The sequence below is a fragment of the Magnolia sinica genome, chromosome 6 (genome assembly GCF_029962835.1).
Source record: "Magnolia sinica isolate HGM2019 chromosome 6, MsV1, whole genome shotgun sequence".
NCBI classification, from domain to species: domain Eukaryota; kingdom Viridiplantae; phylum Streptophyta; class Magnoliopsida; order Magnoliales; family Magnoliaceae; genus Magnolia; species Magnolia sinica.
Window position 1 is genome coordinate 100074275 of NC_080578.1, and position 112382 is coordinate 100186656.

Sequence of the window (112382 nt, forward strand, 5' to 3'; positions counted from 1 at the left end):
ACGGTCCAACTAGTTGTGTGTGAGCATCTCTCTCTCTCTCTCTATATATATATATAAAAGGTACTATGCGCGCTCGACCTCACGTTTAGCTCCCGTGAGGTCGAGCTGTGTGGGCCCCACCGTGATGTGTGTCGACCATCAACACTGTGCATTTGATGGGTACCCTCTAAATTATGGGATATCCCAAAAATCAGCCGTATACAGAACTCAGGTGGGCCATACCATCTAAAATCATGCGAAACACCGTTAAAATATAAAAGCACTTGGTGGGACCCACTTGAGTTTTGAATGCTGCTGAAACTTGGTCTGAACCCTCATGCAAGTGGGACACACATAATGGATGGGCCGGATTTGTAACTTACATCTCGGTGGGCCCAAAAAACAGATTATGAATGTTTTAATGGTGCACAGCCCCTCCCCACTTCTGTATGTGGTGTGGCCCACACAAGTTATGGATTGACTTGATTTTTGAGATCTAAGCCCACGATGTAATGGTGCATCTGACTGATGGATTAGATGTTCGAAACGCATCACGGTGGGGTCCACACAGCTTGACCTCATGGGACGGACTCTGTGAGGTTGAGCGCATAGTACCATTTCCTATATATATATATATATATATATATATATATATATATATATATATGGGCTTAAAATCAAGTCAATTTATGACTTGGGTGGGCCACACCATGTACAACAGTTGAGACAAGTTACCTTCCCAATAAAACATTCGTAATCATTTACTTAGTTTTGTGAGATGTGGTTCACAAATTCAGCCTATCCATTGTGTCCCAGTTGGATGAGGGGTCAAACCAAGTTCCAGCCGCATCCAAAACTCAAGTGGGCTGAACCAAGTTTCAGCCGCATCCAAAACTCAAGTGGACCCACCAAGTGCTTATATATATATACACATTGAGAGCGCCTAATCAATATTTTCTTTTTTGCTTTATTAATGAAATTGTTTTTTTTATCTTTATTAATGAAATCGTTTTAAAAAAGAAAATAATAATAATAATATTTGCTGGTATCTGACCGATCTCGGTCAACTTTTAGCAATAATCTGAGTCGGTATTATTTTTAGCTATATCAGTCATTATCTCCTACAGACTAAGATCATCTTTTAAATGTCGATCATTGTTTTGATTTTTCATAACTTTTTCTGGCTGTCCATAGTAAAGGCCATTGATCAGCTGGTTAAGACCAATACATCGGTGTGCTATTTGCATGTTATATCCCATATTGAAAAGTTCATCAGACCAAACGGACAGTTCAGATCAATCGATTGGAATGTTAAAGTGTCCCGATGCAATAAGGACCAATGTAACTTATGGTGGTCCCAGAGCACCGGAAAATCTCCCAAAATTAATAAATGAAAAGCTGTCGTTTCAGGGAAGGCAGAGAAGGTAACTTATTGGCACCGGAGTGTCGTGGGGCCCACAATGTGTACGTACCCTAACATGATATTCATCTATACATACATGAAAAAAAAACGAAGAAGAAAAAAGCCAATCCAATTATTAGGTCGACCCCACCGTAAGAAAACTTGTAAAACCGGAAATCGGATTGCGTACTGAGTAACTCAGTACGCTCTTATCGTACTGAGTAAACTCAGTTGGGCCCACCTCGAAAGCATGTGGTTTATCCACGCCGTCCATTCGTTTTTCCAGATCATTTGATGGGTTAAACCCAATATCGATGCATATACAAAGCTCAAGTGGACCATACCACTGGAAAAAGTGGAAGTATTGATTTCAACCGTTGAAAACTTTCTAAGGCCTCAGTGATGTTTATTTGTCATCCAACCTGTTCATAAGATCAGAAAGACATGGATGAAGGGAAAACACAAATATCAGCTTGATCTAAAACTTCTGTTGTCCCTATGAATTTTTCAACGGTAGATGTTCAATTCACACTGTTTCTGATGGTGTGGTCCATTTGAGGTTTGGATATACTCCATTTTTGGGATGGAACCTAAAATTATGTGTTAAAATAGATGGACGGAGTGGATACAATAAATGAATGACACTAGGGCCCACCGAGTTTGCACAGTACGCTTACCGTACTGAGTTACTCAGTAAGCAATATGCTTCCGTAAAACCGGCTAAAATCCCCAGGATCAAGCCGTTGGTCCACATGGTATGTGTATTGCATCTAAAACATCCAAAAACTGAGCCCCACCATGATGACGGGACAACCTAAACATCGTGTTAATCCGAGCATCAGGTGAGGCGAGGCCAGTTAGGATTTGGATGGATTTTAGGTGATCTTTCATATTTCTCAGTGGTGTGTCCCACCCGATGGTTGGATCTTTAAAAAAAAGAAAAGAAAAAGTGATAGTTGGATCTGTCTGATTTTTGGGATGTTTAACTATTATCCCAAAAACCTCATGTATGGATTTGGAAGATCTGACCATTATCCCAAATCAAATCATTAAAAAATTTGGAAGAAGAAGAATGGAAGATGTACCTAGCTGAAGTCTGTCTTTAAGGGCTTTCAGAAGCAACTCGGTTTCTGTACAACAGAAATGTACTGAGAAATTAGATAAAACTCAAAACTCTGTGTGCGTTTGCTGTACCAAATATCATGATATTCCATGATTATGCAAAATGTGATGAAATTTGACAACATTTGGTGCAGCCAAAAGGCATTAAAAAAGAAAAAAAACAGCCAGAAAAAGAAGAAGAAGAAGAAAATGGGATACGGCTTACAAAGATTAAATCTGATGATGCAAACTGGTAGTAACCCCTTTTAGTGCTGCTGATGGTTTTATGCGTGGGACGATGGTGCCGTGAAATTTCTTTGTTGGGCATACACAAGCCATGTGAGTGTCCTTTGTATCATAGCAGTGACTCTGTGGTTGGGATTCTTGGGGTGACTTTTCATTGACTTCCTATTTGGTCATTCACAGTTGGTACTGTTGTGCTGTAGAGCGAGACATTTTTACTAGAAGTTTATTTTTAGCAAAAAAAAAAAAAAAAAAAACGGTGGAGTCTAGTAGGAATGAAGATAGCCTATATATAATAAATTTACTATTTACAAATAAAATCACATGGATATACTTGAAGTGTACCTCTGCATCCCACAGGCAACTCTACTCGAGCCCGGTGAGGAGTCTTGCATACGAGATCTTCCACTTTGATACCAATTTAATGCAGGACAATTAACCACTTACTCTAAGGGCTTATTTGATTTTCTAATTATATATGTAATTCAATGGGTAATAATTATTTACCTATGTATTTCTGGTTGGATTTCCAAGGTGACGTTGACCGCAAGTTTTTATTTATAGCACTCCTCACGTCGACCGAGGAGAAAATATTAAATTATGATCCCTCCATAATGTGTGTGTCTTATCCACACTGTCCACCCCTTTAGCCAACTCATTTTATGGCATGCACCAAAAAATGAGGCAGATCCAAAGATCAAGTGGACCACGATACAAGAAACAATGGAAATTGAACTCCTACCATTGAAAGCTTCTCGAGGACTCCAAAAGTTTTGGATCTAACTGATATATTTATTTTCCCTTTATCCATGATTGTGTAACCTCATGAACAGGTTGGATTACAAATAAACATCAATGTGGGCCCTAGGGAGAAAACAACTTTCAACCATTGACGTCTTAATAATCATTGTTCGCTAAGGTGTGGTCCACTTGAGCTTTTGATTTTCCTCATTTTTGGGTTCTTGCCTTGAAATATATTTTTTAAAAGAATGGATGGTGTGGATAACTCACATATATCATGGTGGGGCCCACATATTTAAATCAATAATAAAAGGTATTGTATGGACTGCTTTTCGAAACGTAATTCCCTGCTAATTTCAAACAAGGTGGAGTAACTAAAATAGATGTATTTCCCTGTATTTACCAAGGAAGTTAAAAATCAAACAGCTCCTAAAAGTTTAAACCGTTAGAGCATGACGAATCAATCTCTTTATCTCACAGCCCAGACCCTACATCTCATGGGTTATGATCTCGGCCGAACCCCCCTCGTGAGCCCCAAATCACATAGGTACCTCCTCACACGGGCTGTCCACCTTGAGTGTGCACCTGCATCCCATAGGGAAGCCCACTCAAACTCGGTGTGAAAATGCCCTTGCATTACCTTGTCTAAGTAGGAACCCACTTACCCCCACAAGTTTGTTAAATAGCCCTTGACCTAATCCAAATTGACCCGAGAGCTTTTTAAGACCACCCAAACAATAAAAAGGTGGCCGACATAACCTCGATATGCTAGCAAAAATACAAAATCTACTTAAACCTTAAGCCGATTAGAAGCTACCATGTGACAATTAGGATTTGGGGTAGAACAAACATGTATATTAAAAAGTTTGAGCTTTTAAGAAGGCTACACATGGATATTGATTGGATATCTTTATTTTGTTATAAAGAGGGGGTCCTTGATTGATCGATCAGACTGATCAATTCATCGAAATTCTCTGATTTTCCTAGTTTGCTTGTTAAATACTAAAAAAAAAAAAAAAAAACAACTTTTGAGTATGTTCAAGCGATCGAACATGGGTGATCGATCAATCGAGGATTACTCGATCAATGTCAATTGATTAATGCTTAGATTGAAGATTCGCGTGGTTCTGTGTAATTGTGTGATTTACTACTTATTCTGGTTGTAACACTATATATATTGGGTATAATCGGGATTAGGGTAGGTGAAGACTTTCCGAAGGTGTTCTAGAGAGAAAGTTAGGGTTTTGGAGTTTTTTTTTTTTTCAAGAGTTCTCATCTGTGTAAGTGCATCCAGCTCTTGTAATTCATTTATCATATTAGATTTTCTTGTCACTTTGTGCCATAGTTTTTTCCCGCAAGGATTTTTCATATAAAATTCACATTTTCTATGTGTATTGTTTGCATTTATCTTTCTTTTATTTGATTAAAATTCTGGATTTGCTTTCGCAGATCCCCAACAAGTGTTATCAGAGATAACATTGGGGTTTGAGTTTGAATCTGAAACATGTCGAAGAAAGGATCGAACGTGAAGTATGAAACTGAGAAGTTCACCAGTAAAAATAACTTCGAAATATGGAAGGTAAAGATAAGAAGCCCTCTAATTCAACAAGGATTACAACATGCTCTCCTTTATGTAGCGAAACGTCCTAAAATTATGACAGAAGCAGAGTGGAATGAACTAGATGAGAGAGCAAAAACATCGATTCAGTTATGCCTATCTGACGAGCTTTTGTATAATGTCATTGATTGAAAGACCACCGCAAGGCTAAATTAGATAGCTTATACATGACGAAATCGTTATTGAATCGTCTGTATTTGAAGAAGTAATTCTATAATCTAAAGATGACAGATGGGTCTAATCTTTATGATCACATTAGTGCATTCAATTAGACGCTTTGCAAATTGATGAGTGTGAAAGTGAAGATTGGCAAGGAAGACCAGGTCCTAATTTTGTTGAATTTTCTTTTAGAGTCTTATGATAGTTTCGTAGACACTATGTGCCACGATATGGAGACTATACATTGAAAGTGACATCTCAGTCCTTCATTCGAAGCAGTTGAGAAGGAAGGATAGTGGCAATGGTTCCTCTACGGATGTGTTGGTAGCTAGGGGGAGAAATTCTGGGCTAAAGAAGGAAAACTCGCCATCTTGGTACAAGTCTAAGGGCAAGGAGAAGATGAAGTACTGAAAATGTGGGGGATAGGCATATGAAGAAGGATTGTCGGAATATTAAAGACAAAAAGGAGAAAAAATTAGATAAAGCATTGAAGGAGGCTAACACAGTAGAATCTATTGAGGAAGTAGATGGTGGTGATGTTTTGACCGCATCTAAACCTGGCTATCTCAGCAATAAGTAAATTTTGGATACGGGGACCTCATATCATGACTTTTCAGCGAGATTGGTTCACTAGCTACAATAAGCGCGATGATGGATAGGTGTTTATGGGCAACAACATTGCATATAATTAAGGTTGTTGGAATAGGAACGGTGCACATTATGATGTTTGATAAAACAGAGCACATCCTGACAGAATTAAATACTTTTAGGAAGACCAAGTCCTAATTCTATTGAACTCTTTTTCCTAAGGTGTTCCTAAGCTGAGAAAAAATCTGATATCTTTAGGAGCTCTTGATGCACTTGAGTCCAAGTTCATTAGATTTGATCATGTCCAAAAAGTTTCAAAAGGGGCATTCATAATGATGAAGGCACAGTGGAGCGATAATCTTTAAAAGTTTATCGGGAATACTGTATCGGGTGCAGCTACAATGTTTATAGCAAAGTTCACATCGATACGTTTGTGGCATGCCCGTCTAGGCCACATGAATGAGTGCGATATGAAAGTACTTTCTGATCACTGCTTGATTACTACATTTAAAAGCAATGATTTAAATATATGTTAGTATTATATATTTGGTAAACAATCAATGTTATTTTTTAAGTCAGAAAAATATATTAATAAAGGTGTTCTAGATTATGTGCATTCTAATGTATAAGGGCCATCGGCCGTAGTTTCTGGAGGAGATCATCATTCTTTGTATCATTCATGGATGACTATTCTAGAAAGGTGTGGGTATACATTATAAAGTATATAACTTGACGTTTTCGCCACTTTCAAAGTGTGGAAGGTGATGGTACAAAAATGGTAGGGGTGAAAGTTGAAAATACTAAAGACATATAACGGTAGAAAATTCATTTCAAATGAATTTAACTAGTTTTATAAAGACGAGAGGATTGTATGGCATAACATAATCAGGCACACACTAGAGCAGAATGAAGTGACGAAACGAATGAATCAAACTCTCTCACAAAGAGACCAAAGCATGCAGAGCAAAATGTCCATAGACTATGGCCGTTAACACGACTAATTACTTAATGAATCGATCTCCGTTTACACCGATCAGTTGTAAAATTTTAAAAGAAGTGTGGAGTGCTCATGATGTTGATTACTCAGGGTTGCGGGTATTTGGTTATGATACTTACTCTCATGTATCATTCGTTAAGAGAGATAAGTTAGACCAAATGACTAATAAGTGCATCTATTTTGGATATGCGGATGGCGTGAAGGGATACATGCTATATAACTAGGTCACACAGAAGACCACGATTAGACATGACGTCAATTTTGATGAGGATTCCTTGTTTCATAAGGATGAACACAAGGAAATGAGAAGTCGGTGGTAATTAACATTGAAATATTGAAGTTGAAAAAGATGAGACACGGGTCAAAACCGAATAGCAAGCAAAGTTATGGAGCAGGTGGAGTATCCATCTCTCATGATAAATTCACCTAGAGATCGCAGATTATTAACGAGATACAGAAATGACTCGAACATAGCATTTTCTCTCATTATGACCGAGGGAATCCGTCTACCCTCCAAGAAGCATTGAATAATCCAGATGCTTAGAAGTGGATGACAGTGATGCAAGACGAGATTAACTCTCTATACAAGAACGGGATGTAAGTGCTGGTAAAGCTTCCCATTAGAGATAAAATGTTAGATGCATGTAAATTTATTAGAAGAAATATGATAAGTACAAGGCGAAATTGATAGCAAAGGGGTATGATCGAAAAGAAGGCGTCGACTTCAGTGAAATCTTTGTGCCTATTGTCAAGCAAGTATTTATCAAGTTTGTATTAGCGGTGGTTGCTAAATATAACCTTGAAATGGAACAGATGGATGTTAAGACTGCTTTCTTACATGGAGAATTAGAGTAGAAGATTTATTGAAGCAATTAGAGAGGTTCAAGATACAGGGAGCATAAAATAAAATTTGTAAGTTGAAGAGGTCGTTGTACAGAATGAAACAGTCGCCTAGGTAGTGGTACAATAAGTTTGATACTTTCATAGTGAGTCAGTAATTTACTAGAAATGAATATGATTACTATGCCTACTTCAAGACAATAAGTGATGAAAAATTTATCTTACTGATATTATATGTTAATAACATATTTATCATCAGTCAAAGCATGTTTAAAATCAATATATTGAAGACTTAATTAATTATCAGGGACATTTAAAATGAAATATTTAGGGGCTAAAAAAAGTTCTCAGCATTGACATACACAGAGATAGGGATAGGAAAAAGTTCTCAGATTTGTCATTATTTTATCTTACAGATGCCTGAGGAATGTGGTATTGTTCTAAAGAAGATCCACATGAGCGTAAATCCAATGAACATGCTCACGAAAGTGGTTTCCGCAAAGAAGTTCCGAATCTATTTAACTTCTCTGAGTCTGGTGAAAGGTTGATGAAGATGGAGTGTGCACGAAAAACAATGGTGATTATGAAATTATGATAGAGGTGATTAAAGATGGCGCTTAGAGAAACAGTTCATGTTGATTAAAGCCATGGTGGAGATTGTTAATCAAATGTCTTCAATCTATATGAAAACAGGAGTCCTCGATTGATCGACCAGACTAATCGATTGAATGAAATTCCCCAATTTCCCTAGTTCGATTGCTGGATACTTTTGAGCATCTTTAAGCGATCGAACATGGGTGCTTGATTGATTGAGGACTGCTTGATCAATGCTTAGATTGATAGTTTGCATTGTTCTATGTAAGTGCACAATTTATTTCTTATTCTGGTTTTAACAATCAATCAATCAATACACACACACACACACACACACACACACGCTGTAATCTAGGGTAGATGAAGACATTCCTAAGGTGTTCTAGAGAGAAAGCTAAGGTTTTTGAGATGCTTTTTCAAGGGTTCTCATCTGTGTAAGTGCATCAATCTCTTGTAATTCACTTATCATAGTGGATTTGCTTGTTGCTTTGTGTCGTGGGTTTTTCACATAAAATTCTTATATTCTCTGTGCGCTTTCTTTGCCTCTATCTTTCTTTTATTTGATTTGAATTAGGAGTTTTCTTATGTAGATCCCCAACAACGGATCCATAATCTATGGTGTATTAAGATTAGGACAACACTGAGCACTAGCTGAAATACAATTTTTATTAGATGTCTAAATGATCATTTGCTTTTAATTTTTAGTAAAATTATAAAATTTACCACCCTTTCTGCCAATCCATATGTCGAGCAGCCAATCAAATCATATGACATGGTGTTTTTGCCCCTTAACTTTCTATTAATTGTTTACAAAAATATCATTGGCACCACTATAAATGCCTCTTCACCCCAACATTTCCAACAAGCTAACAAAAGTGAGAGGATAAGAACTTTTCTGTACCAAGAGAGGGAGGAGGGAAGAGGAAGTAAGAGAAAAAGTGTGAGGGGGCATTCATCCTAATCATCAAACACACCCAAAACATTAATCCAAGCCATTGCAATGGTTTAGTTTATCCAAAACAAAGATAGGATCTAAGATCTACGATCATCCTCTCCAACAAGAAGTATTGGAGCTCTTTCTTTCCCTCTCAAATCTTAGACGTACGCTTTATGTTTTCTTATACATTCAATATTTTTAATTTTCACTAGAATGAAAGACATTATTCACTTGCATGTGAAAGTTATTCACCTTACCTAGTCACCTATTTAATTACTTTTACCAGTATGGACCCATCATGTAATACACTTGACAATTTTAAGAGGTACAATTTTTTTTTTTCAAAATTATCGATCAAAATTGACCATCAGGTGGGCCATCTGACCATTTAAACTTAGATCTAAGTCTATCTATCCAACTCGACCTAACTGGACATTGAGTCAAGTCTTCAAGGTTTTGAACTTCAGCTTCCCTTCTTAACCACACCTACCAAAGAGATAGAATCTTCTACCTTCAGAAATTGTAGGACATGCCCACTCCCAGATGGGGCTCCAAAAAAATAAAAATTGAACTGATTTGGTTAATAAAATCCCATGACAGCTTGGGCTATTTTCTAACTATGTGAGCCCACCACACCCAGCTTACCCTAAGCACCGTTTTAAGACTCATCCAAGTTGGGTGTGACTCAGATGAGTTGACTCAGAAGTTCTCTTTTCATTGGCCTAGTGAGAAACCCCATGCCTTTTTCAGAGTCAAAAATATCGTGCAAACGACTAGCTATTGTCGAAGCATCTAACGTCTCAAAATCCAGTTCATGTTCATCCCTCAGAGGAATTATTTCATACTCTGGCAGACTTGGATAATCTAAACACGTGCACCTAGAAATGGTATACTTCAGCATCCATGGGACCCTACTATAGGTAGGTCGTTACCCCAAAATCAAATTGGTTTGATAATCTGATTAGATGCTATCACCATATTAAATTTTGGCCGTTCAGTTGGATGTCAATCAGCCGCTTTGTCTATTGGTTTGAAGTAAACTTTGGTCTATGGCCCATCTACAGTACGTCCCAAAGTTTGGACGGTCCGTGCCTAGCAACTATAGATTCATATGTATGAACCATCATACTCTCTCAGAGTATCTAAACTTTCTGAAAGAGAATAGAATCCAACGCTTTTTATCCGCCCACCCATTTGGACCATTTTGACACGAGGTCTCAAATCCAACCGGTTGGGCTGTAAGTTATGGTCCAGTCATAAGATAATTTTCAATCTTTTGTGTATAAAACATCCAACACATCTAATAGGTTGGCCTCATCATGAGGATCACATTCGGGAAAAAAGCAAATTATATCTGTTCATCAGGTGGACCACGCTTGTATTTTAATATTTCTTTTTTGCTAAAATTACCATCTATCTTATGGCCCACTTGAAGGATATATGAGGCTAATTTTTTTCACAGATTATCATCATGGTGGGGCCAACCTATTGAAAGGGTTGGATTTTGCATTCACTTAGTCAGTTGAAAGTTATCCACTGGTTGGACCATACCTTGTGGTCCAGCTGGTTGGACTTGAGAACCATTTTTACAACATTCTGCTTTCGCCCACCTAAGGAAAAGACTGTCCACGAATTTCTTATCACATTATTCAGCCACGAAAGATTCTTCCCCACAATAATTATTACCTCACACTGGTGCGGGCAGACATCTAATGTACACGTGTCATCCATGCATGCCGATCCGTACCATACAAACAATGCACCTCAATGTAGATGCAGCATAGGTGAAATACAGACTGATAGGAAACGGATTGGCTACTCCCCCTTACATCATCCCAGTGGCCGATGGTTGGTACTCTGTGGGCCCCACCATGATGTATGTGTTTCATCCATTCCGTTAATTTATTTTTAAATATCATTTTAGGATTTGATCCCAAAAATAAGAGGGATATAAATCTCAGGGGGACCACACCACAGGAAAACAATAGTGATTGGATATCCAACATTAAAATTCTCCTAAGGCCCACTGTACTGTTTATTTGACATCCAATCTGTTTATTAGGTCATACAGACCCAGATGAAGGGAAAAAAATAAAGATTATCTTGATCCAAAACTTTTATAGCCCCCAAAAAGTTTTCAATGGTCTTCGTTCATTCAACACTGTTTCCTGTAATGTAGTCCACTTGAGTTTGGGATATACCTCAGTTTTGGTTCCATACCATAAAATGATCTATAAAAATATATGGACAGCATGGATGAAACACATACATCATGGTGGGGCCCATAGAGCACCAACCATCAACCACTTGGGGGGTGGGTAGGGGAAGTAACCAATATGTTCCCGAACTGATAGGACTATCAAGACCATTGGGGCGAGTGACTATTGAATGTAAGGTTGGAAAATGATCCACTGTCTAAATTTTAAGTGATGAAATTGGATGGTTTATGTGTATCCAGCCAATTTGATTTCTATGATCGATTTCCATGAGGCCTAAATTTTAGACGGTCCAACACTAGTTTGCAAGTATGCAACCCTAGTAGGGTCGAATAGCTGCATCTTGGTGACATGAAATGGACCGTTGTGCATATTTTATCGTAATTGTATTTTTGCAGGCCACAGATTTAAACACGAAGATCGTCCTACCTAACAGATTTTCTTGCAGGGGTGCATTACTTTTGGAGCCCAACAGGTCAGCGTGACTGAACCATTGTGTAGCAGTAGTTAACGATGTTTTAAATCTGTCCATAACAGAGTCTGCCGATGCCATCGACGGAATTCCCGATGCCATCGAGCTCGATGCTCTCAACTGATGTTCGATTCCATCAAGAAAATTTAAAATTTTAACGTTGGTTGCTAAAATGTTTTAAAATAATAATAAAAAAAAACTGATCTGGCTAATAAAATCCCATGCTAGCTTGGGCTATTTTCTAACTAGGTGAGCCCACCACACCCAGCTTACCCTGAGCACTGTTTTAAGACTCATTCAAGTTGGGTGTGACTCGGATGAGTTGACTCACACTTAGGACCGAACGAGTCGATCCGAGTCCCCAGGTCTCTTTCCATTGGCCTAGTGAGAAACCTCGTGCCTTTTTCAAAGTCAAAAATCTCGTGCAAACGACTAGCTATTGTCGAAGCATCTAACGTCTCAAAATCCAGTTCATGTTCATCACTTTGGAGGAATTATTTCATACTCTGGCAGACTTGGATCATCTATACAGGTGCACCTAGAAATGGTATAGTTCAGCATCTATGGGACCCCAATATAGGTAGGTCGTTACCCCAAAATCAAATTGGTTTGATGATCTGATTAGATGCTATCACCATATTAAATTTTGGCCATTCAATTAGATGGATACCAATCAGTCGCTTTGTCTATTGGTCTAAGGTAAACTTTGGTCAATGACCCATCTACAGTACGTCCCAAAGTTTGGACGGTCCGTGCCTAGCAACTATAGATTCATGTGTATGAACCATCACACTCTCCCGCAGTATCTAAACTTTCTGAAAGAGAATAGAATCCAACGCTTTTTCTCCGCCCACTCCTTTGGACCATTTGGACAGAGGTCGCAGAGTCCAACCAGTTGGGCTATAAGTTATGGTCCAGCCAGAAGATAATTTCCAATCTTTTGTGTATAAAACATCCAACACATTTAATAGGTTGGCCTCATCATGAGGATCACATTCGGGAAAAAGCAAATTATATCTGTTCATCAGGTGGACCATGCTTGTATTTAAATATTTATTAATTGTTAGAATTACCATCTATCTTATGGCCCACTTGATGGATATATGAGGCTGATTTTTTTTCACAGATGATCATCACGGTGGGGCCAACCTATTGAAAGGGTTGGATTTTGCATTCACTTAGTCAGTTGAAAGTTATCTTCTGATTAGACCATACCTTGTGGTCCAGCTGGTTGGACTTGAGAACCCTTTTTACAACATGCTGCTTTGTCCCACCTAAGGAAAAGACTGTCCACAAATTTCTTATCACATCATTCAGCCATGAAAGATTCTTTCCCACAATAATTATTACCTCACACTGGTGCGGCACACATGCAATGTACACGTGTCATCCATGCATGCCGATCCGTACCATACAAACAATGCACCTCAATGTAGATGCAGCATAGGTGAAATACAGACTGATAGCAAACGGATTGGCTACTCCCCCTTATATCATCCCAGTGGCCGATGGTTGGTACTCTGTGGGCCCCACCATGATGGATGTGTTTCATCCATTCCGTTAATTCATTTTTAAATATCATTTTAGGATTTGATCCCAAAAATGAGAGGGATATAAATCTCAGGGGGACCACACCACAGGAAAACAATAGTGATTGGATATCCAGCATTAAAATTCTCCTAAGGCCCACTGTACTGTTTATTTAACATCCAATCTGTTTATTAGGTCATACAGACCTAGATGAAGGGAAAAAACAAAGATTATCTTGATCCAAAACTTTTATGGCCCCCAAAAAGTTTTCAATGTTCTGCATTCATTCAACATTGTTTCCTGTAATGTAGTCCACTTGAGATTGAAATATACCTCAAATTTGGTTCCATACCATAAAATGATCTATAAAAATATATGGATGGCATGGATGAAACACATATATCATGGTGGGGTCCACAGAGCACCAACCATCAGCCATTGGCTGGTGGCGGGGGAGTAGTCATTACGTTCCCGACTGATAGGACTATCAAGACCATTGGGGCGAGTGACTATTGAATCTGTGGTTGGAAAATGATCCGCTGTCCAAATTTTAAGGGATGAAATTGGATGGTTTATGCGTATCCACCCAGTTTGATTTCTGTGATCGATTTCCATGAGGCCTAAATTTTGGACGGTCCAACACTAGTTTGCAAGTATGCAACCCTAATAGGGCCGAGTAGCTGCATCTTGGTGACATGAAATGGACCGTTGTGCATATTTTATAGTGATTGTATTTTTGCAGGCCACGGATTTAAACACGAAGATCGTCCTACCGAACAGATTTTCTTGCAGCGGTGCATTACTTTTGGAGCCCAATAGGGCAGCGTGACTGATACTTGGCAATGTTTTAAATCTGTCTATAGCAGAGACTGCCAATGCCATCGACAGACTACCCGGTGCCATCAAGCTCAATGCTGTAGAATGGTGTTCGATTCCATCAAGAAAATTCAAAATTTTAATGTTGGTTGCTGAAATGTTTTAATGTTATTACTCAATGACACCGAATGAGTTTAATGCCATTTACATATTCTCGATGAGTTGCCGATACCAAGGAAGGTCCCATCGAATGAACATGCAGAATTGCGTAAGTGTATGAGTTGTTTCTTGTTCCGATTGTAATAGTATATATATCAGGTATAGCCGATATTAGGATAAGAGGGAGGTGTATTAGGACTTTTTAATTCATTTCTAAGGTTTCAAGGGCTTATCTAGAGTTTAAGGAAGTAGATTCGATGTTGTTTGAATTGGTAAGCTCTCTCATGTAATTTATGCTTTCATAATGCATTATTATGTGCAGTGATTTTTTCACGTAAAATTTAGATTGTCTTATTTGAGATTGGTTGTATGATTGTGTGTGCCTTGCTTGATTCATCTTCATGGTTCCACAGGTTCCAACAGCAATAGTACATGCTACTGGCTGGAGTACTTCTGCATATCCTCATAGAAATGAGGCAACGATGGAAACAGTATATCATCCAAATGTTGGGCACATCATTGATGGACAATGCACCAATATCTCCCTAATTAGAGAAGGTCATGGTCACAAATCTTATGCCTTTTCTGAGTTGAACGTGGATGATTCCTTTATATCTTCTTAAAGGTTCTTTTATAGGCTACTAAATGAAACGTCGGGATCTTTATACATCTACATCTAAAACTTATCTGCGTGTAAAAGTCATTCACCTACCTGTATTATTGCCTGTACGGCCCACCATGCTTTTGTATGCCATCCAACCTGTTGATTAAGTGAGATCAACCATGATGATGGAAGATCCAACAATCACATCTATCCAATCAATCATCAGGTGGGTCTCACCGTAGAAAACAATGGATAACCATCAGAACCCTCTAAATTCAGATAGTAATGTTCGTGCAATTCGATCAAACATGAGACTCTTGTGCATGATTAGGATGGTAGAGGTGTGCCAACGCCTTACTCAACTCAATTTTGATTGAAGGCTGGTGCCTGAGCTAAACTGCTTAACCAAATTCAAGGAATTGGCCTTGGCCGCCTTGTCAGCCACCCACGTGATGCTAGCTAGGTGGGTTTACAAATTTTATGGTGGGACCCTTAGAGGACACAGCTGAATAGTTTGATTTTATACAAACACCACGGTGGGCCCCACGAGCAAGCCTTTCTGAATTTCTACAAGAACATGTAAACAAGAGTAAAAAGGGAAAAGCAATGTAGCTTAAACAGGAGTAATCCAAATTGTAGCCGGCAGAATCGCCAACTAACGACATGGAATGGCCCTATTGAAACGAACCATTCATTTGGTAAACGCCACCTCAAAGTAGCCCATGTTGTAATTTTTTTTTTTTGAAAAAAATTATAAAGGCACTGAAACGACCAAACTTCATGTCCATATCTACTCGGTGCATCCGTTTTGCCAGCCCATTTTTAGGACATGAGGCAAATCCAAAGCTCAAGTGGACCGCACCACTGAAAACAGTAGGAACCGTTGATACCTTCCTAGCGCCCACCGGCTGTTTATATATATGCCATCTAAACTGCTCCATTTTATGGCACAGATTTTGGATGGGTCAGATGTCATGCATTTACCATGTGGCCCCACAACAGCCCCGGCGGTACCGTTACCCGGCGGATGTTCCACTGCAGTGGGATCAGTTAAAAATTTCAATCGATTGATCTGGACTGTCCATTAGGCTGCAGCCAAGATCATTGGATCCCACCTATGTGATCATGTTGCCCATGATTTTAATAACCACATCTGTTAGGCAATCCAAACCATCTTATATCCACATGTTGGAAATGGATTTTAAAAAAAAAAAAGGCTGAATACTTCATCATTGATCAGTCATATTTAGTTGACCAATTGGACTGTCCCAATTCGGAGCACTATAACTTATATTACTTATAGTGCTCTAAGATCATTTGGTGCATTTCTCAATAAATTCTACTCCTAAAACTAATAAAACTATCTGATTCAATTCCAAAGTTGGCCAAGTTGAGCAGCTTCATAAAATTTCTATTTAGGTCTCAGTGCTTCATGACCTAGTAATGATTTCTACTGGTTTATTCGGGTTTATATTTTATTATTTGCCTGTCTAATCATTCAATCAAGATTTGTATCCTTAAGGGCCTTTTTAGATTAACAATTACTCCAATAAATGCATGTAAAAGCGTCATTATTATGAAATAGAGCCGTTTGCAATTTTTTATTTTTTTATTTTTAAATGTAAACCACTGTCAAATTTTGCTAATACCATATCAATGGAATTTGGCGAAATCCTCAAATGCTCCTCAGCGCTTCAGGAGACATTCGAACAGCTCGAGGAAGTATTCTTGCATCAATATAAAGACAGATAATCTCCTACTACGCGCACTTATACCCCTCCAGTACTCCCTCCTCCATCTTCTCCGTACACTTTCTTCTCCCTCGTTGATGTCCATGTAACTCAAGACAGTCGTCTATACTCCACACCTCTTCATCCATATACTCAAACATCTCCATCTACTACAACTCTCTTCATCTACACCAAACCTCTCCATCGATCTCTCTCTCTCACACGCACACACGTAAGATAATAGTACGGAGATTCGCGCGAGGAGGAACAGAGGAAACTATCTACGGTACATGTGCATACGTGGCATTTTTATAAGATATCGGATCCATTAATCAGGCGAGTACCACTATTAAATGCTCAAAAAAAAAAAAAAATCATTCCTTCATACGCATTATGTCTAAGAAAAAATTCGGATGATCAGAAAAAAGAGATCAACCGTCTACAATCAACTACCACGATGGTCCACCTTTCTGGTAGAAATTATTTATCGTGACATTGTCCAAAAATCATGCTTTTCCAGCTGTTATTTACGGTGGCCTCTATCTGATGAGTAGCCATGATCCGTCACACGCGCCTAAATTTTGCACGTATGTTGCATGTCGCCGCACTTGTAAAATTTGCCCAGACGGACCGCATGTTACATTTAGGAGGCCGTTGTACCCTTGTAACGGAACCTGCCGCAACGCCGTTTTCTAACGACGAGTCGAGCTTTTACTGTACCTGCCCATGGTTCACTGCGTCAGTGATCCAAACCGTTCATATGATGAACCTCGCCATCTATGTCCCATGCACAAAAAATCCCATGAATTAGAATATCATAACCCTTCAATAGGTGGCCAACAAATAGACGGTTAAAAACAAAAAAAAAATAAAATAAAAAAAAATGGCAACCGTTGTTCATCATCAACGTCACCATCATAGCCGTGTCCCGGCTACTTGGGGGTCATACATGTAAATCAAATGCAACGGTTTGTGAAGAAGGGATTGATATCCAAGCCAACAATGATGTTTCTAATTAAAGCTTGCATTCCCTGCCAAATAGCATGAATCACCACCGTTGAACCATGCTTTTATGAAGGCTTGGGTCGTCTCGGCCCTCTATTGCCGTTCTAAGAATGCATACCTCAGTAAACTCTATGTTGCCCACCGTGATATATGTAATTTTATCCACCTCCTTCATTTGTTTTTTCATATCTTTCTAGACCATAATTGAAATATTACTGAAGCTTTGGATATGAGCTTAAAAAAACATAATAATAAATTAAATTAATACACACAACTACACTATTCAGTGTTGAAAGGTAAGTCTTTCTATCACCATGGAATGGGACGATATGTTTCAATTTTAGGCCTGTGCCTTACATCAGTGGGGCCCTGGCATAGTTTACTCAATATGCTATTAGAGAGCGGGTTAGGTGCAGCCCCAGCCTTACTCAACATGGCGTTTAGTGGATTAGGTGCGGCCCCAACCTCACCCAACACCGCATGATGCCTTGGCCATAGGCCCACCTTGATGTATGTATTATATATATATGCCATATATCTATTTTTCCAACTAATTCAATGTATGAGGTAAAAAAATGAATTATATCCAAATCTTAAGTGTATTTTACCATAAAAAACAATCGCATTTTAAATTATTTTTTTTTTCTTTTATATTACAGCATGGCACACCCATGCAAGCTACTCAGACTAAAGTGTGATTTCGCCGTAATGGTTTTTTTTTTTTTTTTTTTTGGGTTCGCTTGTTAGTACACCCCACTGTCAATTCACACTTCATCGTTAGCCACCCCCATTAGTGATCCATACTAAGACCTCAGTGTCGAAGTGATGTATCTTTCACTCAGTCTACCACCTAAGCTATGGATCAGAGTGTACCACAATGGTTTTGGAAACCAATGTGCAATCTATTGTAGCGGCCAGATGTGGGGCCCAGTGATGTGTTCATGGAATTTAATGCGTCCATCAGATTCTTCACTTAAAAGAACCTCAGCCCCAAAAGATCAGCTGTGCACTAAAACCAGGCTGTTTTGCGATTTATACATGCCCCTAAATTCAACTGAGGGCGTTCACTTCTGGATATTTTTCTGTGATGTGATCCATCTAAGAGTTTTATATACTTCATTTTCTGGGAGTTAGCCTAAAATGATATGAAAAACGGATGGATGGAATGGATATACAACATATGTATAAATTTTGGCCCAATTTTCACATACTAACGGAACCTGGTAATAACCCAACCTGACCAAATCCGCTCCCCGTTAGAGACCTGGACACTGCCACTAGCCAATGGGAAGCGGATTGGTTGGTGTACCACACACCAGCCATATAGCTGCTGTAGGTACGTGTCGTGCGAAGACGAGCACCGACGCTCCTCGAGCTCTGTGTTGTACGAACGGTTCAAAGGAGATCAAAGTTACCTAGGCCCCACAGTGATGTATTTATTATATCAACACCAGTTATCTATTTTTAGAGATAAGTTTAGAGCATTATCCAAAAAATAATTCATTTCCAAAGATCATGTAGACCACACCACAAATGGCAAAGGAGATAATGATTTTTACTGTTAAACAATTTGTAGGCCCACCATAACGTTTATTTTCCATCCAATCTGTTCATAAGATCATAAAGACCTAAATAAAGAAGAAAAACAAATTTCATAATGATCCAAAACTTCTCTAACCCCAAAAAGGGTTTCAATGGTAGACGTTCAATCCCCCACTGCTTTTTGCAGTGTGGTCCACTCAATAATTAGATCTGTATTATTTTTAGTATCAATCCTAAAGATGAGTTCACCAAATGGATGAACAATTTCGATATAACACATACCTCATGATCAAGCCCACAGAACTTGTTGATGTCAATACAGCAGCTATATAACTAGTGTGAGGTACACCAGCCAATCCGCTTCCAAGCCAATGGCTATGGTCGAAGTTCCGTGGATCCCACCATGATGTATTTATTTCATCCATGCCGTCCATTCATTTTTTTCATATCACTTTATTATCTAAGCCCAAAAATTAGGTAGATCCAAGTCTCAAGTTGACAACATCACAGGAAAGTGTTGATTGAATGCCCACCATTAAAAACTTCTTTGAGGCTACGAAAAGTTTTGGTCAAACTGATATTTGTCTTTTCACATCATCCAGGTCTGCATGACCCAATCAACAGGTTGGATGTCAAATAAAAATTACACTAGGCCTTAAAGGTATCTAATGGTGGACATTCAATCACTATTGTTTTTGGTTCACCTGAAATTTAGATCTCCCATATTTTTGGTATCAAGCTCTAAAATGATCAAGAAAAAATTAATGCACAGCTTCAATAAAACACATGCATCATGATAGGGCCCACAGAGCACTGACAACTGGCAACTCGGGCAGCGGCACCGTCACTAGTAAACCGCGTCCATGATCCGACACCCTTTTTCAAGTCAAAAGTATCCTCCAAAAACGTCTCACAATCCAGTTGAGCTGTGAACTTCACGTGCATTTCCCTCTGGGGAATTCCTTGATACTCTGGCTTACTTCGATAGTCTATACACGTGCACCTAGAAACGGTAACTTTGGCATGCATGAGACCCATCATAGGTAGGTCGTTACCCCAAAATCAAATCGATTAGACGATCTAGACGATGATTAGATGCTTTGACCATGTTAAATTTTAGCCGTTCATTAGATGCCTACCAATCAGCTTCTTCTGTTTCTTAGTATGAGGTAAATTTGTTGGATGGCCCATATACAGTGGGTCCCAAAGCTGGGCCGGTCCGGGCGTAATAATTATAAATTCATGTGTATGAACCATCACACTCTGCTAGGGTATCAGAACTTTTTCAGAGGAAATGGAATCCAATGTTTGACTGTGGCATTTACATGACGTCTCTCTCTCTCTCTCTCTCTCTTTTTAACGCATGAAATTGGCTGGCCTCATCATGAGTATCACCGTGGGAAAAAAATCAGCCCCATCTGCTCATCAAGTGGGCCACCTTATAGCTAGCAATCATGTATCATATGACCCACCTGATGGGTAGATGTGGCTGATTTTTGCAAAGATGATCTCATGGTGGGGCCAACATATTGGGAAGGGTTGGATTTAGCATTCACTTAATAAGTTGGAAGCTATCTACTAGGTAGACCGCTGAGTGGTCATTAGAATGAAAAAAAAAATAAAAAATGAATCATGATCAAATAAGCCTGTGGATGAAATCATCTCTCAAATGAAAGCTTTGAAAGTAAAGGAGTGAAATGACTTGTGGGCTTCTTGAAAGTCACATGAGTAAACAAAAGTGGCACTGGACATACATCCGCTATACATATGGCACACTAATGATACTCACAATTGAATGATCCAAATGGTCCAAAGGTTGACCATCGAAATGGGTGGTTAATAAACATTGATAAATTGATTGTTTGTGATCCTTACATTTGTGGCCCACCTAAAGCTCAAAATTTTCTCATTTTTGTTAAATGAGCTTATTAGAATGCACACATTCCTGTGATTTTGTATATTAAATGGGCCCATCACAATGCATTGGGCTTCTTCCCCACACTAATTTAGGACATTAAAGATGATATGTTCCTTTGAAAAATTTCAATGCATTCCAATTCCTCTATGTTACTCCGGCACATGTCTGGGCTTAGCAAAGCTCTCCCAACCATGCTCCACCATATCAACCTCTCATTGCTTTTGGATTCTGTTTAGTTTCTAGCTTGTGATTCTATCAGATTTCTTGGCGCTTTGTATGTAACTCATATTCAATAAAGAAATGAGAAATGGCTAGTATCGTCCTATTGCATTTTGATCATGAATGCATGTTTACCTATCCGTTTTTTATGGTTTATGATTTGTTTGTTTACTTCCTAAAGCATTGATATTAATTTTGCATGCCATCCCTTTTGTCAACAGATACTGTTCTTCTCGTGACAACTTGACCATCGATCACATTTTGCCAGTCTCAAGAGCCGGTGGATGGAATTGGGAAAATCTGGTATGCATTATAGTTTCTTATAGCAGTCTTCTTTTTGCATTCTGTTTTCTCATTGATATACTGTGTAACAACCCTAAATTTTGGTACATTATTAAAAAACTAAATTAAATATTTAAATATTTTATTTTTAAATAAAAAATAAAAATAAGTCAATAGTTGAGTTGGTAGCGAAATTCTTAGTCGAGAGAGAGGTTTAGGGATCGATTCTTGAAATGGTAATAATAATTTTTTTTATTAAATATCATTAAAAAATTCAAATTCAAGATAAGGGAGGATGTGCTCATCCTATCTTATGAGAATTTTCTTTAAAAAGAGATACGGAAGGTTTCTTCATTAAAAAAAAATGAGATAGGAAGCCCTAAAGTAAAAGGAAGAGAAAATTCTAAGAAGGCTCGATCAGGTAAGTTTTAATCGCTAGATCTTTTTAACTTTTTATTATGTTGTTAATTTCTTCTTGATCTATACAATGGATGGCGTGGATCATCTACACCATCATTCTATAGGTATGGAGAGTCTATTTTAATAAAGTGAGGTTTTTATGATTTCGGTCTAATTAGTAATATTTTAGGAATAAATTAAATGGATGGAATCTGATTGTGCTAAGATAGATCAGTACGAATTATATGATCCTTAAGCCCAAAATATACAAGGGCCATAATTTTTAGATCAATCTAACATTCAGATAGGCCACATTAGTCAGATCTAAAAGTGTTTAATAAAGGAATCTTAGATTTTTGCGCAAGTGTTGATATCACTTGGCGTAGAAGGTCGAGATGGGCCATCGGTGTATGTGTGGTTAGATCCACACCATCCATCTAATGTGTAGAGGCAAAACATGATTGTACCTCAAGAATCTGGATGATCCAATCATCCGGTGGGCCGCCTCGATTAATTATTTGACATTAAATTTCATAATCTTAAAAAGAAAATCTAAATTTTGATAATTAAATTTACATAAACATATAATTTTAATTATTTGATTATTTTAGATTTGGCCACTTAGAATGTTAGTCAAAGGTGGACCCCACCATGTAATACAAATAAATGAATAATAATTTGTTGATAAAATTGATAGGACTCCGGAATTCAAATCAACCTAATTACATTGCAGAGTCAATATTACCAAACTCAGGTGAGTAACCCAACTTGTCTCATAATTCATTAAAATTAAAATAAATCATTGTGATTGTTTGATTGATTTACTGGTTTGAATATTTTGATATGATAATTGTGCGATAAATTTATATGTGAATATTTTAATCAGGATAACTATGTCAAATATGAAAAATATGCATTTACATATCATCATTCATTCATTACATTACATAATGCATGGTCGATCCTAGGGGCCCTCCCTGGAAGAAATGTTGATCCTGGTAGAGCGTTACCAGATGCGGGCTATGCCCAAGCCTACCGAAAGGTGGAAGCCTACCCAACGGGTGGATGCGAGTTGACGACCTCCAACCCAAGCAGATGGACGATCATCCCATCTGATGCATTCATATATCATTTTACATTCATATCATTGTACATGTATTTATGTATTATTTTAATTGCTATGATTATGAACCATGCTGGGTTATATCACTAAGCCTGGCCAGCTTACATTTTTATTGATGGAAAAATCGTACAGATGAGCCATTAGCAGATGATGTGACGCAAGAACCGGAAGGATCTACTGTACCTAAACACGACCTGCCTGAAACATGGCCATACCTATCCAAGGATGAAGTGGCGACATTAGAAAATTTTTAATTATATGTTTTATTTGTTAGCATAGTTTAATTAATGAATAATGCATACTGACATTTATTTTGAGACTTTAAGCAATTATTTAGATTTATTTCTTTGTAATAATGTTAGCATGGAATAAATATCATTATATTATAATGGTATAATAAATGAATGATTTTAAGATTTATTTTATTTTAAGAGTTGTCAAGATTTATATATGTTTAGTTGATTGGTGCTAAGTATTATGCATGTGTGATTGAGATTATGATGGATCTTATATTGAATATAATTATCATCTTTGGTTAAACTGATTAATGAATTAAATTAGTACACTTTGTGTACGAGTTACGAATTGAAACTCGGGTCTGAGGGTGCACACTCTGTACCCGAATTTTGGGGCGTGACATACTAAGTACCGGTTGTTTATCATCATTGACATCTGAATCTAATAACCCAATATCACAAGGAATCTTAGTTTCAGTATCAAGTATGTGGAATCTAATGCATGTAATATGTAAAGCAGATCAAGACTACTTTAGATTGAAGTTCTCCTTAAATGACAACAATTCACTGATAACTGATAAGTGGTTTGATCAGCCCCATGTGGCCAATTGGTAAGAATTAGACCTTGAAAAGAGAGAGAATGAAAGGTTTACTCTTGTGTTTATTCCAAAAGGTCCATGCAACCAATATTGTCATCATCATCTAAGCCGTACCCCGAATAATTGGAGTTGACTACATGAATCCTTTTTTGCCATTCCATTCTATAAAAGGCCATAACTTCACCATATTATAGGACCAGAAAAATAAACATGAAACACTGCTATCCCCGCTCTCCCATATTAAAATAGTTACATAACTATCTATGTTTGTGTGTGCGTGCTGTGTGCCACTTTCCCGTATTAAAATAGTTACATAACTATCCATGTTCATGTACCTGTGGAATAAGTAGCTTATCTTACGCAACTTACGATCCAAACGCACCCTAAAATATTTTCTCCCGATTGCTTGTTTTAGGTATATATCTCTTTATTCTTAACATTTACATTTTGTTTCAGGCTACGGCTTGTGCAAAATGCAATTCAAGAAAAGGGTAGAAGATTCTGGAGGAAGCAAACATAAGCTGATTAAGGTCCCAAAGGTCAGCCACCTATCCATCTACACCATTGGTTTTCATATATGAGAATTATTGAATGCCCCCATGGTGCTCTCCACATCTGATGCACGCAGTGTTGTCCAAATCGTACAATTCATATCATATTCACGATTTGAAATTTATATCATATCGTATGGGCATACCATTCAAATCGTACACCCAAATTGCAAATATTAAATACTTGTAATTGGCTACTCCCCCTGCCACAGCCAATGGCTGGTGGTCGGTGCTCTGTGGGCCTCAGAATGATGTATTTATTTCATCTATGCCGTCAATCTATTTTAATAGATAATTTTAGGTTATGAGACCAAAAATGAGTTATATCACAATCTCAGCTGGACCACATTAGAGGAAACGGTGTTCAATGAAGGTCAACCATTAAAAGATTTTGGGGGCCATAAAAGTTTTGGATCAAGCTGATCTTTGGTTTTCCCCTTAATCTGGGTTTGTATGACCTAATCAACAGGTTGGATGTCTAATAAACAGTACACCAGGCCTTACAAGGATTTAAATGGTGGATATCCAATCACTATTGTTTTCCTGTCGTGTGGTCCACCTGAGAATTATATTCATCTCAGTTTTGGGAAAAAAAGCCCTAAAATGATCTTTAAAAATGGATGAACGTAATGGATGAAATACATACATCATGGTGTGGCCCACAGATCACCGACCACCAGCCACGGGGCTGGTGGCAGGGGGAGTAGCCAATCCGTCTCCAATTGTACAATTATCGTACAAATTGTGTAGAATCGTAGGACAACGTAGAATTTTGTAAATGGGCCCAAAAACAATTTTCGTACAATATTTTTCTTCTTTCTTTTTATCCCTCTGCTTTTAAAGCATGAAAAAGGCTCCTTCCTATGCTGATTCATTTTTAGCTTCTTTCCATTTACCCATTTTTTTCTTTTTCTTTTTTCACCCTTTTTACCATTCTACACATGATAAGTATACTGTATGCATGTTCTCAAATGATAACATCATGAATCATGATATGCGATTATTTTTTATGGCATATTGATGGGAAATGGATTGCTGATGAGGGTTTTTTTTTTTTCTGATTTATTTGTATTTTTTCAGATGTTTTCATTTCTTTTTAAGAAATCAGAAAAAAATCTTACGATTGATGGTACGATTTGTGATTCAATACATGATTCGACCCGTATTACAATATGTGATACGATATCCATGTGGGATATCCGGGCAGTTCATCAGGTGGGTCCACTGTGTAGACGACCTGGACCTTAAATCCGGTCAGTCGAATCACCAGGTGGGCTGCATGCATACATTGAATGTGGACACATGCAACTTATCTTAAACAGTCCATTGTTTTCTACATGCATAGTGCACTGCCTGATGAGTTGATTGCCCTAGTTTTTTTTTGGTGCCAGGTCATCAACATGGAGGGGCATGCCTGATGAATCCGACATACATACCAGGTTGGGATGTGTGGTCACATGTAAAGGTGTGTGCATGTGTGCTTATGGGAGAGATCCTTGCGTAAGATAATCTTCATGTACTGGAAATGAGCTGCTTCCTCCAATAGTTCTAAAGCTGGGTGATTCGACTTCAAGCTTGGCTGAGTGGATTTCTAGTCGAGTTGCTAAGAAACTCGCTGATGATGGAGATTAGCTTCTGACTTGCCAAGACTCACTGAATCATCTTGTCAACTTGGTTGACTCGACAGGAGGCGGCAAGATCCAAACCAAGTCACTCGTTGAGTTAAATATCATTTAAACAAACACCCAAAAAAAAAAAAAAAAAAAAAAAAATCAAAGCAGGAGAACGGATTCAAACACCTGACCTCACAGCTTAGCTGGACACGCAATTACCACCTTGCCATGCATTGCCTTTGATCAGATTAATCCTCTATTTTATAATCATACTATCATAAACATCTGTTGTTATTCTAAACACTTCTTAGTCTAATCATTAAACATCAAGATGATTGATGTAGAGTTTTCGGGTCAATCGGACCCTGCTGGACATCAAATCGAGTCGAGTTTTCAGGTTTTTGAACTATACATGATTACCCTTGATAGCACAGGCCCCAAAAGACTTCGACATACTGGCGATACCCCTGACAACAGCAGCACTACAGATGCTCAAGATGAGAAGAGGGACGCCTGATGAGTGGCGCCAGTACCTATCAACTCCACCTTCGGACCACTGATGCAAACCGTCCGGACCACCCAACAAACATGTATACAGAAGGCCTGTGTATATCTAGTGTTAGGCTCGTTGCGGGTCATGTCACATGGAAAGTCCGTCATGCACCCGTTCATCAATATATGCAAGTCTTGGTGCTCTCCCTCATGCACATGAGTCCATTTCATCATTTATATCCAAAAGAAGGTAAAAAAGAAGGAAAAAAAAAAAAGTAGGGAAAATCCTCGTCTAATTGAACTTCTTCAAATTCATGTATATCAAGTGTACCTTGTATGATGCTACTTTGATCTCTCACCTTTACTAAATTAAATGCTAATTTCTAAACATTTTTTACAACTTAATACTAGTATTTATCTATTCACTCGGTCAATCCCTATAAAACGGTCAATTGTGGTAATTTCAGCTTTCTTTGTGATTTAAACAAACTGATAGTGTTTAATCTCATCTGGGTCCATGGGTCCATTAACTCAGGTTTTTTGCATCTTGTTTATATGGTCACCTTAACAGTTGAATACATGAGTTGTAGAACTTGGTAACTCTTACTCGAAAGTCAGCTGACTCAACTTGACTCTTTGGGATTTCGAGCTAACATATATACTTCCTGCCAGAGTGACTCGGTACTGACTTGTCAGGTTGGCTCATTGACTTGATGAACCCACGGTAAGGACGGCACCGTCTCGGGTGAGTCCGGGGTCTCAACTGTGGTCACAGCCGAGTTGCGCTCACTAAGTCTTACCTTTTCTGGACAGATTCGTAGATTGATGATCACATGGAAAAGCATATACCTGATGGGTTCAATCCGTCCTGGTGTAACCACTTGAAGATTTTGATATTCTGATGAAAATATTTTATAATAATCATGAAGGTGGACCCCACACCATGTGATCCATCGATGTTTATCCATTAATTTTTATTCCATTTTGCACAAATGTGTTCATGTTAATCCGATGGATTATTTATAAGGCACCGTATCTCCTTTTATATATATATATATATATATATATATATATATATATATATATATATATATATATATATATATATAATTGGAAGGAATGAATTTGATATAGAGTAGTTTTTGCTCCCACACCAAAATGCTCTCTACCTCTTAGATGGGTAAACTCCAATAATACATCCAAATGCATACAATAGGAAAAAGGACATTACCAATGACACAGAGAGGAGAAGAACACAAGCCATTATTACTAACAATACAATTCTCAACGATACTTATTTGAAAATTAAAATACCAAAATTACAAAAAAAAATAATAATAATAATAAATAAATAAAAATAAATCATGAGTTTGATATGCCTTTCTACAACAGATGTTGTAGAAGGGTTTTGGTGTTGGGATCATCCCACTCCAATGCATCCCACCACTCTTTACTTCCTTTGATATGCCCTTCTACAACAGATGTTGAGTTGCCCAAGGAAAGAGGGATCTTCTTAAGCCAATGGCAATATTCAATACCAATCCTATTCAGGGAAGGGCAAATGATTACCCGCTTACAAACGCTTTTCAATTTCCCTAAATCTAGCAAGCGAAGAACCCTCAATTTAGAAAGTATGATGGTATTGTTATTATTGTTGTTATCACCTTCTTCTTCAACCATAGCTCCTTCTCCTCCTTTTATCACGTCCTCCATCTCACTGCATCCTGTAATACTGATTTCTTCGAGGCATTGAAGGTGCTGAAACAATTCAAGTGACATGAGATTCTCCAATACTTGGCATCTGTAGACATTCAGCTGTGTGAGGCATGAGAATGAACAAGGTGGCAAGACTCCTTCACACAGGCCCCGGAAATTCGGAAGCTCACTTAGAAACATAGACTGTATTGAGGGTAAAGACGTTATGGTGCTGTCGTCTTTCATTGGCAACTGTTCCCGATCCTACATTTCTGTAAGCGTTGCAAGCAAGCGAGGCGAGGTAAGCTTGACAGATTGCATCCATGCATCTCTAACTTGACAATACTATTAGAAAGCACTAAGGAATTACAACCAACAACATTGTTCTCCTCAGCAGATAAAACATAAAGCTCTTTGAGGTTGACCAAACATTCCATCCCATCTGGTACTTCTTTGATGCGAGTATTAGAGAGGTTCAAAATTCTTAGACGCTCGAGCTTTGCTAAGGATGGCACCTCCCTTAATCTCATACAACCATTTAATAAGAGCGCACGTAGGTTCTTCAAGTTTGAAACTGATTCTGGCACATACTCGATTTGAGTGTAAGAGAGGTCGAGAACTCTTAGGCTATTCATGTTATTGAAGAAGCAATGAGAAATGTTGCCTGAGAGAGGGTTCATTTGCAAAAACAATGTGGAGAGTTTTGGGCAGTTTGGTTCGCCTGAAAGCATTTTGATTTCACTTCTCATGAATGATATTTTGTCAGCCTCTTCGGTAAATTCTTCAACACCAACTGATTCGTTTATTTCGGTACCAGCCTTGACCACAAACCGAGCTAGGGCTCTTCCTTGTAATGCCGATGGCCAAATCTCTTATTAAATCATGCATGACTGGAAGACCATTAATATACTTACCAACATGTATACATCTATCAGTCCATTCAATATTGTGTGGCCTTTGTTAACTTCCTTTTCCCAGTCTCCCATATCATCTATCAAACCTTCCGCCATCCAATAACTTACCAGCTCCTCAGTAGAGAATTCATAGTCCTCAGGAGATAAAGCACAATACAAGAACCAAGATTGAATACTCTTAGATTTCAATCTATTAACTAAATTTCAAAATTGGAAAAACTTCATCATTCATGCCTTCTATCTCTGTCGTCGAGCATTTTAACTCCTCTAATGCATTTCTCCATTCTCTAACGTCATCCTTTTCTCTCATTGCACTTGCTACTGTGATGATTCTGAGCGGCAAACCACCACATTCTTTAGTCACGAGCTTCGCAATCTGTTCTACTTCTGGAGAAAGCACCACATAAGCCCCAAGCTTGTACTTGAACAATTCCCATGCTTCTTCTCTCGAAAAAACCTATACTCCAAACTTTTGTTGGCAATTCATGCATCGACAAACATTTTTTGATCAAGTAGTCAACACTACTTTATATGCATTGCCTTCAGGAATCCCTACCTTTTCTCAGGGAAATAGTTTCCACATATCATCTAAGATGATAATGAACTTTTCCCTATGCTTCAGAGCTTGAAACAATTTCATTCACCTTCTCATTCCATCTTCTTCATAGGAAAGTTTCAATCCTATTGCTTGTGCAATACCTTTTTGCAGTCTCTCAATATTAGCATCGTGAGACACGGTTACTCAAATGACAATGCCAAATATTCCAGAGCTCTGTATTCTATTGTGGATGTGGGTCATGATGGTCGTCTTGCCCACACCCCCCATGCCATAGACACTAATAGTTCTGACTTCATCATCCATCAAGGACTCCCAAATCTTTTCCAAATTTCTTTCAGCTGTCGTTCTTCCCACTGGTTTTGTTGTGAGCATACTTCCCATTTCAGGTAATAGATCACCAAATAATCCTTCTGAAAATTGACCTTTCTCCCTAATCTTCACCACCTTTTCAATTTTCTCTATGACTAGCTTTCCCAATGCTACACATGAGCGTAAGAAATCTCTCTCTACTTCTTTATAATCCTCTTCTATTGTGGTCATTTGTCTTGTAATCCTTTTCACATTTTTCAGCCATAAACTCACCTCTCCCTTTGGCTTCTTTCCATGCATTACCTCCACCATGTTCAGTTCAATCTTTACATAGGATGCGCAAGTTCTTAACTCTTGCATTCGGGTTTTCATAACATCAAAATTCTCTTTGAGGTTACTAGCGTAGTTGTATTGATTCCATGCATTCTTGGCAGTCTCCCAGATGAATTCCATAGCCACTCCAGCAATAGCAATTTAGAAATTTAAAATTAACAATTATTGAGCTTAAAAAATAAATAAGTTAGGGTGTGTTTGGTTGTACCACATTTCATGAAATTTGTACTGATCATAGTTTAAAAACCCAGAAGCTCGACTAGACTCAATGTTAATAGGGCTGGGTGAATCAACTCGGAGGCTCAATGCAACTTGACTCGGACTTTAATAATTATAAAATTTTTATATTTATAATTATGGAGAATATTTAGAATGGTTAAGTCGATATCCAAACACCGCCGACTGGGAATTTAATAATTAATTTTTAAAATTATGATTATAGAGAATATTTAGAGTGGTTAAGTTAATATCAATACTTCTTAAAGTGCTTCTCTATTTTCATTCTCTTTTCAGAATTAGGGAAGCTTTGTTTTTTTTTTTTTTTTTATTAAATTTGTTTCATGAAAGACTGAAATACCCGTAAAAATACTTTCAATGTATCAGTAATTAAGGGGCAGTTTGCAAGCAGAACTACTGTTTACAAGGGTTCAGATTTTGCCAGTACCCAAGAGAAAACAGTGGAAGGTTGGGATTTTGCTAGCTGCCAGGAAAAAAAACAAAGGTTATGATCTTTTCGTGGAGCAAGCTTCAGATTAGCGTTGATACAACACATCCATCAGAGATCCTGCCCATTCATCAATGAGGATGCACCTATATTAGGTACAAAAATCAAAGTAGCATACCCATCAATTGAGCCACACAACCACGACTAATTAACCTAGCTAAAAAACATCAAAGTAGCACACCTGTTAAGTGAGCCAGACATGCACGGTTAATCTAAAAATAATAATAAAAAAAAAATCAAAGTAGTAGTACTTTTTTAAACACGTGCTCACACCATAATGGTTGCTTGAACCCATGACCTTGGGTTGAGGGGCGCGCGCGCGCGCACACACACACATACACACACACATATATATATATATATATATATATATATATATATATATATATATATATATATATATATATATATATATATATATATGGTAATATGAGGTTGACCTCATGTGAACTTCCCATGAGGTCGAGCTGTGTGGGCCCCACCGTGATGTATGTTGAACATCCATCCCATCAGTTAGATGCACCATTTCCATGGTGGGCAACAGGCTTAAAAATCAAGTCAATCCATGACTTGGGTTGGTCACCCCACATACAACAGTCGAGAAGGGTTATCTCATTATAACATTCATAATCATTTATTAGGCCCACCTAGATGTGGTTCACAAATCCAGATAATCCATTATGTGTGTCCCACTTGGATGAGGGGCCTTAGCTATAAAGTTGTTGAATGAGGGTCGCGTTCCCAGTCTGAGCCGAGCCCCGGTCTGAGCTTATGATGGATTCGGATTACCTGTTTAGTATTCTGAGAATATGAGTGGTCGGACGACTCATCTCTAGTCAGGTAGCAGTGGAGCGGTTTTGGGATCTCACAAGTAGGTTCTAGCATGATCCTTATGCCGATTGCCTTGGTCTTGGACTACTCCGAGTTAGTAACCCTAGAGTTGAAGTTCCGCGGAGGACGATCCGAGCATCTCTCCTCAGGTCAACCTTGTTTTACTCTTATGTATCTGATCCGATTCATGCGGTGTCAGTCCTCGGAATAAAAGAGGCTCGGATCTTCCCTTAACAGAAGCCTCCTACTCTTTGAGTTCGGACACAGACTCAGAAAGTAAATGTATAAGGAAGATCAATCGTTTCCTCTACCATACCCGCAACGCGTGCCGTTGTCATCATGATTTCTGTATTTGAAGCATCATGTCTTCAGAGTTTCTCGCTTACGGGCTAATCTTCAGCAGAGGTGTGGCAACGGTTAGGATTTCAAATAATCGCTGAGCCTATGACCAACCGCCATATATTTCCTGGGAGGTGTTCGAACGACGCTTCTCCTACTCGGGCACCGCTTCGTCTATCCGGGGTACGCCGCTTAATGTCAGAAGCATACAGCTTGGCAGAGCCTGAGCCAGTAACACGCGGCCACGTGTGCTCTGAAGTCGGCTCGTGACGATTCGGCTGCGGCCATCATGCCTCGCCATTAATGCGTAGATTCTATACAGGCTATATATGCCTCTTCTCCAGAAATGACTCTCATATTTATATTCTGAATTTGTGTGGATATCAGCGGAGGCAATTCCAACCAATTAGGGTTCTCCGGTGAGGCGATTCCGACCGACTAGAGATTTCACGATGAAGGCGATTCCCAGTGATCGTCCGGTGAGTCTCTCCTTCTCCTAGCGCTCTTCCATTTTCCTTCTTCACAAGATATCGTCTGATCTAGAGATGGTCTGAGGGGACTATGACAATTCCAACCCAGGTAACTCAGATGAGAAAAGAGGGGCATTTGAAGGCCATTTAGAAGTTGTGCCTCTATACCCACCACCCCAAAGAAACAAAGAGGTGAGGGCCCAGACTCGCCGAGCGGGCAAGAAAAAGGCTGCCCGAGCCTCCTAATGCCTATCTACAAGGGCAGTTGAGATGCCCGAGAGCGGGCGGGCCTCGGAGGCCGTCCCTCGAGGCTCTATACTGACGGAGTCCTAGATAGGGTGGATCTGTTTGGAGTTTAAGATCCCAAACTCCGTTTAGATAAGGGCCCCTGAGCCCCTTGACACTGTTGGCGCACCTGCTAAAGGGGAAGTCATCATTTTTCTCTGCGCACTGCAATGTGGGCTCCGACTCCCCATGCACCCTTTCGTTTGTGCCCTGGTTACTCATCTGGGACAGCTCCCGGTCAATTTACCCCTAATGCTTGGAGGGTTCTTATCTCTTCCTTCATCATCCAGCATCAAGTTGGTAACCCTGAGCTGACACTAGAGGAGTTAATAAGCCTGTACTTGGTCAAGCACGATAGCCACGAGCCATGGTACTACTTCACGACCCGAGGCAGTAAAGGGTCGGGACTGGTCATGAATCTTCCGTCCTCTAATAAGGACTGGAAGAATAAATGGTTGAATAAATGGTTTTGGGCTTCAGGTGACCGGGAGGCATCGGTAGCGGAGCTTGGAAGCTTGACGACTCGGGTCCCCACCCAATTCACTACCCCAAGTTGGACCTCATACACATTTTTTCTGTATCCTTCTCTCTTCTGTCGTAATCAAACTAAGGTTTTCCTTTTATCCTTATAGATTTTTCGAGAGGTTCGCCTCTCCTCACCTCGAACCAAAAAAATTAAGTTGCCAAGGCTAGGATGCGATCGGGAGAACTTCGCTCCTGGTCATACCCGATCACTGCCGCTAATCTTCATTGGTCTGGGTTGTGTAAATCCAAGCCGCTCCCCACCTCCTTCAGTAAGTCTTTCTACGGCTCCTTTGGAAGGATTGGGTCTCTTAGTTTTGTTGCTAATCCACTACTTTTTATGCAGGCATGGCCGAGGCAGCCGGGTCCCGGAGAAGGAAAACCACCCCGACCGTTGATGAAATGCTAAGGGCTGAGGCCCGAATGAAGACGACCGTTCAGAGGAGGCAGGCGGCTCCTCGCGGTGAAGGCTCCTCGGCCCCAGTTTCTGTTGTTGCAGCTCCAGTTGCAGCTCCAATTTCTGTTGATGCAGCTCCGACTACGGTGCTCACCCTGGCCGAGGTTGCTGTCACCAGTGTTTAAATTCCAACTCTCCCTCCTGTTGCTGCTCCTCCCACCGTCGAGGCTCCTCCTGTAGCCCCTGAGCCTTGCATTGCCGTCCCGTCCTCATCCAAGTGTGAGGAGGCTATTCCGATGGCTAACGTCATGCTTTCCTCTCCTGATGTCGGGAATGAGCTCAGGGCTGAGGCTCAGGCCTTAGCAGGCAGCAGGATCGGGGATGGGGAAGCAGTAGGATCGGCTCAGGTGGGGACGAGGGGAGAAATGTTCCAGCCGGGCTACCATATGTCTTTCCTAGTTCGTTGAGCCGCCAAGCATGCCCCGGAGGAGGAAATAGCCGACCTCTTCGCCAAATCGGACGTGACCTTCGTCAATGACTTAGCTTTCATCCTCTATTGGGTACTTCTATCGACTTTCTTAGCCTTCAGTTTCTGTAGCGTTTATGTACTTAACTCCTTGGTTTTTTCTTCGTTCAATCTATCCCGAGGCTCCTTCTGACTTGTGAGAGATTGAAGGAGTCTAACAAGAGGGATGATGAGGTGGAGGCCCTCAGAGGCGAAGTGGGGGTCTTACGAGATGAAGCCGCTTTCCTCCGAATGGAGCAGGGTGAGCTGCGCCGACAGCTTGAGGATGGGAGGGCTTGAGAACTCCAGCTGCAGGGTGTTGTGGGTGATCTCAAGGCCCGATGTGGCGCTGCTGCAGCCGAGCTGACCAGGGATAAGGTTTATGCAGATTCACTAGCCAAAGAGAAAGCCTGGCTGGTGAATTCGCTGGAACAGGTCAGAGCCGAAGCAACGGAAGAACTGCACAGGGCGGTTTCCCAGGCGAAGAATGCCCAACGGACTGAAGATGAGGCTTCTCTTGCCTCGGCCGTAGCTGCTGCGGTAGAGGCTTTCAAAACTTCAAAGGAGGGGACCGCCGAAGCTACTAAGTTTTATAATTGTGGCTTCAACGCTTGCATTGATGCTGTCCAGGACCTCTACCCGGACTTTAATCTCGAGCTTCTACTGCTTGAAGACACTAGGGAGAAACCTGCCGAAGACACTTGCTCAGATCAAGCTCCTTCCCCCAAGCTCCTGCCTCCCAAGCTCTTCCTCCGGCTGAATAGATTTCCATACTTCTTTTTACATGGCCCCCCTTTTTTTTAAACTTGTCTATTTGCTGAATGTTTTGGTGGATATATTTTTTGACCCTCTAGAGAGGGCGTATGGATGGTGATTTCTTTCTTTATATGTTAATCTGTAGTCGGTTCTTGGATGTTGATTGTTGGTTGCTGGATTGATTTGTTAACAGGTCGTTCTGCTCTGGGGCACTGCCGAGCCGATACCTTAACGGGTTAGCTCGTCTCAATGCCGTTTTTGTCAAACTTTGAACTTTTTTGGTATTACCATTGCTAAGTCCGGATCCCTAGGGGATCGGCTCATCTTACGATTGGCGAGTAACTCATAATCGGTTCGTTAGTCGGGTGACGATCCGGCTCCTCTGTAGAGGAGTTGGGTCATCTATTAGCTTTTCCCTTGACTAAGAGGGGATGCCTTGTCGAATTCCCGTGGGATAACGTTCTAACCCCTTCTCTAAGGGATCAGTTCGTTTAGTCCGCCTCTGCTTATGAGGGGCAACTTTTCTTTAATAGATAATTCATTCGTGTAGAAAGAAAGAGGTGTGAATTTTATTGAGGGCCTTAAAGGCTGGCCGCCGAAGTCATTTATTGAGAGCCTTAAAGGCTGTCCGCTCGGAGGCGTACACTTATTAGGGGCCTTAAAGGCTATTACATCAAGGGTAGTAGACTTTTAGGTGCTTGGCGTTCCAGTGGTGGGGGAGTTGGTGGCCCTCGAGATCTTCTAAGTGGTAGGAGCCCGGTTTAGTTGATCGGACCACACGGTAAGGCCCTTCCCAGTTAGGCCCGAGTGCCCCAGCCCCTGGTTCCGTCGTGTTTTGGAAGGCTCGGCGTAGGACTAGGTCCCCTGGATGGAACTGCCAGGTCTTAACTTTAGAATTGTAGAATCGCGTCACCTGTTGATGTCGAGCAGCGGCTCGGAGTCTGGAGACTTCTCTGACCTCTTCAAGTAGGTCCAGATTGGTTGTCATCTGCTCGGCGTCCTAGTTCTCTTGATAATATCTAACTCGAGCTATAGAGAGGCTGATTTCGACTAGCACCATTGCCTCCGAGCCGTAAGATAACGAAAATGGGGTCTCCCCGGTGGATGACTGAGCTGTAGTCCTATAAGTCTAAATGACGAATGGGAGCTCCTCGGCCCAGTTGCCTTTTTCTTTCTCTAACTTTGTTTTGAGGTGGTGCTTGATGACCTTGTTAACTACTTCCACCTGTCTATTGGATTGCGGGTGTCGAGGCGAAGAATATGCGTTCATGATGCCGAGCCCCTGGCACATGCCTCGAAACTTGTTGTTGTCAAACTGTCTGCCGTTATCGGACACAATGGTGCGCGGAATCCCAAACCGACAGATGATATTTTTTCAGATGAAATCAATCACCTTCTGTTCTATGATTTTCACGACGAGTTCGGCCTCGGCCCACTTGGTAAATTAGTCGACTGCGACGATGGCGAACTTGCCTTGCCCCTTTCCTATAGGCAATGGGCCAATGATGTCAATCCCCCACTGAGCGAACGACCATGAACCACTCATGAGAGTCATTTCCTCTGCAGGTTGTCTCGTCACAGCCGCATAGCACTGGCATTTGTCACACCTTTGAACGTAGTTCTTCGAGTCTTCCTTGAGGGTTGGCCAAAAATATCCTCGTCGGAGTATCTTCAGGGCCAGGGCTCAGCTGCCAGAGTGGTTTCTACAAATACCTTCGTGAATCTTCCGAATCACATAATCTACCTCATCGGGTCGGAGGCACCTGAGGTAGGGTTGAGAATGCCCTTTCTTATATAGGGTACCGTCCAGGACAACGTACCGCGTCGCTCTGACCCTCAGACGATTGGCTTCCAGCCTATCCAAGGGGACCTCGCCAGATGTGAGGTAGCCATAGATCGGGTCCATCCAGCTCGGAGAGTCATCTACCGGGTTGACTATTTTCTTCTCTGTTAGGTTGATACTTGAATGTTCTATGAACTCCACAGGAATGATTCTCGGGTCTTCCCTTCTATGGCTGAGGCTAGCCTTGCTAGGGCATCGACCCATAAATTTTATGCTCTAGGGATTTAGTGGATAGTGCAGTTCTAAAATCTTTCGATCAATTTTCTTGCTTCGTTTAGATAAGCAATCATTCCTGTTTCCTTGGCTTCGTACTCGGTGGAGATGTGGTTCACTACCAGTTGAGAATCGCATTGGACCTGAAGGGACTGGACCCCCAGACTTCCTGCCAAACTGAGCCCTACCAGTAGAGCCTCGTATTCCACCTCATTGTTTGAGGCCTTGAAGCTGAGTTTGATAGCATACTAGATGGGGGTAGAATCAGGTGCGATCAGGACAATTCCTGCTCCGGCATGCTTCGCATTGGACGACCCATCTATGTAGAGGACCCATCCTGGTTCTGATATTGTCTCGGAACTTTATGGGGAATCAGGCGAAGGAGTCACCTTGACTTCTGTACTGATCCTTTCTTCCTCTGGGACAGTGAATTCTGCAATGAAATCAGCCACTGCTTGAGCCTTAATTGTTGTCCTAGGTCGGAATTGGATGTCGAACTCCCCGAGTTCGATGGCCCACTTGGTCAACCGACCTGAAACTTCGGGCATCTGGAGGACTGTCTTAAAGGGAGAATCAGTCAACACAATAATGGAATGAGCTTGAAAGTATGGGCGCAACCTCCTAGTTGAGATGACGAGGCTGAGCGCTAGCTTCTCTAGAGCCGGATATCTTGCCTTGGCGGGCACCATGGCCTTACTCACCTAATACACAGGATGCTGCTTACCTCTTACCTCTCTAATCAGGGCCGAGCTGACAGCTGAGGCCAAGACTACAAGGTATAGGAACAGGGGTTCACCTTCTTCTGGTTTAGACAGTAGGGGTGGTGAACCTAAATACTATTTGAGCTACTGAAAGGCCTGTTCGCATTCCGACGTGCATTTTGCCTTCTTATGACCCTTCAATTGCTAAAAGAATGAGAGGCATTTGTCTGTAGCCCTGGATATAAACCGTCCGAGTACTGCTACTCGTCTGATGAGGCATTATATCTCTTTGACAGTCCAAGGCGAATTCATGTTGAGGAGTGCTTTAATCTTGTCAGGGTTTGCTTTAATACCCTTGTGGCTGACCTGAAACTCGAGGAATTTTCGACTCCGAAGGCGCACTTCGTGGGGTTCGGCTTCATCTGGTATTCTCAGAGGATGGTGAAAGTTTCTCAGAGATCTGTCAAGTGATCGGATGCCTTGACACTCTTTACTAGCATGTCGTCGACGTACACTTCCATGGTATGTCCGATCTGCTTGGCGAACATCTGATTCACCAGCCTTTGATATGTGGCCCCAGCATTTTTCAGGCCAAATGGCATAACCCGGTAACAGTAGAGTCCCTTGCCTATGACGAAGGGAGTCTTCTGCCTGTCTGGGGGATGCATCGCAATCTGGTTATACCCAGAGTAAGCGTCCAGGTAGGAAAGTAGTTCGTGCCCTACTGTGTTGTCCACCAGCTGATCAATCCAAGGCAACAAAAAGCTATCTTTCGGACACGCCTTACTCAGATCCGAGTAATCCATGCAGACCCGCCATTTTCCATTAGCTTTCTTGATAAGGACCACATTCGCGATCTAATCAGGATAATGCACTTCTTCTATAAATTCGGTGTCGAGCAGAATGGAGACTTCGTCAGCTATGGCTTCATACCGTTCAGCATCGAATGACCTTCTCTTCTGCTTGACGGGTTTGTGATCTGAATCCACATTCAGTCTGTGGACTCTGACATCCGGAGAGATTCTGAGCATATCTTCATGGGACCACGCGAAGACATCTCTGTGTTGTCGTAGGAAGGCTAGCATTCCAAACCGCTGCTTAGGATTCAGCGACGTTCCGAGCTGAACAGTTCTGCTCGGGTCTACCTCATCGAGCGGTACTTTCTCCAGGTCTTCCACGGATGAGCCTTCTGCAGGTCCTCTGGAACCTAGTACGTTGATGGTGAGTGCTTGCTTAACCGACCCTTTCTTTATTGCTATCGTGTAACATCTTCGGGTTTCATGTTGGTCGCCTCGGAGATAGCCTATCCCGCCCTCGGTAGGGAATTTCATCATCAGGTGATAGGTGGAGACGACTGCTCTCATTGCATTGAGGGAAGGTCTGCCTAGGATGACGTTGTGTATGGATGGCACATTAACAATTAGGAAGTCCACCATGAGGATGACCTGGTGTTGTCCTTCTCCTGCAGTCACAGGGAGGGAATTGGCTCCCTCGGAAATCACCCTTTCTCTGACAAAGCTGTACAGGGGGTCTTCATAGGTCTGAGGTGTGACCTCGGAACCCCCATGCTTTCGAAAGCCTCGGAGTAGATTACGTCGGTTGAACTTTCGGTGTCGATCAAGATGCGGTACACCTTATAGTTGGCTATAATCATAGTAACCACTAGGGCGTTGTCGTGCGGATGCTGGATCCCGCGCGCATCATCTTTTGAAAAGGTCATGCTACACGGACTGACCCGGAGTTCTTTGCTTGGCTTCTCGGTCAGGTGGACGTATTGTTCCGGATCAGACTTCTGAGAGTGGGATTTCCGAGCCCTATTCGAATCTCTTCCACTGGACGAGCCTCCGAAGATGGTACGAATTTCGGCTGGCTCTTCCATAGTGTTATTCGGCTGTTCTAGCTCTCACTCTTTTTTCTGAGAGGTTCTTTCTTTTTTCTGAGAGGTTCTTTCTTCCTTGGCGTATCGGCGCAGATGTCCCTTACGTAAAAGGGTCTCGATCTCATCTTTGAGATCTACACAGTCGGTTGTGTTGTGGCTGTGATCTCAGTGGAAACGACAACACTTGCGTTTGTTTGGATGATCTGGGTCGGCCCTCATACAAACGGGCCAATTCAGAAGCTTGTACCCTCTAATGTCCAATAGAATCTGCTCAGCTGACGTATTGAGGGTGGTGTAGGAACAAAATTTACCCTCCAGCTTTCTGCTCAGACAACGATCACGAGGAGCGTGGTCATCTAGTCCTTTGTTGTACGGCTGAGGTTCTTCGTTCCTTGGCCTCTTCCCCTTGCTAATCAGCTCTGTCACTTGAACATTTTTGCGAGCATTGGAGAATTCGTCGGCGTTAGTATACTTCTAAGCTCTAGCGACAAGGTTTGCTAACGTCTTCGGTGGATTCTTTCCGATGGAGAAAGTGAACTTTCCTTCTTTTAGGCCGCTGAACACGGCAGCGAGTGTCATCTTATCGTCATAATCTTCTACTTACAATACTTCCTCATTAAAGCAAGCAATGTAGTCCTTCAATGACTCCTTCAGCTCTTGCTTGATGGCGAACAGGTAAGTATTGGGTTTTCGACTCCTCTTACCGCTTATAAATTGGGTAAGGAATATTAGACTCAAATCTGCGAAGGAACCGATGGAATTGGGTTTGAGCTAACGGTACCAACTCTGAGCGGATCTTGTAAGGGTGATCGAAAATCCCCTACACATCATCACATCCATTACCGTCTGGATTTGCATCCATAAACAATAAACCTTCACGTGCTCGGATGGGTCACCAAACCCAGAGTACTGCATGACGGGAGGTATCCGAAACCTCTGTGGCATCACATCGTCCATGATTGTAGAGGTGAAAGGAGGCTCGGTCTCTTCCATCATTGCTTAAACAGCCGTAGGAACTAATGATGGCGGTTGCTTCTTTTCTAGTGTCAGAATCTTGTTGTTGAGCCGTGTTTCCCAAAGATCTTTATTCTCAACTACTGTCTCCTGGGTGTTTTCTATTTCGAGAGTCCTCTTTCCACTCATCCGTTCCAGCTCGTGGCGGAGGTTCATCGATGTCAGGGCCGAGGTGACCGAGGCATTTGTCGAAGCTCGAGTTGCTGTGTTCCGATCCGAAACTTGAATTTAGGTCGAGGGAGGATTCTGGATAGAAGCCTGTGCCCGAGGGGGTTGACGCGGGGGCCCCTCAGGTCTCGTACTCCTCGGCACGAAATGGGCTTCCACAACTGGACCAATCGGCTTAGGAGCGAGGTTTTCCTAGCAGATGTGGTTGCGGCTCCTGTCGTTGCTGCTTCATCTGGTTGATCTTGTCGCGGAAGGCTTGTATTTCGCTTTGCATCGTGTGATACTTGTTTGCCCGATTGCGCGAACGCTGGAAAGGCCATGGGGCTAATTCGACATGAAGTAATGAAGAAGAATAAGTTTGCTCTAGTTTCACAGCTACTACTTTCTTCTTTCCCCTCGCTATTATGCTTAAGGATAGGAACCTGACTTTTCGTATCAAGTTCCCACAGAAGGCGCCAAAAATGTTGATGACAAAATCTGGATCACCCTCCACTCGGCACGGCGAACCCCTAAGGAACCCTGGCCGTGCACAAACAGTGAGTAAAGGAGACCCTGGCTAAGCCGGGGAACCCTCCGATGCCTAAGTCAGGTCAAGGGAATCTGGGTATAAGTTGGAGAGTAATGGGAGAGTGCAAGATGTTGCGTACCTGTAGCAATGGAATTTTACTGTATGTATACGTGACCATTGGACGGTCTGGGTCCGTTAATCTCGGCACGATTTGCTCAATCAATGGGATTTTCGGATCGTGGAGATATTGCACACAATTCAGGAATCGTATAGTGTATTCGTGAGCGAGGTTATCGGTCACGTCTGCTTAAGGCAGTTTCTTAGTTTAACACATGGAGCGCTCGCGTCCACTTCGGTCGACTCTGAGCCCTTGCCTTAGATCAACATACACACGGGCCTTAGCTATAAAGTTGTTGAATGAGGGTCGTGTTCCTAGTCCTAGCCAAACCCCGGTCTGAGCTTATGATGGATTTGGATTATCTGTTTAGTATTCTGAGAATATGAGTGGTCGGACGACTCATCTCTGGTCAAGTAGCAGTGGAGCGGTTTTGGGATCTCACAAGTAGGTTCTAGCATGATCCTTATGCCGATTGCCCTGGTCTTGGACTACTCCGAGTTGGTAACCCCAGAGTTGAAGTTCCGCGGAGGACGATCCGCGCATCTCTCCTCAGGTCAGCCTTGTTTTACTCTCATGTATTTGATCTGATTCATGCAGCGTTGGTCCTCGGAATAAAAGAGGCTTGGATCTTCCCCTAACAACACCTACCAAGCTGAAGTCTCTCTTTCAAAGCTTTCTATGTCCATGCATTAGGACTTTTTCTTTACATAAGAAGTCTCAATTGCAACGGTTGGATTATAATGTATGGTGCACACAGCTGATAAGTTTGAACCTTTCGTGCGGTGCAACATCCAACGCATCTAATTGGTTGGTCTCATTACAAGGATCACCTTAGGTAAAAATCCTCATCAATGGGCCACACGTATTTTACTATTTTATTAATGGCTACAAATTATCATGTAACTCATGGCCACCTGATGGGGTTGATTTTTTCACTGATGATTCTCATGGTACTGTTAATCTATTAGAAGGGTTGCAATATTTCATATTCATTTAATAGATTGGAAGCTATCAGCTGACTCGGCTATACCTTCTCTTTTCACAGGTTGGACCAAAAGTTAGAAATTCGATGGGCTTGATAGGTTGGCTTTTTCTTGTGAGATTCAGGACCGGAGGGAAGGAAGTGGGTGGATCCCTACCTATCTCACTAACCTGATTATTTTTCTTACATCCACACCATCCATCCGTTTCTTTCTTCATCTGATTTCAGGACATGTGCCCAAAAATACAACAGATCCACGTCTCATTTGAACCATGCTATGGGTAACAGTGGTGATTGAATTCCCACCATTAAAAACTACCTGGGGACTACCTGAATGTTTATTTTCCATCCAACCTGTTGGTAGGTTCACAAAGATCTGGATGAAGGGACCACATAAATATCAGCTTCATTGAAAACTTTTGTTACCTCCCAGAAAGTTTTTAATAGCAATCACCACTATTTCATGTGGTGTGGTTCACCTTAAATGTGGAACTGCTGAATTTTTGGTCTTGTACAATCAAATGATCTAGAGAAACGGACGGATGGTATGGATGTAAGGCACACGTATCAAGTTGAGCTCCACAGTCAGGGATCCACCGAAGCCACCCCATTTTCATTACGTCTTTGTGATTGCGTGATCTGTTCCTGATGATTCTAAGCCAACCTTTTCTCGGACTGATTCAGATTTGCTATATTTTCAATAGATTTTTGCATTAGCATCACCCGTTCACAAAGATTCTAACCTTGTGGGGCCAGCTGATTTGATCACAGGGTAATTTTTTACTGTAGACACCACCTTTTAACTACCTTACCAGCTGCGACCGACCACAAACATAGATAACCAAAGCAGAACCCTGTTTGTATGGACAACATATTTCGGACGAAATTAACCGTCATTTTTCACCTGCTTGTTACCTAACTCGAGGGGCCTGAGGGGTATTTAAAATTCCTTATCAGCAAAGTCTTTCGCCAGCTAGAAAAATAATTACCCTAAATGATAGCGTCTACAGTGGTAATTTTTTCTTTAATGAGATATTTCTGAGGAAGAGGTCCATGTGAGCAATGGATGGTCTAGAGTTGATGTGAGCAATGGATGTGTTACCTTGACCATAGGGCCCACCTTGATCATATGTTTTATATCCACTCCGTCCACCACCTTTTAAAGCCCATTTTAGGATGCAGTCTCAAAAATTAAGCATTTCCAGATCACAGGTGGACCACACCACTAGAAACATTCATGATTGAGTGCTCACCATTAAAAACTTCCAAGGACTACTGTAAGCAGATCCATAATGTTTATTTGCCATCCAACCCGTTGATAATGTACTGGATGAAGGAAAAATACATAGATTAACTTATCCAAAATTTTTGTAGCCTACAAAAAGATTTTAATGGTCATCCACTACCTTTTCCAGTGGTGTGTTCCACCATAGATTTGGATCTACGTAAGTTTTGGGATAACACCCTTAAATAAGCTGAAAACACGGATGAGCTGTGTGGATATGAAATAAATTCATCAGCTTGGCCCCACATGGTTAGGGTAACTCCTACTAAGCTGTTACCCGCTTAACAGCTGATCCGCTCCCGCCCATACAAATCTGACAGGCTATATATATATATATATATATATATATATATATATATATATATATATATATATTGACGGTCGGATTGCCTGCAAAGGGATGGGTGGATCGGTGGGTCCCACCTCTGTTTCTGAAATCCACTCTTATCACTAGTTTCGAGAGCCCGTGTTTTTAGTGGTGGGCATTTGATGGTTGGGGTGAGCATTCCATGTACACAATTTCCACTATTGTGTGATCCACATGAATTACTGATATGGCTGATTTTAGGGGCTTGGGACTAACAGGGGCTGATGCATCTGATGGTGGGAGTAGATTTCACCTCCTCCGTATTTGAGCTATGATGATCCGTTCAAGAGGTATGACACAAAAATGGTATGGATTTGATATATATAAAGTTTGTCTCACACAACAAATGCTTTACCTCTTATTAGATGGGTAAACTCCAATAATACATCCATATGCTAATCATTAATAATACATAAACACACAGAGACAGAGAGAAGAAGTACACAACCCATTCTTACTAACAATACATTTCTCAACCATACTTGTTTTAAATTTAAAATACAAAATTTACTAAAAATGAAATAAAAATGCAAAGTCCATACTAATGAGGAGATTACCGCTGCCGTGACGTCGAAGCAACCTCTTCTGCTCCTCTTTTCATTCCACGTCCTTCCACTTCACGAACTTCATGAAAAAAAGGTCGGAGGAGTGTTTTGGTGTTGGGATCATCCCACTCCAATGCATCCCACAATTCTTTGCTTCCTTTGATCTCTACATGCGCAAAAGATGTTGAGTTGCCCAAGGAAAGAGGGATCTTCTTCAGCCGAGGACAACCTACTATAATAATCCTATTCAGGGAAGGGCAAATGATTACCTGCTTACAAATGCTTTTTAATTTCCCTAAATTCATCAAATACAACTCCTCCAACTTTGGGAGTGGTATGGGATTGTTATTGTTATTGTTATAACCTTCTTCTTCAACCATAGCTTCTTCTCCTCCTTTTATCACCTCCTCCATCTCACTGCATTCTCCAATATTAATGTGTTCGAGGCATTGGAGGTGCTGAAACAATTCAAGTGACATGAGATTCTCCAATACTTGGCATTCGGTGACAGTCAGGTGTGTGAGGCATGAGAATGAGGGAGGTAGCAAGACTCCCTCACACAGACCCCTCAAATTCGGAAGCTTATATAGACACAGTTTCTGTATTGAGGGTAAAGACGTTATGGTGTTGTCGTCTCTTATTGGCAACAACCACTCCATGCTACTGTATTCGATATCACATGTCTGTAAGCGTTGCAAGTGAGGGAGGCAGGGTAAGCTTGACAGAACGCATCCATGCATCACTAACTGGTCAGGAAGCACTAATGAATTACAACTAAAAACATTTCCCCTGTTAGAAGACGAAACATAAAGCTCCTTAAGGTTAACCAAACATTCCATACCATCTGGCACTTCTTTGATGACAGTTTCAGCGAGGTTCAAAATTCTTAGACGCTTGAGCTTTGCTAAGGACGGTACCTCCCTTAACATCTTACAACCCTGTAGTAAGAGTGCATGCAGGTTCTCCAAGTTTGAAACTGACGCTGGCAAATACTTAATCAGACTGTCAGAGAGGTCGAGAACTCTGAGGCTGTTCATGCGATTGAAGAACTCATGAGAAATGTTGCCTGAGAGAGGATTCTGTTGCAAAAACAATGTGGAGAGATTTGGGCAGTTTGGTTCGCCTGAAAGCATTTTGATTTCATTTCTCATCAATGATATTCTGTCAGCATCTTCAGGGAATTCTTCTATACCAATTGATCCCCTTATTTGGATCCCAGCCTTGACCACAAACCGAGGGCTCTTCCTTGTAATGCCAATGGCCAAATCTCTGATTAAATCATGCATTACCACTCGATTAAAATCCCACCTTACCAACAAACATACATCAATAAGTCCATTCAATATCGTATGGCCTTTGTCGACTTTCTTTTCCCAGTCTCCCATATCATCTATCAATCCTTCTGCCATCCAACACCTTACCAAGTATTCATCACCAATTTGGTAGTCCTCTGGAAACAAAGCACAATGCAAGAAACAAGATCGAATCTTCTCATTTTTTAATCGATCATAACTAAATTTCAAAATTGGAAAAACTTTTTCATCCATGCCTTCGATCTCCATCGTTGAGTATTTTAACTCCTCTAATGCATTTCTCCATTCTCTAATGTCATTCTTTTCTCTCATTGCACTTGCTACTGTAATGATTCCGAGTGGCAAACCGGCACATTCTTTAGTGACAAGCTTTGCAATCTGTTCTACCTCAGAAGAAAGCACCGCATTAATCCCAAGTATTTCCTTGAACAATTCCCATGCTTCTTCTGTCGAGAGAACCTCCACTTCAAATATTTTTTGGCAGTTCATGCTTCGGCACACATTTTTTGATCGAGTAGTCAATACTATTTTGCATGCATCGTCCTCGGTAATCCCTACCTTTTCCAACGGAAATGACTTCCACACATCATCAAAGATGACAACGAGCTTCTCCCTAAGCTTCAAAGCCTTAGACAATTTCATGGACCTTCTCATTTCATCGTGTTCATTGGAAAGATCCAATCCTATTGCTTGTGCAATACTACTTTGCAATCTCTCAATAGTAAAATCATTAGAAACCGTCACCCAAATAGAAATGCCAAATATTCCGGTGCTCTTTATTTTGTTGTAGATGTGGGTCATGATGGTCGTCTTGCCCACGCCCCCCATGCCATTGACACCAATAATTCTGGCCTCATGATTCCTCAATGAATACCAAATCTGTTCAAAATTTCTTTTGGCTGTCGCTCTACCCACCAGCTTCGTCGTCGGCATAAATTCCATTTCAGGTAATAGATCAGCAAGTAACCCTTCTGAAAATCGACCTTTCTCCTTAAGCTTCACCACCTCTTCAATCTTCTTTATAACAAGATTTCCCAATGCTACACGTGAGGGTAAGAAATCTCTCCCTACTTCTTTACAATCCTCTTCTATCTTAGTCATTTGGCTGGTAATCTTTTCGACATTTTCCAGCCATAAACTCACCTCTGCCTTTGGCTTCTTTCCATCCACTACCTTAGCTCTGTTGAGTGAAAAAATTACATCGGTCTGCTGGCTACCCAACTCCTGCATTTCGGTTCTCAGAAGATCAAGATTATCTTCGAGGCTTCTAGAGTTGATGTAGTGAGTCCATGCAGTCCTGGCAATCTCCGGGATGAGTTCCATAGCTACTCCTACAATAGCAATTAGGAATTTTAAAATTAACAATTATTGAGCCAAAAAATAAATTAGGGCTTATTTGGTTGCACCACATTTCATGAAAATTTGTAGACATCGTAGTTAAAAAACCCAGAAACTCAAATTAGACTTGATGTTCATTTGTACCAGTCAACTTGGAGACTCAACCCAACTAGACTTGGAATTTAATAATTTATATATATATATATATATATATATATATATATATATATATATATATATATATATATATATATATATATATATATATATATATATATAATTTCAAAGGCGTTTATATAAAGAAATTTTATAAAATACTACCCCATTAATATTGTATTTACATCCGATATATTTTTAAATTATCCTTTCATTGAAGCTACCTCATTAATTAATATAAATCTGGAAGCAATTAATACTTTCGTCTGTTTTAACAAGGATTTTTACCCCAAAATTCCTCGCAACTGTTAAATTTACCAAAAGATCTCGTATTTACGAAAGCATGCTTACGAACCCATTAATGAGAATAAAAAACTAATTTCCCCTTATTTCTACAATGGTGTGGGAAATCGAATCTAATCCGCATATGCAATGAAGCTCGTGTACATACCATAATCAAGTTAGTCCCACCTTGTACATAGTTTCCAATAATAAAAAAAAAGAGTTGTCTTATTGAATGTTAACATGCGGCTCCAATATTGAATGAAGGCAAACACGAATATTAGCTCGATTCAAAGCTTCTATGGTGCCCAGGAAGTTTTTAATGATCGGGGTTCGATTCCTTCAGTGTGGTCAACTTGAGGCTTGGATCTGAGTAATTTTCGAGATCATGCTCTAAAATTATCTGATAAAATGGATGGATGGTGTGGATAAAACACATACATTAAGGTGCCTGGAGAGAGTCTGTGATGACACAGCAGGATGCAATCCACGTCGCTATTCAGGGGCACCGCTTGGTGGAAACCGTGGATCCGTAGAGGTAGGTGGATCCCTGACTGTGGGCCCACGTGGAAGTATGTGTCTTAAATCCACAACGTCCATTCATTTTGCCAGCTTATTTTACAGTATGTCTAAAAATTCAGTAGATTCAATGTTATGGAAAATGTTTGGTTAAAAAATATTTTAAATAAAAAGTATACATATAAATATATAAAGTATTTGTAACTTTTTTTATTTTTTATTTTTATTTTTACATTTAGGGAATAGTACCTTGTCGGAAAGTATTGAAGAAATTTTATCTTAATAAGTAGGATGACGAGTATCCTAATGTATATTTGCTTGGTGAGATAGAGTTGTAGCAAGAATTGCATGCATGTCACTTATCCACCATCCATTTTAAGGTACGAGCTAAAAAACCATTTTTGCCATATCATTTTATGGTAACAGCTAAAAAATGAGGCAGATCCAAGGCTCAAGTAGACTGCGCGGTGGGATTAAATCCTTACTTAAAAAAACTTATTAGAGCCACAAAAGCTCTAGATAAAGCTGATATTTGTGTTTTCCTCTCATTCGGTTCTATATGATCTTTTGAACAAGCTGAATTGCAAATAAACATCAAGGTGGGCTGTGGGAAAGTCTTAATGTTGGGCATCAATGAAACCACTGTTTAAATGTGTTGTGGTCCACTTGAGCCTTGGATTTTCTTCACTTTTTATACTAAGTAACATAAAAGATGGCAAAATGGACGAACGGTGTGATAAAAGCCATACACCACGATGGCCAGTCAGCTTAGACTGTCCGGAGCTTAGAATAGGAGTAGTATGCGATCTGCGTGCGCATGTTATTACACTAAATAAAGCTTGACTTTCATTCCAAGCTGGGAAAATCTTTGATATTGATATTCCGACAGAGTGGGACTGATGACATGTAGTCACTTGAAAATTACTTAAGAAATTACAAACGTGGCATACGAGTAATCAAATCCCATGCTGCCACATGTGTGGTGTGTATAGATCTTTATTGCACATGCATGTGCACTAAGAATATCTTCCTTATATATATATATATATATATATGAAAATTTATAAAATACTACCCCCGTATTTACATCCCAATGTCTTTTTAAATTATCCTTTCGTTAAAGCTACCTCGTTAATTAATATAATTTTCAAAGCAGTATTTTAGTCTGTTTTCTCTCATATCAGTTTAGGTATTTCATGGAATAACAGGGATTTCTACCCCAAAATTCCTCATAACCGTTAATTTTAACAAAAGATTTGGTATTTACGAAAGCATGCTGGCAAACCTGTTAATGATAATAAAAAACTAAATTCCCCTTATTTCCATAATGGCGTGGGAAATCGAATCTGATCCGCATGTGTAATGAAGCTCACGTACTACACATCACATATATGCCTGATCTAAACCATCAATCAAGTTAGTCCCACCTTGTACATAGTTTCCAATAAAAAAGAGTCGTCTGATTGAATGCTAACATGTGGGCCCTAATATTGAATGAAGGAAAAACACGAATATTAGCTTGATTCAAAGCTTCTATGGTGCCCAGGAAGTTTTTAATGATCGGGGTTCGATCCCTTCAGTGTGGTCAACTTGAGGCTTGGATCTGCATAATTTTTGAGATTATGTTCTAAAATTATCTGATAAAATGGATGGACGGTGTGGATGAAACATATACATCAAGGTGGCCGAACAAAGCCCATGCCTAGAGAGAGTCTGTGGTTGCACGGCAGGATCCAATCCTCGTCGCTATTCAGAGGCGCCGCTTGGTGGATACCCTGGATCTGCAGAGGAGGGTGGATCCCTGACTGTGGGCCCACTTGGATGTATGTGTCTTAAATCCACGCCGTCCATTCATTTTGCCATATCATTTTAGGGCACTGAGTCTAAAAATTCAGTAGATTCAATGTTATGGGAAATGTTTGGTTAAAAAATATTTTAAATAAAAAAAAGTATATGTATAAATATATAAAGTATTTGTGATTATTATTATTATTATTATTATTATTATTATTTACATTCGGGGAATAGTACTGTGTCCGAAAGGGTTGAAATTTTATCTTACTAAGTAGAATGATGAGTATCATGATATTCGTTTGCTTGGTGAGATAGAGTTGTAACAAGAATTGCATGTATGTCATTTATCCACCCATCCAATTTACCGTAAGAGCTAAAAAACCATTTTGCCATATTATTTTACGGCACGAGCTAAAAAATGAGGTGCTTCCAAGAGTTTAAAAACCATTTTGGCATATCATGTTAATGTGCGAGCTAAAAAATGAGGCCGATCCAAGGCTCAAGTGAACCTCATGGTGGTATTAACTTCCTACTTTTAAAAACTTATTAGAGCCACAGAAGCTATGGATAAAGCTGATATTTGTGTTGGATGACAAATAAATAGAAGGGTGAGCCCTGGAAAAGTCTTAATGGTGGGCATCAATGAAATTCCACTGCTTAAATGTGTTGTGGTCCACTTGAGCCTTGGATTTGCTTCACTTTTTAAGCTCATGACATAAAAAGATGGCAAAATAGACAAAGGGTGTGGATAAAAGCCATACATCACAATGCCCCTAGGCTTAGCCTGTCCTGAGCTCAGAATAGGGGGTTAGTATGCGATCTGCGTCCGCATGTTGTTAGGCTAAATAAAGCTTGACTTTCCTTCCAAACTTAGAAAATCTTTGATATTGATATTCTTACACAGTGGGACAGATGACATGGGGAACGGATTGTGACGCAGGGGAGGACGTGAGGTCGAGCACCGTCTTCCTCAAGAGGATAACTATTCCGAATCCACGGAACTTCTCTGGACTCCTCACAGAGACTTCTCGAATCCACGAGGAAAGAAAGCAGAAAATAGAAATAAATTCTAATAAAATCGAAATTGATTGATGAATAATTGATAATTTCCTAATGTGTCTCCTTACACTATTAATATAGGAAAAAAAATAAACTAAAATTCGTAATTACCAAAAATAGCAAAATTCTAACTCTAATAAAAATCCTAATTCTAATAAAACTCCTCTAAGGCCTAATTTCTAAAAATAAAAATTACAAATAAACTTTCTCTAGAAGAGTCCTAGTATAACTAAAAGTTATTTCTAAAAGGAAAGAAAATCTAAAACTCTAAAAATATTTTTAAAATCGGAATTACTAAAAATAGTAAAATTTTCCTAAAAATTCGTTTTTGAGCTGAAAGCGCGCCTTTTTTGACGAAACGGACAGATGCGACCCACAACGTGGGTCGGTTCACCTCAGATAGCCCATTTCAGTAAAGATTGATAGGTTGTGCGCCCCGTAATGATACCCGGATCAAAAGTTATAGTCAATTCACGGTCCATCTTCTTTTGGCTCAACCATGCTAGGAACGTGTCTGTGACAGGTTCTACATCAGACCCCTCCACTTGAAAAAAACTCGTCCTCGAGTTACGCAAGAGACTTGACACATGAGTCTGAGATAACTTCTGACGCCGATGTTCATTAGACTTTTTTTTGTACTTGGCATTAAGCTTTTGAGCCGATACGATACATATACTCATGCTTTCCTTGACTTGACTAATATCGATTAATTCCTTCACATCTGTCTTCAAGATTTCATATTTTTTCTGATAATGTGGGCAATTAGGCGGACTTGCCCCTGCGATGGGATCAACGTAATTTTGCATATCTCGTATGGGAGGTAATTTATTAGGGAGTTCATCGAGCACAATCCCCTTGAACTCCTGCGATACTAGTTCCAAATCCTTTAGGATATTCACAGGCTCCACATATTTTTTCTCTTCAACTACTGCATATATGTCTCCCGTTTCCTCAGATTGTTTAACAAAGGCCTGTTCAGTCATGAGAGATTGTCCCTCCACTTTAGAAGTCTTGAGTTGGCTCACCGTTCTCATAGGGGTCACATGTTTTCCACTGATGAATCCTGTGGTTTGTTGCAACTCCGTTTTGACTTGGTCACCTTTCGCCACAAATAATAGGATTTCTCTGCATAACCCTTTAATGATTGGTTATCTTGCCAATAATTTTGATTTTGTTGGAATAATACCTGATCGTAATTGGTAGGGAAGAATCGCATGCACAATAACTTCTTCATCCGCGACCACATGCGGATTGGCGCCTTCATCCGTCTCATTCGCTCGAGTTGAAGTTGCTCCCACCAATCTGAAGCTCTGCCCGTCAACTTGTAGGCCACGAGTTTAACTTTCTTTTCTTCCATTACGTTCATGTAGTCGAAGAAACGTTCGACTTTAAGCAACCAATCGAGGAAGTCCTTGAAGTAGAGTTGACCATTAAAACTAGGAAGATCGACTTTCATCTTGAATTCTTGGTCCATCCGATCCATCTGATCAATGGCTCGTCTAGGATGCTGTAGAATCATGTCGCTAGATCCCACTTTATCAGGAGTGATCCTGTGGTTCACTGATAGCGTCGCCCTACGATCAATATGATTATGAATTCTAGCAATTGTTGATGGTGGATCACCACCATGAACACGGAGTTGCCCTAGGGCCTCCGCCAAACGATCCGCCATGCGATCGATGGAAGCCTGCAGCCCTTGCATAACTTGCCGATTCTCTCGCCGTGCTGCTTCGAAAGCTGCCGCCGTTAAAGGTAAATTCCCTAGAGCACCGCCCATGAAATTGTTGCCCGACCCGTCGTTAGAAGCCATCAATCCGAGGAGAAACCTCGCTTTGATACCAAACTGACGCAGGGGAGGACGTGAGGTCGAGCACCGTCTTCCTCAAGAGGATAACTATTCCGAATCCACGGAACTTCTCTGGACTCCTCACAGAGACTTCTCGAATCCACGAGGAAAGAAAGCAGAAAATAGAAATAAATTCTAATAAAATCGAAATTGATTGATGAATAATTGATAATTTCCTAATGTGTCTCCTTACACTATTAATATAGGAAAAAAAATAAACTAAAATTCGTAATTACCAAAAATAGCAAAATTCTAACTCTAATAAAAATCCTAATTCTAATAAAACTCTTCTAAGGCCTAATTTCTAAAAATAAAAATTACAAATAAACTTTCTCTAGAAGAGTCCTAGTATAACTAAAAGTTATTTCTAAAAGGAAAGAAAATCTAAAACTCTAAAAATATTTTTAAAATCGGAATTACTAAAAATAGTAAAATTTTCCTAAAAATTCGTTTTTGAGCTGAAAGCGCGCCTTTTCTGACGAAACGGATAGATGCGACCCACAAAGTGGGTCGGTTCACCTCGGATGGCCCATTTCAGTAAAGATTGATAGGTTGTGCGCCCCGTAACGATACCCGGATCAAAAGTTATAGTCAATTCACGGTCCATCTTCTTTTGGCTCAACCATGCTAGGAACGTGTCTGTGACAGGTTCTACATCAGACCCCTCCACTTGAAAAAAACTCGTCCTCGAGTTACGCAAGAGACTTGGCACATGAGTCTGAGATAACTTCTGACGCCGATGTTCATTAGACTTTTTTTTGTACTTGGCATTAAGCTTTTGAGCCGATACGATACATATACTCATGCTTTCCTTGACTTGACTAATATCGATTAATTCCTTCACATCTGTCTTCAAGATTTCATATTTTTTTTGATAATGTGGGCAATTAGGCGGACTTGCCCCTGCGATGGGATCAACGTAATTTTGCATATCTCGTATGGGAGGTAATTTATTAGGGAGTTCATCGAGCACAATCCCCTTGAACTCCTGCGATACTAGTTCCAAATCCTTTAGGATATTCACAGGCTCCACATATTTTTTCTCTTCAACTACTGCATATATGTCTCCCGTTTCCTCAGATTGTTTAACAAAGGCCTGTTCAGTCATGAGAGATTGTCCCTCCACTTTAGAAGTCTTGAGTTGGCTCACCGTTCTCATAGGGGTCACATGTTTTCCACTGATGAATCCTGTGGTTTGTTGCAACTCCGTTTTGACTTGGTCACCTTTCGCCACAAATAATAGGATTTCTCTGCATAACCCTTTAATGATTGGTTATCTTGCCAATAATTTTGATTTTGTTGGAATAATACCTGATCGTAATTGGTAGGGAAGAATCGCATGCACAATAACTTCTTCATCCGCGACCACATGCGGATTGGCGCCTTCATCCGTCTCATTCGCTCGAGTTGAAGTTGCTCCCACCAATCTGAAGCTCTGCCCGTCAACTTGTAGGCCACGAGTTTAACTTTCTTTTCTTCCATTACGTTCATGTAGTCGAAGAAACGTTCGACTTTAAGCAACCAATCGAGGAAGTCCTTGAAGTAGAGTTGACCATTAAAACTAGGAAGATCGACTTTCATCTTGAATTCTTGGTCCATCCGATCCATCTGATCAATGGCTCGTCTAGGATGCTGTAGAATCATGTCGCTAGATCCCACTTTATCAGGAGTGATCCTGTGGTTCACTGATAGCGTCGCCCTACGATCGATATGATTATGAATTCTAGCAATTGTTGATGGTGGATCACCACCATGAACACGGAGTTGCCCTAGGGCCTCCGCCAAACGATCCGCCATGCGATCGATGGAAGCCTGCAGCCCTTGCATAGCTTGCCGATTCTCTCGCCGTGCTGCTTCGAAAGCTGCCGCCGTTAAAGGTAAATTCCCTAGAATACGGTCAATCTGGAAGGAATGCATCAATAGAATGTTCAGAATCAAATTTAAATCACATGCCAAATGACGCAGGGGAGGACGTGAGGTCGAGCACCGTCTTCCTCAAGAGGATAACTATTCCGAATCCACGGAACTTCTCTGGACTCCTCACAGAGACTTCTCGAATCCACGAGGAAAGAAAGCAGAAAATAGAAATAAATTCTAATAAAATCGAAATTGATTGATGAATAATTGATAATTTCCTAATGTGTCTCCTTACACTATTAATATAGGAAAAAAAATAAACTAAAATTCGTAATTACCAAAAATAGCAAAATTCTAACTCTAATAAAAATCCTAATTCTAATAAAACTCCTCTAAGGCCTAATTTCTAAAAATAAAAATTACAAATAAACTTTCTCTAGAAGAGTCCTAGTATAACTAAAAGTTATTTCTAAAAGGAAAGAAAATCTAAAACTCTAAAAATATTTTTAAAATCGGAATTACTAAAAATAGTAAAATTTTCCTAAAAATTCGTTTTTGAGCTGAAAGCGCGCCTTTTTTGACGAAACGGATAGATGCGACCCACATTGTGGGTCGGTTCACCTCGGATGGCCCATTTCAGTAAAGATTGATAGGTTGTGCGCCCCGTAACGATACCCGGATCAAAAGTTATAGTCAATTCACGGTCCATCTTCTTTTGGCTCAACCATGCTAGGAACGTGTCTGTGACAGGTTCTACATCAGACCCCTCCACTTGAAAAAAACTCGTCCTCGAGTTACGCAAGAGACTTGACACATGAGTCTGAGATAACTTCTGACGCCGATGTTCATTAGACTTTTTTTTGTACTTGGCATTAAGCTTTTGAGCCGATACGATACATATACTCATGCTTTCCTTGACTTGACTAATATCGATTAATTCCTTCACATCTGTCTTCAAGATTTCATATTTTTTCTGATAATGTGGGCAATTAGGCGGACTTGCCCCTGCGATGGGATCAACGTAATTTTGCATATCTCGTATGGGAGGTAATTTATTAGGGAGTTCATCGAGCACAACCCCCTTGAACTCCTGCGATACTGGTTCCAAATCCTTTAGGATATTCACAGGCTCCACATATTTTTTCTCTTCAACTACTGCATATATGTCTCCCGTTTCCTCAGATTGTTTAACAAAGGCCTGTTCAGTCATGAGAGATTGTCCCTCCACTTTAGAAGTCTTGAGTTGGCTCACCGTTCTCATAGGGGTCACATGTTTTCCACTGATGAATCCTGTGGTTTGTTGCAACTCCGTTTTGACTTGGTCACCTTTCGCCACAAATAATAGGATTTCTCTGCATAACCCTTTAATGATTGGTTATCTTGCCAATAATTTTGATTTTGTTGGAATAATACCTGATCGTAATTGGTAGGGAAGAATCGCATGCACAATAATTTCTTCATCCGCGACCACATGCGGATAGGCGCCTTCATCCGTCTCATTCGCTCGAGTTGAAGTTGCTCCCACCAATCTGAAGCTCTGCCCGTCAACTTGTAGGCCACGAGTTTAACTTTCTTTTCTTCCATTACGTTCATGTAGTCGAAGAAACGTTCGACTTTAAGCAACCAATCGAGAAAGTCCTTCAAGTAGAGTTGACCATTAAAACTAGGAAGATCGACTTTCATCTTGAATTCTTGGTCCATCCGATCCATCTGATCAATGGCTCGTCTAGGATGCTGTAGAATCATGTCGCTAGATCCCACTTTATCAGGAGTGATCCTGTGGTTCACTGATAGCGTCGCCCTACGATCGATATGATTATGAATTCTAGCAATTGTTGATGGTGGATCACCACCATGAACACGGAGTTGCCCTAGGGCCTCCGCCAAACGATCCGCCATGCGATCGATGGAAGCCTGCAGCCCTTGCATAACTTGCCGATTCTCTCGCCGTGCTGCTTCGAAAGCTGCCGCCGTTAAAGGTAAATTCGGCCCACCAAGATGTTTGTGATAAATCCCTGTGTCCATCTGTTTTGCGACGCAGGGGAGGACGTGAGGTCGAGCACCGTCTTCCTCAAGAGGATAACTATTCCGAATCCACGGAACTTCTCTGGACTCCTCACAGAGACTTCTCGAATCCACGAGGAAAGAAAGCAGAAAATAGAAATAAATTCTAATAAAATCGAAATTGATTGATGAATAATTGATAATTTCCTAATGTGTCTCCTTACACTATTAATATAGGAAAAAAAATAAACTAAAATTCGTAATTACCAAAAATAGCAAAATTCTAACTCTAATAAAAATCCTAATTCTAATAAAACTCCTCTAAGGCCTAATTTCTAAAAATAAAAATTACAAATAAACTTTCTCTAGAAGAGTCCTAGTATAACTAAAAGTTATTTCTAAAAGGAAAGAAAATCTAAAACTCTAAAAATATTTTTAAAATCGGAATTACTAAAAATAGTAAAATTTTCCTAAAAATTCGTTTTTGAGCTGAAAGCGCGCCTTTTTTGACGAAACGGACAGATGCTACCCACATCCGTAACGATACCCGGATCAAAAGTTATAGTCAATTCACGGTCCATCTTCTTTTGGCTCAACCATGCTAGGAACGTGTCTGTGACAGGTTCTACATCAGATTGGCTACTCCCCCGGCCACCAGCCAATGGCTGGTGGTTGGTGCCCCGTGGGCCCTGCCATGGTGTATGTGTTTCATCCATGTTGTCCATCTATTTTCATAGATCATTTTATGATATGAGACCAAAAATGAGGTTTATCCCAAACTCAAGTGGACCACATTACAGAAAACAGTGTTGAATGAACGTCAACCATTAAAAACTTTTTGGAGGCCATAAAAGTTTTGGATCAAGCTGGTCCATGTTTTTCCCCTTCATCTGGGTCTTTATGACCTAATCAAAAGATTGAATGTCAAATAAACAATACATTGGGACTTAGGAGAATTTTAATGGTAGATATCCAAGCACTATTGTTTTCATGTGGTGTGGTCCACTTGAGATTTATATTCCTCTCATTTTTGGTATCAAGCCCTGAAATGATCTTTAAAAATGGATGAATGGAATGGATGAAACACATACATCATGGTGGGCTTAAAGAAGTGCCCCATGTTAAAAGTTGGGATGTGTATAACCCGAGGGAGAAAATCTCCCCAGCAGAGAATAATTTTGGATTAAAAAAATAATAATCACTGAGGGCATTTTTCATTCCCCATTAACCTAGACTCCCATCATGGAAAATTTTCAATATAAAACCGTAGAGCGCTTTCCTTCTTATGCGCTAACAAACAACACTAAACATGGAATATTTTCCAAATTCCACGTTAAGTACAAAAATTAGCGTTAACAAACAGGCCCCTAGTAAAGCCAATTACTTCTCCATTTTTATGCTCTTTTCAAGATTAGGAAAGCTTATTATTATTATTAAAAGACATAAATACCCATAAAAAAAAATACTTTCAATGTATTACTTAAGGGTAGTTGGCAAGGAGATCTATAGATTACAAGGGTTCAGATTTTGCCCTTACTCAAGGGAAAACAGTGGAAGGTTGATTTTGCCACCTGCCCAGGATAAAACAAAGAAATGTACCATGTGATCTTTTTGTGCAAAAAAAAATCATAGCACACTTATCAAGTGGGCCACACATGCAAGACTAATCTAAAAAAATAAATTTTTTTAAAAAAAAATCAAACTATCACACCCATTAAGTGAGCTAGACAAGCACGACTAATCTGAACTATTCTTGGAGCCTAACTTTTATTACGCAAGTTTTCATTTACTTTATTAGTGGACCAACATTACCATGGTAAATAGTATACCCTATCTGATGAATGGTTCAGATATGTCATGGGCCACCAATAAACACCACTAGATTTCTACACAATTCGGCATCCTTTCTTTAAATGTCTGTTTGGTTACACCCACGTTAGTAGCTGTTTTTAGCTGATAGAAGCAAATAAGCTACTTATTAGATACAAGTTGGTTTGGTAAGCACCCTTATAAAAGTAAGGTTTTGTTTTTTTTTTTTTTTTTTTTTTCCCATCTTGTTTTTACTTTCTCGCTCTCCCTCTCTTTCTCACCTCCACATGATGGGAGATCCATATCTAAGGTTGCTTTGCATGATGAACGGCCTATTTCGAAGGTGGGGCTCACACAATGGACAGATAACATCAAAGTAAGGATCCACATGATGTGTAGTGGACATTAAAGGTGGACCCCACATGATGTATAATTGACAATGATATTGGCCCCTCATTATGGATGACCCACATCAAGGTGGACCATTACACACAATGGATGGTCCGAAGCTAATAAATTCATCGATTACGTAAATCTCGAGTCTAACTTCATAATTTGTTTATCTAGGGCCCAAACCTAGTTGACCTATTACAAACAAATCAAGGCAACCGCAACTAAATAAAGACCTACTTAAAGTTGAGACAACTAGGGGTTGAATCTTAATTAACAAACTAAAATGACCAAGTATCATTTAAAACTAAGAACCGATGGTTTAGAGTTATTATAATCAAATCGTTATTTCTGTTAGTTGCGAATAGGCCACACTATGAACTTAGCTAATTCAAACCATAATAATTGTGCACAAGAAACCTTACTACCCAATTCATTACAAAAATACTTTGATTATCCGAACAAGCTCTACACCGCTCGTTAGTGGGCCACTAAACCTAAGACTATAAAAAAAACGTTCTTCTTAGTGGGCTTAACGTCCATCGCGAGACATCGAGCTGAGGTCGCATCTCGAATCACTCAACTTAGAGTCACAAGGTGAGTGCTTGGGTTGTGCGAATACCTTAGATGGAAATATGGAATTTAAGTGAAAGTAGCCACTTTGTTCTTTTATAAAATTGTAGCTTTCGGACCGTCGATTCATGGCCAAAGTCGAGGTATCGACTAAAGATATTTTCCCACACATATCCATATAACCGCGGTCCCGATCGACCATTGGTGACCGTCAACAGACTTCTTATTATACTCATTGATCGGCTCATCTAAATGGCGGGCCGATTATATCCATATGTAGATTATCATTAGGGCTAACTATCCTATCGTGATATCGATATGTACACCCCATAGTGGGCCTCAGAGGCTAGAAACACTCTCTCATATGGCTAGTATAATTAAAACCTAGCGCTTATGGCTATTTTCATAACTTATGGAACTATATAAGGCCTTTATTTGGGCACCCCATCTCTTCATATGAATTTTTTCCAAGAATGAGAGAAAGAAAGAGAGAAAGAGAGGATGAAAATCTTGGAGTGTTTTTTATGAATTCCCTTCGATCAAACCCTAGCTTCGACATTCTCCTCCATCGAATCCATCCCACTCACGATTGAGAGGTAAGAAACAAACCCTACTTCCAAACGTAGGTTTTTCTAAGTTGAATTGCATGAATCTCACTTAGTTGCTTTGAAATTAGTGTAGGAATTATTTTCTCCCAAGTCCCTAACCTTAGGAGCTCAAAATCGGCGCTTCATCCTTAAAGGTGCGGATCATTATCCCTAGGTTTCCTTTTATCGACCCCTAAGGGACTAGTTAATGATCACTTGTGATGAACACTTACATTGATTCATTGCATATTTTCATTTTGAGTTTAATTGCAACTTGTATCGTTAACTGCTTATTGAGATTCACATGTTTGATAAAATGGCTAATTGATTGGATGTAACTCTTCATTGATGATGGAATGCTTAGGTAGAAGTGCGATTCTAATGCTGCTCACATGCTCGATACGATTTCTAAATTGATGTGTAGTTCTACCAGTACTCATGAGTTTGACAAAATGCCTGAGTGGTTATGTTGTTGATTTTGTGCTAGGACAATAGATAAATTGCTAAACTGTAATGACACTTTGGTTAACTATAATGTCGGGAAAGTTGGCTAACCGCCTAGACTAAGGGGTGGCTCGATTTAAACCGCCCACTCTTGACTTGTTTAGTCGACCCGGGTTGAACATGGACAACTGACAGTAGCTGGACTGCACGGGATGGTCGCACCCAATGCCGGTCGAGTCGGAGTGCCCTAAGTCGATCGAACCAGCCTAAAAGTCGACTGACCGCTTATATTTGCAATGTGTGACAACACCAAACAGAATTTAAGATACCCTGTTCTCATTAAATGAGTCTACTTACAACCATTAGTGGTATGATCGACAAAACTCATGGGCCGGTCATGGTAGTATGGGACACCGTGTCCGAGCTATCGACCTATACTGGGGTGACGAGCCTCCCCGTAGTAACTAATGAGCAACTAAGAAGGCAATGAGCCTAGTACATCAAACTATAATGATGCCACAATCGCTCCACATTTTTGTTTGAGTGACGACTCTTATATCATTTGTGAGCGCCCTCCACCTATCAATGGGTCGCCTAACCCTATACGTCTGGACTGTGTCATCCGGGTCCTTAGTGATCGGTCGGGCTAGTGTTATCCTCACATTGATTGGAGAGTTGTTGTCTGGGTGGTAAACCTGAATACGGATCAAGGGACACATGTAAGGAGCTGCTTTGGCCATCCCATGATAAAATGAGGGTACCGTAACTTTCCTAATATGGTGGATGAATTGAACCTAATAGCTACTCAACTAACATGCATATTTACCGTATTGTATTAGATAGGACTTACAATTTGGCATTGGGCCGCCTGTGAGGAAGTGTTAGCATATACGAAATAGACGTTGAAGTCGCTTGGGAGGGAGTGTTATTTGAAAAGAGCATGCATCATGTCATATCTTTATATGCATATTTAACAAGAGTATTTAAGAATTGTTTGATTTCTTATTTTATCATTACCTGCGTTGATTGGGTTGATAACATGTGTAACTTAGAATTAATGGAACCACTGATTTAATTACTCACTCCCACATGGGACGGTGTTTTAAAACACCAATCAGGTGATATTATCGATACAGGTATTATCAAGATCTCAAACATGTAGGCTTAGAGTGGCTTGCATGACTGACGTTATGTTTTAGAGGATTGGATCAAACCGAAAACTTTTCACTTTAATAATTTTGGGTATGTATATTGTGGCTTATATAATTCCCATTTGGGCGGACACCATAATTAAATTGTACTTTGATAATTAGTCTTATATTTATTTATTTTTGTTATCTCTATCTCGCTTTGGATCTGCTAATTTAAATTGTGCTACTCTGATTGCTTGTGTGTGAAATGAATGTGAATCAGAACAAGGTCACACGTGCATTTTTATTTGGTTCACACCCAGTAACTCGGGATTGGGGTCTTTGTACTCTAGCACCGATTTTTGAGGCGTGACAACTGCTTACAGCTCAAGCTCATATATTGACCATTTCTTTTAGGTTTCGCTTAGCTTCTCACTGTAAAAGCCGTCGGCCTTCTTTCATTTGATAAGACTCATCCAAATCTGACATATGAGGGGTCACACTCAACCTTAAATAACTTGTCTATATTAGGAAGAACCAAGATCACTGTTGTGGACAATTGATGCTTGAGTTAGCAAAGCTCTTGTCAACCTCATTGGTCCACCGAAATGACCATTTTTCATATAATCTGTAATAGGTGCAACTATAATGCCAAAATTTTATACGAATCTATGATAGAATGTCGCTAACCCGTGGAAACTCCTAACTTCATGAATATTCGTCAGAATTGGCCATCCCTTGATGGCTCGAACCTTTTCATCATTTACACGGATGCCCGTGGACGTTACAACAAATCCCAAGAACAACAAGTTGTTCATTAAAAAACTACACTTCTTCAAGTTGAGGTACAACTTGTTAACTACTAAGACTTGCGGTACCTGCATGAGATATTCCATGTGCTCCGTCTTACCTTAGCTATATATCAGGATATCATTAAAATATACTATTACAAAACGGCCAATGAATGACTTTAACACTCGATTCATCAAGTGTATAAAAGTGCTCAGTGTGTTCGATAGATCGAAGGGCATGACCAACCCTTCCTTGGTCTTGAACGCCGTTTTTTACTCATCAGCAGGTTGGATACGATTCTAATTATACCTGCTTCTTATATCTAGTTTAGAGAACACATTACCACTTTCAAGCATATCAAGCATGTCATCTAACCGCAGTATCAGGAACCGATATTTAATGGTAATCTTATTAATTGCCTGATTGTGGACACGCATGTGTCAGTCCCATCTTTCTTCGGCGTTAATAAAGCTGGTACAACGCATGGGCTCATGCTCTCTTTTAAAAGACCCTTATGGATCAATTCCTTCACCTGACTTTGAAGTATCTCACACTCTTTGGACTCATCCAATAGTAAGGGTGGTTGGGCAAGCTAGACACATGGATAAGGTTTATGTAATGTTAGATATTGTCCCACATTGGAGATATCCATCAGATAACTCTTCGAGCCATATTTATTTAAATTCATTCAGCGATGTCCTTAAACTTGGAAGAATGTTTAAGGGCTCCAATTCCTTAATCTTTACCACCATAACATACATCTCGTCGGTTTCTTTGAATTTCTCCACGAAATTTCGAATGATTAAGAGGGAACTCCCCTCCAATTTAGAAGTATTAGGGTGGTTCTCTGGTACCATGGGGGCGAGGATTGTCTTGCGACCTTCCTTGACGAAGACATATACATTGTCTCGTCCTCAATGGATCGTGTCACAATACAATTGCCATTGTAAAACGAGTAACGTATGACATACATTCATGTCGACCACATCACAAAGTACTTAATCTTTATAATTCATACTAATTGAAAAACGAGACAATACATTGTTCAGTTACCTTGGTCTTGTTCACATTTTTTATCCAGCCAATTGAGTATGGGGAATGATGTTTTGTCGTATGTTGCCATAACTTGTTCACCATCACTTTTAAGACGATATTCTTGCTACTGCCACTGTTTATGATTATATCACAAACCTTGCCGTTGATGGTACACAGTGTACGGAATATATTGTGTCGTTGTGGGTGCACCTCCTTCCTTAGTGTGTACAATAACCGCCTCATGACCTAGGATTCACCATGATCCTCGATAACCATTCTTTGTCATCGGCTCCTTCTTCAGCGGATTGTTCATTCTTATCAAATCCAAGGCCTTCTTTCACTGCCTCACCTTCAATGCCCCCTTTGTTAATGGTTAAATGGGCTACGGGGCGTTGAGGGCAGGTGTTCAATAAGTGGCCCGGTTGGCCAAAATGGAAACAATGGTTGGGCCTTGGCTAACCATAAGGATTTAGAATCCTTTTCGGACTCGCTACTGTGGGCGTTGCACATTTAGGCCTAGATGGACTACTCCTCGTGTCATAGTTTGCGGTCGTAGGAGGTTGATGATGCCTTCCTACTAGTTCCTTTCATTTGGTTAGTGCCAATCCTTCATGGGACTCGTCATAGAGGCTCGAGTTGAATGATAAGGCCGAGTAAGATTCTTGTAAGGTGCGTTTTTGCCCTACATGCCAATTGAACCACTTTATTTACGGTCCTGACTGGATGCATTTGAACTCAGTCCTAAATTATCGACCATAAACCGCCTATGAACGGAGTTAATTAACGTTGCCAACTGCTGAAATTCTTCGGTGTAATCTATGAAGGTCTGATTTCCCTGTCGGTAAATTTGGTATTGCTAGAACAACACCTACTTATAATCACTAGGGAGGAATCGTATCGAAGAAGGTGTCTTATCCACAGCCATGATCAGATGTGCGCCTTGTTCTATCGGGCACTTGAGAGTTGTAATTGTTCCTACCATATAGAAGCACTGGATTTCAATTTTAACGCGACCAACTTCACTTTCTTTTCTTTTGGCATGTCCATGTAATTAAAACTACTCTACTTTGACTAACAAATCGAGGAAGTCTTCTATACACATAAGCCATTAAATTTGAGAAGTTTAGCCTTTCCTCGATTGTTTATTTCAACACGATATAATCAATCGTCTCCATGGACCGGCCATTGGGTAAGGACACCACTGATGTCCTCGTCGCTGGAGCTCGACTCATCTGAGATAGCCCTGCGATTTGCCTCTAAAGTGCTTTACAGAAATCGGGGTTGTGCCATACAATGATCAGACGCGGATGAATGTCACCTTGGGCTCGTGGTGGAATTAGTGCATCCACAATATGGTTCAGGGTTGCCTGCATCCATTGCATAGTCAACTGACTCTCTTGGTGCAATGCTTCAATTTTTTCTGATAAATAACAAATCTCTGAATTACCGTTCACAGGATTTTGGTCCATTTGGTCATTAGTTGCTATCGGCCTAAGGGGAGTCATTGCTCTGATAGCACTTGGTGCAAGGAGGGACATGATGAAGTAGATCACTGTCTTCCTCAAGGGATAACTACTCTAAATTCACAGAGCTCTTTGAACTCCTCACGGAGCTTCCTCGAATCCACAAGGGATAAAAGCAAGAATAAGTTCTAATAAATTCGAAATAACTTGATTGATGATTAAAAAAAAAGGTACCCTAACCTAGGACAGAGCTTTAGAACTCTAACTCAAATACCCTAAAAACTTGAGTCACTATAAATAGTGAACTTACTATTTATAGATGACCTCTGTTCCTATTCATGGTTTTCAGACAAAATTAGTAAGTGTCCAATTTGGCCCAACCATGTTAGAAAATTCCATTTTATGTTGGGCACGAGTTCTTTAAATCAAAGGATCAAAAGTTACATTCAAATTAAAACTTACTATTTATAGTAAAGGTGAAATTAAATGGGACTTTTGACTGTCATTTTGATAGAATCTTGCAAATTGATCCAGCATGGGCAACCTAGCATAGCGGGGTTGGTTGGCTTAAGTAAATTCTCGTACTCCAAAATCATGTATAATATGTTGAAAAACTTATCCTGATTGGTGAGACACGAGTGATTTAAGGTCCCGATAGTCTGGATCGTTTCCGCCTTCAATTGGGCCTTCTTTAGTCCATCTTTACCATGAAAGTGTCTGCGATCCACTCTACATCAGATTTGGATGGATTTTAGACAAGTTTTCATTATCCTCAGGTGTGGCACACCTGATTGTTGGATCCGTCTGATTTTTGGGATACCTAATCATCATGGTGTCCTACACCTATTTGTTTTCCATCAAAACATTAGAGATGGATTACGTAGATATAAATCAAATCATTTCTGCTTTAAAAAAAAAAAAAGGAATAAAAAGAAGAGGAAAGGAAGATATACCCAGCTGAAGTCTCTCTTTCAATGCTTCCAAAGAAACTCTGTTTCTGTAGAAAGGAATGCACAGAGGTATTATACAAAACTCAAAACTCGGTGTGGGTTTGTTGCACCAAATTTCATGATAAAATATGATATTTGGTGCAGCCAAACGACCATTAAAATGAAAGAAAATATAAAGAGAGAGAAGATAAAATAGAAAAAAGGTTAGAGCGTATAAAAATGAACCGTGATTATGCAAAGTAGCTGGAACGATGGTGATGATGATGGCTTTTATTTGTGAAACGATGGTTCCCTGAAATTTCTTGCTGGGTACAAAGCAATGTGAGTCAGCTTCGGATTCTCGGGGAGACTTATTGTTGACCTCTTAGTTAGTCGCGACGGACCAAAGGATGGTTTGGCTAATGGTCAGTGCTATGTGGACCCCACCATGATGTATATGTTTTATCCACGCCGTCCATCTATTTTGAAAGATAATTTTAAGGCCTGATCACAAAAACGAGGTAGATCTAAATCTCAGGTGGACCACACCATGGAAAAACGGTAGTGATTGAATTTCCAGCATTAAAAACCTCCTAGGGCCCACTGTAATGGTTATTTGAAATCTAACCTGTTGATTAGGTCATGCAGGATGAAGGGAAAAAATATGCCAGCTTGATCTAAAACTTTTGTGGCCCCCAAGAAATTTTTAATGATAGGGGTTTAATCTATGCTGTGTGGTCCACTTGAGATTTGGATGAACCTCATTTTTAGGCTCATACCATAAAATGATCTGGAAGAACTGGTGGATGGCATGGATGAGTATCCGATCCGTTTCCCCAGGCAAGATGAGAATCGTAACAAAAACCAGATGTTTTGCTATTTATGTGTGCCCCTGTTAAATTCAAGGGGGTCCATTCTTCCTAGATTATTTCCTGTGATGTGGTCATTCAAAGATTTGGATCTGCTTCTATTTTTAGGTCATGCTCTAAATTGAAAATGCAAAACGGATGGACGGCATAGATATACAAAAAATAATTTAAGATGGCCCCCGGGGTCAGTGCCTGACTGAACTTGGTGTTTCCCCGACCTGGCCCATTTGCTTCCGTGAAAACCTAGAGCATTTTCCAAATCAGAAGCACCGTCCAAGAGACTGGCATCGTCGAAGGAAGCATCAAACGTCTCAAAAGCCGCGCATTTCGCTTTTGGGCAATAATTTGATACTCTGGCAGACTTTGATAGTCCATACACGTCCACCTAAAGATGGTATACTTTGGTGCGCGTGGGATCCACTATAGGTAGGTCGTTACCCCAAGATCAAATTAGACGCTGATGGGATGCTTCGAACTTGTTAAATTCTGGCCGTTGGTGGCGTTTGGCTACCAATCAACTTCTTTTGTTTATTGGAATGAGGTAAATTTTGTTGGATGGCTCATCAACGGTTCGTCCCTAGGCTTGGACAGCTCGTGCCTAACAATTTTAGGTTCACGTGTATGAGCCATCAACCATAGCATCAAAGCTTTCTCAATGTAAATTGAAGCCATGCTTTTTCTCAGTCCATGCACTATGCACTGGACCGTTTTTGACGTGAAAAGGTATGGATTCCAACCAGCTGGACCATGAGTTATTGTCCACACAGATGATAATTTCCAACTGTTCATGTAGTGAAAAATCCAACACATCTAATTGGTTGGCCTCATCACAAGCATAACCTTAAGGAAAATCAGCCGCATCTGTTCATCAAATGAACCATACTTGTATTTATTATTTATAAAATGAGTATAAATGATCATGTATTTTATGACCAACCTGATAAGTAGATAAGGCTAATTTTTCCATAGATGATTCTCACGGTGGGGCCACCTATTGGAAGGGTTGGATTTCACACTCACATAATAATAGATTAGGAGCTATTCGCTGTGTGGACCGTACCTTATGGTCCCATGGATTGAACTTGATACTTTTCTCTTTTATATCATCATGGCCACCTGACCTAAGCAGGCCTTCAATGGATCCCAAGATCCACTATGGTCAGTGGATCCTTGACTGTTAGGTCCCACCGTGATGTATGGGTCTTATATCCATGCCGTTTATCTGTTTCATTAGCCCATTTTAATACATGGACCCAAACACACAACAGATCTAAATCGTAATTGGACCATACTATGAGAACCAATGGTGATTGAACACCCACCATTAACTTCTTGTGGGTCGCCAGAATTTTTATTTATCATCCATCCTATTGATAAGATAAAAAACACTTGGCTGAAAGGGAAAACACAAATATCAGCTTGATCGAAAACTTCTGTGGCCCACAAGATTTTTTTAATGGTTAATCAGCATTGTTTTCAGTGGTGTGGATTCCCTCAGAGATGGATCTGGTGGATTTTTTGAATCCTACCTAAAATGAGCGGACAAAACAGATGAACAGCTTTGATATAAGACCGATACATCACAGTCAGCCCCACAGTCAGGGATCACCCCAAGCCGACCTGCAAAATACTCTCCACAAATTTCTCACCACACATTAAGGAATTCTTCCCCGTAATAATTGCTGCTTATCTTGGGCTGTGGACGGATATCATCTAGTGACACAGTCAGTACCGAATTTGGCTACTGAAGTGACGTCACTAACTTTTGTAAATATCCACACCGTCCATTCATTTTGGCACATATATCTTTTTAGCATTCAATCCGAAAATGAGTTAGTCCCAAGGCCAAAGTGGGCCACACCACAAGAACGAGAGGTGACAATGACTCTGCCGGTGAAACTATTCTTGAGCCGACTATGATGGTTAATTGCCATCCAACCTGTTCATAAGGTCATTAGTTTGATCCATAACATCCATGGCCCTAATTTTTTTACTTATTTTTTTTTAACAGTAGGTGTTTTATCCCCCACAAGCATTTGAACTGCCTCATTTTTAGACTTGTATCCTAAAATGACACACCGAAATGGATGGACGGTGTAGATAAAAATCATACATCACAGTAGTGCGTCAGAGACCACTGTCCATTCCTAGCTAGAGAGGAAGGGTAGAACCGAATCCGCGTACCTGCCTCCCACCCGACTGCAGGGAGTTATTGCCGTTGGAAGCAAGGTGGGGCACACGGCAGTGGATCAGGTGTTACCCGGGTAACACCCTCGTGGGTGTTACTCATACCATGTGGGGACTACCTTAATGTTTTCTTTATATATCCATGCCGAACAATGGTTTTCCTATATCATTTTAGGATGTGATCCCAAAACTTAAACAGATCCAAATCTCAGGTGGACCAGACAACTGAAAACAGTGGTAAATGACTATTAAAAGTTTTTTGTGGGCCACCTAAGTTTTGGACCAAGCTGATTTTATAATTTCCCTTCATCCCGGTCTAGTTGACTTTAACTGCGGGTTGGATAGATATATTGGAAGCATTACGGTAAGCATTATTATGGTCTCTAGGAAAATTTTAATGGTGGGAGTTAAATCACCACTTTTCGTGTGGTGTGGTACATCTAAGATTTGCATCTACTTAATTTTTTATATCACTTTTGTAGAAGTTGGAGGGTAGATTTTTCGAGGGGATGAGAGATCGGTTATCTTCTTTTCACCGTTTGTCTTGTTTAAGAGATTATATTAAAAGGGTAAAAGTGTTATATTTAACTAGAGTCACCATTAAGCAATTATTACGATTTTACAGTCAGTTAGATCCCATATAAACGCTAAAGATTGAGAACCTGAAGATCTTTGACCTTAAGATAACTATGAATTTATATTCTAGAGATTCCAAGTAAGGGATCGTAATTACAGAGAAGGAAGTTGTTAGAAACCCACTCTACCCATACAAATGTACGGTCATTACTTCACAAGATCTGACTAATTTTTGAATAATAATGGTAGTTCTCGCGTGCATAAAATATAATGCGATGGAATAACGGTGATAATTGACCAATCTGAATTTCTGATGGACAGGATCCGACTATATCGGCAAGCTATAGAGGATATGTTTGAAACGATAAGTACGGAGTGTAAAGTATGTAGGTATGGGATGCTTGATGCTATATTGATGTTTACAATAAAACGATAGCCAATTGACTAAGGTTTTTAGTAGATCTGATGTGATTATATTGGGAAGTCTCAGAGCATATGCCAATTAATCATATATGAGAAAACGATGGAGTGTGATGTATATGCTAAAATGACGGTAACATGCTAAGGTTTCTGGTGAGCCAAATCTGATTATATCGGCAAGCTTCAGAGTATACGCCTGCCAGTCAGATGAATGAAAACGATGAAAATGCAATATGATGTTGATGTATATGAGGAGCAAGAATTGAGAAGAAAATGAATGTTGTACTATACTAATGTGGTAAATCAATGAAACTGATTGAAACTTGAATCGTTGGATAAACGGTAGTATCGCAAGGTTAGATTGAGTAGCTTAGATTTGAACTTAAGTGGCTTAGAAGGCTTGGACTCTGGCTAGGCTAGGCTAGACTAGGTATGAGGTCTCTCTCTCTCTCTCTCTCTCTCTGTCTCTCTCTCTCTCATTAGTGGAGGAATGGACCTTGATGGGTGTGGCCTCTGAAATGAGAAGGGATGGTTTCCAATGTTTCTAAGATACTTGAAACGATAAGGGAATGTGGTTATTTATAGCATCTAACCCAGTTTTCTTATAATTCTTAGTAATGTTAGGAGTAAAAAGTAGTTGAAGGACTGGAATTAGAGATGTTATACGGCATCATCTTATGGATTGGATGAGGTGGTAAAAGGATAATTTTAGGTAAGGAGATGGACATCAATGTAAATATACTTCAACTGCACACTAAGGTTTTGAAAAATGAGAATTTCACACGTTTGAGGGATGCTGCCCCAAGGAGGGGGAGTGACACATGGCCGGCGGTAGCCTGGCTTCCGTCGATCCCCACTTACACTCCCGACTTTGGCAAGCAATATCCTCCAGTGTGTGGAGGCTCTACTGTGAAGGTTGTTGCTTTGATAAAGTTTTATCCATTTCTTCGATTGGGCTTGCTTTTGGGCTTGAGTTCAGGCTTGGTTTTGGCTTAACTAGGTGAATTGACTAGGTTGTGGGGTTGATTAGGCTGATCGAGTGAGTTGACTCACCGAGTTGATTCAAGGCTATATGATTTTAGGTTCCTAAGGTTTAAGATTAGGTTGACCAGATTGATTAGGTTGAATAGTCTGAGTTTAGGGTTTAAGATTGGAGTTCTTAAGGTTTATGCTTCTGGGGTTAGGATTTAGGATTGGGGTTCAATTGTCCATCTATCGATTCAAACTCAATCAACTTATCAACCTAAGGTGAAATTAAATTGGACTTTTGACTAGGGGTGTACATCGAGTCAAACCGAGTCGAGCTGGCCTCAGCTCGACTCAACTCGGCCACTAGCTGACCTTAGGTCGAACTCGGTTCGGCTCGGTCCTCGAGCTTGACAGGCCAGCTCGGCTTGGTTCAGTCAGCAGCTCGGGCCTCAAGCTGAGTTCGCCTGTGCGATATTTTCACAAACACTTGGACTACACGTTCAAAATCTCACTATATTTAAGACAGTAGCAATGGTTTTACAGGTATTTTATCAAATACTTCTAAGCAACATAAAAATCAAGGAAAAAAAAAAAGGTATTGGTTTCATATACATACCTTCCTTACCACCAGCCACACTTCATTGGGTCATTTCATCAAACACTTAGTGAGCAACATCAATATCAAAGGGAAGAAGACCGAGGTGAGTACCTAAGAGAGGAGGGAGAGACTAGAGGGGGGGGGGGGGGGCGGGGGAGGAAGACCAGAAGAGGGGAGCTCAAGCTCGAGTTAGGGTTTAGGGGCGCCAGGTAAGGAAAATGGGTTAGGGTTCGTGCGGCCGTACAAGTAAGAGAAAAGGACTAAAGGGAAAAAGTGTAGGTTTTTTGTTTTTGAAAGCTATATATACCCCTGCACGAGTTGAGCCGAGTTCGAGCTGGATTCGATCCGAATCGAGTCGAGCTGGGGCAAGCTCGAACTCGTTTTCGAGCTCCAAAAATCAGCTCGACTCGGTTCGAACTCAACTTCAAACCAAGTCGAGTCGAGCAAGCCAACCGAGCTAGCTCGGTTCGTGTAAACCTCTACTTTTGACGGTCGTTTTGATAGAATCTTGCAAATCCATGGTGGGCAACCTAGCGTAGCGGGGTTGATTGGCTTAATAGCTTCTCATACTCCAAAATCATATATAATATATTTAAAAACTCATCTTGATTTGTGAGATACGATTGATTGAAGGTCCTGCCATTCCGGATCATTTCTCCTTCAATTGGGCTTTCTCTAGTCCATCTTTACCATGAAAGTGGCTGTGACCCACTCGACGTCAGATTTAGATGGATTTTAAACGAGTTTTTGTTATCGTCAGTGGTGTGGCACACCTGATGTCTGGATCCGTCTGATTTTTTAGGAAACCTAATTATTATGGTGTCCTACACCTACTTGTTTTCCATCAAAACATTAGAGATGGATTAGGTAGATCTAAATCAAATCATTTCGCCTAAAAAAAAGGTGGGGAATAAAAAGAAGAGGAAAGGAAGATATACCCAGCTGAAGTCTCTCTTTCAATGCTTCCAAAGCAACTCTTTTTCTGTATAAAGGAATGCACAGAGGTATTATACGAAACTCAAAACTCAGTGTGGGTTTGTTAGACTAAATTTCATGATAAAATATGATATTTGGTGCAGCCAAACGACCATTAAAATGAAAGAAAATACAAAGAGAGAGAAGAGAAGGAAAAAAAAAAAAGAAGGTTAGAGCTTACAAATATGATCTGTGATGATGCAAATTAGCTGGAACGGTGGTGATGGTGATGGCTTTTATTTGTGAAACGGTGGTTCCCAGAAATTTCCTGCTGGGTACAAAGAAATTGAGTCAGCTTTGGATTCTCGGGAGACTTACTGTTGACTTCTTAGTCAGTCGCGACGGACCAAAGGGCGGTTTGTGATACCGGCCAGATGTGAAGTCTGGTGATGTATTTAGGGAATCCAACCCGTCCATCAGACGCTTCATTTATAATAATAAAATAAAAAAAATTAAAAAAAAAAAAAAAAAAAAAACCCACCCCCATAAATCAGCTAGATCCAAAAAAGCCGATCCATATCACACGGCCCATTTTGAGACGGGTTAGATAAGGGGTGGAGAGAGAGTGGGAGTGGGGGTGGGGGCGGGCGTGGTACCCTATTATGTTTATTGAATCCAGTCCGTTCAGACTGTTGGTCCAGGCAAGATGAGAGTCGTAACAAAGAGCAGCTGTATTACGATTTATGCGTGCCCCTTTAAATTCAAGGGTGTGCGTTCTTCCTAGATTATTTCCTGTGATGTGGTCGACTGAAGACTTGGATCTTCTTCTATTTTTGGATCATGCCCTAAAATGAAATTTCAAAACGGATGGACGGCGTAGATATACAAAAAATAAATTAAGGTGGCCCCAGGGTCATGGCCTGACTGAACTTGTGTTTACCGACCTGGCCGAATCCGCTCCCGTGGGAACCCAACCGAGGCGAACGCATTTTTAAATCAAAAGCACCGTCCAAACGACTGGGAAGGTCGAAGGAAACATCGTAACGTCTCAAAATCAACGCATTTGGCCGTGGGGGAATGATTTGACACTCTGGCAGAGTTTGATAGTCTATACCCGTCCACCTAAAGATGGTATATTTTGGCACGGATGGGACCCAATATAGGTAGGTCGTTACCCCAAAATCAAATTGATTGGATGATATAGACGCTGATTAGATGGTTCAACCTTGTTAAACTCTGACCGTTCGTTGCGTCTGGCTACCAATCAGCTTCTTTTGTTTATTGGTCTAATATAAACTTTTTTGGATGGCCAATCTACAGTTCGTCCCAAAGCTTGAACAGCCCTTGGACAGCCCGTACCTAGTACTTTTTAAGTTCACGTGTATGAACCATCAGTCTCTGCCAGAGCATCAAAGCTTTCTCACTGGAAATAGAAGCCAGTGCTTTTTCTCTGTCCACGTGCTATGCGTTGGGACTTATTGACGGACGCGGTTGCCTACGAAACTTTCGCAGCACCCGGATTTTCTTGTGAAAGCATTTCGCAGGAAGTTTATGCGCAAGGATGCTGGGTGGGAACCACCCTTCAATCTGTGTTTTGAACTCATTTTAGGATGTGAGACCAAAAATGAGGTGGAAACAAAGCTCAAGTGGGCACACGAAAAGAAACAGTTGAGATTCAGTTAGCACCGTTGAAACAATCTTATGGCTATAAAAGTTTTGAATCAGTTTTATTTTTTCACTACATCCCAGTGGGATTGACTTTATAAATGGTTTGGATGGCATATAAACATCAAGTGGAGCCAATTTATGTGGACCCCACCATGATGCATGTGTTGTATCCATACCGTCCAACCATTTTTAGAGATCGTTTTATGGCATTACAAAGAGAATGAGATAGATCTAAAGTTCAAGTGGACCCCACCTTGGAAAATAGTGGGGACAGCGACATCCACCATTCAAAACTTCTTAAGGGCCATAGTAGTTTCCGATGAAGCTGATATTTTTGTTTTCACTTCATCCATCTCTATGTTAACTTATGAATATGATGGATCTCAAAAATACATCACCGTGGGCTGTATAAATGTTTCAACGGTGGGTGTGACATAGAGGTGGGCATTTTGGACCCAATCCGGTAAATCCGACCCAATCAGACCCGACTCGGTACCGTTCCGAACAGAACCGATGGCTTAGATCGACCCGATCGAGTCTGTCCACCCAAATCCGATTGTATTTCGGGTCTGGCCCGGATAGAAGTCAATTCGGACCGATCCGACCCGGATACCCCAACTGAGAGAATCCGGCGCGAACCAACCAAACCCGACCCAAAGCCTGAGGAGGATTTTAATAGAGGATATCCAATCATTATTGTTTTCCTGTGGTGTGGTCCACCTGGGATTTTTATCCTCTAATATTTTGTATCAAGCCTTAAAATGATCTGTAAAAATGTATGAACAGCATCGATGAAATACATACATCATGGTAGGGCCCACAAATCACTGAACAGGGAGTAGCCAATCCGTTTCCGTCAGGCTCAGGCGTCACTGATATGACACACACAGGAAGCTTCACGAACTCGATGCTAAGTGGAGCCCACAGTAATGTTTGTGAGAAATCCACACCATCCATGCATTGTGGGAGGTCATTTTAGTATTTACTGCTAAAAATGAGGTGGATCCCACACTCAAGTGGGCCGGACGAGAGGGAAAACCGAAGAAAGAGTTTTCTACTGTTGAAACCTTCCTAGGATCTACCTTAATATTTCTATGCCATCCAAACCGTTTATAAGGTCATTACCACTCGGATGAAGTGAAAAAACCAAAAATTTCACCTAATATAAAACTTTGTAGCCATTCGAATGTTTCAAACGGTAGCCACTAAATTTACATTGTTTCCTCTCATACAGCCCACATAAGTTTTCGACACACTTCATTTTTGGCCACATGTCCTAAAATGATCTCCCAAAACATATGGACGGTGTGGATTTATCACAAATATCACAGTGGGACCCACATAGCATCCCAGTGCAGGAACCTCCTATGAAAGGCTTTCGTAGGAAATCCGCGTCCTACTACTGTAGCCTCAGGCTAGCTGGTGTGAAGACGAGACTGACGCTCCTTGAGCTCTGAGTTGTACGAACAGTTCAGAGGAGATTAAAGTTATATGGGCCCCACAGTGATGTATTTATTATATCTACACTGTTCATATATTTTTAGAGATCATTGTAGAGTATTATTTAAAAAATGAATAATATCCAAAGATCATCTGGACCACACCACAAGTAGCAGCAGCGAATGATTTTCACTGTTAAATATTTCGTGTAGTCCACTTGATAGTTAGATCTGTCTTATTTTTCGTCTCAAGCATAAAAACGAGCTCGCCAAATGGACGGACGGCTTGGATATAACACATACCGAATGATCAAACCCATAGAACTTGCTAACGGCACACTGTGCACAGCACGTAACAGCGGCTAGCGTGTTGTGCACGCCAATAGGTTGTATTGTACGAACGGCCCAAATGAGATCTACATTACATGGGCCCCACGATGATGTATTTATTATATCCATACTGTTTATTGATTTTTTGCGATCATTTTAAAGCATTTGGAAAAAAAATGAATCATATCTAAGGCTCAAATGGAGCACACCGAAAATGGCAACGAGGATAATGATTTTCACCGTTAAAAAATTCAATCCATACCCAATCCGATCGGACTCGGTTTCCCTGACCAAGTCGGTCTCGGTTCGGGTCAGGCCAAGCATGTAACGGATCGGTTCGGGTTAGGTGTCCTGGACTCGATTCGGGTTCGGATTAGCCCAGGCTACTTTCGGACCGAACCAAGTTGGACCAAATCCGATCCGACTCGGTCCGATGCCTAGCTCTAGTGTAACGGCTCCCACAGTTTTGTGGTGGGTCCACTTAAAATTTAGATCTATCTTATTCTCTTTGTAACGCCATAAAACGATCTCTAAAAATGGTTGGACAGTATGAATACAACACATGCATCATGGTGGGGTCAAATAGCTTGGTGACGTCACTTGAATAGCGATTTAGCTACTGACCTTGTCAGTATTCAATCCGTGCCCGTGCAGGAACCTCATGTGAAAGACGGAACCCGGTTCCTTTTTTACGTACGTGGATATCCTGCGAAAGGCTTTCGTAGGAGGAAGCGGATTGGCCTGTGTAGCTCACATCAGCTATATAGTTGTTATATTGACGTTAGCAAGTTTTATGAGTCTGATCATGAGGTATGTGTTATATCCATACCGTCCATCCATTTGCCAAGCTAGTCTTAAGGCTTGACACAAAAAATAAGACAAATCTAACAATCAATTGGATCACACTGGGAAAAAAAAAAGAGTAGGGATTGAACATCTACCATTGAAACCCTTTTTGGGATCACAGAAGTTTTGGATCAATATGAAATTTATTTTTCATCTTAATTCAGGTCTTTATGAACTTATGAACAGATTGGATGGAAAATTAACATTATGGTGGGCCCTACGAATTTTTTAACGGTGAAAATCATTATCTCAGCTGCTATTTGTGGTGTGGTCCAAATGATCTTTGGATATGATTCATTTTTTGGATAATGCTCTAAAATGATCTCTAAAAATATATGAAAGGTGTAGATATAATAAATACATCACTGTGGGGCCATGTAACTTTGACCTCCTTTGAACCGTTCATACAACTCGGAGCTCGAGGAGCCTCAGTGCTCGTCTTCACGCGACACGTACCTACAGCAGCTATATAGCTGGTGTAAGGTACACTAGCCAATCCGCTTCCTTCGCAGGAAGTTCCTGTGCTCAGATGCTATGTGGGTCCCATTATGATGTTTGTGATAAATCTACGTTGTCCAATTTTTTATTTTTTTTTGGGAGTTCATTTTAGGACATGCCACCACAAAATTGGTGTATCCAAAACTTAAGTATTCCGTATGAGAGGAAAGAGTGTAGATTCAGCAACCACCGTTTGAAACATTTGTATGGCCATATAGATTCATACTAGACGAAGATTTGGTGTTTTCACTTCATCCAAGTGGGAATGATGTTATAAACGGTTTGGATGGCATATAAATATCAAGATAGATCTCAAGAAGGTTTCAACGGTAGGAAACTCTTTCTTTCGTTTTCCCTCTCATCCGGCCCACTTGAGTATGATAGACAGTGTGGATTTCTCACAAACATCACCTTTAACCCCACCTAGCATCCAGCGTAGGAACTTCCTATAGGATGAAGTTACTATTATATCTAATTCATTCAAAGGAGTCTTCACACCAAGATGAACCTTGTATTATTTACTACATGCTAGTAACATACAACCAATATTAGGGCACCATACCATAAGTTACAAAATTTCATGTCCCCCTAAACAAGGTATTCTCCATTGATAATATATATATATATATATATATATATATATATATATATATATATATATATATATATATATATATTCCATCCAACTATTAACAACATTTATAAAAAATAAAAGATATCCAACCAACTCTTAATAATAATTTGCAACTTAACCTATTGGGAACTGTCATGCACCGTAATGTCTTACGGCAGAATGGATGACATCTGCAAACTCCACATCCGGTGAACGGTCAAGATTCAATGAGACATGGATATTTGCACCTGTGTAAATCTAAGCATTATTTCCAATCTTATCAAAGGTGTAAATCTCACACATGCGATGCATATTTGCACCTGTGTCCACGTGTGAATATGCATGAATCCACAGGCATGCGGAATTAGCAAACCTCAGCATATAAGAGAGTTTTTTACTTTACTTTTTTCTTTTTCTTCTAGGCCAAAAACAAGCTAGACTGCATTGACTGCCAAAGCCTTTAGCTGGAACTTACCGAAAGCTAGGTGGAGCCCACTGTAACCTTTGTGAGAAATCCACCCCAACCATCCGTTTTTCCAGATAATGTTAGGACATGGAGCCAAAAATGAGACAGATCCAAAACTTAAGTTGGCTGCAGGACAAGAAACAGTGAGCCGGTAAACACACCACCGTGATGCTTATATACCATTGATACCTTTCATAAGGTCATCCAATAGGGATGAACTGAAAAAATAAAAATATTAGCCTGATCCAAAACTTCTATGGCCCCAGACTATCAGCACACTAGCATATCAAGGCACGTTCATAGTGTAAACTACCTGAGGAATGATCCATATCTATAACATGTATGCCATAGGCCTCTGTACGGTGCTTGTGTTGCATGACCCAGTATTACATATCAAAGTCGTATTTTTAAACATGTATTGGTGGCAATGGGCCCAGCGGCCTGGCTTGTCGGCTAGGGCCTGAGGGAGGTGTATTCTGTGAAAGATGCTTCCCTCCAACTTCTTGTGGGGCTTGTGGCAGGAGAGGAAGAGTACAATAATCCAAAACAAATCAATATCGGGAGAATGGCTCAGGCATGCATACCTTAACTATTGCACGCTAGTAGCTCCCTATGCTTGATATTCAGTGGTGCTCTTGCGAGGACATCATGCTCGAATGGAGACCATTCCGCTTGTTTGTGTTGTTTCATGTGGATTCACGATGGTGACAGACTTGTTGGAGGAAGTGGCTGAGGAAATGGCTAGTCGGTCACTCGCAATAGGCTTGCCCCATGGCCAACTTTTCTTTTTTACTTTTTTAATCATTGTTACTTCCGAAACAGCAAATCTAATACAATGGAATATAATTGAAACAACATGTCACCCACACCCATGCAGTCATGCACACTCCTGTAATGTTGATATCTTCGACAGAAACATTGTGGAATGCATATGAAATCATATAGAGGGCTTCTACAAGGGAGAAAGATGGATGCATTAGTCAGAGTGCAAAGTGCAGTATAAGTCCAAGATCTGGTTTGCATTGAACAAACAAGCAGATCAATATGAAGTTAGATGCAAACATGATGGAGTGTGACAAGTCTATGAGCATAAAGCTGTACGTTTGCAACCATTACAAATCAAAACATTCAACTTAGTTTGCGGAATACTGAGCATGAATGCTAAAAAACTAACATTTTATAAGAATGTCATTTGGAGATGGTAACCATTATTGGAATTGAGAAAGTATGAAGTAGACATGAACGTGGGAAAGTCATCTGAGCAACAAAAACAAGAATGCATCTGAAGCAACTGAAAGAAAAAGTACCAGCAAATGCACAATAAATAATATGATAGATACTGCAACCCTCCAAGAAAGAATTTGTGAATCATTTCACATTTGACAAGGAACACGAGGAGAAAATGTGATATGCTCTGCTTTTTCCAGTATAGTAAATGGAAAAACGTTAACCATGCAATAACCAAAATATAGAAGCATATCATTCTAGTCAAAGAATGCATAGATAATCTTTTATACAACCCAAAAATAAGCAAACATACTAAATAAGTTTAAATAGAAGGTTGCAAAGGACCAGACTAGCCACATTACACTGCAATTTATGGAAAAAATTCTGACTTCTTAGGAATGTTCATATCAGCCACATATATGAATGGAGACTTCTATTCAAATTAACAAGCAACAACCTTACATAAGCTAAACCTTCAAAATAAAATAAAATGAGGCGTTCTTCTGGTTCATAAAAACAACGAAAATCAATAACTCCTTACAAGTTTACAACACTGAAATTAGAACTTACAAATGAAAGGAAAAGTGCAAAGAAAGTCCCTAACCTTGCCAGACTTTTGATCAGGAACAATGAAGCTAAAAATTGTCTTGAGCCCCGGCGCAGGTTCATTGACTGTAATCGTTGTAAAAAGCTGGAGCAAAATCCAATAACACTATCAACCAATCTAAGGCATCACAGAAGATACCATTCAATCCCAAATGAGCTTCAGCGGATATCCAGACTTAATAAAACTCAACAGTTCCGGAATTAGAAAGGGATCACAAAACCATGGTTCCCACCCATACAAATTCCATAATGAAAGAGAGAGGAAGGGAGAGAGGGAGAGAGAGAGAGCTTACAACGCAAGTGGAAGGGTAGGTGGTGATGGTGAATTTCTGGTCGCTCTGGTAATCCTTATACAGAAGATCTATCAAATGGAAAAAGGGGGGAAATCAAGAAAAATGCATTTCAAGAACAGAAAATCAGCAGAAGAAAAAACATTTTCAGAGAAAAATCAAACCTCTCATTTTCTTTCCAATATCTGAGTAGAGACTCAGACCCTTCGGCATTTTCTTCCATCCTTTTTACAGAAACCTAGAGAAGAGAGAGAGCAAGAGAAGAAAATCCATAGAGGCCCTTTTTGGGGAAGTGGATTGGCTGGTGTACCACACAAGCAACGAACGCGGAATGCGTCCTACCCCCGCCGGTCAGCTGGGAACAGGCAGGAGCTTTGAGTGGCCACCGTGATGTACGGGTCTTATCCACACCGTCCATCCACTTTTTCGTATCATTTTAAACTAGAATCCAAAAAATTAGGTATATCCAATGCTCAAATGGACTACAAAATGGGGATTAAACCATTACCGTTGAAAACTTCTCGGGGGCCACGGAAGTTTTAGATAGAGCTGATGTGTTTTTTATCTTCATACATATCTATGTAACTTTATTAATAAGTTGGATGGAAAATAAACATCACGGTGGGCCTTACAAAAGTTCCAATGGTGAGAATCATGATCACCGCTGCTTCTTGTGGTGTGGTCCACTTGAGCTTGGGATCTGCCTATTTTTTGGGATTACACCCTAAAATGATACGAAAAGGTGGATGGACTGTGTGGATAAAACCCACATCATGGTGGCCACTCAAAGCCCCTGCCCGTTCCCTGTTGGAGACGGCCAGGGTTAGGAGGGGAAGCGGATTTCCTGCGAAAGCCTGTCGCAGGAAGTTCCTGCGCAAGATTCTGTGTGGGCCCACTATGATGTTTGTGAGAAAGCCACTCTGTCCATCCGTTTTTCGAGTTCATTTCAGAACATGCGACCACAAAATGGGGATGATAAAAAACTCAAGTGAGCCACATAGAGAGGAAATAGTGGGGATTTAGTGACCACCATTGAAACATACATTTATATGGCTACAAAAGTTTTGTATTGGTTTAATTTCTTAGATTTTTCACTCCATCTCAGTGAAAATGACCTTATAAACGGTTTGGATGGAATATAAACATCAAGATGGATCCTGGGAAGGTTTCAACGGTAGGAATTCTTTTCCCCACTGTTTCATCTGGTATGGCCCAATTGAGTTTTGGATCCTAATCATTTAGGTCTCATGTCCTAAAATGATCTCAAAAAACAGATAGACGGGTTAGATTTCTAACAAACATCACAATGGGACCCCATTCGGAATCCTTGCGAAAATCCGCGTCCGCAGGCAACCTAGCTGGTTGGGGTACGCTCCCCGAGCTCCGAGTTGTACGAACGGTTTAAAGGAGATCAATATTACATGGGCCCCACAATGATGTATTTATCGTATCAAAACCGCTCATACATTTGGCGAGATCATTTTAGATCTTGATACGAAAAATGAGTCATATCCAAAGCTCAAGTAGACCACACCACAAATAACAATGGGACAATGGTTCTCATCATTAAAGCATTCATAGGGTACACCCTAACGTTTATCTTCCATCCAATCTGTTCACAAGGTTACACAGGCTCGGATGAAGAGGAAAAACAACTATCATGTTGATCTATTACCATTCATTATTAGTTATTATGTCAAAATCTTATTTCTTTTGCCGAACTTTTTAGATTGTTTTTTGGGTGAGTGTGACCATCCCACCTTTTTCTATGGTGAGTCCACTTGAACTTTGGATTTGCCTCATCATTCAGATGCACCATTCCATGGTGGGCCACGGTCTTAAAAATAAAGTCAATCCATGACTTAGGTAGGCCACACCATATACTATAGTTGAGATGGGTTACCAAGCCTTAAAACATTCATAATTATATATTGGGCCCACCTATATGTGATTCACAGATCCAACCCATTCATTATATGTGTTCCACTTCGATGAGGGGTCAAACTAAGTTTTAGCTGCATCTAAAACTCATGTGGGCCCCACCAAGTGCTTTTATATTTTTTAGGATGTCTTCACATAGTTTTAGATGGTGTGGCCCACCTGAGTTTCGTATACGGATGATTTTTGAGATATCTCATAACCTAAAGGGAACACATCAAATGCATGGTGTTGATGTTTGACACACATCATGATGGGGCCTACAAAACTTACTAACATCAATTATTAGGTTCTTACAAGGTCAATAAGTTGGGTCACAATTTTGACTAAAATATTTGGCGGATTTTACATTTCTGGTCCATTCACTCTATTTTACTAATCAATACCCTCAATTTGATTAGTTACTCGCCCCGATTAGGCTACATATGAGAAAGATATTGGGCATACAAGATTGATCAACAATTTGAGTGAAATTTGATTTAAACATCCGAAGTTATTTACTCTTCAATCGGGATTGATTAGAGTGTCCAAAAACGGTTAAAGGTTGTTCATAATATCAAAAAGATATGGATGAAGAGAAAACACAAACATCAGCTTGATCCAAAACTTCTATGGCCTCTAAGAATTTTTCAATGGTAGAGGTTCAATCACACTATTTCCTATGGTGTGGTCCACTTGAGCTTTGGATATGCTTCCTTTTTGTTCTTTAGACCTCAAATTATCTATTAACATGGATGAACGGAGTGGATAAAATAAATAAATAACGGTGGATCCCACAGAGTTTACTCAGTATGCTAAGGGTAATGAGTAACTCACCTAAATGGAGTGGAGAGGGGTTTCCTTAAAACATTAATAATCATATATTGGGCTTGCTTAAATGTGATTCACATATCCAACTCACTCATTATGTGTGTCCCACTTGGATGAGGGGTCATACCAAGTTTCAACCGCATACAAAACTCATGTGGGCCCCACCAAGTGCTTTTATATTTTTTAGGATGTCTTCACATAGTTTTATATGGTATGGCCCACCTGAGTTTCGTATACGGATGATTTTTGAGATATCTCATAACTTAAAGGGGACACATCAAATGCACGGTGTTGATGTTCGACACACATCATGATGGGCCCCACAAAACTTACTAACATCAATTCTTAGGTTTTCATGAGGTCAATAAGTTAGGTCACAATTTTGATAAGAATATTTGACCCATTTTACATGTCTAGTTAATTCACTCTATTTTACTAATCAATACCCTCAATTTAATTAGTTACTCGCCCCGATCAAGCTACATATGAGAAAGATATTGGGCATACAAGATTAATCAACAATTTGAGTGAAATTTGATTCAAACATCTGAAGTTATTTACTCTTCAATTTGGACTGATTAGATTATCCAAAAACGATTAAAGGTTCAATTAATGGATGTGCCTAATAATTTAGTAAAAAATATTTTTTTTCACAGATAAATTTCAATTTCCATTTAAAAATCACACTTTTTTACTCTTAATTTTTCTTTGAAAACTTTTAACAAAATATCATTTCTATTATAAAATATTTCGAAAAAAAATATTTAAAACACAAATTCTGAATTTTTATTTTCAAAATCTCAAAAAATTTCTCAAATTTTTTTTTTCCTCCAAAATTTTCAAATTGCCGATTTTTTTCTTCAAATCATCATTTTGTTTTCAACTTTTCAATTTTCTTTTTGAAAATGATACATACATATATATATATATATATATATATATATATATATATATATATATATATATATATTTCAAAATCTTATTGTTTTTATAAATAACTTTTGTTTTTAATTTCAAATTTTGAACATTTTCAATTATTTTTCAATATCACATTTTTTTTCAACTTCTTTATTTTCCGTTTCAAAATGTCTGTTTTAATTAAAGTATCAATTTTTTAGTATCGTTTTATCTTAAAATTTTCAATTCTTTCAAACTTCTCCATTTTTTCAAAGCATTTTTTTCGAACTTGTCAATTTTTATCGAACTTCTCAATTTTATTTTATTTTTCAAAATACAAACTCTCATTTTCTTTTTCAAAATATTTTCATTTTTCAACATTGTCAAAATTTTCACATTTTTTGAAAATCTTTTTAATTTTCTTTTTCAGGATATTATTTTTTTCTCGAAATCAAATTCTTTTTTTCAAAATTATCAACTTTATTCAATATTCTTTTTTTTCTCCACAAAATAGATTTTTATTAAATCACGATTCTTTTTTTTCAAAATCTCAAAATTTCTCAAACATTGTTAAATTTTTTAAACTTCTCGATATTCTTTTTCATGTGATATTACAAATCATTTAAATATTAGTTTTAAATTAATAATAATAATAATAATAATTTCTGCTCATTTGATATATATATATATATATATATATATATATATATATATATATATATATATATATATATGCATTTTTAAATCCTATAAACGGTTTCAAAGATTCAAGATCATGGCTAAGACCAATGAAAGGATGAGCAGAATGGTACAATTCTTAGACTACAAAAAAACACAATTTTCCTCCATATTCTAAAAAAAAAAAAGTATTTTAAGGCAAAAATCCTTTACGACGGACCATAAACCGTCGTAAAAGCAACTAAAAACCGCCGTGAATCACTATTTTGGGTGGGAATTTACAACTGATCATATTCCGTCGCAAAATCAAAATTTGCGACGGATTTAGTCCATTACCATTTTACGACAGACTACAATCCATCATAAATCAGAGGATTTTGGTCCGTCACAAAATTCCGCGATTGAACGGATTTTCGAGAAAGACAGGATTGGCGACGGACCTTTTCCGTTAGCGACGAATTAAAATCCGTCGTTAAACCAAGAGATTTTTATGTAGTGAAGACTACAACCCGTATAACATTAGAACCACGACCCATGACACCCACCACCCTTTCCTCATGAAAACCACGACCCTTACCTCATGGCAACCATGACCCATACAGGGGTTGTGGTTGTAATGTGGCAAGGGTCGTGGCTCTCATGTTATATGGGTCGTAGTTCTTATGTTATATGAGTTGTGGTTGTCATGAGTTGCAGTTGTCATAAGTTGGTTCTTATGTTATATGGGTCACGGTTGTTACATGTTTGCTTCCTTTACTACCAAATGAAAGAATAGTCATTGGTACAATAGCCTAAGGCCAACAATGGGAGATTCGTTCTGTCCACCTTGTCGGCCACCTCGTCGTGTGGCTAAAAAGTCCTGACTTGGACAATGTCCACTTTTAACAAACATCATAGTGAGCCTAAAAAGTTTCAACAGTGGGTTCCTTTATCACCATTATTTTCTATTATGTGACCCACATGAGCTCTTGATCAGGTTTATATTTGGGCCCTAGCCCTAAAATGACACGACAAAAAGGATGGGCGGCATGGAATATACATCAATGAGGGCCCCGCGAGTTTGGTCCTAACCCACGTGTAAAAAAGGTTCACATCACTTTCTTGGCATTAAATACGACGTAACTTCTTATTCCCTAGAAAACTATATAACTACTGAAATAAGGACAAGTGCATTTTGGTCCAAGTAATTTTCAAAAGCTTGTTAGAAGGCCACTCTTAGGATATATGGAACGTCGTAGCCTTTTAGGTTATTTGCCCAAACTTCGAGGTCAGTACGGTCAAAATCCCTTCTTGGGGTGACTTTTCATCGACTTCCTATTTGGTCATTCGCAGTTGGTACTGTTGTGCTGTAGAGTGAGACATTTTTACTAGAAGTCTATTTTTGGCCAAAAAACATGGAGTCTAGTAGGAATGAAGATAGTCTATAGATAATAAATTTACTATTTAAAAAATAAAATTACATGGGTATGCCCGGAGTGTACCTTTGCATCCTACAAGCAATTCCACTCGAGCCCGGTGAGAAGTCTTAAACACGAAACATCTCACTTTGATACTAATTTGATGCAAGACAATTAACCACTTGCTCTAAAAGCTCAAACTGTTAGAGCATGGTGAATCAATCCCTTTATCTCATAGCCCAAGCCTCATATCTCATCTGTTATGACCTTAGCTGAACCCCCCTCGTGAGCCCCAAATCACATAGGTACCTCCTCACACGAGCCACCCTCCTCACATGGGTTGCCCACCTTGAGTGTGCACTTGCATCCCACAGGGAACCCCACTCAAGCCCGGTGTGAAAATGCCCATGCATTACCTTGTCTAAGTAGGAACCCACTTACCCCCATAAGTTTGCTAAATAGCCCCTGACCTAATCCAAATTAACTCGGGGGCTTTTTAGGACCATCCAAACAATAAAAGGTGGCCGACATAACCTCGATATGCTAGCAAAAATACAAAATCTACTTGAACCTTACTGCCAGTTAGAAGCTACCATGTAACACTTAGGATTTGGGTAGAACAAGCATGTATATTAAAAAGTTTAAGATTTTAAGACGGCTACACATGGATGTTGATTGGATGTCTTTATTTTGTTATAAAGTGGGGGTCCATGATTGATCAATCAGACTGATCAATTCATCGAAATTCTCTAATTTTCCTAGTTTGCTTGCTAAATACTTTTTTTTTTCTAAATACTTTTGAGTATGTTTGAGCGATCGAACATGGGTGATTGATCGATTGAGGATTACTCGATTGATGTCGATCGATTAATGCTTAGATCGACGATTCACATGGTTCTACATAATTGTATGATTTACTTCTTATTCTAATTGTAACACTATATATATCGGGTGTAATCGAGATTAGGGCAGGTGAAGACTTTCCTAAGGTGTTCTAGAGAGAAAGCTAGGGTTTTGGAGTTTTTTTTTTCCAAGAGTTCTCATCTGTGTAAGTGCATCCAGCTCTTGTAATTCGTATATCATATTAGATTTGCTTGTCACTTTGTGCCATGGTTTTTTCCCGTGAGGATTTTTCATATAAAATTCATGTTTTCTATGCGTTTTGTTTGCGTTTATCTTTCTTTTATTTGATTAAAATTTTGAATTTGCTTTCGCGGATCCCTAACAAGTGTTATCAGAGATAACATTAGGGTTTGAGTTTGAATCTGAAACATGTCGAGGAAAGGATCAAACGTGAAGTATGAAACTGAGAAGTTTAGTAGTAAAAACAACTTCGAACTATGGAAGGTAAAGATAAGAGGTTGTCTAATTCAAAAAGGATTGCAACATGATCTCCTTTATGTAGCGAAACGTCCTGAAACTATGACAAAAGCAGAGTGGAATGAACTACATGAGAGAGCGAAAACCTCGATTCAGTTATGCCTATCTAACAAGCTTTTGTTTAATCGAAAGGCCACTACGGATCTTTGGCTAAATTAGAAAGCTTGTACATGACGAAATCGTTATCAAATCGTTTGTATTTGAAGAAGTACTTCTATAATCTAAAGATGACAGAGGGGTTTGATCTTAATGATCACGTTAGTACGTTCAAGTAGAGGCTTTGCAAATTAATGAGTGTGAAAGTGAAGATTGATAAGGAAGACCAAGTTCTAATTTTGTTAAACTCTCTTTCAGAGTCTTATGATAGTTTTGTAAACACTGTGCCATGATATGAAGACTATACATTGAAAGTGACATCTCAGTCCTTTATTCGAAGCAGTTGAGAAGGAAGGATAGTAGAAATGGTTCCTCTACGGATATGTTGGTAGCTAGGGGGAGAAATTCTGGGCTAGAGAAGGAAAACTAGCGATCTTGGTACAAGTTTAAGGGCAAGGAGAAGATGAAGTGTTGGAATTATGGGAGACAGGCATATGTAGAAGGATTGTCGGAATCTTAAATACAAGAAGGAGAAAAAAATCAGATGAAGCATTGAAGGAGGCTAACACAGTAGAATCTATTGAGGAAGTAGATGGTGGTGATGTTTTGACCGCATTTAAACCCGACTATCTCGGAATAAGTAGATTTTGGATACGGGGACGTCATATCATGACTTTTCAGCGAGATTGGTTCACCAGCTACAATGAGCGCGATGATGGACATGTGTTTGTGGGCAACAACATTGCATGTAATTAAGGTTGTTGGAATAAGAACGGTGCACATTATGATGTTTTATAAGACAAAGCGCATCCTGACAGAATTAAATACCTTTAGGAAGACCAAGTCCTAATTCTATTGAACTCTCTTTCCTAAGGTGTTCCTAAGCTGAGAAAAAATCTGATATCTCTAAAAGCTTTCGATGCACTTGAGTGCAAGTTCATTAGATTTGATCATGTACAAAAAGTTTCAAAAGGGGCACTCATAATGATGAAGGCGCAGTGGAGCGATAATCTTTAAAAATTTATCGGGAATATTGTATCGGGTGCAACTACAATGTTTGTAACAGAGTCCACATCAACACATTTGTGACATGCCCGTCTAGACCACATGAATGATTGCGATATGAATGTATTTTCTGATCATTGTTGATTCCTACATTTAAAAGTAATGATTTAAATATATGTGAGTATTGTATATTTGGTAAACACTCAATGTTATTTTTTAAGTCCGAAAAATATGTTAATAAAGGTGTTCTAGATTATATGCATTCTGATGTATAGGGGCCATCGGCCGTAGTTTCTGGAGGAGATCATCATCCCTTGTATCATTCATAGATGACTATTCTAAAAAGTTGTGAGTATATTTTATGAAGTATAACTTGACGTTTTCGCCACCTTCAAAGTGCGAAAAGTGATTGTACAAAATAGTAAGGATGAAAGTTGAAAATACTAAAGACATAACGGTAGAAAATTCATTTCAAATGAATTTAACTAGTTTTATAAAGACGAGGGGATCGTATGGCATAACACAATTAGGCACACATTAGAGCAAAACGGTGTGGCGAAATGAATGAATTGAACTCTCTTACAAAGAGACCAAAGCATGCAAAGCAGAATGTTTATAGACTGAGACCGTTAACACGACTTGTTACTTAATGAATCGATCTCCGTTTACGCCGATCGGTTGTAAAATTTTAGAAGAAGCGTGGAGTGTTCATGATGTTGATTACTCAGGATTGCGTGTATTTGGTTATGATACTTACTTTCATGTATCATTCATTAAGAGAGATAAGTTAGACCAAAGGATTAATAAGTGTAGCTGTTTTGGATATGCAGATGGCGTGAAGGGATATAGGCTATATGACTATGTCACATGAAAGACCACGATTAGACGTGACATCAAGTTTGATGAGGATTCCTTGTTTCACAAGGATGAACATAAGGAAACGAAGAAGTCGGCAGTTATTAACATTAAAACATTGAAGTTGAAAAAGTTAAGACACGGGTCAAAGCTGAACCGCAAGCAGAAGTTATGGAATAGGTGGAGTATCCATCTCTCATGATAAATTCACCTAGAGATCGCAGATTATTAACAATATATAGAGATGACTCGAACATAGCATTTGCTCTCATTATGACCGAAGGAATCTGTCTGCCTTCCAAGAAGCACTAAATAGTCCAGATGCTCAGAAGTGGATGGCGGCGATGCAAGACGAGATTAACTCTCTATAAAAGAATGGGAAGTAAGAGCTGGTAGAGCTTCTCGTTAGGGATAAAGTGATCAGATGCATGTGGATTTATTGGAAGAAACATGATAAGTACAAGGCGAGATTGATAGCGAAATGATATGCTCGAAAAGAAAGCGTCGACTTTAATGAAATCTTTATGCCGATTGTCAAGCAAGTATCTATCAAGTTTGTATTAGCAGTGGTTGCCAAATACAACCTTCAACTGGAATAGATGAATGTTAAGACTACTTTCTTACATGGAGAATTGGAATAGAAGATTTATTGAAGCAACTAGAGGGGTTCAAGATACATGGAGCATAAAATAAAATTTGTAGGTTGATGTCATTGTACAGAATAAAACAGTCGCCTAGGTAGTGGTAAAACAAGTTTGATACTTTCATGGTGAGTCAACAATTTACCAAAAGCGAATATGATCACTATACCTACTTCAAGATAATAAGTGATGTAAAATTTATCTTACTGATATTATATGTTGATAACATATTTATCACCAGTCAAAGCATGTCTAAAATCAATATATTAAAGACTTAGTTATCAGGGACATTTAAAATGAAATATTTTGGGGCTAAAAAGAAGATTCTCAACATTGACATACATAGAGATATGGATAGGATCCAAAAAATTACAGTTGACTTAGGTAGAATACCTTGAGAAGGTATTGATAAAGTTTGGGTTAGACAAGGCTAAGCCAGTTAGCACACCCTACACCCCTTACTTTAGGCTTGCTTTATAGCAACATCACATTACAAATGAAGAAAAGTGGAATATGTCCCATGTGCTTTATTCGAGCGTAATTGGCAGTTTGATGTATGCCATAGCCTCTACAAGATGGGATATTTCACATGAAGTTAGTGTTGTGAGTAGCAGATACATGTCAAACCCTGACAAACAATATTGTGAGGCAGTGAAATAGTTACTTCGTTATCTAAGAAGTATAGCGGACTACGTCTCAAATTTTCAGAAATCAAACGGAAAGCTTGTAGGTTATGTGGATTCAGATTACATAGGGAATGTGGACAACAGAAGGTCGACTTTCAGTTACTCGTTTATACTAGCGGATGGAGAGGTGCGGATGGAGAGGTCAGTTGGATATGGAAGCTTCAACTTATGGTTACTCTTTATACAATCGAAGATGAGTATAATACAGTGAAAGACGCATTCAAGGAATGTGTTTAGTTGAGAGAAATGATGAATCAACTTGGGCTTCAACAGAAGGTCGTGCCGATTGATTATGACAACGAAAACGTGATTAAATTGGCAAAGAAATTAATTTACAATACTCATATTAAACATATTAATATTCGTCATTATTTTATCTTACAAATGCCTCAGGAATGTAGTGTTATTCTAGAGAAGATCCACACGAGCATAAATCCAATGAACATGCTTATGAAGGTGGTTTTCGTAGAGAAGTGTTCACTCCCCAAGTATAGGGTTGTGATGTAGTAATAAACTCGATGAGACCGAGGTCGAATCCCAAGGGACTGATACTTGTATGTTACTTGAAACTAGGCAGAAATAGAACTAGCCTAAGATGAAATCTAAATCAAATATAAATTGATGAATGATGGTGAGAGATTAATGTGAAACTTAAGAAATTCAGAGGAAGGAAACTAGGGATTCAGATGATCCACTTGTAGAGGTCAGGGAGATTTTATGCCTGTATCAAGAATCATGGAAATTAAACTGAACTTACTTGATCTAGTTTTCACGAGATAAAAGGTATATGAATTAAAATGGATTCCATTACCAAACCATGCTCAGGAGGCAAAGCAAACAACAGAATTAAACTAATTACCAACCAATCAACAATGCATGAAGATTATGAAGGATACCGCCATCCGACCATGCCCATGAGACGATGGTGAACAACAGGGCTTCTTGACGTCATAAACATCAAAAGGAGGAAGAAATACTCAAAGCCATCGCAGATCTATTGTAATTTCAGTCACAACAAACCATTAAAAAAAAACTGAAAGTATTCCTTTTAATTGAACAAAAATCAACATCAGTCAGTCTAAATAAGAGGCACAAGCAAAGTCTCTCCCATCAGACTACAAGCTTCACCTCTTAGCCCTAGCTAAGAGGTTCAGCTAGACATGGATGGCTAGATCTCTTAAAAATAAAATAAACAAATTAAAATAAAAATAATAGGAAAAAGAAAAAAGAAACAAACTCTTTATCCTCTGTCTCTCTCACGTTCGCAGCCGTAGATTCCTGGTAATTTCCTTACTACGCCTCTCTCTCTCCCTCTTTATAGGCAACAAAGACCGGCTGGAGTGCCCGAGGCAGTGGCTGGAGTTTCCGCACTTCATGCAGAAGTTCAGATGCGCGATTTCTGTTTTTCGCAGCAAAACAGCCTCCGTTTGATTTGATTTTGCGGCGTCAAATCAACATATTTGTTGATTCTGACACCTTGGCTAGGGCTATGGCCATCTGTTGAAGCATGTGGATGGTCTGGATCATCAATCCGACGGTGATCAGAAGAACACAGGGGCCCACAGCGTCCGAATTTTACGGACTGCGAAACAGAGCCAGCGCTTCTTGCGCTGGCTGTCGGTGGGACCCACTCCTTTTAGTTTATACGAAATCCACTCCGTCCATTGTAATAACATCGAAAAAAAAGTAAGAAATGGCTGGCTTCATGTTGGATTCGGTGTGGCCCATGCGATCTTTGTTCCCACCGTCCATTCCTGCGTTTACATGCAATCTGCCTATGTGTGTGTGTATGGGACCAAAATTTCACCTAGGCGAGGGTTGTAGCTACCCCACGGAATGAATGAACGGTTCAGATTGGTGATTCGAATGATTAGTGGGCCCCACTGAGAGAGACCGGTGGACGCTGGTCCGTCCGCTGTTCTGGTGCGGAAGGAAGTCGGGTCAGCCGACTTTGACTGGGAGTCCCAGTCCGGTGCGACTCGCGTGCGAACGTGCTATGTACACGCACGTCACACGTGGGGTCCACTGTGATGTTCACGAGAAATTCGCCCCGTCCATCTGTTTTTCCATCTCATTTTAAGGATTGAGACCAAATTTTAAAGCATATCCAAAGGTCAGGTGGGCCCCATTTTAACGATTTGTGGGTTGATCTGGCTATTGGGTCTCTTGCACAATAATCTGAGAGCTGAAATTCAAAGTGTATGGTTAATTTGTGGTCTCTTGGCCATGTATGAAGTTTCGAGCTGAACAGATGGCAGGAACCCTATGATATTGCATAATGACCAATTTCGGGCCACTTGAGCTTCAGTTTCTTGATTTTCGCGAATCTCTGGCATGCAAATTCGTCAATCTTGGTCTCTTGGGTTTTGTCTCATGCTTTAGTGAATTCAGAGCGTCAATCCATGCATTTAGCACCCTTTTTCAGTCCAGGCTCTTAAAGTCACTTTGCAACACAAACACAAGTAAATCGGGTTGTTAAACAGTATCCTGTTCGTAAACCCAGGCAATAACTAGGTCTGATATGCAATATTTGACCCTTAACAAGAAGTTCCGATTCTATTCAACTTCTTTGAGTCTGGTGAAAGGTTGATGAAGATAGAGTTTACACGAGAAGCGATGACGATTATGAGGTTATGGTAGAGGTGATTAAAGATGGAGCTTGGAGAAATGGTTCGTGTTGATTAAAGCCATGGTGGAAATTGTTAATCAGATGTCTTCAATTTATATGAAAACAGGAGTCCTCGATTGATCGACCAGACTAATCGATTGAATGAAATTCCCCAATTTCCCTAGTTTGATTGCTGGATACTTATGAGCATCTTTGAGTGATCGAACATGGGTGCTTGATTGATTGAGGACTGCTCGATCGATTCTTAGATTGACAGTTCGCATGATGATTCTGCATAAGTGTGCAATTTATTTCCTATTCCGATTGTGTGTGTGTGTGTGTGTGTGTGTGGGAAAAGGTACTATGCGCTCAACCTCACGATAAGCTCCCGTGAGGTCGAGCTGTGTGGGCCCCACCGTGATGCGTGTCGACCATCAACACTGTGCATTTGATGGGTCCCCTCTAAATTATGGGATATCCCAAAAATCAGTAGTATATGGAACTCAAGTGGGCCATACCATCTAAAATCATGTGAAGACATGACAAAAACATATAAAAGCACTTGGTGGGGCCCACCTGAGTTTTGAATGCTGCTGAAACTTGGTCAGAACCCTTATCCAAGTGGGACACACATAATGGATGGGCTGGATTTGCAAACCACATCTCAGTGGGCCCAAAAAATGATTATGAGTGTTTTAATGGTCCACGGCCCCTCCCCACTTCTGCATGTGGTGTGTACCACACAAGTCACGGATTGACTTGATTTTTGAGACCTAGGCCCACGATGGAATGGTGCATCTGACTGATGGGGTAGATGTTCGAAACGCATCAGGGTGGGGCCCACACGGCTTAACCTTACGGAAGCTTATTGTGAGGTCGAGGGCATAGTACCTTTTCCCTATATATATATATATATATATATATATATATATATATATATATATATATATATATATATATATATATATATATATATATGTTGCTTTGTGTCGTGGGTTTTTCAAATAAAATTCTTGTATTCTGTTTGCTTTGTTTGCCTTTATCTTTCTTTTATTTGATTTGAATTCGGAGTTTTCTTCTGCGGATCCCCAACAACGGATCCATAATCTATGGTGCATTAAGATTAGGGCAACACTACGCACTAGCTGAAATACAATTTTCATTAGATGTCTAAATGATCATTTGCTTTTAATTTTTGGTAAAATTATAAAATTTACCACCCTCTTAGTCAATCCATATGTTGAGCAGCCAATCAAATCATGACACATGGTGTTTTTGCCTCTTAACTTTCTATTAATTATTTACAAAAATATCATTGGCACCACCATAAATGCCTCTTCACCCCAACATTTCCAACAAGCTAACAAAAGTGAGAGGATAAGAACTCTCTACCAAGAGAGGGAGGAGGGAAGAGAAAGTAAGAGAGAAAGTGTGAGGGGGCATTCATCCTAATCATCAAACACACCAAAGACATTAATCCAAGCCATTGCAATGGTTTAGTTTATCCAGAATAAGGATAGGATCTAAGATCTACGATCATCCTCTCCAACAAGAAGTATTGGACCTCGTTCTTTCCCTCTCAAATCTTAGACGTACCCTTTATGTTTTCTTATACATTCAATATTTTTAATTTTCACTAGTGTGAAAGACAATATTCACTTGCATGTGAAAGTTATTCACCTTGCCTAATCACCTATTTAATTACTGTTACCAGTATATGGGACCCATCATGTAATACACTTGACAATTGAGAGGTACAATTATTTTTTTTCAAAATTATCGATCAAAATTGACCATCGGGTGGGCCATCTGACCGTTTAAACTTAGATCTACGTCTATCTATCCAACTCGACCTAACTAGACATTAAGTAAAGTCTTTAGGGTATTGAACTTCAGCTTCTCTTCTTAACCATACCTACTGAAGAGAAAGAATCTTCTACCTTCAGAAATTGTAGGACATGCCCACTTCCAGATGGTGCCCCAAAAAAATAAAAATAAAAATAAAATTGAAGTGATTTGGTTAATAAAATCCCATGCCGGCTTGGGCTATTTTCTAACTAGATGAGCCCAGCACACCCAGCTTACCCTAAGCACTCTTTTAAGACTCATCCAAGTTGGGTGTGACTCAGATGAGTTGACTCAGACTCAGGGCCGAACGAGGCGATCCGAGTCCCTCATGTCTCCTTCCATTGGCCTTGTGAGAAACCCCGTGCCTTTTTCGAAGTCAAAAATATCGTCCAAACGACTAGCCATTGTCGAAGCATAGCATCTAACGTCTCAAAATCTAGCTCATGTGCATTTCTCTGAGGAATTATTTCATACTCTGGCAGACTTGAATAATCTATACACGTGCACCTAGAGATGGTATACTTCAGCATCCATGGGACCCCACTATAGGTAGGTCGTTACCCCAAAATCAAATTGGTTTGATGATCTGATTAGATGCTATCACCATATTAAATTTTGGCCGTTCAGTTAGATGGATACCAATCAGCCGCTTTGTATAGTGGTCTGAGGTAAACTTTGGTCAATGGCCCATCTACAGTACGTCCCAAAGTTTGGACGGTCCGTGCCTAGCAACTATAGATTCATGTGTATGAACCATCACACTCTCCCAGAGTATCTAAACTTTCTGAAAGAGAATAGAATCCAACGCTTTTTCTCCGCCCACCCATTTGGACCATTTGGACACGAGGTCTCAAAGTCCAACCAGTTGGGCTGTAAGTTACGGTCCAGCCAGAAGATAATTTCCAATCTTTTGTGTATAAAACATCCAACACATTTAATAGGTTGGCCTCATCATGAGGATTACATTCGGGAAAAAACAAATTATATCCGTTCATCAGGTGGACCATGCATGTATTTTAATGTTTATTAATTGCTAGAATTACCATCTATCTTATGGCCCACTTGATGGATATATAAGGCTGATTTTTTTTTTTTCATAGATGTTCCTCATGGTGGGGCAACCTATTGAAAGGGTTGGATTTTGCATTCACTTAGTTGAAAGTTATCCACTGGTTGGACCATACCTTATGGTCCAGCTGGTTGGACTTGAGAACCCTATTTTTACTCCATGCTGATTTGGCCCACCTAAGGAAAAGACTGTCCACAATTTTCTTATCACATCATTCAGCCATGAAAGATTCTTCCCCACAATAATTATTGCCTCACGCACACATCCAATGTACACGTGTCATCCATGCATGCTGATCCGTACCATCCAAACAATGCACCTCAATGTAGCTGCAGCATGGGTGAAATACAGACTGATAAGACTAACAAGACCACTGGGGTGAGTGACCATTGAATGTGCGGTTGGAAAATGACTCGCTGTCGAAATTTTAAGGGATGAAATTGGATGGTTTATGTGTATCCAGCCAGTTTGATTTCTGTGATCGATTTCGATGAGGCCTAAATTTTGGACGGTCCAACACTAGTTTGCAAGTATGCGCAACCCTAGTAGGGCCGGGTAGCTGCATCTTGGTGACATGAAATGGACCGTTGTGCATTTTTTTTTAAAAAAAATCTTTATCGTGATTGGCTGTCTGCAGGCCACAGATTTAAACATGAAGATCGTCCGGCCCAACAGATTTTCTTGCAGCGGTGCATTAATTGTGGGGCCCAACAGGCCAGCGTGACTGAACCATCGTGTGGCAGTAACAGTAGTTGACGATGTTTTAAATATGTCCTTAAGGACCTGTTTGGCCGGACGGATCCCATGGGATTAGGAGGGATGGGATGGATTTTAAGGTAATGATGGTGGTGTCAGTGGATTGGTTTAAGATCCATGGGATTGCTATGTCCCAGGACAAGTTCACCCAGTCTGTTTGGCACGCCTGGCATATCCCGGAGTTTTACCTTCCAATCCGTGCATCCAAATATGCCCCAGGCACAATTGAATGGGATTAGGAGGGATGGGATGGATTTTAAGGTAATGATGGTGGCGTCAGTGGATTGGTCTAAGATCCATGAGTTTGCTATATCCCAGCAAAATTCACCGGGTTTGTTTGGCTCGTTTGGCATATCCCGCGATTTTACCATCCCATCCCTCCTAATTCCATGGGATTTGTCCGGCCAAACAGGCCCTAATAGGGTTGCCGAAGTCATTGGCAGACTACCCACCCGATGCCATTGAGCTTGATGCTGTCGACTGGTGCTCATTCCATCAAGAAAATTCAAGAGTTTAATGTTGGTTGTTGAAATGTTTTAATGTTATTACTCGATGACATCAAAGAAGTTCAATGCCATGTGTACAGATTCTCAATGAGTTGTCGATACCAATGAAGGTCTCATCAAATGAACGCACAGAGTTGCGTAAGTATACGAGTTGTTTCTTGTTCCGATTGTAATAGTATATATACTAGGTGTAGTCGAAATTAGGATAAGAGGGTGGTGTATTAGGGATTTTTAATTCATTTTTAAGGTTTCAAGGGCATATCTAGAGTTTAAGGAAGTAGATTTGATGTTGTTTGAAAAGGTAAACTCTCTCTTGTAATTTATGCTTTCATAGTGTATTATTATGTGCAGGGATTTTTTCATGTAAAATTTTGATTGTCTTAGTTGAACTTTGTTGCACGATTGTGCGTGCCTTGCTTGAATCGTCTTCGTGGTTCCATGGGTTCAAACAGCAATTGAACATGCTACTGGCTGGAGCAACGATTGAAACAGTATATCATCCAAATGTTGGACACATCGTTGATGGACGATGCACCAATATCTCCCTGATTAGAGAAGTTCATGGCCACAAATCTTGAGCCTTTTGTGAGTTGAACGTGGATGATTCCTTTATATCTTCCTACAGGTTCTTTTATAGGCCACTAAACGAAAGGTTGGGATCTTTATACATCTACATCTAAAACTTGTCTGCGAGTAAAAGTCATTCACCTACCTGTATTATTGCCTGTGCGGCCCACCATGCTTTTGTATGCCATCCAACCTGTTGATTAAGTGAGATCAACCATGATGATGGAAGATCCAACAATCACATCTATCCAATCAATCACCAGGTGGGTCACACCATAGAAAACAATGGATAACCATCAGAACCCTCTAAATTCAGATGGTAAATGTTTGTGCAATTCGATCAAACATGAGACTCTTTGGCATGATTAGGATGGTACAGGTGTGCCAACGTCTTACTCAACTCAATTTTGATTGAAGGCTGGTGTCCTGAGCTAAACTGATTAAGACCAAATTCAAGAAATTGGCCTTGGCCGCCTTGTCAGCCACCCACGTGATGCTAGCTAGGTGGGTTTACAAATTTTATGGTGGGACCCTCAGAGGACATAGCTGAACACTTTGATTCTATACAAACACCACGGTGGGCCCGACGTGCAAGCCTTTCTGAATTTCTACAAGAACATGTAAACAAGAGCAAAACGGGAAAAGCAAGGTAGCTTAAACATGAGTAATCCAAATTGTAGCCGGCAGAATTGCCAACTAACAACATGGAATGGCCCTATTGAAACGAACCATTCATTTGGTAAATTCCACCTCAAAGTAGCCCATGTTGTAATTAAAATAAAAAAATTTTAAAAAAATAAAAAAAAAACACTGAAACAACCGAACTTCATGTCCATATCCACTCGGTGCATCTGTTTTGCCAGCCCATTTTAGGACATGACGCAAATCTAAAGCTCAAGTGGACCACACCACTGAAAACAGTAGGAACCGTTGAAACCTTCCTAGCGCCCACCGGCTGTTTATATATATGCCATCTAACCCGTTCATAAGTTGACTCCAACCTGGATGGATGGAGCGAAAACAGAAACATCAGTTTGATCCAAAACGTCCCTGGTCCCATGAACTTTTCAACATTGAGAGTTCAATTCCCCATGTTTACCATGGTAAGGTTCGCTTGAGTTTTAGATTTACCTTTTGTTTGGACTCATGCCTTAAAATGAGCAAGAGAAATGGATAGATAGAGTGGACATAACACATACATCACATTAGACTGCATAGGGCTTAGGACAGAATCATATGCCGTGTAGCCTGATGAGAAGCTAAGGTTGCGTTTGATAAACTGAATTTTTTTTTTTTTTTAAAAATGTCTGAAATTAATTTAAGTAGTGGATCCATCGTCTGCTGAATTTTAAGTACTGGCATGTGCTGGAATGCGTATTTTTAAATCGTCAAAAAAAAATCATATATATATATATATATATAACACAATTGTAAATGATCAACATCTCCAAATGGAAGTTTAGCGGAATCATTCATTTCTTGTTGCTGTCATGTCAAACTAACTTGCAAGTTCAAAAAAAAAAAAAAAAACTATTCTAGCTCTTGTTCTGCTTTTCTTTTGATTCGCTTTACTGTTGATAACCTCCTTCACACAGACCCCTAATACTTAGAAGCTCGTTTAGAAACAGTGCTTGCATTGAGGTTAAAAGAAGTGATGGTGCTGTTGACAGCTCGCATCCACCCCTAACCAAGACGAGAATATAATTGGAAAGAACAAAGAAGCTCTCTTTCCCAATTAGATTACAATTAACAACATCCATCCTAACGTCATTTATCATCCATGCCTTCCATCTCCATCATTGAGCATTTTAACTCTTCTAATGCATTTCTCCATTCTCTAATATCATCCTTTTCTCTCATTTCACTTGCTATTGTGATGATTCTGCGTGGCAAACCACCACATTCTTCACCGACAAGCTTCGCAATGGGTTCTACTTCCGGAGAAAGCACTAGATCAGCCCCAAGCCTTTCCTTGAATAATTCCCATGCTTCTTCTTTCGAAAGAGCCTTCACTTCAATCTTTTCTTGGCACTGCATGGCCAGGCACACATTTTTCAATCGAGTAGTCAATACTATTTTGTATGCATTACCTTCGGGAATCCCTACCTTCTCCAAAGGAAACGATTTCCACACATCATCAAAGATGATAACGAACTTTTCCCTACGCATCAAAGCCTGAAACAATTCCATTGACCTTCTCATTTCATCCTCTTTATTGGAAAGCTCCAATCCTATTGCTTGTGCAATACCATTCTGCAGTCTCTCAATATTAGAATCTTTAGACACTGTCACCCAAATGGCAGTGCCAAATATTCTAGAGCTCTCTATTTTATTATAGATGTGGGTCATGATGGTTGTTTTGCCGACTCCCTCCAAACCATGGACACGAATAGTTTTGACCTCTTGATTTATCAAGGACTCTCAAATCTGTTCCAAAATATTTCTTTCTGCTGTCGTTCTACCCACGAGTTTTGTAGCCGGCATGCTTCTATTTTCATGTAATAGATCAGCAAGTAACCCTTCTGAAAATTGACCTTTCTCCTTAAGCTTCACCACCTCTTCAAACTTCTTCATGACACACTTTCCTAGTGCTAAATGAGAAGGGATGAAATATCTCCTTGCTTATTTAGAATCATCTTCTATCTTAGTAACTTCGCTTGTAATCTTTTCCACATTTTCCAACCATAAACACACCTTTGCTTTTCGCTTCTTACCACATACTACCTCCGCTGTTTTCAGTTCATTCTTTATGTCGGACTCTCGGCTACTCAACTCCTGCATTTCGTTTTTCAGTACATTAAGATTCTCTTGGAGGTTTCTATAGTAGTTGTACTGAGCCCATGCATTCGGGGCAATAGTCTTGGCAGTCTCCCAGATGAATTCCATAGCTGCATCTGCAATAGCAACATATAAATCTAAAGTTAAAAATTATTGAGCCAAAAAATTAAAAAAGTTAGGGCATGTTTGGTTGCACCACATTCAAAAACTCGACTAAATCAGATGTTCATTTGGCCAGGTCAATTTATAGATTAGATCCAGCTCCACTAGGAATTTACTAATTATAAATTTTTATATTTATAATTATAAAGAATATTTAAAATGATTAAATCTTTGTCCATACCTACTCCAATTTAAAATGGTTTTCATTTACTCCCATCTAAACACAACTAAGTAAGCTATTCACTATCCATTCATTTACCTCCAGTTCCATTTTCCATTTGCCTTCATTTACAAGCTCCCAATTTAAAATGATTAGATGAAAATTTTCAAAATCAACAAGAATTCTAGCGAATAGATGAAATTTTTTTCTTCGAATAGATGAAAATTTTCAAAATCAACGAGAATTCCAGCGAATAGTCTGCGAAATCGCTTACAAATTTTGGTTCGATTTGGAGATTTGCGTTCAAAATGGAAACTCTTAGATTAGGATTTGGGTTCGAAATGAAAACAGGAAACCCTATTCCCCTTTCGGCATCAGACCCCCTTTTTTTCAGGCGCGGATTAACTACTGACAAGTTGAGAAGCTAGACTCGCTACTGAAGTGACGTCACCAAGTTCAGTGGGCCCCACCATGATGTATGTTTTGTATCCACACCTTCCATCCATTTGTAAAGATCATTTTAGGACAATGTCCAAAGAATGAGTTAAATCCAAAGCTCCGATAGACCCCAACACAAAAAACAGTGAGGACAGTGACGCCCACCATTAAAAACTTCTACAGGCCACAAGTTTTAGATCAACTGATATTTGTGTTTTCCCTTATTTCATGTTTTTTGAAACTTTTGAACAGGTTGGATTTCAAATAAACATTATGGTGGGCCTTAGGATAGTTTCAACGGTGGGAATCACTTTCCCTACTGTTTTCTGTGGCGGGGTCCACTACAACTTTTTATCTACCTCATTCTTTGGTTCATGCCCTAAAATGATATCTCAAAATGGATGGACGGTGTGGATACAACACATACATCATAGTGGGGCCCACAAAACTTGGTGATGTCACTTTAGTAGCCCACTCGTTACTCAACCTGTCAGTATCTAATCTGCGTCCCTATTTTTCGGGGACGCGGATGATGTTTATGTTGCTACGAGTCGTGAGTCGTGGCTACCTACGGTATTGTAGGCCCCACTATGATGTAACGTATTTTATCTGCTCCGTCCATCTATTTTGGACACTCATTTTATGGAATGAGCTAAAAAAATGAGTTAGATCCACATTTCAGGTGGACCACATCAGAGGAAACAATGTGATTGAATGCTTGCCATTAAAAATTTTTTAAGGCCCATTGTACCTTTTATTTGCCACCCAACCACTTCATTAGGTTCACATAGACCTAAATGAAGGGAAAACACAAATATCAGGCTGAGGATCAAAACTTTTGGGCCCCAAGAAGTTTTTAATGGTGGCCATTCAATGACCACTATTTTCTATGGTGTGGTCCACCTCATAATTGGATCTAACTGATTTTGTGGCCCATGCCCTAAGATAATCTGCCAGAATGAATGGACAGTGTAGATATACATCTTATATTATTGATGTAGCCCCACGGCCAGGGTCCCACCCAATAATGGATTGCGAAGAAATCCCACCCGTATTGGGTTACTCGTACGGTTTTAATGTACTGGGTAAACTATGTTGGGCCCACCGTGAATGTATGTGCTTTATCCATGTCGTCCATCCATTTTTCGGGCTCATTTTAGGGGTTGAGCGAAAATTGAAGCATATCCAAAGCTCAATTGGACCACGTCACAGGAAATCGTGAGAATGATGATATCCAACATTGAAACCTTTTTAGGGCCCACAGTGATGTTTATTTGTTATCCAACCTATTCATAAGATCACAAAGACATAGATGAATGGAAAATATAAATATCAACTTCATTTAAAACTTTTATGGCCATGAAGAATGTTTCAACGATAGACATTCGATTCACACTGTTTCCTATGGTGTGGTCCACTTGTGCTTTCGATATGCTTCATTTTTGGAATAAAGCCCTAAAATTGTTTGGTAAAATGGATGGACGAAGTGGATAAAATACATAAATCATGGTGGACCCCATGGAGTTTACTCAGTACGTTAAGAGTTGCTCAATCTGCAATCCACTCCTATAAAGCCTTTAAAGAAGGGCTTGCCATGGATGCTAGGTGGGCCCACCGTGATATTTGTGAGAAACCCACTCTACCCATCTATTTTTCTAGATCATGTTAGAACATGGGCCAAAAAATGAGACATATCCAAAACTCAAGTGGGTTGCATGACTGGAAATAATGTAAATTAAACCTCTACCATTGAAACATTCGTGGGGCCATAGAAGTTTTGGATTAGTTTTTTCTTTTTTCATTTTTCTTGGCAGTGGCCCATTTGATGTTGGTTGTATAACAACAACAATTGTACAATCCAAGCTATCCGGATGAGGGAAATGAAAAGCAGCATTGTCTCAAAGCTATCCAGAAACTTTTTTAATTCATTTACTTTTACTTGTTTTAATTATTATATTTTAGCTATACTTATATTATATAAACTCATTTTGGTTACAATTTAAGTGATTTCTTACAATACTGCATGCCTTTTAGCCCCCATTAAATGAAAACTTATTATTTGATGCATTCTTTTTGTAATGTTTTAATTCTTGAATATGTAAATATGTGTATTTAGGCATGTCCTGAAGTTTCATTGAAAAATTACACTATTTTCTCTATGTTTCCTCCTTTTTCCCTGCATTTCTGGTTATCAGCGATATTATCGGCGATAACGATATTATATCTTTATCTCCGGCCAGTGAAACTTGTAGCAATACCGACAACTCGAACACTGGACATAGGGAAAGACGTGGGGTCGGCACCGTCTTCCTCAAGAGAATAGTTGTTCCGAATCCACAGAACTTCTCTGGACTCCTCACAGAGACCTCTTGAATCCACAAGAAGGAAAGCAAGCAAAATATAAAACAAATTCTATAAAATTTGAAATTAATTAATCAATCAAATAAACGAATTCACAACCATTTTAATAGGTAAGAGAGAAATCAGAAGCAAACTATAACTAAAACTCCTTAAAATTCATAACTTACTATAAATAGTAAATTTACTTTTTATAGTAAGTGTCTTATGTGGCTTAACCATGTTATTCTCTTAATTATTCTAAGCACTTTTCATGTTGGACACAACTCCTAAATCCCAATGGATGAAGAGTTATAATCAAACTAAAACTTACTATTTATAGTAAAAATGGAACTAAACATGGAATTCGGCCGTTGATATGATGGAATCGCAAATTCAGCATGGGCTTTGGTGGGTTGGTTGGATAAAGTAGCTCGTCCTACCCCAAAATCATATATGGTACATCGAGTAAATCATTTCGGTTTGTGAGATTTGCCTGTTTAAAGGTTCTGACGATTTTGATGACTTTTGCCTCTGATCGAGCCTTTTATGGTCCATCTTGGACATGAAAGTGTTCGCGACCCGCTCTACATCAGTCCCCTCCACTTCCAAAAACTCATCCTCAAGTTCTCGTGTTGCTTTAGTTCATGATACTCCATCTGGTATGCCGTAACGATACTCGGATCAAAAGTTATGATCAATTTACAATCCACCTTCTTTTGATCCAACCATGCTAGGAATGTATCTGTAACACTTTCTACATTAGACCCCTCCTCTTGGAAAATACTCGTTCTCGAGTTATTCAAGGGACTTGGTTCGTGATTCTAAGATAACTTTTGATGCCGATGTTTATTAGCCATTTTCTTGTACTTGGCATTGGACTCTTGAGTTGACACAACACATGTACTCATGCTCCCCATGACTTGGCTAGTATGGATCAGTTCCTTCACTTTTACCTTCAGGATCTCATATTCCTTGTGATAATGTGGGCAATTAGGCAGACTTATCCCTGTGACAAGGTCAATATAATTTTGTATATCTCATATGGGAGACAATTTATTAGGGAGTTCATAGAGTACAATTGCCTTGAACTCCTGCAACACTGATTTCAAATCCGCTGAGATGTACACAAGCTCCATATATTCTTTCTTTTCAACGAATGGATATATATCTTCTGTTTCCTTAGATTGTTTAACAAAAGTCTATTCAATTGTGAGAAACTGTTCCTCAACATTAAAAGTCTTGGGTTGGTTCTCCATTCCCATAGAGAGAATGCCAATCTTTCTACCATCTTTAGTAAATTATTTAAATACGTTATCCTAACCTCTATGCGTAGCAATAGCATCAATATTATTTTGTCATGGTCGACCAAGTAACATATGACAAACTTCTATGTCGATTACGTCACAAAGTACTTGATCTTTATAATTTTTATCAATTAAAAAAGAGAGTGCATTGTTCGGCTACATCTAATTTGTTGACCTCCTTGATCTATTCAATTGTGTACAGAGATGGATGCTTGTCTATTTTCAATTGCAGCTTTTTCACCATTATTTTCAACACGAGATTCTCACTGCTCCTAATATCGATGATCACATTACAGACTTTTTGGTTTACAATGTACCTAGTTCGAAAGATGTTGTCTCGCTGTAATTCTATTTCTACATTTGGCATGTATAATGGCTTCCTCACGATTAAGGTGGTGGCATGCGATTTAAAATCATCTGATGGTGCATGCAGAAATCGGGGTTATGTCGTACAACAACTATGGGCGATTGAACATCACTTTAAGCTCGGGGTGGAATTAGCGCATCCATAATACAGTTGAGGGTTGCATGCAGCCCTTGCATGGTCAACTGCTTCTTCCGGTGAAAAACTTCCATTATTTCGGAAAGATAACGAACCCTTGGATCACCGTCCACAGGATTTTTGTTCATACTTTTGTTATTTGCCATTGGCCCGAGAGGAATCCTCGCTTTGATACCAATTGACGTAGGGAAGTACGTGAGGTTGAGCACCATCTTCCTAAAGAGAATAGTTGTTCCTAATCCATGGAACTTCTCTGGACTCCTCATAGAGATTTCTCAAATCCACGAGAAGGAAAGCAAGCAAAATAGAAAATAAATTCTATAAAATTTGAAATTAATTGATCAATCAAATAAACAAGTTCACAACCCTTTAAATAGGGATACCAAGCAATGGGAGAGAAATCAGAAGAAAATTATAACTAAAACTCCCTCAAACTCGTAACTTATTATAAATAGTAAAATTACTTTTTATAGTAAGTGTCCTATGTGGCTTAACCACGTTATTCTCCTAATTATTCTAAGCACTTTTCATGTTGGACACAACTCTTAAATCCCAATGGATGAATAGTTATAATCAAACTAAAACTTACTATTTATAGTAAAAATGGAACTAAACATGGAATTCGGCCGTCGATATGATGGAATCTCGCAAATTCGGCGTCATCCTACCCCAAAATCATATATGGTACGTTGAGTAAATCATTCCGGTTTGTGAGATATGCCTGTTTTAAGGTTCTGACGGTCTTGATGACTTCTGCCTCTGATCGGGCCTTCTCTGGTCCATCTTGGACATGAAAGTGTCCGCAACCTGCTCTACATCACAAGACAAATCTACGAAGTCATGGTAAGCACACCCATAAAGTGAGCCACACACAGACACGACTAATCTGAACTTTCTGGCAGCCTACTTTTATCATGCAAGCTTTAATTTGCTTTAGGTTTTTTGGATGAGTGGGCCTGTGTGGTGCGTGGCATTACGTGGTATGGAATTGCATTTAGTCCGTCTAAATTTCATATGATGTTTGGAAACAATGGGAAGGAGGGATTAATCTTGGTACTATATCATCCAGAGCTAATAGTAAATACTACAGAACGTCTGTATTTTGAAATCCACTATACATCTGTGGGCCTCACATTGATGCCTATGTTTTATCCACGCCGTCCATTTATATGTGCCCTTTATACGTAACATTCAAGTTGCATATATGTACAGGTTACTAGCCTGATCAGTTGTGAAATGTGGCCCATTGATTACAATTCCATGATCTACCAAACACAAGCTTCACTTAATGCAATTTGATCCCAAACATGGGATTGGACGAGAAAAATACGATGGTATTTCCAAACATGTAATCATTGTGCAATAATGGTGTTAATTCCATCTAATGCAATTCCATACCATTTAATCTTGCAGTCTAAGCAGGATGGCATAATGTGAATTACTAGCCGATTATCACCTAGGAATGCATTGATTAGAGTGTATGTGAATAATTCAAATGCAAATTGCACATAAAGAGTAAAAATGTAGCAACTTCTTTGGGGTTATTCCGTCATCCAAGCAAAAATATCTCACATTTTCGCCATTATAAATGGATGCGCTTCTGGATTTAGAATGTCTATCCATTACATGGAGAATTAAGTACTGCTTTAGATGTTAACATATCTTCAGCCATATGTTACATGCCAACCTCTACTAAGTACATAAACCACTCACGTATTTATTTATCTTGCAGTAGACAAGCATGTAGGACTTATATATATAACAGCCCTCCTATGAAGATGTTGAAGCATAATTCTCCGGGGCATAGGAAGCCTCTGATGGGAGAGATGGAGAGGTTTGGGGTAGATGAAGAGAGTTGTAGTAGATGGAGATGTTTGAGTATAAGGATGAAGAGGTGTGGAGTATAGACGGCTGTCTTGAGTTACATGGACATCAACGAGGGAGAAGAAGGGTATGGAGAAGATGGATGATGTAGAGAGGGTCGCAGACAGTTACATGGCTAAGATGGATCAGAAAAGGCCCGATCGACGACAGAAGTGATCCGGACCATCGGACCTTAAATTATGCATATCTCGCAATCCGGAATGAGTTATCGGACGTAAAATATATGATTTTGGGGTAGAACGAGCTACTTTAGCAAACCAACCGTGCTATGTCGGGTTACCCAAGCCGGATTTGCGAAATACTGCCAGATCTACGGTCGTTTCCCTATTTTAATTCCGTTTTTACTGTAAATAGAAGTTTTAGTTTGATTATACCTCTTCATCCATTGGGCTTTAGGAGTTGCATCCAACGTGAAAAGAGCTTAGAAAAATTAAGAGAACAGCTTGTTGAAGGCAAATAAGACACTTACTATTTTTGGCCGAAAACCTTCCCCACTAATTGCATCACGACCGTCTATAAATAGTAAGTTTACTATTTATAGTAAGTCACGAATTCTAAGAGTTTTAGTTGCAGTTTGATTTTGATTTCTTTCTCATTGCTTGATACCCCTATTTAAAAGGTTGTGAACTCGTTTTTATTCATTCATCAATCAATTTCGAATTTTATAGAATTTATTTTCTATTTTGCTTGCTTTCTTTCTCGTGGATTCGAGAAGTCTCTGTGAGGAGTCCAGAGAAGTTCCGTGGATTCGGAACAGTTATTCTTTGGAGGAAGATGGTGCTCGACCTCACATCCTTCCCTGCGTCAATGGAGGAGGGAGTACTAGAGAGGGATAAGTGCACGCAGTAGGAGATTATGTCTTTATATTGTATGCAGGAGTACTTCCTCGAGCTGGTTGAATGACCCCTGAAGCGCCGAGGAGGATTTGAGGATTTCACCAAATTCGTTTGATATGGTATCAGCAAAATTTGACAGTGGTTTACGTAAAACAAAAAATTTATTTTTAGCAAACGGCTCTATTTCATAATAATGACGCTTTTACATGCATTTATTGGAGTAATTGTTAATCTAAAAAGGCCCTTAAGGATACAAATCTTGATTGGATGATTAGACAGGCAAATAATAAAATATAAACCCAAAAAAACCAGTAGAAATCATTACTAGGTCATGAAGCACTGAGACCTAAATAAAAATTTTAGCAAGCTGGTCAACTTGGTCAACTTTGGAATTGAATCAGCTAGTTTTATTAGTTTTAGGAGTAGAATTTAACGAGAAATGCACCAAATGATCTTAGAGCACTATAAGTAAATATGACTGATCAATGATGAAATATTCAGCCTTATTTTTTTTTATAGCCATTTCCAACATGTGGATATAAGATGTTTTGGATTGCCTAACAGACGTGGTTATTAAAATCATGGGCAACATGATCACATAGGTGGATCCAATGATCTTGGCTGCAGCCTAAGGTACAGTCCAGATCAATCGATTGAAATTTTTAACTGTCCCACTGCAGTGGAACATCCGCCAGGTAACGGTACCACCGGGGCTGTTGTGGGGCCACATGGTACATGCATGACATCTGACCCATCCAAAATCTGTGCCCTAAAATGATGTTCACACACATAGATACATACATACAGGTGAGTTCAATCATTAGGTGGGCCCCACCATAGAGATCTTGTACAGCCGTCCAAAAGCACTGATTAGGGATCAAGTGATGGGGTCCACATGGTCTGTGTACGGCATCCAAGCCATCCCAAAGCTGCGGCCCACCATGATGACTGGACACCCTAAAATCATGTCAATCCAAGCATCAGGTGTGGCGAGAACCCTTTAGGATTTGAATGGTTTTTATGTGATTTTTCATTGTTCTCAGTGGTGTGGCCCATCTGATCGTTGGATCTGTCTGAATTTAGGATGCTACCCATCATCGTATCCAACACTTGTTAGCTTCCCATCAAAACATCAAAGATGGATTACTATTCAAAATCAAATCATATCTGCTTAAAAAAATAAAATAATAAAAATAAAAAGAAGAGGAAGAAAGGAAGAATACCCATTTGAAGTCTCTCTTTCAAGGCTTTCAGAAGTAACTCAATTTCTGTTGAACAGAGATGCACGGACATATCAGACAAAACTCAATACTCAAGAGTGCGTTTGTTGCACCAAATATCATGATATTTCATGATTAACCAGTCTGATTCAGTGCAAAATTCATCAAAATTTATGATATTTGGTGCAGCCAAACGAGCATTAAAAAGAAAAAAAGATACAGAAAGAAGAAATCAAATAAAAGAAAAGGGGTTAGAACTAGCAAAAAAGAACTCTGATAATGAAAATTAGCTGGAACGATGGTGATGATGATGGCTTTTATTTGTGGAACGATCGTGTCCTGAAATTTCCAGCTGGGAACAGAGCAAGTGACTCTGCTTTCAATCTTGGGGTGGGGAGCCGATTAGGTGAGACCACGGCTTCACCCAAGACGGTGCGGCCCTTACCTTGGGGCTCACCTTAATGTATATATTATATATCCACGCCGTCCATGCTTTTTTAATGATCATTTTAGTGTATTATCGAAAAACTTAAGCAGATCCTAAAGCATTGATATTAATTTTGCACGCCATCCCTTTTGTCAACAGATACTGTTCTTCTCGTGACAACTTGACCATCGATCACGTTTTGCCGGTTTCAAGAGGCAGTGAATGGAATTGGGAAAATCTGGTATGCGTTATAGTTTCTTATAGCAGTCTTCTTTTCGCATTCTGTTTTCTCATTGATACACCGAGTACCGGTTGTTTATCATCATTGACATCTGAATCTAATAACCCAATATCACAAGGAATCTTAGTTTCAGTATCAAGTATGTGGAATCTAATGCATGTAATATGTTAAGCAGATCAAGACTTTAGATTTAAGTTCTCCTTAAATGACAACAATTCACTGATAACTGATAAGTGGTTTGATCAGCCCCATGTGGCCAATTGGTAAGAATTAGACCTTGAAAAGAGATAGAGAATGGAAGGTTTACTCTTGTGTTTATTCCAAAAGGTCCATGCAACCAATATTGTCATCATCATCTAAGCCTTACCCCGAATAATTGGAGTTGACTACATGAATCCTTTTTTGCCATTCCATTCTATAAAGGGCCAAAACTTCACCATATTATAGGACCAGAAAAATAAACATGAAACACTGCTCCCATATTAAAATAGTTACATAACTATCTATGTTTGTGTGTGCGTGCTGTGTGCCACTCTCCCGTATTAAAATAGTTACATACCTATCCATGTTCATGTACCTGTGGAATAAGTAACTTATCTTACGCAACTTACGATCCAAATGCACCCTAAAATATTTTCTCCCCGATTGCTTGTTTTAGGTATATATCTCTTTATTCTTAACATTTACATTTTGTTTCAGGCTGCGGCTTGTGCAAAATGCAATTCAAGAAACGGGTAGAAGATTCTGGAGGAAGCAAACATAAGCTGATTAAGGTCCCAAAGGTCAGCCACCTATCCATCTACACCATTGGTTTTCATATATGAGAATTATTGAATGCCCCCATGGTGCTCTCCACATCTGATGCACGCAGTGTTGTCCAAATTGTACAATTCATATCATATTCACGATTTGAAATTTATATCATATCGTATGGGCATACCATTCAAATCGTACACCTAAATTGCAAATATTAAATAATTGTACTGGAAACGGATTGGCTACTCCCCCTGCCACAGCCAATAGCTGGTGGTAGGTGCTCTGGGCCCCACAATGATGTATTTATTTCATCCATGCCGTCAATCTATTTTAATAGATAATTTTATGTTATGAGACCAAAAATGAGTTATATCACAATCTCAGGTGGACCACATTAGAGGAAACAGTGTTCAATGAAGGTCAACCATTAAAAGATTTTTGGGGCCATAAAAGTTTTGGATCAAGCTGATCTTTGGTTTTCCCCTTAATCTGGGTTTGTATGACCTAATCAACAGGTTGGATGTCTAATAAACAGTACACCAGGCCTTAGAAGGATTTAAATTGTGGATATCCAATCACTATTGTTTTCCTGTCGTGTGGTCCACCTGAGAATTATATTCATCTCAGTTTGGGGGAAAAAAAGCCCTAAAATGATCTTTAAAAATGGATGAACGTAATGGATGAAATACATACATCATGGTGTGGCCCACAGATCACCGACCACCAGCCACGGGGCTGGTGGCAAGGGGAGTAGCCAATCCGTCTCCAATTTTACAATTATCGTACAAATTGT

General features: G+C 39.7%; 2 protein-coding genes and 1 long non-coding RNA gene across 8 annotated transcripts; all 3 read right to left on the bottom strand.

Moving 5' to 3' along the window:
• Positions 1-44807: 44807 nt before the first annotated feature.
• On the bottom strand, positions 44808-73148 carry LOC131249262 (disease resistance protein RFL1-like). Its single transcript, XM_058249914.1, has 3 exons — positions 73063-73148; positions 72845-72888; positions 44808-47611 (listed from the first exon to the last, which is right to left on the bottom strand). The coding sequence occupies exon 3, from the start codon at positions 47601-47603 to the stop codon at positions 44976-44978; it is 2628 nt and encodes an 875-aa protein (XP_058105897.1). The 5' UTR covers positions 47604-47611; positions 72845-72888; positions 73063-73148; the 3' UTR covers positions 44808-44975.
• Positions 73149-78305: 5157 nt separating this feature from the next.
• Positions 78306-81199, bottom strand: LOC131250164 (uncharacterized). 5 transcript variants are annotated; one of them, XR_009173103.1, is made up of 5 exons: positions 80969-81199; positions 80808-80875; positions 80513-80599; positions 78995-79633; positions 78306-78807 (listed from the first exon to the last, which is right to left on the bottom strand). It is a non-coding gene; the product is annotated as an uncharacterized LOC131250164 (long non-coding RNA). The 5 variants fall into 5 exon arrangements; XR_009173101.1 differs by having other exon boundaries at positions 78307-78807; positions 79266-79693; positions 80969-81197; XR_009173105.1 differs by having other exon boundaries at positions 78308-78807; positions 79266-79630; positions 80969-81194.
• A 19026-nt stretch (positions 81200-100225) lies between these two features.
• On the bottom strand, positions 100226-110398 carry LOC131249274 (disease resistance protein At4g27190-like). 2 transcript variants are annotated; one of them, XM_058249926.1, is made up of 2 exons: positions 110169-110398; positions 100226-101435 (listed from the first exon to the last, which is right to left on the bottom strand). In XM_058249926.1, exons 1-2 carry the CDS (start codon positions 110236-110238, stop codon positions 101164-101166), a joined length of 342 nt encoding a protein of 113 aa, XP_058105909.1. In that variant the 5' UTR covers positions 110239-110398; the 3' UTR covers positions 100226-101163. The 2 variants fall into 2 exon arrangements, with proteins under 2 accessions (XP_058105909.1, XP_058105908.1); XM_058249925.1 differs by having other exon boundaries at positions 110169-110380.
• Positions 110399-112382: the final 1984 nt, after the last annotated feature.

Excerpts from the sequence above, each read along its gene's own strand:
- LOC131249274 (XM_058249925.1), bottom strand. The coding sequence starts at position 100,890 with ATGACCCACATCTATAATAAAATAGAGAGCTCTAGAATATTTGGCACT.
- LOC131249262 (XM_058249914.1), bottom strand. The coding sequence starts at position 47,603 with ATGGAACTCATCCCGGAGATTGCCAGGACTGCATGGACTCACTACATC.